We start from the raw sequence: 129,545 nt of genomic DNA on the forward strand, positions 1-129,545 counted from the left end.
ACGTGCTTGAACTCAACGAGATTTTCAGCAGTTAGAAATCTGCGGAATATGCTCCATGCTTTGTTTTGTTTCTTTCGCGCCTCCTTGCAGTCGTCGTTACACCAGGGAACCCGTCTTTTAGATGAGCTGCCCTTTGTCTGAGGAATGCATTTCTCTGCTGCGTCTACAATAAAAGCAGTAAAATACGCTACGGCGTCGTCTATGTTAAAGTCACTGATAAAGTCTGGTCATATGCATGTTAACTCTTTAAAACACAACCAATCTGCCGCTGGTAGTTTCCATCTAGGAGGATGCGGAGGACCGTTTTCTTGTTTTGCTAAGTTTAATGTCGCAGGGAAGTGGTCACTTCCAAAAAGATTGTTTATGACACTCCACTGCAGGTCGAGGAAAAGAGTCGGAGAGCCAATAGCTAAATCTATTGAAGAATATGAATTGTAATGTATGTTGTAGTATGTTGGCTCTTTCTTATTGAACAGGCAAGCACCGGACGTCGCTAGAAAGTTTTCTATTAGTCGACCCCTCGAGTCACACCGGGAGTCTCCCCACAGACTGTTGTGCGCATTGAAATCGCCGACGACAACGTAGGGTTCAGGGAGCTGATTTATTAGGCTGTGGAGTTCTGTCTTGCTGAGGTGGTAATCTGGTGGTATGTAAATGGAGCAGATAGTAACCAATTTGTTGAAAATAATTGCTCGAATTGATACTGCCTCGAGAGGCGTCTGGAGGACTAAATGCCGACAAGCTATTGACTTGTCAACAATTAATGCTACGCCGACCGACGGGGCGTTAGCATTATCACGATCCTTGCGGAAGATGGCGTATTGCCGCAGGAAATTTGTTTGCGTTTGCTTTAAATGTGTCTCCTGAACACGCAGCACCTTTGGATTGTATTTGTGTAAAAGTTCTTTAACGTCATCGAGGTTTTGCATAAGACCTCTCACGTTCCAGTGTAATATTTGTGTATCCATGTTGTTTGAGTTCTTGTGCTGTGTGTCAAGAGGATTCGAGTTGGCTTACGGAGCCTTTCCAGGCCCCGTAATCCGTGGTTTGTCTTTTTTGGAGCGGTCGCGAGATTCGCGCCGCTAAGGAGGCGCTGGGTGCGCCGGCTGGCTTGTAGTTGTGTCCATCGACTCCTGGGAGCCGCTGGACTTCCGCTCATTCGAGCGGGGTGTTTTCAGGGTAGGCCTTGCCTCAGAAAGCAGGGCCTTGGAGGCCACCAACCCAGAGGTCGATGGGCCCTCCTTAAGAGATGGCGCAGCAGCGCTGGCTGCTGTCGCCTGGGAGGCTGGTCGCACAGCCGCGGCCACACTCTTTGTGGGCCGGGCCGATGCCGGAGTCTGCTGCGGCGTTGCCCCCATACGCGCCGCATACCCTGCGATATGCAGGAAGGAAATGCGCTTTCGCGCTTCCTGAAAGGAGATATTTTCTTTGACCTTTAACGTAACTATTGTGGGCGTTTATTACGCACATCTTCCTCATCTGTATGTTATCATCATCATCCTCGCACTTTTACCTATCCTCCTCTTCGCCTGTATATGTGTTCATCATCATCGTCTGTGTGCTGCGCTGGTTCGCTGACGAGCTCCCGGGCCTAATAAACGTCGTTCCAACCGAGACGTCACAAGTGGTGGAGGTGCTGGGTGCGAGGTGCCTGATGCACGAGGCGCTTACCGTTCGGCCAGACGCCGTTCTCCATCACCCTACCGCCGCTCATCGTCACCACTTAGGCCTGCCTCCCTTACCTCTACCGTTCGCGCGGAAAACTAAGCGATGCAGTTTCCGGAGGAAAAACTGCATACACACACAAGACTGAAATTCCTCCAGCGCGCCCATCCAATATGATTCGTGTGTACGTGAAGGGGTGCCCGTGGATGCTTTAGTGGATACTGGTGCGGCTTTGTCTGTTATGAATGTTCATTTGTGTTCCCGTCTGAAAAAAGTTAGGACGCCTTACGATGGTCCCACGCTGGTTGCAGCCGAAGGGAACACTATTCGACCTGCTGCCTTCTGTACTGCGCGTGTACTTATCGATGACATTCTCCATCACATACAGTTTGCTGTGCTACACCCGTGCTCTCACCAGCTGATTTTGGGATGGGATTTTCTATCTTCTGCCTCTGCTGCTATTTGTTGTGGGCAGCGTGTGATACACCTTACCGACACCGAACACTTGCTTGGCGAAGAAACCCACACGCCACTTCACCTGACCGCTGCGGAAGATACGGAACTACTCCCAGGACAAATCCATCTAGTTACTCTCCTATCCGACAACATTGACCATGGTGACGTCTTGGTGTTCCCTTCTTCACGTTGCCTTACTAAAGGCATAACATTTACATCAGGAGTTGTTCGATTCCACAATGGATCTGCACTGGTCACTGCCACGAACGCAACTCCAGAAAAAATCCTCCTTCCGCAAGGCACAACCGTTGCATCCGTTGCCGATCTGGAGCCTGTCTGCGTCTTGCCACTTACATCAGTCTCTTCTGGGGACCCATCTTCTGGTGATTCTTCTTCGGCCGCCGCCCTTACAGCAGTCATCAGCAATGACTTGAAACCCGCGCAGACGCAACAGCTGCTGGCTTTGTTGAAAAAGCACGCCAATTCTTTCGACGTGTATTCGTCAACGTTGGGCCAAACAACCGTTGCAGAGCACCGCATTCTGACAGACAAAACATCTATCGTACGGCGCCGCCCATACCGTGTGTCTCTAGCCGAGCGGAAAATCATCGAAGACAACGTCGCAGACATGCTGGAACGCAAGGTAATTCGCCCCTCCGCTAGTTCTTGGTCGTCTCCTGTTGTCTTGGTCCGCAAAAAAGATGGCTCCGTGCGCTTTTGCGTCGATTACCGGGCGCTCAACAAGATAACTCGAAAAGACGTCTACCCTATGCCGCGCATTGATGACGCCCTTGATTGCCTCCAAGGTGCGGAATACTTTTCCAGCCTGGATCTGCGTTCCGGCTATTGGCAAATCCCCATGCACGAAGACGATAAAGAAAAAAACGGCGTTCGCAACCCCCGATGGACTGTACGAGTTCAACGTAATGCCTTTCGGGCTCTGCAACGCGCCTGCGACTTTTGAGCGCATGATTGACACCGTGTTGCGTGGCCTGAAGTGGAAGACCTGCCTGTGTTATCTGGACGACATTGTCATTTTTTCATCCACATTTAATCAGCACCTACAACGCTTGGATGAAGTTTTGACGTGCCTCGCCCGCGCTGGTCTTCAGCTGAACACCAAGAAATGCCGTTTCGCCAGCAAAGCCATTAAGATCCTGGGTCATGTCGTGAGCAGGGATGGCATTCAGCCGGACCCTGATAAGACTGCTGCAGTTCTTCGCTTTCCTCGTCCTGACAGACCCAAAGACTTGCGCAGTTTCCTTGGCCTCGCCTCTTATTTCCGTCGCTTTATCCAGAACTTTGCCTCCATCGCAGCTCCATTACACAAGCTACTAGCTTCCGGTATACCCTTTCTGTGGTCCCAGGAATGCGAATTGGCATTTGCACGCTTGAAGGACGCCCTCACCTCTGCACCTGTGCTTTGCCATTTTGATGAGGCCGCACCGACTCTCCTACACACAGACGCTAGCGGCCGCGGTATAGGTGCTGTTCTTCTGCAACGCGACAACTCTTCGCGAGAGAGAGTCATTGCATACGCCAGCCGTGTACTCAGCGCTTCCGAAAAGAACTATACGATCACTGAGCAAGAGTGCCTGGCTATTGTTTGGTCGATACAGAAGTTTCGCCCTTATCTCCACGGCCGCCATTTCACCATCGTTACGGACCACCACGCTTTATGCTGGCTTTCCACGCTCAAAAACTTGTCTGGACGCCTGGGTCGCTGGATTTTACGCCTCCAAGAGTATGATTTCGAAATCATATACAAGTCCGGGAAGAAACACCAAGACGCCGACGCTCTTTCTCGCTGCCCGCTTCCTACGGCCCCGCTCGACGCCTCTGCAATCGCTTCGCACGTCACCAGTTCGACCGACACTGCTACGGTTTCCTCCCTGGCCTCTATGTACGAACTGCCTTTCGACGATGATCAGCCACTCGCCTCTCGTCAGCTGGCTGACCCGTACTGTCAACGCTTCATTGATCACCTCTCTGGGGCTTCTCGTCCACCTAACGCGCGCCTCCGTCGCCAGCTCGCGCACTTTAAGCTGGACGATGGCGTGCTGTATCGCCGTATTTACCATCCTGACGGGCAACGCTGGGTGCCAGTTCTACCACGCTCTCTCCGACTTCGTGTCCTCAACGCCTTTCACGATGATTTGACAGCTGGCCACCTTGGGTTCCATAAAACCTATGACCGCATTCGAAGTCGTTTCTATTGGCCTGGCCTTTCTGCTAGCGTCGCCAGATACGTCGGTTCCTGCTCTCCCTGCCAGCGTCGCAAGCTCCCAACATCTGCTCCTGTCGGCCAATTACAGCCGCTTCCGTGCCCTGCAGCCCCGTTCGAGGTTGTTGGGATCGACCTTTACGGGCCCCTTCCGGTCACTACTGCTGGCAATCGATGGATAGTGACTGCCGTCGACCATCTGACGCGCTACGCTGAGACAGCTTCTGTGCTTACTGGCTCTGCTTCGGAAGTTGCTCACTTCGTTCTTGAAGCCATTATTCTACGCCATGGTGCTCCTCGTGTACTGCTCAGTGACCGTGGAAAGGCGTTCCTTTCCCAACTGCTAAACGAAGTTCTTCAAGCCTCCGGCACAGCCCACAAGACAGCTTCTAGCTATCACCCCCAGACTAACGGCCTGACCGAGCGGTTTCATCGCACCCTTGCCGACATGATCGCCGCTTATATTCAACCAGACCACAAAAACTGGGATGTTCTTTTACCATTCGTCACTTTCGCCTATAACACGGCCGTGCAGCGCACAACTGGCTACTCGCCATTTTACCTCGTTTATGGACGCTCCCCTACTTTCTTTCTGGACGTTTCATTCTTCAACTCCAAGGCTAATACATCTCTATCATCGTGCGAAGAGTACATTTCCCGACTCGACCACTGTCGCCAGCTTGCTCGCCTGAACACAGAGGCCAGACAACAAGACCGGAAAAATAATTACGACGAATGCCATCGCGTTGTAGCTTTTCGACCTGGTGACGAGGTCCTGCTCCTGACTCCTGTTCGCACCTCTGGTTTATGCGAAAAATTCCAGCCACGGTTTATCGGGCCGTACATAGTCCTTGGACAGACTTCGCCTGTCAACTATCGCGTCACTCCTCTTGACGCCCCCGCAGACCGCCGTTGCCGCAATACCGAGGTTGTCCACGTCTCCCGCATGAAGCCCTTCACGCGGCGTGCCTCGACACCTTGACGGCCGGCCAGGATGGCCGCTTTCACGTCGGGGGGAAATTAGTGTGGGCGTTTATTACGCACATCTTCCTCATCTGTATGTTATCATCATCATCCTCGCACTTTTACCTATCCTCCTCTTCGCCTGTATATGTGTTCATCATCATCGCCTGTGTGCTGCGCTGGTTCGCTGACGAGCTCCCGGGCCTAATAAACGTCGTTCCAACCGAGACGTCACACTATTTCTTTTTCCCTCTTCCAGGAAGGACATGAGCGGGAGTATGCAGGATGGTCACCGTCGCAGTTTGCGCAGTGTAGTGTCTCAGTACAATTGTCGGCAGGATGATCGTGCGACGCGCACTTTGCACATGTGGTACGGCCCCGGCAGCTTTGAGAGCCGTGACCAAATCGCTGGCACTTAAAGCAGCGGCGCGGGTTTGGAATGTAGGGTCTAAGTTTGATTTTCAGATAGCCTGTTTCAATATATTCTGGTAATGTACTCGTGCAAAACGTCAAAATTAAGTGTTTAGTGGGGATCTCTTTGTCATCCCGCCTGATCTTAATCCTTTGGACATTTGTCACGTGCTGTTCCTTCCAGCCCTCAAGGAGCTCGGTTTCACTCAAGTCAAGGAAATCTTGCTCCGATATGACTCCGCGTGAACTGTTCAGCGAACGGTGGGGGTTCATCGAGACAGGGGTATTGCCAATTTCAGCAAGTCCAGACAGTTTCTCGAACTGATTCTTGTCACTTAGTTCTAGCAACAGGTCACCGCTGGCCATTTTTGTGACCTTATAGCCGGGACCTAATTTCTCAGTGAGGCATTTCGCAACAACAAATGGTGATAGAGTTCTGGCAGTTTTATCAGGGTTTTGACAACTTAACACGTGGTACTTTGGGTATATCTCTTTGGTCTGGACGAAAAGTTTCAGCGAGTCATCGGTGCGCCCTCTCTTGGAAAGAGGGCGATCGGGGAGTCGGGGGAACGACGAAAAAGCCATATAAGTTACTCTAATTTTGGTTACTCTAATTAAGGTTAAGTTACTCTAATTAAGGTTGGATAAAATACACCAGGTTAACCCTTGCTGCCTGGAAAAATTGGAAGTAAGAGGAAGCGAGGAGAGGACAGGAAAGATTGAAAGTGATAGAGAAAGACGAAGATTGGAGAGGAGTACAGGAAAAGGCAACTACCGATTTCCCCCGGGTGGGTCAGTCCGGGGGTGCCGTCTACGCGAAGCAGAGGCAAAGGGGTGTGTTGCCTCCACTGAGGGGCCATAAAGGTCCAAACACCCGGCATCGGCTCAACCCCCAGGATCCCCTTTTCCCCGGACACGGCTAAGCCACGCATGCTTAAGCGCGGGAGGGTCCAACCCCCCTGTGCTCGGGTCCGTGGTGTCGCAACACACCAAACGCCTGCTGACGCAGACGCCCCTGCGGGGCCCCCATCCTATCTGTACCCTGTCGCAAGAGCGCCTTCTCTGCTAAAGCGTGGGTATATTCCTCTATATACGTACGCGTTTTCTTAAGGAGGCTGCTGGCCAGACGACGATTGATGTAGCAGCAGACGGCAGACTTCTGGCTCTCTTTCAGAAAGAAGGAGAGAGCCTCTCTTATAACTTATTGTCGTCTGTCGCTTTACGTTTTTTCGTCTGCATCTCTCGACTCGCATCCAGAAGACACGGGGTTGGTCAGCCGACGAGCACGGTCTTGTACGATACGACAGTTTCTTCTTCGTGATCATCGTCCTTTTCCCTCTTATCTCTTATCGTAGTGGTAAAATCCATGATTGAGGTGAAAACCACAACGCGCAAAAGTTGCTTGAAAAGTTGGAGTTAGAGCTTAAGAGGTGACGAAACGAATGTGGGAAGCGGTAAATACACGGCGATCAATAAGTCAAGTGAAAGCGCAGAGAAAGAGAGCAAGAAATGCAGAAATTCAGTATAAACGGAGTTTCGGTCGTATAACTTAACACCAGCAACCCGTTTCACCATCATCCATTGTACACGATAAATGAAGGAGTGGAAGGGGCGGGGAGAGGGAGGCATGTGCACATCATATAGCATGCACGCATTGTATAGCATCGTGTATAGAATAGATCTTAACACTGATAAAATTTGTATTTGTTTCTTCGCATGGACCTCGTTCTAACGTTCGCTTCTTTTGTACATTTTTTCTCTCCAATGCAGTCCCGACTGAGACCAATGGCTATGGGACCGCCACTCCTGTACTCTCAACCAGTGCAGCGGCGGAAGCAGACGACATCCTGGGCCCACCTTCTCTGGAACCGGAAGTCGAGCTGGCGCCCCGGAGACACGTAAGCCCGGTTTCTAAACTAGCCTCGCAGACTGAAAACTCTACTGGAAGTAAAACACCAACGAGAGAAGTGGACGAACCGAAGCCCAAGCCGTCGGCCGGAGCCAATGGCGGCAAAAGAAAGCCGAGAGACAAAGACGAAGCCGAAACCGCAGGCCATGGAAAAGGGGAACATATGAACTCGCATCCCCGTGGCGAAGCAAGAGACGACGAAACGGCGAAAGGCGAGCCACCCGAGGAGCCGGGCCAAGACGAGCCGAGAGATGACGACAAACTACCAGATGGACCGGGCAAAAAGGCCGAAGAAAAGTCCGAGCGGGCTTCGAGGGGACAGCCGGTGAGCGCGGACAAGCAGCCCGGGACCAAGCCGAAGCAAGACGATAAGCAGGAGCCAACAAAGCCAGACGGAAACGAAGGAAACGGGGACAAAGTGAAGTCCAAGAACGAATCCCCGCTGCCGGGCCAGGAGGACAAACACTGCATTCAACCTGGTAAGGGATCGACTGCCCTCTCCGTACTGTTTTTACCGATGGACAATGCAAAGGGAATTCACTTTTACGCTGGGGTACTTGATTCGTCTTCACGTAAAAGAGGCTCTATATATTCGTGTCAGTATTTGGTGCTCTCGGCCATTCTTGACATTGGTCTATCGAAGCCGCCGACTTCCTAGCTATAGTTCTGCAGTCAGTGGAAGCATTGCTTCGCCCCATTCCCCGCCTGACCTCACTACATGCACTTGAACGAGTGTGTCGTCGGTATAAATATCGTATACGTTGAAGAAACTCTCTCTGCATCAGGTGACTGGCAGGAAACTCAGTACCGGTGGAACGTTCAGCCTATTGCTCATCACCAACGCACTTAAACGTAAAAAACTGACACAGCCATGCAGGCTCACATCTGAAAACTTTTTTTTTGATACGAGCCGTGTTGCGGAGTCTCTGGACCACATCATGGAGTTTAAGGCTTTGTCCATCCGAATACAGGGCACCCAAACCACCGGGAGTGCAAAAGGACGCAAAATAAGTAAAAAGAATAAGCGCAAGGGGCTATGAGCAGCACCCTGCCAATGGCAAACATCACTTCACGAATGAAAACCCTTCGTGAATTTGGCAGCAGATTTCCTGTTGATAGTGCCTGACAGCTCGGTTGCACATTCTTCTCTTTTGTCTTCTGTGGCATTGTCATGAATATTTTTATGCAGGCGCGGATGAAAAAATTGCAAACAAGGCACGATCGAGTAACACTTCTTCATCGGGCGCAAATTTGAACACCAAGCAGCGATGTATCGTCGGTGCACACGAAAATGGGGGACGGCGGATTGGAAAACGGACTAAGTGGAGCGGGCCATTGTGTAGCTGCCTGCCCTGTTTCTACGAAGAACGAAATAGAAGATTGCGTGTTGTTCGATGCCATCTAGGGAAGAAGAAGAAGAAAAAACGAAAACAGCACTACTCTTTCTTCTTTTTACACGGTGCAATGTGCAAGGCCATTAGAGCGGCAAGTTTCTGGTCCGCAGGAAGCGAATGCCCGAACCCTCAGAACGCGTTGCCTTTGATCGCGAATTTCGTCACACGCTGCAGCAGTGTACCGATGACTTCGCAGCGCGGCATTTGCGTGTTGCGGTGAGGCGAGAAATGCAGCCGAAAGCACAAACAGGACTCTCGAGGCTACAGTGGAAACTGAAAGTGCCTTTGGCCACGTCGGTAGGTCGGAATAAATTGAACTGTAATGAATTCTCGGGGTTTTACGGGCGCAAAAAACACGGTTTGATTATGAAGCGGGCCGTAGTGTTTGGGGTGCTGGGGATGAATTTTTACCACCTGCAGTCAATGCACAGTACGGGTGGCATTTTTTTCTACTTCTTTTTTCATCGAGATGCGGCCGCCATGGTCGGGATTCGATCCCGTGACCTCGTGCTTGACAGCGCAACGCCATATCCACTAAGCCACTGCGGCGGTCAGGTTGTTAACTCAGAAGAGGTTGTAATACATACGAAACACAGAAAGCCCGAACACCATTCCACATAGAAAAAGAAGAAAAAGAACTCGTTCGCGTGTATTGCCCATGATGAGTACAACAGTACAACAAAAAAAGATACGAATGTATTTTGAGTATGACAATTTGGATAGCATCGTAATTATTTCATGATCAATTGGTTTGCTCAGCTGCCCACAAATAAAAACCTCGCTCAGACATATGGAGAAAAAAAACGCTACTACGGACTTTGCGTTATTTACAGAGGGCTTAAATCCGAATTTTGAGGTATAGAACTCCGCGTATCAAAAATTTTACGTTGGGTTTTGCAGGGCCAAACTTGCGAAGGTGTGCTGCGGACTGGGCTAAAGCAATGTAGAAACTACAGCAAACAGAGCGCTCTTGTTGCAGTTGTTTCTTTTGCTTGTCTCCTCTCTGTAGTGATCTTTTGCAACGAAGAGAAATTGTACTTGAAAACCGTATGTTCATTCACTTGACGAGAAAACGATGATTAATACTGGGAAAAGGAAAAACCAAAAGCACAATGGTGAAAAACTTTCGCGTAATAAATTTCGCGACAAAATTTCAACGCCTGTGTGTCACTGGTATGACGTCACTCAGCCACTAACCGAGAACTAGTACCGCGGCACTTTGAGCGAACTTGTCGCAACTACTCGCGCGGTACTTTTTCGTGTTTCGCGGGCTTTCTTTTATATACTTAAAAAACCTTTTATGTATCACGTATTGAGCAACGGAAAGCTGGATCGGGAATTTTTTGTTTCAGAATAGTCGAAGATTTTCTCGCTGACACTTTAGCTCGGAGCGTAATATTTGTTGAAGCTGATTATTTAATAAGAACTATTTAGCACATAGGCGACATACACAAAAAGTACAAGCCTAAGCCCCAACCTCCAGTGAAGATGATAATGAAATAGAACAGTTTTATGAAGATGGTGAATTAGCAATCAAGGAATGAAATAGATTTCATACTCTCTGCCGATCCCAGCATAGAGCAGGATTTAGAAGTGTTAGGTAGGGTAAAGTGCAGTCACCATAAGTAAGTGAGGTCTAGGATTTCTCTCAATTTGAAGAGAGAAAGAATAAAATTAGTCAAGAAGAAGCAGGCCAACCTAGACGCAGTAAGGGTAAAAGCAGACCAATTCAGGCCGGTGCTCGCAAACAAATACGAAGCTTTAGAACAGGACGATGAAGGCAACATAGAGGTAATGAATGAAACCGTAACTAGGCTGATCTCAGAAGCAGCAATTGAAGTTGGAGGTAAAGCTCCAAGGCAACCAGTAGGTAAGCTCTCCTAAGTAACAAAGGACCTAATAAAGAAATGGAAAAACCTGAAAGTCTCAAACTCAAGAGAACAGATTGTATTCGCTGAACTGTCAAAACTGATCAACAATAAGAAAGTAAGGGATATCGAAATTATAACGTGGAAAAGATTGAGGAAGCAGTAAAATATGGACACAGCATGAAATCACTGAGAAGAAAACTTGGCATAGGACATGGCAAAATGTATGCACTGAAAGCTAAAAACGGCAAAATCATCAGCAATTTCGATGGCACAGTAAAAGCAGCCGGAGAATTCTATACTGACCTGTAGAGTTACCCAGACCAGACAAGCTATTTTTATTCAAAGTAGTCATGAACAGGATACAGAGGCTCCTTCTATAACTAGCGATTAAGTTAGAAGGGCCTTGAAAGACATGACCAGGAGAAAAGCTGCTGGAGAAGATGCAATAACAGTCGATGTAATCCAGGATGGAGGAGATATGCTTGAAAAGCTTGTGGCCCTTTATACGCAATGCCTCACGACCTCAAGTGTAGCAGAAATCGGGAAGAACGCCAACGTTATACCCATCCATGAGGAGGGAGACGTTAAAGAATAGAAGAGTAATAGGCCCATTAGCTTCCTTTCAGTATTGTAGAAAATATTCCCCAACGTAATTTCCAATATAATATGGGCAACACTTCAACAACCAAGACCTCTTGGCTTCAGGAAGGGATATTCTACGATGAATCATATCCATGTCATGAATCAGGTAATAGAGAAAACTGTGGAGTGCAATCAACCTCTCTATATGGTTTTCATAGATAATGAAACAACATTTGATTCACTAGAGATACCAGCAGTCATAGAAGCTTTGCGTAATCAAGGAGTACAGGAGGCATACGTGAACATCTTTGCAAATATTTCAAGGATTGCAGAGCAACCTTGGTTCTCCACAAGAAAAGTAGAAGGATATCTATCAAGAAGGGGGTCTGGCAAGGATACACACTCTTTCCAATACTATTCACTCCATGCTTAGAAGCATTCAGTCGCTTTGACTGGGAAGGCTTAGGAGTAAGGTTCAGTGGGGAATATCTCAGAAACCTTCAGTTTGCAGATGACATTGTCCTACTCAGCAGAAATGGGGGCGAATTACAGCAAATGATTCAAGACTTTACCCGAGAAAGCGTAAGAGTGGCGTTGAAGATTATTATGCAGAATGCAAACATAATGTTAATCGCCTGGCAAGGAAACAAGAATTCAGGATGGGGAGTCGGCCTCTACAGTCCGTGAAGGAGTACGTTTATCTAGGTCAGTTAGTCTCAGGGGACTCTGATCAGGAGAAAAAATTTACAGGAAAGTAAAATTGGGTTGTAGTGCACACGGAAAGTACTGCCAAATCCTGACTGGCAGCTTTCCACTGTCGTTGAAAAGGAAAGTGTACAATCATTGATTCTGCCGGGGCTAAAATATGGAGCAGAAACTTGGAGGTTAGCAAAGAAGCTCGAGAACAAGTTAAGGACCGAACAAAGAGCGATGGAACAAAAAATGTTATTCCTAAATTTAAGAGACAGGAAGAGTGTAGTGTGGATGAGAGAGCAAACGGGGATAGCCGATATTCATTTAACATTAGGCGGAAAAAGTTGAGCTGGGAAGGCCATGTAATGCGTAGGATGGATAACCGGTGGACCATTAGGGTTACAGAATGGATACCAAGAGAAGGAGGTGCTAACATATGAGGCAGAAACTTGGATGTTAATAAAGAAGCTCGAGAACTAGTTAAGCACCGCGCACAGAGCGATGGAACTTAAAATGTTAGCCGTAATGTTAAGAGATAGGAAGAGAGTGGTGTGGATCAGAGAGCAAACGGGGATAGCCGATATTTTAGTTGACATTAGGCAAAAAAATGGAGCTGGGAAGCCATGATGCATAGGATGGATAACCGCTGGACCATTAGAGTTGCACAATGGACTCCAAAAGAAGGGAAGTGCAGTTGAGGACGGCAGGAAACTAGGTGGGGCGATGAAGTAAGGAAATTTGCAGCCGCAAGTCGGAATTACCTGGCGCACGACAGAGGTAAATAAAGATCACATAGGAGAGGCCTTCGTGGACGTAAATATAGGCTGCTGATGATTACATTCTGTACAGTGGCACCCGTCCAGACGCTTTTCTTGCGTCTGTTCACTTTGATTTGTTAGATGACGGTTGTTTCAATGAGGCCTATTATGTTCTGTGCAGTCGAACTGGCACTCGTCCGGACACTTGTCTATCACGTCGGTTATTTGACTGGTTATGCGATGGTTGTTTGGATGAGGCCTATTACATTCTGTGCAGTGGCAGTGGTACCCGCCCAGGTGCTTCTCTTGCACGTCTGTTCACTTTGACTGGTTGGATGAGGGTTGTTTCAATGAGGCCTAGTACGTTCTGGGCAGTTGCAGTGGCACTCGTCCCGACGCTTGTCTCTCACGTCGGTTCTTTGCCTGGTTATGCGATGGTTGTTTGAAGGAGGCCTATTACATTTGGTGCAGTGGCTGTGGCACCCGTCCGGGCGCTTCTCTTACACGTCTGTTCACTTTGACTGGTTAGATGAGGATTGTTTTATTGAGGCCTATTACGTTCGGTGCAGTTGCAGTGGCCCTCTTACAGCCGCTTCTGTCTCATGTCGGTTCTTTGACTAGATATGCAATGGTTGTTTTGATGAAGGCTATTACATTCTGTGCACTGGCAGTGGCACCGGTCCAGGCGCTTCTCTTACACGTCTGTTCACGTTCACTGGTTAGATGTGGGTTGTTTTAATGAAGCCTATTACGTTCTGTGCAGTTGCAGTGGCCCTTATCCAGACGGTTCTCTCTGACGTCGGTTCCTTGACTGTTTATGCCATGGTTGTTTTGATGAGGGCTATTACATTCTGTGCAGTGGCAGTGTCACCCGTCTGGACGTTTCTCTTACACGTGTGTTATCTTTGACTGGTTAGATGAGGGTTGTTTTAAAGAGGCCTATTACTTTCTGTGCAGTCCCAGTGGCACTTGTCCGGATGCGTCTCTCTCACGTCGTTTCATTGACTGGTTATGTGATGGTTGTTTCGATGAGGGCTATGTCATCCTTGGCTTGGGTACCTCGCTCAGTGGCGGGAACTGCCACTCAATCGTGGTTATGCTTTGCGCGACTGTGGATACTGGAATAGTTAACTGTTGGGCTAGTTCGTTTTCCATTACTGAACAAGTAAGTCAGTGCGATATAAAAGAGAGACACAAGAAAGGTAGAAACAAAGACAAGCGCTATTGCTGGGCTTGTTGGTTTTCCATAACTGAACAAGTAACTCAGCGCGATATAAAATACAGGCACAAGAAAGGGAGAAACAAAGACAAGCGCTATGTTGGGCTAATTGGTTTTCCATAACAGAACAAGTAACTCAGCGCGATATAAAATACAGACACAAGAAAGGGAGAAGCAAAGACGAGCGCTATTGTTGGGCTAGGTGGTTTTCCATAACTGAACAAGTAACTCATCGCGATATAAAAGACAGACACAAGAAAGGGAGAAACAAAGACAAGCGCTATTGGTGGGCTAGTTGGTTTTCCATAACTGAACGAGTAACTCAGCGCGATATAAAATACAGACACAAGAAAGGGAGAAACAAAGACAAGCGTCTTTGTTTCTCCCTTTCTTGTGTCTGTCTTTCTTATCGCGCTGCGTTACTTGTTCAGTTGTGGATACCGGCTTGTGGACACGGCCAAGCGCTGCGGCTAGGAAGAGTATCTGGGTGAGGCCATTGCGGAAAGCGGCGTGCCACGAAACTGTGGCCACGCGACTACCGGGTGCTGGGGGCGAAGGGCCACGGAATGCTTTCCGGGGATCGTTGAAGCGACTCACGGTCGACTACCTGGACCTGTACCTGATGCATTGGCCCGAGTGCCCAATTGAGCGCGTGAACTGGCAATACACGCTAGATGAGACGTGGCGCCACCTAGAGCTGCTTTATGATGAGGGTATCTGCGGCGCCGTGGGCGTCAGCAACTACCAGCTAGAGGACCTCTAGCGCCTTGTAGACGTGTGCAGCCTGGTGCCGCACTTGAACCAGCTCGATTTCCCCCCACACCATGCGGCTGAGGAGCTGCTGCGCTTCTGCGGGAGCCAGAGAATCCTCTTCCAAGAAGGCAGGGGGCGTTCGGGCATCAGCGGTTTACGCTGAGGTGCTACTGCTACCGCAGGGCTAGTCACCGCTGGCCAAGGGCCGCCTGCAGGCCAACCCTGTATTGTGCCGGGTAGCGCAGCGCCAGCAATGTTCATCCGCCCCGTTGCTGGTGCGATGGTCCCTGCAGAAAGGCGTCAGGGCCGTCCCCAGGTCCACGCAACTGGAACGGGTTCGCGAGAATGCTCAGGTAAGCTTTTGTCTAACCACCGTGCTTTTCCCAGTCAATAATTCACTAGGTTACTAAAAGGTCAACTTTCAGGTGCTAATGGTACAGGAATCATTCTTTGTGGTAATGTAAGCTCCATCTGTGTAAGTTGGGACTTCCGTTTCATTGATGTGAACGAGGAACAAAGGAGAGAAAACCAAACCCTGTGGAACTCCGGAAATAATAACACTCAATGGACAATCGGACTCATTTACATCGACAAACTGTAATCGGTTAGTAAGAAAATTTTCGATGAAAGCACCATTCTGTGGGCCCAGGTTGAGTTTGCGAAGCTTGAAACAGAGTAGGTAATGGGGAACTAAGTGGGCTCTTCGCGGAAATCTGGAAAGATGCAGTCACTGGCGAGCCGTCTATGAAAAGGAGCAAAAAGATTATTTGTAAAGGCAATAAGTTGTGTCACATGAAAATTCTTGTGAAATCCGTGCAGGAAAGGGGTAAAGAACGAATTGTTTCCCAGAACCTTGACGAGAAGAAATATGCTTGAGAATTTTTCATAGTATACTAGTCAAGGATATCGGCCTAGTAGGTAACTGTCATCAACGGATCTAAAGACTGGCACAACCCTCATCTGTGGCTCCTGTGGTGCGCTGTGCAACAGGCATGAGTGCTTTTCTCCACTGACTGCGAAAGTTAGTGTTCTGTGCTGGTAGCTGTGCGCCAGTATTGATGAGGGCAGGAAAGTGGAACTTCGTGAGGATTTTCAATGTGCTGAGACCTTTTAGCTAAACATTTCTATTTGATTTCTTTTTATTTGCACACACCCACTTATTTGCACACACCACTGCAAAGTGGTGTTATCTACGCCAAAGAAATAGCTTGTGCCATCAATCACTTTATGAAGATCTGCATTTGGATTGTACAAGACATGTTAAGCAGTCTAAGTACCAATGTAATGATTGAGGTAAGAGACTCGTTAAGCCTTGAAAAATAGGTAGCGCTATTGCAAATTAGTTACTACAGACACGTTGAAATGCATGTGCGCAACTCTTTATTCAGCGTGTCACTAAACAAAAGAAAAAGGTATTGCGCACCTACCTACATAGAACTCTCACAATTTGAATACGCGATGAGCAGTTTGTTATTAGATGCGTAGGTATAAGAGGTGGTTGCGTGGAGCACAGGTAGAACATGTGGCTTCTAATCTGAAGGTCGTAATTTCGAATCCTCTTCCAATTCACTACATTTTCACGCATGGAATGGTGCCTGACACCGGCAAAAACAATCGCCGAGAGCTAGTGGGGCTATTCTAGTCCACGTGCAACCTAAGGCCGACTAAGCTTCAACAAAGTCACTCCCTCACCGGAACTGGAATTGGCCTCCGTGGTGCAGTATTCAACCACTACCGCCTTCATGACTCCTACAATTAACCCATGGCCCTCAGTCCCCAGCTGCTGCGGAGCAGCTGACCAAGGCGGTGGTCAGACCTGCGACGCGACAGAGGGTGCTAAGAATCTCTGGGTCCGGATAGGCCGCCCCTGGAAACTCAGCCTGGAAACGTTCAACACACGCACCCTTTCGAGTGAGCCTAGCTTAGCAGGCGTTCTTGAATTATCAGGTATTGCCTGGGATATTATTGGCCTTAGTGAGGTTAGAAAAATTGGTGAGGCTTATACAGTGCTGACTAGCAGCCACGTCCTCTGCTACAGAGGTATTCCACATAAGAGAGAATTCAGGTAAGATTTATAATCCATAAGGACATAGCGGGTAGCATTGATGCCGCATTATTGAGGGAGTAGCGGTCGTCATAACAAAGCTGAATAGGAGGTATAGAATGAAGGTAGTACAAGCCTTCGCCCCAACCCCCAGTCACGATGATGAAGAAATAAAATAGTTTTATGCAGATGTTGAATTAGCAAGGTGAAAACTAGGTACACTATAGTCATGGGTGACTTCAATGCAAAAGTGGGGAAAAGCACGCAGGTAAGCAAGAAAATGGCAACTACGGCATCGATTCTAGGAACGCCAGAGGAGAGAAGCTGGTAGAATTCGCGGAAAGGAATAGGCTCCGAATAATGAATACCTTCTTCAGAAAGTGTAGCAACAGGAAGTGGACCTGGGAAAAGCCCTAATGGAGAAACAAGGAATGAAATATATTTCATACTCTTTGCCGAACCCAGCATAGTGCAGGATGTAGTTGTGGTTTAGGGTAAAGTGCCGTGATCATAGATTAGTGAGGTCTAGGATTTCTCTCAATTTCAAGAGAGAAAGAGTAAAATTAGTTAACAACAAACAGGCAAACCTAGAAGCAGTAAGGGTAAAAGCATACCAGTTCAGGCTGGTTCTCGCAAACAAATAGGCAGCTTTAGGACAGCAAGAGGAAGACAACATAGAGGTAATGAATGAAACCGTAACTAGACTGATCTCAGAAGCAGCAATTGAAGTGGTAGGTAAAGCACCAAGGCAACATGTAGGTAAGCTCTCCCAAGTAAAAAGGACGTATTAAAGAAATGGCAAAACCTGAAAGTGTCAAACTCGAGAGATCAGATAGAATTCGCTGAACTGTCGAAACTGGTCAACAAGAAGAAATTAAGGGATATCCGAAATTATAACGTGGAAAAGATTGAGTAAGCAGTAAAATATGGACACAGCATAAAATCAGTGGGAAGAAAACTTGGCATTGGACAAGGCAAAATGTATGCACTGAAATATAAGCAGGATAATATTGCAACGGGGATGAGAGTAGCAAAAAGGGATAGGAAAATTAAATTTACACGATATATACAGAGAGACGGCTGCAGGCAAGATGGCAGAACAACAACACGAGCGCTGCCCAGATCGTCGTCTTCACCGTCTTTTTGGCGTATTCTTTCATGCTCGGCATTCCGCGTAACATCGAACCCCCGCCGTCGAGAGCGCCGTCTCAGCGCTTAAGGAGCAGTAGGATCTTGCCTGGCAACATAAGGCTTAAGGCGGGAGACGTGCACGATGTCAGTGGCAGACGCAGCAGATGAGCTACTGTCCAATGGAGTGATCTCGTACGTGACGTCTGTGACCTGGCGAAGGACCTTGTAAGGCCGGGAGTGTGGGGAAAGAAGCTTTGACGACAAGGCAACTTGGTGGCAAGGCGTCCAGAGGAGGACTAAAGAGCCCGGAGAGTAATTAACCACTCTGTGATGGCTATCGTAGTGGGCCTTCTGGGACAGCTAGGAGGCATAAAGACGATCCCTTGCAATCTGGCGAGCCGTTGCAGCCCGAGAAGCTGCATCGCGGGCGTAGTCGGTAACAGGGTGCACAGGTGATGATAAAAGAGTCTCGAAGGGCAATGTGGGATGGCGGCCAAACAAGAGATAAAAGGAGGAAAAGCCAGCGGTGTCATGGCGTGACGAGTTGTAGGCGAATGTCACATAAAGCAAGGTGCTGTCCCAATCACGGTGGTCTGAGGAAACGTACATGGAAAGCATTGTGGTCAGCGTACGGTTGAGGCGCTCGGTAAGCCCATTCGTTTGCGGATGGTAGGCAGTGGTTAGCTTGTGACGGATGGAACACGAGCGAAGAATGTCGTTCACGACTTTGGACAGAAAGGAGTGACCACGGTCGGTCAGCAGCTGTCGAGGAGCGCCGTGGTGAAGAATAACGTCGTAAAGTAGGAATTCTGCAACGTCAGTGGCACAGCTTGTCGATAGTGCCCGCGTGATAACTTATCGTGTCGCGTAGTCCGTAGCGACGGCAATCCACTTGTTCCCAGTCAGAGATGTTGGGAATGGCCCGATGAGATCAAGGCCGACGCGGTAGAACGGGATACCGGGATTGTCGATGGGCTGAAGAGGACCGGCTGGCGACAAGTATGGATGCTTGTGGCGCTGGCAAGAATCGCAAGACGCAACGTATTGGCGCACAGAGCGGTGGAGGCCTGGCCAGAAGAACCGACGCCGAACGCGATCGTACCTGCGAGTTTCTCCGAGATGTCCAGCGGTTGGGGCATCATGAAGCTGTTCGAGGACAGTGGACTGGAGTGTTTCGGGAACAACCAGTAGAAGCTCTGGGCTATCGGAGTTGGTGTTGCGTATGTATAAGATGCCGTCACGAAGCACAAATAATTGTAGGGACGGGGCACGGTCATGAGAGCGTAGACGGCGGATAATTGACCGCAAATTGGCATCGCTGAGCTGTTCGCTGCGTATGTCAGATAAATCAGTTATCGCAAAGACACAGGCGTCCGAATCGTGCGCTGACAAGTCGGGAGGGTCCACTGGATGACGGGATAGGCAGTCCGTATCCTGGTGCAGTCTGCCAGACTTGTTAGTGACGTCAAAGCTGTATTCTTGCAGTGTCAGTGCCCAGCGACCAAGTCGGCCAGTCGGATCTTTGAGGGAAGACAACCAGCAAAGCGCATGGTGGTCTGCGATAACCGAAAAGGTGCGGCCAAACAAGTATGGTCGAAAGTTGCCGACAGCCCAAACTAGTGCGAGGCACTCGCGCTCAGTGATCGAAAATTTGCACTCTGAAGAGGAAACAAGGCGACTGGCATAATCGATGACGCCATCGCGTCCTTGTTGCTGCTGGGCCAGGACAGTGCCGATGCCATGTCCACTGGCGTCGGTGCGAAGTTCAGGGGGGGCTGACGGTTCAAAATGGGTGAGATGGGTGGTGACGTAAGTAACGTCGTGAGCGTGTGAAACGCAGTGGCCTGTTCAGGACCCCAAGAAAATGGCGTTTCCTTTTTGAAGAGTTCAAGGTGAGTGGACGGGCAACGTCGGCGAAGTTCTTGACAAAACGTCGAAAATAGGAGCACAAGCGGACAAAGCTCCGTACGTCTTTAGTGGAACGTGGTATGGGGAAGTCTTTGGCAAAACGAATTTTTTCTGGGCCAGGTTGCACGCCTTCAGCACTCACAAGGTGGCCAAGCACAGTGATTTCGCGGGGGCCATAACGGCATTTGGCAGAGTTGAGCTGAAGGCCTGCTCGCCTGAAAACTTCAATAACGGCCGACAATCGGCTAAGGTGACTGTCAAATGTCGGTGAGAACAGGATGACATCGTCAAGGTAACACTGGAAAGTTGACCATTTGTATCCACGGAGGATTGAGTCCATCATCTTTTCAAATGTGGTTGGGGCATTACACAGTCCAAAGGGCATGACCTTAAACTGGTAAAGTCCATCGGGCGTAACAAATGCGGTATTTTCACGGTGTTGATCATCGACGGAGATCTGCCAGTAGCCTGACCTCAGGTCGAGAGAAGAGTATGCAGAGCCGTGCAGACAGTCGAGAGCGTCATCGATCCGCGGCAAATGGTAGACGTCCTTGCGCGTTGCCTTGTTTAATGGGCGGTAGTCGACGCAGAAGCGCCAGCTGCCATCTTTCTTCTTCACCAGGACGACCGGTGATGCCCATGGACTGCATGAAGGTTCAATGACGTCATTGGTGAGCATCTTGTCGACTTCAAGCTGTATCACTTCTCGCTCGGCATGGGACACGCGATAGGGACTTCGTCTGATTGGGCTGGCGTCCCCAGTATTGATCTTATGAGTGACCACAGATGTCTGACCCAAAGGACGGTCATTGAAGTCAAAGATGTCGCGGTAGGACTTCAATATGCGCGGCATATCGGCTGTCTGTGCAGGAATGAGGTCCGACGCAATCATCTTGCCAATATCACTGTCGACGAGATTGTGCGAAAAAGAAGAAGGGGCAGATGATAAAGAAGCGTCGGTGACGAATGCAGAAACGGCACACTCATGGATAGAAGCAATGTCGCCTACAGTCATGCCGCCTGGGATGAGTTGCGTGCACCAGCTAAAGTTCAGTATGGGTAGAGATGTGTGATTATCTGCAACTATAATAAGGGTGTGAGGAAGAGCGACGCTTTTGGCGAATAAGACGTCAACGATCGGGGTGAAGATCTAATCGCCATCGGGAATGGGCGAACAAGACCGCAAGTTCACATACATAACGGCTTGAGGAGGTAGAGGAACGTAATCCACTGGATAAGGCTGGACAAGCGCGGTTGGCGTGTAGTAGGAGCATCATGATAGCGTGGTAGGTATAGCTGAAGCAAGCCGGTTCCACAGTCAATAAGGGCAGAATGGGCAGACAGAAAATCCATACCGTGAATGAGGTCATGGGAGCATTTCTCGAGCATGGCAAGTAGTACGCTAGCGGATCGGTCAGCAACTCTTATTCGCGCGGAGCACATCCCTAGCACGGGAAACGTTCCGCCATCGGCGACACGAATGAGCGGTGGTGTTAGGACCTTCTTAAGGCGGCGACGAAGCTGCGAATTCATCACTGATATCTGAGTCCCAGTCTCCACTAGAGCGGCAACATGTGCGTCATCCAGTTTCACGTCTATCAGATTTCGTCTGGTCCGCAGTGTGGTCAGAGGATTTGGCAGGCGGGTCATCGATGCAGCATCACCTCTGGGAGCTGCATCGTCTAGTTTTCCCGAGGGAGTCGTTCAATCGGTGACGTAGGGTGGCGGAATTGAAGCGAGCGAGATGACTGGCGACGCGACAAAGGCGAACGGGACTGGTGACCACGTGGGGATGGCGAACGACGATACGGCAGGGGGGAGCGTCTTCAGCGGTGGTTTGGGGAGGCTCGTGGTAGAGCTGAAATCGGCCATGATCCATGTCGTGGCCACGGTTGTTTCCATAGGGAGCCTGATACCAATACCACCGGCTGTTACAATGGCGGGCCACGTGTTCAATACGACGGCAGTTAAAGCAAATGGGACGGTCATCAGCAGTCCTCCAGTACGGAAAGGCGGCCTTTGACCTTGGGCGTGCGAAAGTGAGGGACGGCGGTCGATCGGCTGGGAAGGAGCTGCGGCACACACAGAGTCCAGGTCAGCATTGGAGAGCTCCTGATGAACGATAGTTTGGACTAGTGGCACCATCTGGAAGCTATGATCACAAGTACGGCCGCACGTAGAAGCAGGAGACGCAGCGTCAAGTTCACGTCGGATGTTTTTTTCACGTGTTCGACGGTGAGTGGCGCCGACGGCTCAGGTACGTCTTCGCAGGACCACGTTGCTGCCGTGTTCGAAAGTCGAGCGAAATTATTGGCAATGCGTCGACTTTTGCCGGCCTCAAAGCGCTTGCCCTCTTGGATGATGGCATCGATGGGATCGCAGTCTTTGCAGATTAGCAGGTTGAAAGCATCATCTGCTATGCCCTTTAACACGTGGCCTACTTTCTCTGACTCCGTCATGCCGTCGTCGGCTTTGCGGCAAAGTGCAAGCACGTCCTGCATATAAGTCAGGTATGACTCCGTCGCTGTCTGCGCACGAGATGGCAGCTCCTTCTTTTCTGCTGCCTTTCTACCTGTGGACTTGCCAAACAGGGAACGCACCTTTCCTTGCATGCATCCCAGCTCCCAATTTCGTCTTCATTATTCTGAAACCACACCTTCGCGGTTCCCTTGAGATAAAATAATATGTTTGCCAACATGATCGTCTCATCGCAGTGATTGTTCTTACTTGCACGCTCGTACAGGAGTAGCCAGACTTCGATGTCAACGTTGTCCCGCAGAATGTGCCTGGGTCCTTTAGCTGAGCCATGACGACCACTGTCGTTGCAGCCACCTCGGAGGGCGCAGACACCTCTTCCTCCATCGTGGATAAAGCCAAGTGTGGGCCACTGCGGAGCTTCGTTGTACCGGGTGGGTACCCCGCACCTCCCACCAAAAATTCCACGGGGATGAGAATAGCAGAAAGGGATAGGAAAATTATATTTACACGATATATACAGAGAGAGACGGCTGCAGGCAAGATGGCAGAACAACAACACGAGCGCTGCCCAGATCGTTGTCTTCACCTTCTTTTTGGCACATTCTTCCATGCTCCGCATAGCGCGTAACAATATCATCAGCAATTTCGATGACACAGTAAAAACAGCGGTAGAATTCTATACTGACCTGTACAATGCCCCGAGCAGCCGAGCTACATTTATTCGAAGTAGTGGTGAACAGGATACAGAGGCTCCTTCTATAACTAGCAATAAAGTTATAAGGGCCTTGAAAGACATGACCAGGGAAAAAACTGCTGGAGAAGAAGCAATAACAGTCGATGTAATCAAGGATGGAGGAGACGTGCTTGAAAAGCTTGCGGCCCTTTATACGCAATGCCTCACGACTTCAAGTGTACAAGAAAGCTGGAAGAACGCCAACTATATACCCATCCATGAGAATTGGAGAGGTATAAACCCATTAGCTTGCTTTCAGTATTGTATAAAATGTTCACCAAGATAATTTTCAATAGAATAATGGCAACACTACACTTCAGCCAACCAACAGAAGAGGCTGGGTTCAGGAAGGGATATTCTACGATGGATCATATCCATGTCATCAATCGGGTAATAGAGAAATTTTTGGATTACAATGAATCTCTCTATATGTGTTTCATAGATAATGAAAGAGCATTTGATTCAGTCTAGATAAGTCTAGATACCAGCAGTCATAGAGGCTTTGCGTAATCATGGAGTACAGGAGGCATACGTGAATATCTTGGAAAATATTGAGAAGGATTGCACAGCAACCTTGGTTCTCCGCAAGAAAAGTAGAATATCTATCAAGAAAGGGGTCAGGCAAGGAGACAGAATCTTTCCAATGCTATTCACTGCATGCTTAGAAGTATTCAAGCTCTTACACTTGGAAGGCTTAGGAGTGAGGTTCAACGGCGAATATCTCGGCAACCTTCAGTTTGCAGATGACATTGTCCTACTCAGCAGAAATGGGGGCGAGTTACGGCAAATGATTCAAGACCTTAAAAGAGAAAGTGTAAGAGTGTGGTTGAAGATTAACGTGAGAAGAGAAATATAATGGTAAATAGCCTGGCAAGAGAACAAGAATTCAGGATCACCAGTCGTCATCTAGAGTCTGTACAGGAGTACGTTTATCTACGTCAATCACTCACAGGGGACCCTGATCATGAGAAGGAAATATACAGAAGAATCAAATTGGGGTAGAACGCATACGGCAGGTACTGCCGAATCCTAACTGGTAGCTAAACCACTGTCGTTGGAAAGAAAAGTGTACAATCATTGCATTCTACCGGTGCTAACATATGAGGCAGAAACTTGGAGGTTAACAAAGAAGCTCGAGAACAAGTTGATGATCCCTGATATCCACATATTCTATAATATCCCATAAAAATTCCCTGTCTACGTTGTCATACGCTCCTTTAATATCTAGAAATGCTATCGATAAAGTTTCATTCTGAGCTACTGAAATATTTATGTACTGAGTTAGTACAAACATATTATCCTCTAAGCATCTGCCTGACCTGAACCCATTCTGTAGTTCCCCTAATACATCGTTTTTCTCCGCCCACTTCGACAGTTCTAATTTTATGACTTGCATGCCCTTTCTATATATCACCGACGTTACTGTAACTGGCCATATAATCCATGAGGTTCATTTTGCTTTCACGCCATCCAACGGGAATTTCATTTGTTCTAATCACTTGCTGTATGGCATTAGTCAGCAGTCCTTTGCTCTTTGTACCGAGCTTCTTGAATAACTGTATCGGTATTTCTTCGGGCCCTGCTGCCGTGTTATTAGGGACATTTTCTGCTGCTTCCAATAAACGCTTTCTATGCTAACATTTGATCTCTCAAGCCTCTCTGTTGTTCGTGGATCTGTTGTCTGAACTACGATTTTCTCGTGCCAAAGGTATCCCTATTAACGTCTGTGATGTACCTCAGCGCATCGTCTCCTTCGTAGATGTTACCTTCTTCATCCCTTATATCCGTTTGCGAGTTTTTAGTTGGAGCTCCGAGTGCTTTTATATGGTTGCAGAATCTTTTTGCGACTTATTTGTCTTTTTTGTGAATGCTATGCAAGCAACGTTCACTGGCGCACTTAATTTTCTCTTACACGAGCTCACTCGCCGAACCTTTCTTCCGCATACTGGCGCCAATACGCGGTGGCAGCGGTGCTTTCACCACTGGCGGTTGTCGGATATCCAACTGGAAATAATTCATTAACAAAACAATGCCTCCATAAAGTCACTGACCAGCCCGGGAGGAGGAGGGTACCGCGGAAGCCATCCTTTCCCACTTCGTATGCAAGCGGGCTGTGTTCGTGCTCTCTTGCAAGTCCGCTGGCCACGCGGCGAAGCACTCCTTTTCCACTTCGCATGCAAGCGGGCTGTGTTCGTGCTTACTTGCAAGTCCACTGGGAACGCGGTGACATTTGCTAAATCGCGGAGCAGAACCCGGTGATATGTGCCGTGTTTAGGAAGCGCTTTCTTGCTGCCGCATTTACCTTGCAAGCTTCTATTCATTTCATTGCGATAAAAATTACATGGACACTCCAAGTGGATTTCTGCCATCGGCGTCGTCGTCGCCGTGAGGTTCCGTATACAGTCCAAGGGCAATAAAATTGTCGCCGCGCGCCGTATGTGCGAGTGAAAGGGCGCGAGAGACGCGCGCTTCCACGGAAAGCGAACGCACGATGGAGAGCAAACGCGACTTCCGCTGTCGCGCGAAAGGCCGTGAGGGGATGGGAGGGAGGGGGGGTGACACTGCACTGCTGCACCAAATGCGCATCTTGCGACCGTGCGCAAGGGGAACTGGCGACTCAGTCTCCCACGCGAAAGGAGGACGGCGGGAAGGCAACGCGGGAGGGAGGGGTTGTGACTTGTCTGCGAGCAACTGGTACTTCGCGCCGCCGGGCGGTCGCGCGCATTGTTTATTGAAAAAGATCTGCAACACGGCTCTTACCTTTGTATGCGCTATGCTTTCGCCGCTCAGTTTCCGTTGAAGCGATAAACCGCACGAACCGTCGCTCGCTGCTGCAACGCGCTTGCTCATGCCAGCGTTTTGACAGTGGTTGTCTGCGGTCATCGAGTGTGATCTATTCATGTTTGCTTGTGCGCGTAGACACCATGCTTGTTTAATCAGTTAGTAAGCCAATGGGTCCAAGTTTATGTAGCCCGTAAAACTACTATCCCTACTTCGTATAGCTCTCTACTAATTTCCTCTCGCAACTGATGCTTCGCCTTTCGGGCGAAACTGCGACATTTTATTGCGATAGCAATTATAATGTTACGTAGGTAGAAGCAGACCAAAAGCTATATACAATTATATTTACACGGAAATGCGCCGCACTTGGCCAAGAGGCCACAGCCCGCACTAGCCTCTAATCTTCGTCGTCGTCTTCACACTGCTCGCCTCTTCGTCAAGGCAAATACTGTTCCGTAGCACTACCCCCGGCGGCAAAAGCACCGTCCCGGAGCGATTAAAGGCCGGACTCGGAATCATTGTAGTAGGCCTTCAACCTACTGACGTGCACGACATCACTAGATGCCAGAGTAGACGGCGAGGTTGAACTGACAGGCTCAATTTCGTACGTCACAGGCGTCACCTGGCGCAGCACCCGGTAGTGCCCTGTGTATCGCGAAAGGAGCTTCTCTGAAAGTGCGACGTGACGAGAGGGCGACCACAGGAGCACGAGCGCACCAGGCGAAAACTGTGCGTCACGGTGGGGGGCGTTGTACTGCCGCTGCTGAGTGGTTTGCGAGGCCGTCAGTCGAGTACGGGCAAGCTGGCGTGCATGGTCGGCGAGGGCGATGGCGTCGCGCGCATACTCGCTTGTTGAGATCGCAGCAGGAGGAAGTGCCGTATCAAGGGGCAAGGTCGGTTCGCGACCGTACAGTAGATAAAACGGAGAAAATCCGGTGCTGTCGTTTCGGGAAGAATTATACGCAAATGTGACGTAAGGAAGGGCAATGCCGTGGTGGTCCTTGGAAACGTACTTGGACAGCATGTCGGTAAGGGTACGGTTTAACCGCTCCGTCAGGCCATTGGTTTGAAGATGGTATGGGGTAGTCAGCTTGTGTTGAGTGGAGCAGGAACTCACAATGTCGGCGATAACTCTCGACAGGAAGTAACGACCACGGTCAGTAAGCAGCTGTCGCGGGCGCCATGAAGCAAGATCATGTCACACAAGAAAAAGTCCGCGACGTCAGTGGCGCAACTGGTAGGGAGAGCCCGCGTAATAGCGTATCGGGTGGCGTAATCAGTTGCGACGGTTACCCATTTGTTCCCAGAGGATGACGTGGCAAAGGGGCCGAGGAGGTCTAATCCAACACGAAAGAACGGTTCCACAGGGACGGTGATCGGCTGGAGATGACCGGCAGGTAGCACCTGAGGTGTTTTTCGACGCTGGCAGGGTTCACAGGCAACAACATAGCGTCGGACGGAGCGAGCGAGACCGGGCCAATAGAAGCGCCGGCGGACGCGGTCGTACGTGCGGGTTACCCTAAGATATCCTGCAGTGGGTGCGTCATTCATCTCAAAGAGCACAGTCCGTCATAGATGTTTTGGCACGACAAGAAGATCAGATCCATCAGGGAGGAAGTTCCTTCGGTACATAATGGCGCCCTGGAGGATATATCAGCGAACGGAGGCGTCGGTAGGAGTAGAGCGTAGACGCTCGACGAGTGCTCGCAGCGATAGATCCTGGTACTGCTCATCCGTGATGTTAGCGAAGGCAGACACAGAGAAAATACCGTTGGCGGTACTACTGTCGGCGTGGTCAGGCTCGTCTACAGGGTAGCGAGATAGGCAGTCAGTGTCCTTGTGTAGTCGGCCAGATTTGTAGGTGACAGAATACGAATATTCTCGGAGGCGTAAAGCCCAGCGACCAAGTCTTCCTGTAGGGTCTTACAGTGAGCATAACCAGCAAAGCGCGTGATGGTCTGTGACAACGGAAAAGGGTCGGCCATATAAGTATGGGTGGAACTTCGCAACCGCCTGAACTAGGGCCAGACACTCGCGTTCAGTGATGGAATAGTTGGGCTCGGAGGGTGAAAGGAGCCTGCTGGCGTAAGCGATAACACGGTCGTTGCCGCGCTGGCGTTGTGCCAGTACTGCGCCAATTCCGTGGCCGCTGGCATCAGTATGGACTTCGGTAGGCGCAGAAGGATCGAAATGGGCCAGAATGGGAGGCGTTGTGAGGAGGTCGATTAGATGCGAGAACGCAGAGGCCTCGTTATCACCCCACTGGAAAGGGGTGTCTTTTTTCAAAAGCTCGGTTAGTGGTCTTGCTATGGCCGCGAAATTTTACACGAAACGGCGGAAGTACGAACAAAGGCCGACGAAGCTACGCATATCTTTGACACACTTCGGAACAGGGAAGTGCGTAACAGCATGGATCTTGCCTGGGTCCGGTTGCACTCCGTTCGCGTCAACGAGATGTCCAAGGACAGTAATTTGGCGACGGCCGAATTGGCACTTCGATGCATTGACTTGCAGACCGGCTCGACGAAAAACGTCCAGGACTGCTGAGTGGCGCTCGAGGCGCGTAGCGAACATTGGGGAGAATACTATAACGTCGTCTGTCTAGCCCGGGCACGTGGACCATTTGAAACCATGAAGAAGGGAGTTCATCATGCGTTCAAAAGTGGCAGGAGGGTTACATAGACCGAACGGCATAACTTTGAATTGATAAAAACCGTCGGGTGTTACAAAAGCAGTCTTCGAGCGGTCTAGATCCTCCACGGCAATCTGCCAGTAGCCGGAGCGAAGGTCAATAGAGGAGAAATAGCGAGCACCGTGGAGGCAGTCAACAGCGTCATGAATCTGAGGTAGGGGATACACGTCTTTTTTGGTAACCCTTTAAGGTGCCCATAATCCACGCAAAAGCGCCATGAGCCATCCTTCTTTTTTACCAGTACAACAGGTGACGCCCATTGACTGCACGACGGTTCCATAATGTTATTGGCAAGCATTTTCCGAACTTCTGCGTGAATAACTTGACGCTCAGCCGGTGACACTCGATACGGGCAGCGATGAATAGGAGGGGCATCGCCGGTATTAATGCGATGTTTAACAGCTGTAGTTTGGGCCAAGGAACGATCGTTATAGAGAAAAATATCGCGGTAGGGAAACAGAACGCGGTAGAGCTAACAAGCGTGCTCAGACGGCATGACGGGCGCAATCATTTTCTGTAAGTCGTCGATGGTACAAGTTGCCGACTGCGATGGTAGAGGAGGATCGGCTGAATTGTCGTCTGCTGGAATAGATGCTACTGAGTGATCCTCGAAGGATCAAAGCTGGGCCAGAGACATCCCGTGTGGCAGCACTTGTGTCGTCAAGCCAAAATTGACCACTGGCAGGCAGACGCAATTCGCCGTAACAGATAAAACTGTATGAGGCACTGTGATCCCATGTGTAAGGAGGACGTCTTGCATGGGAGCCGCCATGTGGTGACCGTCGGGCACTGGTGGGGATGACACTAAGTCAACGTAAGTCAGTGCCGAAGGTGGCAAGCGAACGAAGTCAACAGAACTGAGGCGACTAGGGTGTGGTTCAGCGGGACCCAGAACCGGCAGGTCAGGGCGGAGAGTACTGGCGGAACAGTTGATGAGAGCAGAATACGCGGAGAGGAAGTCCAAGCCGAGGATGACGTCGTTGGGACAGTGGGCGATGACTGTGAATAGCACGATAGTGGAGCGATCGGCGAAGGAGACGCGGGCGGCACACATACCAATTACGGGGGCTGTTCCGCCATGGGCGACACGGACAACAGGCGTCGTGGCTGGTGTCAGTATTTTCTTCAGCAGGCTACGAAGGTCAGCGCTCATTACCGATAAATGCGCCCCAGTGTCTACAAGAGCAGACAATGAAACACTGTCGACTTGCACGTCGAGAAGGTTCAGATGAGTGGGCAACGTCAGTAGAGGATTTGGCGGCGTAGGGAGCAATGCAGCGTCTAGTTTTCCGGCTGGGAGCGGCGTCCCAAGGGAGTCGGCGAATAGGAGTGACGGGGCTGGGGAGAGCGAGATTGTCGCCGTTGGGGCGAAGGCGAACGAGAGTAGGGGCGGTTCGGTGCAGGAGAATGAGTGGCGGCATTATCGGAGCGTGCGGCATAGGGTCGAGAAGGGCCACCTGGGCGAGAGTAGGCAGTATAAGTAGACTGGGTTGGGGAACTCCAGTGACTGCGACAGTGGCGAGAAATGTGTCCGATTCGATGGCAGTGAAAACAAATGGGCTTGTCGTCAGCAGTGCGCCATTCAGATGGGTTGCGGAAACGTGGTGGGTAATAAGATGTGGGACGGGGCGGAATCGAAGAAGGCGGGTGGGTATCAGGGCGATGGGCCGACCAGACGGTGTGAAGACCCATGTTTGCGAACTCCTGGCGGACAACTACCTGGATCAGGGAAACAGGTGACTGCAGGTGCGTTGGAGGATATGGAGTTGAAGACAGCGGGATTGGCGGCCTCAATCTCACGCCTGACGATCCTGGTAACATCACCAGTGTTGTTGGGACGAGGAGCGTCGGCACACGAAGATGTTGCTGGGGTGTTGGGCAGACGGGCAAACTGCTGGTCGATACGTCGGCTTTTAGCTAGTTCCAGGCGGCGGCACTTTTTTATAACGCCATCCACCGTCGCCACGTTGTTGAAAACGACCAAGTTGAAGGCGTCATCAGGAATGCCTTTGAGGATGTGGGAAACCTTGTCTGGCTCAGTCATGTGTGCGTCAACTTTGCGGCACAGAGCTAAGATGTCCTCAATGTACGTGACGAGGCCAATAGAAGCCAGAGACATCCCGTGGGGCAGCACTTGTGTCGTCAAGCCAAAATTGACCACTGGCAGGCAGACGCAATTCGCCGTAACAGATAAAACTGTATGAGGCACTGTGATCCCATGTGTAAGGAGGCATCTTGACATCTGCACACGGCTGGATAACGCCCTCTGGGCAGCAAGTTGGTGACCGTAGGGGTTGCCGAAAAAGTCTCGGAGCTTTTGCTTAAGCGAATCCCAACTGGTGAGCTCATCTTCGTATGTCCGAAACCCAACTCGAGGTGTGCCACCGAGGTAAAAGACTACGTTGGCGAGCATGATAGTAGGGTCCCGCCGGTTATTGCGGCTGACCTGTTCGTACAGGCTGATCCAGTCCTCGACGTCTTCCCCATCTTTGCCCGAGAATACGCCATAATCACGGGGAGCGGGCAGAGCGATGTAGGTCGTAGAAGTCGCAGCAGGTGTCGGAGCCGGCTGAGTCGAGGTGTCATCGCCGGGAGCCATGACGGAAGGCTCGACGTACCGTCCACTGCGAAGCTCCGTGCCGAGGTACAGGGAACGTCCACCTCCACCAGATATGTTACGTAGGAAGACGCAGAAGAAAAGCTATATACAAGTATATTTACAAGGAAATGCGCCGCACTTGGCCAAGAGGCAACAGCCCGCACTAGCCTCTAATCTTCGTCGTCGTCTTCACACTGCTCGCCTCTTCGCCAAGGCAAATACTGTTCCGTAGCAATATGGACACTTCAACCGCATTTCTGCCGTCGGCGACGCCGTCACCGTGAGGTTCCGTATAAAGTCCAAGGGCGATAAAATCGTCGCTGCGCGCCGTATGCCCGAGTGAAAGTGCGCGGGGGACGCGTGCTATCACGGAGAGCGAACGCACGGCGGAAAACAAACGCGACCGTCGCGCGAAAGGCCGTAGGGGTATGGGAGGGAGGGAGGCGGGGCGACGCTCTGCTGAGGAACCAAATGCGTACTTGCAACCGGGCGCAAGGGGAACTGACCACTCAATCTCCAACGCGTAAGCAAGAAAGCGGGAAGGCTGCGCAGGAGGGAGGGGGGGCAGCTTCTACTCTGCCAACAACTGGGCTTGTACTTTGCCCGCTTGTGGTGGTCGCCCGCACTGTGTCTTATCTCCACACTGCTCTGACCTTTTTATGCCCTGTGCATTCGCGGCTCAGTTTCCGATGAAGTGATAGACCGCACGAACCTTCGCCTGCTGCGGCGGCTGCGCTTGCTGCCACCGTTTTGACAGTCGTTGACTGCGGTCATTCAGTGTGATCTATTCTTGTTGGCTTGTGCGCGCTGACACCACGCTTGTTAATTCAGTTAGTAAGCGAATGTGTCCAAGTTTATGCAGCCGCTACAACTACTATCCCTACTGCGAATAGCTCTCTACTAATTTGCTATCGCAATTGATGCTTCGCCTTTCGCGCGAAACAGCGACATTTTTTTATCACTGGGACATCGATCGTACACACCAGCACCAAGCGATTATAATGAGAAATATTTTTATATCAAACTGTCGTTAACTACCAATATTCGCTGTTAAAATGTTGCATTTCGACATTTCGTGAAAGTAGTCAATTTGAAATTCCTAACGTATGGTTAAGTTTAGGGCTACAGTTCAACTTTCCGCAGATACAGTATGGGCTAGCATAAAAAAATAGGTTCCTTGCACCATAATTTGTTTATTTGGTTCGTGTGTTGTGAAGTCGATCAACTAAAGTTGGCCGATTTCTCAGTGAGCCAAAACTTAACACAAGTAAAAGTTGAACGTTTTTTTTTATTCACACAATTTGTACTGGGAAAAGACTGATTTCGCGCAGTGCCAAAGTGTCAATCTGCAGAAGCGATTTTCATTCACTACTGAAATTTGTACATAATAAGCGAACATAGATTCCATAAGATCGAAACCAATGCGAAAATTATTAAACATCACGGTTGTCTTTCTTTCATTTTTTTACTTTAATCTTGGTTGTGCATGTCGAGAAAGTAAAGAGTGAACAAAATGTATTGTACAACGAACACGCACTCAAGCCTTCATTAGAAGTATTTCATTGCCAGCAGATGGGCTGCCGTCATGACGAATGAGTCCAGCGACACTGCTCTTATATCATTCCACTCAGGCTTGCACAGAACTGGTTTACTCATGAAAAACGGATACCTGCTCAGAAAACAGAGTGAAATACTTGTGTTTGCCTGTTGTCATTAGGAAACCTGAAAAACTTCGTAGAACTGGAAATCCTAGTGTTAGAACACCATACAGCTGCACAAGACATATGATGCCCTGATTTAGCCATCATCGTCTAATGCTTGGTTGGCCTGGCATCCTGCGTCTTCCGCTCCTTGCACGCCTTATCAAGCTTATCTGTCTTACCTTTCTCATCGTCATACTTGACACGACAAGCGAAGCAGGCTACCGAATGTGATCTGACTTGTGATATCGCTGAGCTAGTGGCAAGGATGTGCAGAGGCATGCTCGACGGGCGCACGAAGACAGCCACTTCCCGCACTTCGCCCGATTTAAACTTCACAAAAAGACTAATAAAAATAACTTGTGATGTCCGCCAACCGCTAGGAGCGCCCATGTTCCTTGAAACCGAAACTAGCACTCACCTTCCGAGGGTTGCTATTGACACTATTCGCCGAGCAGCTTGTTCTCGAGTAACGAGATGGCGCTTTCGGCGGCGCGCCATACGTTGCCTTAGCGAAAGCGCAAGAATACGAAATCATCACCGCTTGTGCCCTGTTTCTGTGCTATCAGCTGTCGGAAACGAAACTGGGTTTTCGATGACAGACTGTGCTCCAATCATGCTGCAAAATGTGGATTGAAGACGTGTGCCGTAGTTCACTGCAAAAATAGTGACTGGCATGTTAAATAATAGAATGCATATTTGTGACCAATTCACGCACCATTGCTACATACGGACAGCCACAGACAGCCTCTGTTGCAAGCGCTTCTCAATGTACGACTTCCTCGTGGATAAAAAAATTTCCTTATCCGCCAACGTTGTATCGCTAACCTCCAAAGAAAAGACTTCAACCCCGGGACGTCGGCAAGAGTGAGTACCGCTTGTTAAGCAATGACAAAGAAAGTAGCGCCGCTTCCTGGTATAGTAAGTTTCGCGCACGTTATCTACACACATCTACCCCTATTCGCACGCAAACTTACGCACACTCTATCGCCAACGTATTAAGAATATGTGAATGGGCGCGCACTTGAATCAGTGGGCCAAAGCATGAGCGGCAGCGACTAGACCGACAACACACCAATGGCCAAAGGTGAATATTTCGGGACGGTCCACAGGAGTAAGCCGGTTACCAGTGATACTACATGTTTGCTACATGCTATTATAAAGTACAGAACAGATACGTTCCATGTACGGAGTAAGATAAGACAGGAGCGCCGACTCCGCTCGTCTAGAAGGCACACATTCTGAAACGCCGGTTCCTGCTTCACAGCGTGTTCGCCACATGGCACTACGAATGAAGAGAAACTCTGCAACGGAGAGGCGGGCCCAACAAACCGAAGGAGCAAAGGCGCGGGGACTCTCTCCCGGCGCATGCTTGTCTAACCGTTTTGTCGCCTGCTCCGCGCACGCCCTAACGCCTGTACATAGCTCTTGCGGTTGACGGAGTGACGTTAGCATGAGAAACAAGTCACGTATCATTTTATTTAATTTATTTTATACAGGCCAACTGCAGGGCACTTGTCAGGTGGCCTACATGGAACATTACAAGGCACAGGAACAGAAAATAAACAAATTACGGAAACTAAGACGGAAAGAAAAACTATAGCAAATCGTAAGGCGATATAACGGCAGTTCGGGTGGTCTCAAGCAAAGATAGACGACAGCGAAAAGAAGTTTTTATGCAAAAGCTGACATTTATCACTTTTTGTATCTGAGCACGCATCAAGTGCTAAGATGCTTCGCTTGCTTCTTTGTTTCTCGCGGTGCTTCTCGTGTCGCCCGGTTCTCTTGCGAGCAGAATCGCCACATTCTCATTAAACATAATAACTGGGAATTCCTGCCAGTGTTTTCTGCTCAATATTTCTCAAGAGAAGCTCTGATTATGTGTCTGCATAACTGGGGGAATCATCTCGAAGGCGAGGCTGAGAAATTACAGGGTAGCCAGCCGGTATTTTCACTGGCTAACCTCCTTGTCTTTCTTTCCCTTTCTTTCGCTCTCTCTACATTACGGCATGTCCCTGGATAAGGAAAGGCACGTGCACTGTGTCTAGTTGTAGACTAATTCAAATTGAGCTCCTCCCGTCCTTCCGATTGGCGTCTTCGGGTTCCTCCTGGCATTCAGCATCATTGACCTACTCCAGGCATCCCTAAACAAATTGAAGGAACGGCTCCACATCGAAGTCGAGGCAGTTTCTTTACATCTAGTAGAACATCGCCTTTGTCTTTGCTGAAGTAACTATGAAAAATAAGTTACTTCTCGAAGTGTCGCGCACATATTCGCGTACGGAAATTTAGTATCCTTGTATTTAACTTATTCTTGTATTGTTTCTTGTTTTGCATAAATGAACTGCGACTTCGTATGCTGACTTTGTTATGCGCAGTGCCAAGTGCTGTTATGCGCAACGTTAGCATGCTGTTGATACGGAATTGCTGTATCCTTGCATTGTTTGACCTATTCTTGCATTACTTCATACCCACTCCTGCCCAAGGCCTGACATTCAGGCTGGCAGTATGTACCAAATAAAAAATAAATAAATATTTTGTCCATTGTTTTAAGCCCTCGCTTATTTCAGGAATTTTTTGACGCCACTGGTGCAGTAGTTGAAGATCAGATGGCGAAGCGAAGAGCGAAAACTTCTCGCGTCCTTTGCCATAACCAGATTTACAGCCGGGACAAAACTGTCCTGCTGCTCAGTCTCTTCACGCACAAGTATCAATATACTTTGTTCCGTCAGGCATTAATAAACACACTGCAGACATGGTAAACAAAGCGAGGAAGACGAAAATTTCGCACCTTCGCTTCCGCGCAGACGTAGAGGAGTGAAAAACAAGTACTGTGACGTCTCGGTTGGGACGACGTTTATTAGGCCCGGGAGCTCGTCAGCGAACCAGCGCAGCACACAGGCGATGATGATGCTCACATATGCAGGTGAAGGAGAGGATAGGTAAAAGTGTAAGGATGATGATGATAACATACAGATGAGGAAGATGTGCGTAATAAACGCCCACACTAATTTCCCCCCGACGTGAAAGAGGCCATCCTGGCCCGCCGTCAAGGTGTCGAGGCACGCCGCGTGAAGGGCTTCATGCGGGAGACGTGGACAACCTCGGTATTGCGGCAACGGCGGTCTGTGGGGGCGTCAAGAGGAGTAACGCGATAGTTGACAGGCGAAGTCTGTCCAAGGACTATGTACGGCCCGATGAACCGTGGCTGGAATTTTTCGCATAAACCAGAGGTGCGAACAGGAGTCAGGAGCAGGACCTCGTCACCAGGTCGAAAAGCTACAACGCGATGGCATTCGCCGTAAATATTTTTCCGGTCTTGTTGTCTGGCCTCTGTGTTCAGGCGAGCAAGCTGGCGACAGTGGTCGAGTCTGGAAATGTACTCTTCGCACGATGGTAGAGATGTATTAGCCTTGGAGTTGAAGAATGAAACGTCCAGAAAGAAAGTAGGGGAGCGTCCATAAACGAGGTAAAATGGCGAGTAGCCAGTTGTGCGCTGCACGGCCGTGTTATAGGCGAAAGTGACGAATGGTAAAAGAACATCCCAATTTTTGTGGTCTGGTTGAATATAAGCGGCGATCATGTCGGCAAGGGTGCGATGAAACCGCTCGGTCAGGAAGTTAGTCTGGGGGTGATAGCTAGAAGCCGTCTTGTGGGCTGTGCCGGAGGCTCGAAGAACTTCGTTTAGCAGTTGGGAAAGGAACGCCTTTCCACGGTCACTGAGCCGTACACGAGAAGCACCATGGCATAGAATAATGGCTTCAAGAACGAAGGGGGCAACTTCCGAATCAGAGCCAGTAAGCGCAGAAGCTGTCTCAGCGTAGCGCGTCAGATGGTCGACAGCAGTCACTATCCATCGATTGCCAGCAGTAGTGACCGGAAGGGGCCCGTAAAAGTCGATCCCAACAACCTCGAACGGAGCTGCGGGGCACGGAAGCGGCTGTAATTGGCCGACAGGAGCAGATGTTGGGACCTTGCGACGCTGGCAGGGAGAGCAGGAACCGACGTATCTGGCGACGCTAGCAGAAAGGCCAGGCCAATAGAAACGACTTCGAATGCGGTCATAGGTTTTATGGAACCCAAGGTGGCCAGCTGTCAAATCATCGTGAAAGGCGTTGAGCACACGAAGTCGGAGAGAGCGTGGTAGAACTGGCACCCAGCGTTAACCGTCAGGATGGTTAATACGGCGATACAGCACGCCGTCGTCCAGCTTAAAGTGCGCGAGCTGGCGACGGAGGCGCGCGTTCCCCTGGTAGCACACAGAGTCTTGAAAACGTCGTATTAATGGCTTCAACGTCGAAAACAGATTTTTGACCAATATCGACGCTTTAAAAACGTCGCAGACACGACAGAGTAAAAGCGAGGGGTGAATACGTCTTCAAAACGTTTTCCTAAGATTAGCCCTATCTGTGCAATTACCTAGCGTACCGGGTTTTCGACAGCGCCGTTTTTGGAAGGAGAATTCGTCATTTATCCAACATTACCCATGGCCCTCAGTTCCCAGTGGCTGCGGAGCACCTGACCAAGGCGGCGGTCAGACCTGCTACGCGGCAGAGGGTGCTAAGAATCTCTGGGTCAAGACAGGCCGCCAATGGAAACTGAACCTAGCAACGTTCAACACGCGCACACTCTCGAGTGAGGCTAGCTTAGCAGGACTATTTGAAGAATTATCAGGCATTTGCTGGGATATTATTGGCCTTAGTGAGGTTAGAAGAACTGGTGAGGCTTACACAGTGCGGACTAACGGCCACGTCCTCTGCTACAGAGGTCTTCCAGAAAAGAAAGAATCCGGGGTAGGATTTCTAGTGCATAACAACGTAGCGGGCAATATTGATGAATTCTACAGCATTAATGAGAGGGTAGCAGTCGTCCTAATAAAGCTGAATAGGAGGTACAAAATGAAGGTAGTACAAGCCTATGTCCCAACCTCTAGTCACGATGATGAAGAAATAGAACAGCTTTATGAAGATGTTGAACTAGCAATGAGAAAGGTGCAAACTCAGTATACTTTAGTCATGGGCGACTTCAATGCAAAAGTGGGGGAAAAGCAGGTTGCTAAGCAAGCAATTGGCAACTGCGGCATCGATTCTAGGAATGCAAGAGGAGAGATGTTAGTAGAATTCGTGGAAAGGAATAGGCTCCGAATAATGAATACCTTCTTCAGGAAGCGCAGCAACAGGAAGTGGACCTGGAAAAGCCCTAATGGTGAAAAAAGGAATGAAATGGATTTCATACTCTCTGCCGATCCAAGCATAGTGCAGGATGTAGAAGTGTTAGGTAAGGTTAAGTGCAGTGACCATAGGTTAGTGAGGTCTAGGATTTCTCTCAATTTGAAGAGAGAGAGAGTGAGATTAGTCAAGAGGAAACAGACCAACCTAGAGGCAGTAAAGGTAAAAGCAGACCAATTCGGGCTGGTGCTTGCAAACAAATATGCAGCTTTAGAAATGGAAGATAAAGACAACATAGAGGTAATGAATGAAACCGTAACTAGGTTGATCTCAGAAGCAGCAATTGAAGTGGGAGGTAGGGCACCAAAGCAACCAGTAGGTAAGCTCTCCCAAGAAACAAAGGACCTAATAAAGAAACGACAGAAGATGAAAATGTCCAACTCAGGAGATCAGATAGAATTTGCTGAACTGTCAAAACTAATCAACAAGAAACAAAGTAAGGGATATTCGAAATTATAACGTGGGAAAGATTGAGGAAGCCGTAAAATATGGACGCAGCATTAAATCAGTAAGAAGAAAGCTTGGCATAGGACAAGGCAAGATGTATGCACTGAAAGATAAGCATGGTAACATCATCAGCAATTTCGATGACATAGTAAAAGCAGCGGCAGAATTCTATACTAACCTGTACAGTGCCCAAAACAGCGAAGCTGCATTCATTCAAAATAGTAATGAACCACATACAGAGGCTCCTTCTATAACCAGCGCTGAAGTTAGAAGGGCCTTGAAAGACATGACCAGGGGAAAAGCTGCTGGAGAAGATGGAATAACAGTAGATTTAATCAAAGATGGAGGAGATATGATGCTTGAAATGCTTGCGGCCCTTTATACGCAATGCCTCACAACTTCATGTGTACCAGAGAGCTGGAAGAACGCCAACATTATACTAATCCATGAGAAGGGAGACGTTAAAGAACTGAAGAATTATAGACCCATTAGCTTGCTTTCAGTATTGTATAAAATATTCACCAAGGTAATTTCCAATAGAATCAGGGCAACACTTGACTTCAGCCAACCAAGAGAACAGGCTGGCTTCAGGAAGAGATATTCTACGATGGATCATATCCATGTCATAAATCAGGTAATCGAGAAATCTGCGGAGTACAATCAACCTCCCTACATGGCTTTCATAGATTATGAAAACGCATTTGATTCAGTAGAGATACCAGCCGTCATAGAGGCATTGCGTAATCAAGGAGTACAGGAGGCATACGTGAATATCTTAGCAAACATCTACAAGGATTCCACAGCTAAATTGGTTCTTCACAAGAAAAGTAGAAAGTTACCTATCAAGGAAGGGGTCAGGCAAAGAGACACAATCTCTCCAATGCTATTCACAGCATGCTTAGAAGAAGTATTCAAGCTCTTAGACTGGGAAGGCTTAGGAGTGAGGATCAACGGCGAATATCTCAGCAACCTTCGGTTTGCAGATGACATTGTCCTATTCAGCAACAATGGAGACGAATTACAACAAATGATTGAGGACCTTAATCGAGAAAGTGTAAGAATTGGGTTGAAGATGAATATGCAGAAGACAAAGATAATGTTCAATAGCCTGGCAAGGGAACAAGAATTCAGATCGCCAGTAAGCCTCTAGAGTCTGTAAAGGAGTACGTTTATCTAAGTCAATTACTCACAGGGGACCCTGATCACGAGAAAGAAATTTACAGAAGAATAAAATTGGGTTGGAGTGCATACGACAGGCACCACCAAATCCTGACTGGGAGCTTACCACTGTCGTTGAAAAGAAAAGTGTACAATCATTGCATTCTACCGGTGCTAGCATATGGGGCAGAAACTTGGAGGTTAACAAAGAAGCTCGAGAACAAGTTAAGGACCGCACAAAGATCGATGGAACCAAAAATCTTAGGACTAACGTTAAGAGACAGGAATAGAGCGGTGTGGATCAGAGAACAAACGGGGTAGCCGATATTCTAGTTGACATTAAGCGGAAGAAATGGAGCTGGGCAAGCCATGTAATGCGTAGGATGGATAACCGGTGGACCCTTAGGGTTACAGAATGAATACCAAGAGAAGGGAAGCGCAGTCGAGGTCGGCGGAAAACCAGATGGGATGATGAAGTTAGGAAATTTGCAGGCGCAAGTTGGAATACGCTAGCGCAAGACAGGGGTAATTGCAGATCGCAAGGAGAGGCCTTCGTCCTGCAGTGGACATAAAATATAGGCTGATGATGATGATGACGCAAGGTGGTGATACCGTCGTCACATCGGTCACATGACCACGATGTACATGTCCAAGCTTGTGGCCGCGGCTGCCGGCTCCTGCGTGAAACTGGCCTCTGCATAGTTCCGTAATTGCGCTTGGTTTGTGCTGTCGTGTGGTTCAGCCTGTTTTCGGTTGTGCTGTACTTTGTCATTGTGTTGAGTGAAAGAAAACGTAGACGACGAAGTAAGCGCGGGTTCTTTCGCGATTTGACTAAGCATGTGAGTGATCTCGCCAAATCAGCGATGGCCCAGTGGTATTGGGCCACGTATGGCGAGCACGTGGCGAAATGCTTCGTGGCGAGACACGCGGCTAGTCAGCGGGAGACGGAAGAGAGCAGGCCGACGTGTCGGACGCCGACAATCAATGCTCCAAGGAACGCGGCCGTCCATGCAGCTGCCGCCCGACCGTTTCCCTTCGCCAAGGCGTTTGTCAGCGCGAGTACTGCAGCTCGGAGCGGGGCTTGGCCTGCACTTGCCGCGAGCATTGCGGAACGCGGGCAAGGAGTCTCATTGGTCTGTTGTTCGGCGGAGCACCGTTCGTGGCCAAGCTAATGGCCGCATATGCACCGAGCACTGCGGCTCGCGCGCAAGGTTTCCGCTGGGCAGGCTGACCATTCCTGCAACGTGCACTGCGGCTCGAATGCAGGCTGACCGATGAGCGCCATTGAGCGGTCGTCTCCAGTTCGGTCGTCTCCCGTTCGGTCCGGTTCGGCCGCTCCGCATCGTCTCCAACATCGAAGCGTGTCCGTTGTCATCACGTCATCAGCCCTCACTTCGGCAAGCCCTCGTCTCATGTACATCGTACCGTGAGCTCTCTTGACTGTTTCTTTCTCGGACTCCTATCAACCCTAGCTGTTCTAGCCTTGTATGTATGTCGTGTCATGTGGCGTAAGGTTCTGTGTGGTTGTAGTTTCATTTTATCATTTTCGTAAGTGTAGTTTGGTTTTAGTTTTCATAAAGGTAGTTTGGATTTTCCCATCACGAGTTCAACTGCTTTTCTTGTGTCCTTTTCCTCATCGCGCGGCACGACAAACAAGTGTGACGGATGTCCTCGTGATTTATTTTACACTTATGCAAATATTGCAGTGTTGTGCTGTCTTACTCGACACTGCGTGTACAGTGATTTGTTTGTATGGTTTTAATTTGTTGAGCAGCTTAGTTTTGCATTAAAGAGCACCGAGTGGAGGGCACTAATTTGCTCTTCAATTTGATTCTCGTGTCGCTGTGTGAGGAGCCTTGTCAGTGATGTTGTATTTAAGAGGTTAAGTTCAGTATGAGGATAAAGGTCAGAAGAAATGTTGTTTTTTTGTGCCTGGCATCGGTATCCGCCGTCAGGAGTGAAACTATCACGTTTGGCAGGATGCGAAGAAAGGCGGGAATTGCTTTCTCTGCGCACTTTTTCTATATCCTCTAGACAGCTGTGATTGCGGTATTTCAGTTTCCCGTTTCGCAAGAATGTTGCAGACAAGAGAACTGACATACAGGCTCTTTGTTAATGATTAATTGCAGGTACGGTAGCGCAAGAAATGAGGTCAAGCGCCGGTCCTATTCCCTTGCCTTGTGCTACAGCGCACCCATAGAATATTGCGTACCACACCGTGCTGTTATCGCTTGCGATTCAGGTTCTCTCGATTGTGTTTTGGCCCGTTTTATCTTACGTTATTGGTATTTCATGGTCTTTAGAGGAACTTCGTTTCCAATGTGGCACGGGCATATAAATTTTCTTTGGCACCTTGGCATGGTTGCGATATATTGCGCTGCTTATTGGAGCTTTCTTCTTCTTATAGTTTTTCTAGCTCGCGAATGGATACCGCATATACACTGCATAATTCGCTAGTGGTGCTCCATATGTGAATCGTGAATCACGTTGTCGTAAAATATCCTGTTACTCCAGGTAGTCACGATTATTTGCAGTTTGTGACTGGTGTCGGACGCTACGCTGCGCGGCCTTCGTGGCATTTAGTCGGCCGTCTGCCGAGTTCGTGCGTGTACCAGTGTACGCACGGTGCTTGAGAAGTGCTCGCGCGGTTCTTTCGATTTGTGCGCTCTTCGTGCACTTCGCGCAACAGGGAATGCCGCGGTTCTTAGTCCTTGTGCAACAAACTTCCCTATCGCACATCAGACAGAACAGAGGAGGCTCTGTTTAGGCATGTCAGCGCAGTAAGTAAGTTGAAGCGTAAAAGTACATAGTATTTGCTGCTTAGAGTCCATGTGATGGGTTATTTACACAGCCATTTTAACCATGGCAGTGGGGAATGGATTCGTGCATGATTAGTTGCATAAATTGGTCCTTGCAGGGAGGTCTAAGTACAAAATACGGTTACAGGGCAACAGTGTACCAATAGCTGCAGAAGTATGGGACGAATGCGTTGTGACTGAATGTGGTGTCTTGAATGGCAGTGAGCAGTTGACAGGTGACTTAAAACGTGATAATGCTTTAAGCGCATAGCGGTTTTAATTATTCTTGCTTCCTTGCAATGTGCCAACTGAGCGTTCTCTATCAGTCCACTGGCATCAACAGATCGGCCACTGGTGAAAGTGCGGGAGAACACATGAACATACATTGGCACATCTTCCCTCGTCTGCTTTAAAGGGCGTTCTCCAAATCGCTTAAGAAATGCAAGCAATCACACTGGTAGCACAGAAAGGGCGAGTGAACTCAATTTAATATGGTATTACATAAGCTGTCGCTAATTTCACTTGAAATGCTTGATAAATTTATTGTAGAATCTACATAGGTTTCATTGAGCAGCCTCTTCTAAACAATTCCTGCAATAATTTTTATAGTTCCCCTCATTATGTTTGTTTTTATGATCCGGATACAGTGTTGTAGTTGCATATTTTGTGCACATATTACTTTCATAAGTCGTAATAAAATTTAGTATGTATTTAACATTGTAGCTTACTTGTGCTGTTATGTTTCATTACAAGCTGCAAAAAAATTGAAAGAATGTGTAGGCCTTCCCACTTATCTAGCAAGCACACCTAGTGGGAAGTCTTCAGTGCTACACCTCAGTGCTACACCTCAGTGCTACACCTCAGTGCTACCTCTGGTGCTACCAAGTGAAGAGCAGATGCATATACAGGGTGTCGCAGCTAACTTTAGCCAGAATTTTAAAATATGTCGATGCATTCTAACGCGACCAAACCCATGTTGCTTACCATTCTATGGCGTATGTCACTATTTTTTGTATTCTGCCTAATTGCATAATTAGTTAATATTAATGAACCAACTTCTGAAGCAACGAAGTTAGGAAAGAAGAGTGCTTTGCAAAACGTCCAATTAAACAGTTTCTAACTTTCTATTAAGTATTAGTATTTTCCCGCTTACTGCAGATGCCCTCATAACAAATAAAAAATACCATGTGACATATGTGACATGGCACTGCAATCACGGCGCCCTTGTGCGCCGTGATTGCAGTGCCCCCAAACGCTCCGCGTACAAACGAACATAGCATTTAGCGGGGTGTTGCCGCTTAAAAGGCGACAGGGCACCGGCGCAGGCGTTGGCTGCATGATTTACGCCAGCAACCGCTATCGCTTGCACTGCGATAACGCTTGCCCTGTCGCGTTTTAAGCAGCAGCACACTATGCTAAGTGTTATGTTCGTTTGTACGCAGAACGTTTGGTAGCACTGCAATCACGGCGCGCAAACGAGCATGTCACGTGGTATTTTTTTATTTCGCAGACATCTGCAGTAAGAGGAAAGAAACATACTTAATAAATAGAAAGTTAGAAACTGTTTAATCCGATGGTTTGTAGACCGCTCTACAACTTAATAATATGAATTTTGTTTGCTTTGTTGGTTATTTAATATCAGCTAATTGTGCAATTGATCCGAATACAAAAGATAGTGTTCTTTACTGCAAACAAAAGTCCGCAACATGCACTTGGTCGCGTCGTCTTATTGTGCAGCGGCATATTTTTAACTATGGCTAAAGTTAGCTGGGACACCCTGTATATGCCACCGATAGTATGTGGGCAAGCCTTTCTGCTGGAGCCAGTGCATTCGCATTCAAAACATTTCAACTACCAGCATAGTGCAGGATACGTGTCCACTTCGACAAACTGGAGCACTAGTGCAAATATCTAGACATACTTTTCCAAAGCAACAAGTGTGTCTACATTAAAAACATTTCAAGTATCAGCATGTACGACAGTTCCATTGCAAGAGGCCCCACAGTGGCGTCTGCGTCAGCAGGCGTTTGGTGTGTTGCGACACCACGTACCCGAGCACATGAAAGTTGGACCCTCCCGCGTGTAGCCGTGCGTGGCTTAGCCGTGTCCGGGGAAAAGGGGATCCTGGGAGTTGAGCTGAAGCCGGGTGTCTGGACAGTCATGGCCCCTCGGCAGAGGCAACACACTCCTTTGGCCTCTGCTTCACGTAGTCGGCACCCCCGGGCTGACCCACCCAGGGGAAATCGCTAGTCGCCTTTTCCTGTCCCTCTCTCTCCAATCTTCGTCTTTCCTTCTCACTTGTCCATCTTTCCTGTCGTCTATTCATTTCTTTTAACTTCCTATTTTCCAGGCGGCAAGGGTTAACCTTGTGTAATATATCCCATCTTGGGTATATATATATATATATATATATATATATATATATAAGGTTATAGTGGGAATGTACTGCTGGCGTACGCTGGGTAGAATATTTCTATTGCTGTGACGTCCCCAGGTTGGGCTCCGAGGTGGGCGGCGGGCATTCCTTCCTAATACAGTACTGCTGTATATGGCTTCAAATTTCCCCTCACTACCTGATCGCTCCCTGAAGAGGGGGCGCACCGATGAAAGTTTCAACTTCTTCATGGAACCTAAAGAAACCTTCCCCAAGTACCACGTCATACATAGTCAACATGAAACTAAGACAGTCCGTACGATATCACCATTTGTTGTTGCAAAAAGTCTGACAGAGTCAATCGGCCAGGGTTACAAAGTGACTAAAATGGGAAGCGGCGACCTTCTTGTGGAAGTACGTGACAAGCTTCAATACAACAAGCTGACAAAAATTATTGCGTTTGGTGCTATCCCTGTATCTGTGGGCCCCCACAGATCAATGACCACTCTGCGAGGTGTCATTTCTGATGACGACCTCCTTGAACTAAGTGAAAGCGAGCTGTTGGATGGATGGCAAGACCAGAACGTAGTAAAGGTGCCACGAATTAAGTTAAGGCGCGACGACAAGGACATTCCCACAAAGCATGTAATAATTACATTTGGAACAAGTGACCTCCCTGATTAAATAGAGACCGGATATTTTAAACTTCGCGTACGACCGTATATTCCCAATCCGCGTTGATGCTTCAAGTGTCAGCGTTTTGGGCATGGATCTCAGAGCTGCCGAGGGCACGCTACTTGTGCAAAATGTGCATCCAAAGAACACACCTCAGACATCTGTACTTCCGCAACCCACTGTGCAAACTGTGACGGAGACCACCCCGTCTATTCGCGATCGTGCCCGTCACGGAAAAAAGAGAAAGAAATATTTCAACTCAAGGTCAAACTAAACATTTCCTTCCCAGAAGCGCGCAAGCGTTTTTCTGCACATAATCAGTCGAATCCGTCCTACAGTGATGTGACGCGCCGGGGAGCAGCGCCACATCCTTCGGCGGCCGTCCGCGTCACACGGAGTGTGACGGTGGCTCCGCCATCAGCCCCCCTGGCAGGAGCAGCCAGTACTGCTCCGCCCCCTGCCACGAAGGGCCAGCAGACCTCTGTGCCTACCGGTTCCAGGGCCACTGCTCATGCAGACAGGCCCGAAAAACCCCCGAGTGTGCCCGCTACGCGGGCGTCATCTAACGCCTCTGAAGAGGCGATGGATGCAAGTAACACTATTGCGGTGTACCAGACGCCAAAGGAACGGCGCAGCTCCGTGGAGCGCGCCGGCAGAAAAAAGAAAACCCCCATCACCGGGCCTGGAAAGGCCTCGTGAGCTAGCTTAGTCTATCTCTCTTAGACACACAGCACAAAACACACACAAAATGGATACACAGATACTACACTGGAATGTCAGTGGTCTATTACACAATGTTGATGACATTAAGGAAATATTACATAAGCTAAATCCAAGGGTGCTGTGTGTCCAAGAAACACACCTTAAATCTTCACACACTAACTTTCTCCGACAATATGCGATCTATCGCAAAGACCGCAACGATGCCCTCACCTCTTCAGGTGGTATGGCCATAATAGTAGATAAAGGTGTTGCCTGCCAGCATCTGAAGCTGCAAACTACCCTTGAGGCAGTTGCAATCAGAGCTGTGCTTTTTCATAAGCTAGTAACAATTAGCTCTCTATACATTCCTCCCAGCTACCAACTATCCAAAACAGAATTCCAAAGCTTTATCACAGAACTTCGCGAACCTTACATCATTGTAGGCGATTTAAATGCACATAACACCCTCTGGGGAGATTCTCATTGTGATGCAAGAGGGCGCCTAATTGAAAATTTTCTTTTCTCTACAGATGCGTGCTTGTTAAATTAAAAAGAGCCAACATTCTACAGCGTGACACACAAAACATACTCATCCATAGATTTAAGTATCGCATCAAGTACACTTGTGCCATATCTAGAGTGGAACGTCATCAAAAATCCATAGGGGAGTGACCATTTCCCAATCATCCTAAACTTAACAAAAGGCGATGAGTGTGCTCCACATCCGCCCCGTTGGAAAGTCGACGGTGCCGACTGGAAACGTCATCCCAGGTCATATATGTCAGCTCTCTGTATCATCTGTACGTTTCCTATCGATGATGCAGTGTCATATTTGACGGCGTTTATAACTGATGCTGCGTCACTATGTATCCCTGAAACGAACGGATCGCCCTCTAAACGACGGATTCTCTGGTGGAATGAGGAGTGTAATGAAGCTCGTAAAAATCAAAATAAGGCTTGGAGTCACCTTCGGAACTCTCCAACTGCCGAGAACTTAATCAGCTTCAAGAAAATAAAGTCGGAAGGTAGAAGAACGCGCCGCCATGCTAAAAAAGAGAGCTGGAAAAAATACATCTCTAGCATTAATTCATATACAGATGAAAGAAAAGCCTGGAACAGGGTAAATAAAATAAAAGGCCACGAAACTCATCCTCTACCATTAGTAAATACACAAGGAGACACACTTATTTACCAAGCTGATTCTCTAGGGGCACATTTTGAAAAGATTTCTAGTTCATCCCACTATTCAGATACATTTCTGAGATACCGGCAACAAGCGGAGCGACTACCTCTGGATCGTAAAGGAAATAGAAATGAACCCTACAACCGTCCATTTATTATGGTAGAATTTCAGGCTGCACTAAATGGTTGCAAGTGACAGAGTCCTGTACGAGATGATCAAACACCTAAACCCCGAAACCCACAAAACACTATTATCACTCTTTAATTCAGCGTTCTCTGCGGGCTACATTCAGTCCGCCTGGAAAGAAGCAATCGTCATTCCTACTCTAAAAGAAGGCAAGGACCCTTCCTCGGCCAGTAGCTATAGGCGTATAGGTCTGACAAGTTGTATATGCAAACTCTTTGAGAAAATGATTAACCGGCGCCTCATCCATTTCCTTGAAAGCAACAAAAAACTTGAATCCCTACAGTGCGGTTTCAGGGAAGGTAGATCCACAACAGATCACCTTGTCCGCATCGAGACAAATATCCGCGATGCCTTTGTACACAAACAGTTTTTCTTATCAGTATTTTTAGACTTGGAGAAGGCATACGACACAACTTGGCGTTCTGGAATTCTCCGTGACCTGTCTGGAATGGGAGTCCGAGGCAACTTATTAAATGTGATTCAGAGCTACCTCTCTGATTGCACGTTCCGTGTCAGAGTTGGCAACATCCTGTCTCGACAATTCACGCAGGAAGCTAGTGTACCACAAGGTGGTGTGCTGAGCTGCACATTATTTATTGTCAAAATGAACTCGCTCCAAACTGTCATACCACGTACAATGTTTTATTCCGTATATGTGGATGACGTACAAATAGGTTTTAAATCATGTAGTATCTCTATCTGTGAGCGACAAGTACAGCTTGGGCTGAACAAATCTACCTGGGCTGACGAGAATGGATTTAAACTAAACCCACTAAAAAGCACGTGTTCTTTTCTCGAACAAGCGAGGTATATTACCTGACCCGAGTATTTATCTTAATTGACAACAGCTACCTGTGAGCCATGAACATAAATTTTTGGGCCTCATTTTAGACTCTAAATTAACATTCATCCCCCACTTGAAATATCTGAAAGCGAAGTGCCTGAAGACAATGAATCTACTGAAGATCTTGTCCTGGAAATCTTGGGGATGTGACAGGAGGTGCCTCTTAAGCTTGTATAAAAGTCTCATACGGTCGCGCCTTGACTACGGAGCCATTGTCTATAACTCTGCTACACCTAGTGCTTTGAAGATGCTAGATTCCGTTCATCACTTGGGTATCCGTCTTGCTACAGGTGCCTTCAGGACTAGTCCCGTTGAAAGCCTGTACGTTGAGTCCAATGAGTGGTCTCTGGATCTCCAAACGACATATTTAAGTCCCTCCTACGCCCTGAAAGTTAAATCAGACATCCAGCATCCATGTCATTCTACGATTCGCGACATGTCCACTGTCAGGCTGTTCCGTAACCGCCCAGCCATCCGGCCCCCTCTGTCTCTTCGGTTGGAAGCACTGTCAGAAAAAACAAAGTCCCTCTTCTAGAGGACGTACTAATGGCCCATACTTTGCTTCCACCGACTTGGGAATGGCAGACTATTCAATGTGACATGTCTTTCGTAGAATTATCCAAACAAGCACCAGAGGCACATATACATTCCCATTTTCTTGAACTCCAGGAGAAGTACTCCTGCGCAGAATTCTACACCGATGCTTCGAAATCCACTGCTGGCGTTTCTTACGCAGCTCTCGGAGACTCATTTTCTACATCTGGGGCACTAAATCCACATACATCTATCTTTACAGCGGAAGCATACGCTATACTCTAGGCTATTCAACACACTAAGGCTCACAAATGTCGCTAGGGCTATTGTCTTCACAGACTCATTAAGTGTAGTCAAAGCCTTAAGTAGTCTACGGAAACACAAGAACTCCGTCTTTAATGAACTGTACAGTTTATTGTGATCCGCATATATTTGCAACCACATGATTGTCGTATGCTGGGTACCTGGCCACAAAGGTATAAAAGGCAATGAAGCTGCTGACAAAAATGCTACGTCAGTAACCTTTAGCGATACAGACGCAAATATCCCCATCCCTGTCACAGACCTAAAGTCCTTTCTACGCCGTAAGCTGAGGAAGCATTGGCAAGGAGAGTGGGATACCCAGGTACTAAATAAGCTACACATGATAAAACCAAACCTAGGAAACTGGCTAACTGGGAAAACGGCACGATATAAGGAAGTACTTGTTTTCAGATTAAGAATAGGACACACTTACAGTGCTCACTCTTACCTCTTGACTGGGAATGATCCTCCGATTTGTAGTAAGTGCGCCAATATTCTGACAGTTGTCCATGTTCTTATGCAGTGCCCTGCAATAGAAGCAGAGAGGAAACGGTATTTCCCTTCCGCATATTGCGAAAACATACCTCTTCACCCATCATATTTTCTTAGTTATGAACCGCTTTTTACCCTGAAAACAGTTTTAGAATTCTTAAATGAAGTAAACACCCTGAAAATCATTTGGCCAGGTAATTTTAGCATGTGATTAATAGCCCTTGCATTCAAGGGCTCTCTTCAAGCCCTAGTATCACTGTTATATCTCTTACATCATACGTTGTTAAGGAAACCCATTTGCCATAGTCCACATCACTAACTAATTAGTGTCATTATTTTACCACCTACACGTTTCACGCCATATACAGCGACAACTTTAGGCCCTTCTACAGCCATGTCACATCTACCATGAGGCATTTATTGTCCACGCCATCCACAATTCATCGATAGCATTACCATTTGTCATGGCGCTCTTTGGCCATACCTGGCCCTTGCGCCATAAAACACCACACATCATCATCCATTGCAAGAGGCGCTGAATAATGTTAAGTGGTGCGCTCCCAAGCTGTTCATCAATGGAATTCTGCCTGGACTGTATGCCAAATACTTTTGGATGTGAAAGGTGGGATTCTATCAGCCATCGTCATCTTCCTCGGCCGCCTTTTATATATGGCGCGCTCCGGCGCGTGTGTCTCGTGCCTCGCGCTGCGAGCTGCGAGGTTATAAAAAAACGGAGAGAAATAAAAGCTTCTTCTGCTCCTGTCATCGGTCCGAACGGCTCTTAGATCTTCCGCTCGCTGACACACATTGTTGTAGCGGACCTAACCTCGGTCGCTATATGACCCGGACGTGATCGTACGGCGAGCACCCCGTCATGGACGATGCCACCAACGAGAGATCAACGACCAGCGCAGAGGGCCTCGCCACGTTGGAGATTCACCTGCTGTCCTTTTGGCCACAAAATCCTGCAACCTGATTTACTCAGGTGGAGGCCATATTCGACCTTCGGCACATTACCTCGCAGCGCGCGTGGTTTCTCCATGCTGTCTCGGTACTCTCTACAGACAGAGGTCGTTGAGAAGTTTCAAGAAGTTGTGTACTCGCCCCACGACACCACACATTATTACCACTTCAAATCGACGATGCCGGATCGCAAGTCCGTGTCTGCACGCAGGCAGATTCAGCAGCTTCTAAACCAACAGGAGCTCGTCGAGCGTCGGAACTTCTATGTCGTACGCGGCGGCTTCTGATTGACTAGGCTGGACGCAAACAGGCCGCTGCTGCGTGAACTGTTCCTTCAGCGCCTGACGCAGAATCGGGTGGTCGCCTTGGCTGCCACACAAGAAGAAGACATGTCCCTCAACAGTCATGCCGAGCTGGCCAACCGCATCGCTGACAATTCAGCAAGAGGTGCTGTGGCAACAACGACCATTCCGCTGTAGCACCTCGAAGATCGGCAATCTCGCCTTCAGTAAAGACCTGAGTACCGTTCGGACCGAAGGCAGAAGCGGAAGAACTTTCTTGTTCTTTCTATTTTTTAACCTTGCAGCACGAGACACGCGCCGGAGTTCGCCGTATACAGACTTGAGATGGGAACAGCGCGAAAAGACTAAGGACGAGAAGGCGAACACACATCAGCTCTCGTGTCTGTTCCTGTATTGGTCCTTCGTCTTTTCGCGCTGTTCCTCTGTCCAATATGTACCAACTAATGATGACGATGTATGGTGTTTAATGGCGTAAGGGCCAGGTATGGCCAAAGAGCGCCAGGCCAGTGGTTATGAGCTGACAATGGAGCAATGAATTGTCAAAGGTGTGTCGTGGCTGTAAAAGGGCCTAAAAACAAATCGCTGTAAACTGCGTAAGAAACATATGTAATAAATTATGGCAGTGACTAATGAGGTGCACTATGATCATGAAAGAACCAATTGCAAGGTAATGACGATAAACGAAAATATATCGGTTTTTTTTTTCAGAGCACTACTGCCTTGACAGACCCTTTGAAAACGTAAGGGCCTGGAGGCGCGCTCTATGCAAAAACTACTATCGCGGCGACATCCTCTGAGGATAGGATGCGCTACGAAACTATTGGGCGAATAACATGCAGTACAACATCGCCCAGAAAATCTAGAACAGCTTTGGTGTTGAAGAGGGGTTCGTCACCAAGGAACATAGCAGGGTGGAGAGGGAGACGGTACTGGTACGCTAGAGGAAAGTGTCTTTTTCTCTCTCTTTCGGCTTCCCTGCACTCCACGAGCACGTGGAGCACGGTAAGCCTCTCTCCACATCTACCACAGGTTGGCGGGTCATTTCCAGTTAAGAGAAAATTGTGGGTGCCGAATGTATGTCCTATTCTCAGACGAGAGAAGAGGACATTAGTTCTTCGAATTTCCATAACGGGACGCCAGGGACCTATCTGTGGCTTAACCAAGTGGAGCGTGTTCGTTTCGGCATCCCACAAGCGCTGCCAGTGACTTCGAAGTTTCTTTCTCAAGTAGGGCTTGGCATCTGTGGCAGGGATAGAAGCGGTAGGGTTAAGAGCTCGCGATGTAGTTGATGTGGCCATTTGATCAGCCAGAACATTGCCCTCGATGCCTCGATGGCCAACGCACCCAGCATATAATAATATGCTGGTTAGACATGTATGCTTTGCACAGAGCAGAATACAGTTCAATAAGTACAGGGTTTTTGTGTCTATGTAGAGTCATGACGGCTTTTACGACGCTTAGGGAGTCTGTAAATATTATTGATCTTTTATGTTCTGATTTGCCTATACTCTTCACAGCCGATAAAAGTGCATAGGCCTCCGCCGTAAAAATGCTTGTTTCCACGGTGCAGTACATCAGACTCGGAGAACGACGGTCCGACGACTGCGTAAGATACCCCTGCATGTGACTTGGAAGCATCAGTGTAGAACTGAGTGCAGGACGAGTACTTGAACTGAATTTCTAGAAAGTGCATTCGAATATGCGCCTCTGGAGCGTCTTTTGTGACCTCTACAAACGAGGTATCGCACTCTATGAGTTGCCACTGCCACGGTGGCACTGGCTTTGCTGGGGCCATCAGAGCATTTTCAGGTAGTGGGATATCCATTTGTTCACAAATTTTTCTTACACGTACTGAGAAGGGATCTCTTGCTGTCGGCCGGTTATTAAAGAGTGTGGCACTGGTCATGTCATTTACGGTTGAGAAGGACGGGTGTCCCGAGTTCGAATTAACTTTCAGAAAATAGGTGAGGCTGAGGTACGAACGTTGCATGTCGAGCGACCACATGTCCGCCTCTACATACAGGCTTGCCACAGGACTTGTCCTGAAGGCACCAGTGGCTAGGCGGATGCCTAGGTGGTGTACAGGATCCAGCATCCTTAGGGCGCTTGGCGTAGCGGAATGGTACACTGTGGCGCCGTAATCTATTCTTGTGAGTATGAGGCTCTTATAAAGATTCAAAAGACACTTTGTGTCACTACCCCAAGCAGTGCGTGACAATACTTTTATAATATTCATTGTTTGATGCACTTGTTTCTTACATACCGTATGTGTGCCACAAATGTTAGTTTCAGTATCTAAAATCACACCTAAAAATTTATGTTCTGTTTTTACGGCCACACGTTTTCCCTGCAACTCAATGTCAGGATCGGGGTGCAGACCCCTCTTTCTGGAGAAAAGGACGCAGGTGGTCTTTTGTGGGTTAAGGCTAAATCCACTCTCATCTGCCCACTTAGACACCTTGTTCAGACCAAGCTGAATCTGCCGCTCACAGACTGCAAGATTGCACGAGGCGAAACGTATCTGTACATCATCGACGTATGCAGAGTAAAACATGTTTCTTGGGATGTACAGACGCAAAGAACTCATTTTTACGATAAAGAGAGTGCGACTCAGCACCCCGCCCTGTGGCACTCCAGTTTCCTGCACAAATGGTCTTGATACAGCAATTCCCACGCGAACACGGAATGTGCGATTAGATAGATAACTTTCTATGACATCTAACATGTTACCACGTATACCAACGTGTGAGAAGTCTCTAAATATTCAAAACCGCCACGTGTTATCGTAGGCTTTTTCCATATCAAGGAATACAGACAGAAAGAACTGTTTCTGGACAAAAGCTTCACGAATTTGCGTCTCAATACGTATTAGATGGTCGGCGGTGGATCGACCCTCTCGAAACCCGCATTGGTACGGGTCAAGTAGTTTGATTCGAGGAAGTGTATTAGTCTGCGGTTTATCATTCTTTCGAACAGTTTGCAGAGACAGCTTGTTAGTGCTATAGGCCGGTAACTTGAAGTAAACGATGGGTCCTTGCCCTGCTTCAGTATAGGAATGACAATGACCTCTTTCCAGGCAGAGGGGATCTCGCCGGAGGTCCATATAGCATTGTATAGGGAGAGCAGAGTTTTCTTTGTTTCATGGGGAAGGTGTTTCAGCATTTGATAAGCTATGCGGTCAGGGCCTGGGGCAGACTTGTTGCAGCAACTAAGCGATGCATACAGCTCAGCAATGCCGAATGGCTGGTTGTATGCCTCCTGTTCGGTACATTTTCTTTGTAGTTTCTGTTTTTCTATTGCAACCTTGTGTCTTTTAAATATATGTGAATAATGGGATGAGCTGGACACATGTTCAAAATGTGCTCCCAGGCAGTTAGCTTGTTCTTCCAGACTGTCGCCTTGTGTGTTTACCAACGGGAGTGCATAAGTTTGCATCCCTTTTATCTTATTAACTTTCTTTCAGACTCTGCCCTCATCTGTATACGAGTTGATGCCTAATAAAATCTTCTCCCAACTCTCTCTCCTGGCCTGTCGACGCGTTCTTCTGCCCTGCGATTTTATCTTCTCAAAATTGACAAGATTCTCCGCAGTTGGGGAGTCCCGTAGCAAGCCCCACGCTTTGTTCTGTTTCCTACGAGCGTTCCGACATTCGTCGTTCCACCATGGGACACGGCGTTTGCAGGTCGCACCACTTATTTTAGGTATACATTCAGAGGCGGAATCAATTATAAAAGATGTAAGATACTCAACAGTAGCATCAATTCCCAGCAAAGATATGTCAGACCACGAGATACTACTCGTAAGACTTTGGAATTTCTCCCCAATCTGCCTTATCCAACTTCCAGCGAGGTGCCTGTGGTGGTTCGTTTTGTAGCGGTGATCTCAGCAGTATCGGGAAGTGGTCACTCCCGTAAGGATTTTTGGTAACTTCCCATTTAAGTTCAGATAATAGAAACGGGGAAGCTATGCTAAGATCAATAGAAGAATAGGTTCTGTTTGCAAGACAGTAAAATGTAGGTTCCTTCTTATTCAGGAGACACGCACCAGAGGAGAAAAGAAATTGTTCGATTAGGCGTCCTCGTGCATCGATACGCGTGTCGCGCCACAAGCTGCTGTGTGCATTGAAATCGCCAAGAACGAAATAAGGTTCTGGTAATTGATCTATAAATGACTGAAATTCATGCTTGTGTAAAGGATAATGTGGGGGTATGTAGAGCGAGCAAACCGTTATCAGATTACCCAAAAGTACAGCACGAACGGCTACCGCCTCAAGTGCCGTATTGAGTGGAAGTTGCTGACAGGCTACACTTCTGTCGAGTATGATGGCCACACCACCAGATGATGCGGCAGAATCCTCGCGGTCTCTTCTGAAAACAATAATCTAACGTAGGAAGTTGGTGTTCCTGGAGTTTAGGTGTGTTTCTTGACACACAGCACCTTTGGATTGAATTTATTGATAAGTTCTTGGATGTCATCTAGGTTGTGGATTAGTTCGCTAACATTCCACTGCATTATTGTGTTCATGTTTGAGGAAAATGAAAGGTGCTGTGTGTCTCAAAGGGGAGGAGAGTAACTTACTTTACAGAGCCTTTTTTAGGCCCTGTAATTAGTGTTTTGTCTTTTTTGGAGCGGTCAAGGGAACCTCGCCGCTCCATCGACGCTACTAGCGCCGTTTGGCTTGGACTGGTGTCCATAGCCTCTTGCGAGGCACTGGACACCCGCTCCAGAGAGCGATGTGTGCGTCGCGTAGACTTAATCTCGAGCGACGAAGTCTTCGTCCCCACCGGACCGGAGGTCGACAGGACCCCTGGGGCCTCTGCGGTGCCCTGGCTGCTGCCGGAGCTTGTAGAGGCCACTGGTGTGGACAATTTGAGAGATGGCAGGGCAGCGTTGGCTGCTCCCACCTTAGGGGCGGGTGGCGTTGGCCTCGGCACGCTAGGCGTGGTGCGGGCTGCCGCCAGATGCCGTTGTGGTGCCGCCCCCCGCTGCACCACTTCGGCGAGAGATGTTTTGAACAAGAATAAAGAGGAGATACGTTGTGGTGCTTCACGGAATGTTATGTTCTCCTTCACTTTTACAGTAATTATTTCTTTTTCTTTCCTCCAGGCTGGACAAGCTCTGGAGTATGCAGGGTGACTGCCATCGCAGTTAGCACAATATACCTCGTCATTATTGCAATCGTCAGAAGAGTGACCGGTCGTGCCGCACTTTGCGCACATAAGCTGCCCTCGGCAGCTCTGGGATGCGTGACCAAATCTTTGACATTTGAAGCAACGTCGCGGGTTCGGAATGTATGGTCGAAAATGAAGTTTTACGTAGCCGGTTTCAAGAGTCTCGGCTAAAGTAGTTGAACTGAAAGTCAGTATAAAATGCTTTGTTGGGATTTCGTTGTCATTCCGTCTGATTTTGATGCGCTGCACATGGATTACCCCTTGGTCCTTCCATCCACCCAGGAGTAGTTCTTCATTCAATGTCATTAGGTCTTCGTCTGATACTACACCTTTTGCTGTGTTCATTGTTCGATGTGCACTTACAGAAACAGCGATGTTACCAAAGGCTACGAGGTGTGCGAGTTTGTTGCATTGTTCCTTGTCTTTTAGTTCGAGGAGCAAATCTCCGGTTGCCATCTTTGTTGCCTTATACCCAGCTCCAATACCTAGGCACTTGGCCACAAGAAATGGGGAAATTGCTCTAGCTTTCGTAGATGGTTGCTCACAGTGAAAGACGTGAAATTTAGGAAAGTTTCTTTGTTTTTGGGCCAGAATAGCGAGGTTGCGTCGGTGCGTACCCTTTTCGAGGCACGATCGGTTGTAAAAGGGTTTGAGGATCCCATGGAAAGAAGTGGTTTATTCGGCAACGGCGTCTGCCACCCACCACGGAGCCCAACAAGGGGACGTGGCAGAACATGTAAACAAGTCTGCACAGCACCAGCAGTATGCCGTTACTATAACCCAATATGGTATACCCAAGGTAGGACAGCCACACCAGGTTAACCCTTGCCGCCAGGAAAAGTAGAAGTGAATGGAAAAGATGAGAAGACAGGAAAGATTAAAAGTGATAGGGAAAGACGAAGATTGGAGAGAGAGCCAGGAAAAGGCAACTGCCGATTTCCCCCGGTTGGGTCAGTCCGGGGGTGCCGTCTACGTGAAGCAGATGCCAAAGAAGTGTGTTGCCTCCGCCGGGGGGCCATAAAGGTCCAACTCCCAGCATCGGCTCAACCCCCAGCATCCCCTTTTCCCCAGACACGGCTAAGCCGCGCACGGTTAAGCATGGGAGGGTCCGACCCTCATGTGCTCGGGTCCGTGGTGTCGCAACACACCAAACGCCTGCTGACGCAGACGCCCCTGCGGGCATATGTACCAACTAGCCCAAGCCTGTAGTTTCACTTAACTTCGGCCAAACTTCAAAGATATGCAAAAGCTACGTAGCTGGACAGAACCAAGGTAATGTTTGCCTTCGCTTAGAGATACTCAGATAATATTTTGCATTCCCCCTAATTATATAATTGGTCTTAATAAATAATCAACTTCTCATTTATACTTAAGTGTCAATGAGATAACTGTCATAATACACGCAAACTGGCTCGAGCGGCTAGTCGCGCGGCAGTTCTGATGGTGATCGGGGGCTTCTATCACATTCGGAAAAACGCTTTTAAGTAGCACGTATTGATCAACAGAAAGCTGTATCGGGAGGTTTTCATGTTGCTCTACAATTTTTTCATTGACACTTATCTAAATATAATAATCGAGAAGTTGAAGAATTAATGAAGACGAATGAGGTAATTAGGTGGAATTCAAAAAAATAATCTGAGAATCTCCAAGCGGCGACAAACATTGCCTTGGTTCTGTCCAGCTACGTGACATCTGCATATTTAAAGTTTGGGCCAAGTTACGTGAAACACCATGTATAATAAGCGGCTGAGGAAGATGACGATGGCTGCTAGAGGGCGAAATGGTAAAGCTTCTTGTCATTCAGAGTGCTTTTTTTACTTTAGGAAACAGGAGATGTGTGTAAAGTGTAACATGGCAGTGTACAAACGTATTCACTGGTTTGCAGATGATTTATTGTGACATTATGCTTGTTTTTTTTTTCAGAGTGGTATATATGTGCCTCTTGTACAATGCTTTACATATAAACCAAGAATTACTTCCTTGGTTACTTGAATGAAGCTGCCAGTGCAATAGTTTTATTTTCCAGGTTTATATAAGTTTTTAATATGAGGCTGATACATGCATGTCTCGTGCACTAGAATGCTAAGATTATTTTATTTATGTAGCATTAGTCAGTCTTATCGTACACTGCAATACAATGGTGCACACTTATGACACTGAATTCCGCGTTTGAGTATTGTATACTCTTTTTACTTGATTGTTGCTTTTTGGTTTTATGGTTCGTTTAATTTACACCATTACTATATTTGACGTATCCGAAAGGCAGTATTTTTTATTTTAACATGTTCCCAGTGCTTGTTTTTGATACTATGCGGCGTTATTCCTTTTTGTGTTCTTTTCAAGCTTCTAGATTATTGGTAACATTGATTGTAGGCAGCTACCATGTGATCAAATCTCACATTTCTCAGTATGTTTCTTGCAGTTGCTGTGATATCAATCTCTAAATAACTCTAGTCTGTTTATTTGACTGCACGGGCTGTTTATTTTGCTAAATAAGAAATTTACGAATTTTGTTTGTATAGTGTAGTCATTGTTTATCAATTTCTCGTTCATTAAGAATTGTATCTACGAACTTTAGTCATTGTTGGGGTACTTTTAATTCAATTTACTTTGCAATATTTCAGCAAAATGTATAAGAAATACACTTTTTCAATAAACTTTTGCTTTCTGGTACTGTCCTCATTCCATGCGCACTTGGCGCAAAAGCCCTGGCCGGGACGATCGTCCAGACGCGCCCATTTTTTCTTAGCGGGATTTCATTCCCATTTTGGTTGTAAACATCGTTGCTGCATAACAAAGACAGTATTCTAGATTCATTTTCGGGGATATGTTCATTTTCATGTGACTTGGTAGATGATCCGTCGGCGTCGATAGACGACAGTGCTTGGCGCTGCACCAGGAGCTCTTTTGCACTCGACACCGACGCTTCGACTCATCTGGAACCCCCGAAAATCAGCTTCAGATTATCGTAAACCTTTCAAGACCATTTCTAGATCAGCTTTTTGATAACGTCTTAAAAATGTTTAAAAATTGGATATGACTAGCTTTGGCAAAGGGCTTATTTGTTTCTTCCCCAATCCTATTTCTAGACGAGCTTTTCGAATACGTCTTTAAGATATGTTATAGATCGTCTCAGAAAAGTGATTAAGCCGGACATTAGCCGATATATACGACGTTTTAAATACAAAGTTGTCGCACTGGCGTCTTCTTTAAAATGTTTTATCGTATGGGATAAACTATACGAAAACGTTAGGTATCTCTTTTGTGCTACCTGGGTAGGTGGACGAGAAGCCCCAGAGAGGTGATCAATGAAGCGTTGACAGTACGGATCCGCCAGCTGACGAGAGGCGAGTGGCTGCTCGTCGTGGAAAGGAAGTTGGTACATTGAGGCCAGGGAGGAAACCGTAGCAGTGTCGGCCGAACTGGTGACGTGCGAAGCGATTGCAGAGGCGTCGAGCGAGGCCGTAGGAAGCGGGCAGCGAGAAAGAGCGTCGGAGTCTTGATGTTTCTTCCCGGACTTGTATATGATTTCGAAATCATACTCTTGGAGGCCTAAAATCCAGCGACCCAGGCGTCCAGACAAGTTCTTGAGCGTGGAAAGCCAGCATAAAGCGTGGTAGTCCGTAACGATGGTGAAATGACGGCCGTGGAGATAAGGGCGAAAATTCTGTATCGACCAAACAATAGGCAGGAACTCTTCCTCAGTGATCGTATAGTTCTTTTCGGAAGCGCTGAGTATACGGCTGGCGTATGCAATGACTCTCGCGAAGAGTTGTCGCGTTGCCGAAGAACAGCACCTATACCGTGGCCGCTAGCCCTACACCGCAGCACCTATACCGTGTAGGAGAGTCGGCGCGGCCTCATCAAAATGGCAAAGCACAGGTGTAGAGGTGAGGGCGTCCTTCAAGCGTTAAAACGGTAATTCGCATGCCTGGGACCACAGAAAGGGCACACCGGAAGCTAGTAGCTTGTGTAATGGAGCTGCGATGGAGGCAAAGTTCTGGATAAAGCGACGGAAATAAGAGGCGAGGCCAAGAAAACTACGCAAGTCTTTGGGTCTGTCAGGACGAGGAAAGCGAAGAACTGCAGCAGTCTTGTCAGGGTCCGGCTGCTCACGAGATGACCCAGTATGCTGGGTCATCTCGCTTGCGAAACGGCATTTCTTGGTGTTCAGCAGAAGACCAGCGCGGGCGAGGCACGTCAGAATTTCATCCAAGCATTGCAGGTGCTGATTAAATGTCGATGAAAAAATGACAACGTCGTCCAGATAACAAAGGCAGGTCTTCCATTTCAGGACACGCAGCACGGTATCAATCATGCACTCAAAAGTCGCGGGCGAGTGGCAGAGCCCGAAAGGCATTACGTTGAACTCGTACAGTCCATCAGGGGTTGCGAACGCCGTTTTTTCTTTATAGTCTTCGTGCATGGGGATTTGCCAGTAACCGGAACGCAAATCGAGGCTGGAAAAGTATTCCGCACCTTGGAGGGAATCAAGGGCTTCGTCAATGCGAGGCATAGGGTAGACGTCTTTTCGAGTTATCTTATTGAGCTCCCGGTAATCGACGCAAAAGCGCACGGAGCCATCTTTTTTGCGGACCAAGACAACAGGAGACGACCAAGAACTAGCCGATGGGCGAATGACCTTACGTTCCAGCATGTCGGCGACGTTCTCTTCGATAATTTTCTGCTCGGCTAGAGACACACGGTATGGGCGGCGCCGCACGATAGATGTGTCGTCTGTCAGAATGCGATGCTCTGCAACGGTTGTTTGCCCCAACGTCGACGAATAGACATCGAAAGAATTAGCGTGCTTTTTCAACAAAGCCAGCAGCTGTTGTGTCTGCGCGGGTTTCAAGTCGGTGCTGATGACTGATATAAGGGCGGCGGCCGAAGAAGAAACACCAGAAGATGGGTCCCCAGAAGAAATTGGTGTAAGTGGCAAGACGCAGACAGGCTCCAGATCGGCGACGCATGCAACGGTTGTGCCTTGCGGAATTAGGATTCTTTCGGGTGTTCCGTTAGTGGCAGTGACCAGTGCAGATCTATTGTGGAATCGAACAACTCCCGATGAAAATGCTATGCCTTTAGTAAGGCAACGGGAAGAAGGGAACACCAAGACGTCACCATGGTGAATGTCGTTGGATAGGAGAGTAACAAGTTGGTTTTGTCCTGAGAGTAGTTCCGTATCTTCCGCAGCGGTCAGGTGAAACGGCGTGTGGGTTTCTTCGCCAAGCAAGTGTTCGGTGTTGGTAAGGTGTACCACACGCTGCCCACAACAAATAGCAGCAGACGCAGAAGATAGAAAATCCCATCCCAAAATCAGCTGGTGAGAGCACGGGTATAGCACAGCAAACTGTATGTGATGGAGAATGTCATCAATAAGTTCACGCGCAGTACAGAAGGCAGAAGGTCGAATAGAGCTCCCTTCGCCTGCAACCAGCGTGGGACCTTCGTAAGGCGTCATAAGTTTCTTTAGACGGGAACACAAATGAGCATTCATAACAGACAAAGCGGCACCAGTATCCACTAAAGCATCCACGGGCACTCCTCCAACATACACACGAAGCATATTGGATGGGCGCGCTGGAGGAATTTCAGTCTTATGTGTGTATGCAGTTTTTCCTCCGGAAACTGCATCGCTTAGTTTTCCGCGCGACCGGTAGAGGTAAGTGAGGCAGGTCGAAGTGGTGACGATGAGCGGCGGAAGGGCGATGGGGAACGGCGTCTGGCTGAACGGTAAGCGCCGCGTGCTTCAGGTGATGCAGGCGGAGATCGAGAACGGTGCGAAGGTGAAGAGTAACGCCGCCCTTGGTAAGAGGCCCCACTATAAAAATCGCGCTCACACATATCGCGCCGCGTGCTTCAGGTGATGCAGGCGAAGATCGAGAGCGGTGCGAAGGTGAAGAGTAACGCTGCCGTTGGTAAGAGGCTCCACTATAAAAATCGCGCTCACACATATCGTAGCCCCGACGCTCGTCTTGCTCGCGCTTGCAGCAAAAACGCGATATGTGGCCGCGATAGCTGCAATAATAGCATATAGGACGAGACGAACGATAAGGGGGGTAGTAGTTTCCCACGGTGTACCGTGGGAAAGTGAGGTCAGATGGGCCGATGAAAGCTCTGGCGGTGACGAAGGGATGTGAACCGTGGGCGCAGTAGCAACCAACACGTAAGTTGGTAGCGGCAACGGAGAAGTGACGTGGCCGAGAGGCTTGGCAGCAACTTGCGCGTATGTCGGTCGTGCGGTAGTGGGTAATACGTGAGGGACAGGAGCTTGTACTGGCACAGCGCAGGTCAAGGACGCCAGTTCTTCCCTGATAACGTCACGCAATGACCCACCAAAAGGTTGGCTCGGACACGACGAAGGTGAGGGCAGCCCCATAGATTGCAACTCTTCGCGTATGAGCGAGCGAATCAGTGTTCGTAGATCGTGGTCCACCGTAAAATGGACGCCGTCAATGTCGGGCTCTAGGCGGACAGACTCGAGCTCATCGAGGCGCTGACAAGTGGTGACGACGTCAGCGACGGTAGCGGGAGTCTTAGTTGCGCGGGCATTGAAGGCAATAGTTACAATGCCTTTTAGAACGTGACGTACCCTGTCCGACTCCGACATTCAAGAATTCACACGTCGGCAGAGTGCAAGCACGTCCTCGATGTACGAGGTGTACGACTCGCCCAGGTGTTCTTTGCGAGCATCGAGGCTTTTCTTCGCGAGAGTGGACCGAACAGCCGGTGTGCCGACCACTTCACGAAGCTGGTGCTTGAAGAGAGTCCAGTTGGTCAAGCCGGTCTCGTGGTTAAAGAACCACGTATTCGCCACACCAGAAAGATAGAAGGAGACATGGCGGAGTTTATTAACATCATCCCAGTGATTAGTGGAACTGACTCGCTCATCATCGTCCAGCCAGTCTTCGACATCCTCTCCGCGAAGACCAGGGAAGAGATGGGGGTCACGCTGGGGGCTGTTGATGATAAAAGAAGGAGGAATTTGCGATGTCGGAATGGTGGCAATAGGGGCGCCAGGCTGCACGTCCTGCGGCATGCTTGCTGACGGTGGGCGCAAGTGGCGACTTGAAAAAAGCTCCAGCAGGCAGACCGGACGGCCAGAGGACGTAGGACCGAAGATGCACACTCCACCACTTGTGACGTCTCGGTTGGGACGACGTTTATTAGGCCCGGGAGCTCGTCAGCGAACCAGCGCAGCACACAGGCGATGATGATGCTCACATATACAGGCGAAGAGGAGGATAGGTAAAAGTGTGAGGATGATGATGATAACATACAGATGAGGAAGATGTGCGTAATAAACGCCCACAGTACTTCTGTTGTGTTTTTTTTTGTACAGCATCATTTATCGTCTGTTTCCTCTAAAGACATCTAAAAATGTTTCGTATGCGTGCATAAAAGTGCTACAGCGTGTTTATTTGCGCTTTTATAATTTGTGCCCATATATTTTTTTGTGTTTGATTGCTGTCAAATCGAGACGGCCGAAGGTCCACGTTTGTAGCAGACGACAGGCTCTACAGGTGCCGTGCTGCCGCTTCTGCGCCGCCGCCGTCGCCGCCGGTCTCCGCCACTCAGCGCATGCACACATGGAAGCAAGCTGTTGAGTGTTTTCCACGTGCGTCGACAGATGGCACTACGCGATGTATAATTTGTGCTGGACTAGTGCTGGATTTGTGTGATGAACAACCTTATAGTAGTTAACAGGGAGAATAAGTGTCATGGATAGGTAACGTGGCAATGCGGAAACAGGCATTCATGTATCGACTACGCCTTAGTCTCAGAAATGGTCTACGAACAACTAGACCAAATGATAATAGACGAAAATAGAAAAAATAGCCTGGGAAGCGATCATAGACGTTTAGCATTAAAGTTTGGGCGAGATACCAGCGCAGAACATGAACCAATAGCCTCAGAGTTTTTAAAAATGAATGACGAGCAAATAACAGAGATCGCAAACAACATAGAGAAGAAAATTGAGGCTGTTCCTACAGCAGTCTGGGAATATAAGGAACTGGTGGAGGTTATGCAGCATGAAATAAGGCGGACACGGCAAAACAATTGTTGGATTGGAAAGAGGAAACCACGTAAGTGGTGGAACAAGGAAATTAAAGAATCTATAGAAGAGCGTAAAGAGGCATCTAGGGTTCATCGAGAAGCCAAAAAGTTGGGATTACAAGAAGAAGAGGTGCTCCTTAGATGGAATACATACCGACAAAAGAAAAGGGTTGCGAGTGAGCTCGTGCAAGAGAAAATTAAATGCGCAAGTGAACGTTGGGTGCATAACATTCACAAAAGAGACAAAGGCGCCCCAAAAAGATTCTGGAACCATATAAAAGCACTCGGAGCTCCAACTAGAAACTCACAAACGGATATAAGGGGTGAAGACGGTAACATCTATGAAGGCGATGATGCGCTGCGGTACATCACAGACCTTATCAGGCATGACTTCGGCACGAGAAAAAGCGTGGTTCATACAACAGATCCAGCAACAACAGAGAGGCCTGAGAGATCAAAATTTAGCATAGAAAGCTTGTATTGGGAAAAGGCAGCAGAAAATGTCCCTAACAACACGGCAGCAGGACCCGATGAAATCCCAATACAGCTAATCAAAAACCTCGGTCCAAAAAGCAAGGCACTGCTGACTAATGCCATAGAGCAAGTGATTAGAACAAAGAATATTCCCGTTGGATGGCGTGAAAGCAAGATGAATCTCATCTACAAAGGCAAAGCAGATAAGGATAAGACGAGCTCGTACAGGCCAGTTACAGTAACATCGGTGATATATAGAATGGCAATGCAAGCCATAAAATTAGAACTGTCGAAATGGGTGGAGGAAAACGGTGTATTGGGGGAACTACAGAATGGGTTCAGGCCAGGCAGACGCTTAGAAGACAATATGTTTGTACTAACTCAGTGCATAGAGATTTCAGTAGCTCAGAAAAGACCTTTATGGATAGCATTTCTAGATATTAAAGGAGCTTATGACAAAGTAGACAGGGAATTTTTGTGGGATATTCTTCAATACGAAGGCATGGATGACGATTTCGTGGAGCTGCTGAGGGAGATATATCGAGACAACCAAGTACAAATGGCATGGGAAGGCCGAAAAGGAAATTAAATGGTGGGAATTCACCAAGGATTCAAGCAAGGATGCCCGCTGTCACCATTGTTGTTCACGCTTTACGTCAAGGGCATAGAAAGACGACTGGAAAACAGGGAATTAGGTTTTGATTTATCCTACATGCGTAATGGACAAATGGTGCAACAGAAGGTCCCTGGACTGATGTACGCAGACGACATTGTGCTACTAGCGGACAATAAAAAAGATTTAGAGATACTTGCGAATATCTGTGGGAACGCAGCGACAAATCTAGGCCTTAAGTTAGCACAGAGAAATCAGGGATTATGATCTTTAATGAACACGCGAGTAACTTCGTGGTGTCAATTCAACCGCAAGTAATACCCATAGTGAAGCAATATAAGTACCTCGGCGTACACATAAACGAAGGAAAGAATTACTCAAGCAACCACCAAGATAATCTGAAAATAAAGGGGAAGCGTAATGCAGCAATAATGAAACACAGAGCACTGTGGGGCCATAATAAGTATGAGGTGGTGCGTGGAATCTGGAAAGGAGTAATGGTGCCAGCGCTAACATTCGCAAATGCCATTATATGCTTAAAATCAGATATATTGGCGGGTTTGGCAAGTTAACCAAACATCAGTAGGCCGGTTGGCTTTGGGAGCACACGGTAATACGACAAATGAGGCAGTGCATGGTGACATGGGTTGGGCCTCTTTTGAAGTCAGAGAAGCACAAAGCAAAATTAGTTTTGAAGAAAGGCTCAGGAACATGGATGAAAATAAATGGGCGGCTAAAGTGCACAAGTATCTCTACATGAAAAGCGTGGACAGAGAATGGAGGAAGAGGTCAAGGAAGTTGGCAACCAAGTACAGAATAATCGAAACTGTAAATAGACAACCAGGGGCATCAGAAAGAAAGTGAGAGAAATAGAAACCGTGAATTGGATGCAAAGAATGCAAACGAAAAGGACAATGGAGATTTACAAGAATAAGAAAGAAATTAGAAGGGAAAATCTGTACGATAACACAAAGGGCAGTGCCTTGCTATTTGAGGCTCGAGCCGGTTGCCTAAGGACGAAAACATACCCGAACAAATATTCGGAACTAGATGAGACATGTGTATGCTGCAGTAAAGATCCAGAGACCACTCAGCACATCCTAATGGAATGCGACGGGATCCACCCAGCGAGAAGCGTAGGTAACGTGCAACTCCCAGAAGCGCTTGGGTTTAAAGTGGAAGGAAACATAAACAGATCAGCCGTAGAGATCAGCAAGAGACGATTAGAGTACTGGTGGAAAAAAAGCAGGGAAAAGATGGATACGACCTGATCTCTTCAAATCATAGGCAGCGGTACAAGGTAAATTTTTGAAAAAGAAAAATAATGAGAGGTATACAAAAATGCTAGCTAAAGAACATTTATAGTATACCTGATTAAATCAAGCAGGCTAGGTGACTATTTGTCGCCGCCCCGTTTCAAAGGGGATGCCAATAAATCATCACCATCATCATCATTTAGCGTTACACGGTTTGTCCCGAGCGAATGCGTTGCGCGGCGGCGGAGTCGGCGATCCTGTTTATCTTACTCCGTGGTTCCATGCCTTGTGTGCAGCAAGAACAAATTTATTGCAACTGAGTACACCAGCGAGTGATTAGGCAGAAGATAATCAGATAGTGACTGCACCAACGAACTGCACTGAGTCAGGAACGTGACAAGCCACGGCTTCAAAGTATTTGCCGAATGAAGAACGAAAAGCAAAACACTGATCCTTATTCAATTAATAAGAGGAAAGCTTGGAATACATTTTGGCCTCGCTTTAAGAACAAGCACCATATACGCTGCTCGCACCATTTGGACAAAGCTTAATAAGCTCTGAAAGCGCTTTTACATGTCTTCTGAAGCTCTGGCCAAAGCTTCGTAATGTTCACCCAGTCAGCGTCTACGATTTCTCCCGAAACAGAGGTTTCCTGCGTACTATTGTATAACATATACTATCGCCCAAGAAAGTTTACGGACCATGGACGGACCAAGGGATCTGACAAAAAGCTGAATATCTCCGCAGCCTCAAAACGCAGCCTGGTATTCACCTTTCCAGCCTCTACTGGTATATGCAAACATTGTGATGTACGGTTTTACTGGCTACATTTAATGGCGGCTCGGATATTTTGCGTTTTCTGAGATCGCATGGTCTGTAAACTTTCTTGGTCGATAGTACATCCATTGTAAACACGGAGGCAGCTGAGGCAAGCAATGGACGTGTCACCACTTGATCAAACATGACAGCGCCCACGGGATCGTCGCGAAAAGGGTCAATAACTTTCGGTGCAGTTATAGTGGCACTCGTCCGGGCCCTCCTCGCGCACATCGGTTCTTTGACTGGTTAGATGAGACTGTGACTGGTTAGATGATGGTTGTTTTAACTAGCCCTATTACAATCTCTACAGAGATTCAACCGGGAGGTGCGCAGAAAGCAGCAGCGGAAAGTTCAAAAGGCAAGGCAACTCAAAGAGAGGCGCACCTCAAGAAGCTTCAGCGCCTTCTAGAGCGTCTTCTTAGTGCCAAGCCTCCTGAGCGAAACTTCCAGCGTTCGAACGAGGTGGAGGACCCGTCCCTGGTACCAGTCATATGGATCACCAAGTGGGTGGACTACACTGAAGTACATGGACTGGGATACGAGTTCTCTGACAACAGCGTTCTTGTAAACTTCAACGATGACACGCGGATGATCCTCCTTAACAATAAGCAGTGAGTGCTCCTTCTTCCAAGGTGTATGAGGCAGAAAGCAATCATAATTGTGAAGTGGGCCACTTTTAGAGTGTACGAATTAATTCTCAAGTGACCTACCAACAGCAATTACTGCTGTCCCAGCTTCCCATGCTGATACTGTAGAGTACCAGTTCGAACAGACGCGGATCAGTTTAAATTAAAGTTATCTTTACTGAGCTCTACCAAATGGTGCGAAAAATGGTAAATGAAAATAAACGTGACTAAGACAGCATGCGTGTCCATAACACGTAAGAAAAAACCGTTACTCTTCACCAACAACCTGATGGGATCAGAGGTTGCGCGGACAGAGTCGTACAAATACCTAGGGGTAACATTAACGAGTACATTAAAATGGGACACAAGCAATAATAATACGTGCCAAAAAGCGTTCAAACAGCTTGCGTTGCTGCGCAGGAAGCTTGCAACAGTACCTCCGGATGTCAAGCTGTCATGCTATATCTGGTGCGCCCCATTCTCGAATACGGCAGTGTTGTCTGGAACCCATACCAAGTGTACCTCATCAGCAAGTTAGAGGCAATCGAAAACAAGGCGCCTCGCTTCATTTATTATAAATATTCTAGGAATGACAGTGTGACGTTACTGTGCAATCACGCTGCCATAAAGACACTTGAAATCCGGCGGCGCGTTGCTTCTTTGAAATTCATGTACCAGTTATATCACGATGACACTGCTATTAATAAGAATGACTACGTCAAGCCACCCTATCAGTAACCATCCAGAATAAATCACGTCAAGTGTATCAGGCCATTTATAACACGTTGCGACACTTACAAAAAAATTCTTTTTTTCCCGTGTACCATAGAAAAATTGGAACAATCTGCCACGTGCTTGCATGAATGTCAAATCCTTGGAGGCTTTCACCAGTAAAATCGAAGAATTTGTTTTTGTGCAATTCCTTGAAGTATATCTGTTGCTAGATCGCTAAATTCATTCCTTTACTGTTAGTTTCGTATGTGTGCAACACTGAATCATGTAAACTCAGATTTTCCTTCTTTTTCTCGACGAAATATGTAGACAACTTTGTCCCATAAAACGTAGTGGCGAAGTGTAATAACTATTCTTTATCTGTATTCTTATATTCTGCAAACAGTTATAGCTACGTGCTTATTGTTCACTCCTGTAAGGGCGTGCTAAGGCTACCAGTATCGAAGAAATAATAAAATGACAACGGTTGGTTGCTGATATTCAACAATGTCGTCAATATCTCTCATCTTCTTTAATAACATGTTTTACATAGTTCTACCACTTTAGACTTATTTGTGCTATATGAAGTACATGTTCATTCAGATCTTGCATTTTGAATACTCGGTTCGCAGAAGACACAAAACGCTTCATGTCGCTCCGCACCAGCTCTATGGGGTTGAGCTGGCAGTGATATTGAGATATTATCCAGGGCTATCACACTGCCCCGGTGAAGGCGTGGTAATAGGGTTTCTTGGAGACACTTTTCATAGTGGGGCCCGTCCATCTCTTCGTGGTAGTCTCCTGTGCCCCTTTTCACTGGATATACATCTCCGGCACCTTGCCCAACCGTGCTCTCGTTCCCACTATGCGTCACAATCTATAGCGTCCTTTTACCACACGAGTTCTGCAAGCCAACTGACAGTCCGGTCTTCCCTGCTTGCTCAACAGTTTTCACACTCTCATCGACCTGCATCTTATCGGCCATGCGTCCTCCGTTAACTCACGCTTCATCACTGCAGAAAATCAACGCAACGCCCTGAATAAGGAGGGCGTTGCGAGACCGTTTCTTCAAGCGAAAACCGATGTTCCTGAGCAAGCAATGGATTGTTTCTGGTGAAAGTTAATGCAAAGTTTCATCCTCGTTGAAGTGAAAGGCAAGCTCTAACACCGTGGGGACTTCGTTCTTCTTGAAATTGTCATCCACTACTTGTCGCAGCACGCTCAAGTCGAAATCGTCGAGTTTCTTCTTCCGTTCACGACCTCTGCCGCCACGGGAAATCCTGTTCGGGGACGCCATCTCAGCGTTTCCTTGAAGTTAAGAAGTCCAATGGTACAGGGTCTGTTCACTGGCATTCGTGAGGAACACGGTTCTCTTTAGGACAGCGTTCATACTGTCAATTTTACCCAGTTCATTTTTTACCGCACCAAACACATTTAGCACCAATAACCTTGCTTCTTTCGGAAAATGCTCGATCTTTGATATGTAGCGCTTCGGATATTCATTCGACACCCGTTCAACAGTCATCGCGTGCCGTATTTGAGTGCAATAGCAAAGTTTTGACGCAGTGAACGCCTATACATTTAGAGCGTTCCGCACCGTCAACGCCTCACCGGCGCTAATGTTGTGGCGCCATCTGCCAAGTTGACATCAAGCCACTTTTATGGATCCACACCTCTCTGTAGTCCTAGCAGCACCAAAACAAACAACTGATCTAAATAATAACGACAAAACATACATAATGCTTTGCCCTCGGCGTGAGATAAGATTAAGCGATGACGCATTTTACCGCTTCATTCTTGCTGTCCCGGCGGAGCACTCGAAAATATTATGCACCCTTAAAAGTGAACAATGAAGTAAATTATTTTACAGCGGGGGCCAGTAACAAGGGCTAAATCAGATCGGATAGGCTGGTCTGGGCTGTATGGGCGCTGCCATGTTGCTATACGTCAAAGCGGTTAGGGTGGCTATTGCGTTATACCGGCCGGTAACCGCCAAAATATTTCGTAGTATGCGACGTGCATGTTCGGAGGGCCTAACATACCACGTATCCCTGTAACGCATGCATCATGCAAGAAGCAAAGCTAAAACCCTCTTCTCTCATTAATAATCACACAGTTATACCAGGAACAATACTCTGTTGCGCAAGGATATTGTGAGTGTACATCTCATACCTTCGTCAGTGGTGCAAGTTTGTAGTGAGATGGCCTCAGATGGGGTATAGATGGCACAGCGTGTCCAGCGGAGAAGCTAGAGAGAGGAGCCACCAGGCTGTATACGGGCGTGCTATATGACGACTGGGCGTTAGCAATACGGTGTGTCGCTGGATTCCTTCAATGCTAATTGCATTAAAGTGGACATTCATCGTGAGATTGGTTCTGGCGGAATGTCTTTCTTTGTCTCTTTCTCCTTTTGAACGTACTATCAAGCGGAAATCAAACCCCCACGAGAAAAAAGGTTCGCATTTGGCTTTACGCATACGCTACGTAGGTTAGGGCACTTGCACGTGCCCTGGAACCATTTGTTTCACAGAGAATGAACATTAAAGTGTTTGGCTTACTTGCCGCAGCCTCCAATCGAAGTCAGTGCCATCGCCATTGTCATTGGAACATGTCATTAGAACACGTTCTACTGACATTATGGCGGACGTGCAAAAGTCGGGGAAAAAAGAAAATAAGAAAGCTTGGAGACCGTCGTTATTCCGGCGTGGTTCATTGCCACAACTACAAAGGCCGTAATATAGCCGTACCAGTCTGTTAAATTTCGTGAAAACTACGAGCATGCATGAGCGACGGTGACGTTGGATTCATGCAGGCGCGATCTCACGCCGTTTCAACAATTTCTACAGCTTTTCCTGCGAACTATCCATGTGCATTTTATTCTATTGAAAGCGAAAATGGCAATGCATGTACAGTACAAATTACATGCATGTTTTTGGTACAAAAATATATGCATCCGGCATTTTTTTCTAGGGCGCTAAGAGTACAATACTGTCACGTAGTAGTGGCGGTGAAGAAAACAGTCGCAAAACTGTGAATGACGAAACGGACATTTTATTGGGCGAACCAGTGCCCACAAAAGCAAGTTGCACTCGAAGCACAACGATAGCAGCGAACACAGTCGGCGCTCGTCGAAATCTGATTAGCGGCGAAATGCGTCGGCTTTTATACATGACTCATCGAAGGTTCCATAGTAATCCCTGGTGCGCGCGTGTCCTCCAGAAAGTACTAGACAATTCGCGTCGCTCACACAATCACATTGCATAAGCGTCGGTTACAAGACACAACGGATAGAAGCATCGATAACGTTCGAGAAACTCCCGATACATGCGATAAAAGCGGTCACTCTCTCTTTAAACAAACATCGTCCCGATGCTACAAACACGAAAGCGAAAACAAAACCACGCTTAATAAAGAAAAAACAACAACAAAGCAACAAAGTACCGAAGTTCGTCAGCGGGCGTAGAAAGGGCTAAGACGCACCACGTGGATGACTTCAGATCGTCCGCGGCGCCGCTGTTGTTGGGTAATGCCGTCTGGCAGAACCTAATAGTCTAGTGCGCAAATACGTCGGATGATCTGTAGGGTTCGAAATGGCGTCGTAACAGTTTCTCACTAAGTCCTTGTCGGCGTATCGGAGTCCAGACCCACACACGGTCACCGGGCTGGTACTGGACGTAGCGTCATCAAATATTGTAGTGTCGGCTATCGGTCCTCTGCCGCTTGTTGATGCGCAGGTGAGCGAGCTCTCGACCTTCTTCGGCGCGCTGCAAGTAGGTGGCAACGTCGAGACTGTCTTCGTCGGTGACGTCCGGTAGCATGGCATCAAGCGTCGTTGCCGGGTTCCTTCCGTAGACCAGGTTGAACGGTGGCATGTGCGTCGTTTCTTGCACGGCCATGTTGTATGCGAAGGTCACGTACGGAAGGATGGCATCCCACGTTTTGTGTTCGATGTCGACGTACATTGCCAGCATGTCGGTGATGGTCTAATTTAGGCGCTCAGTGAGGCCATTCGTCTGCGGGTGGTAGGCGGTAGTCTGGCCATGGCTATTCTGGCTGTATCGCAGGATGGCTTCAGTTAGATTTGCCGTAAAGGCCGTACCTCTTTTGGTGATGAGGACTTCTGGGGCACCATGACGCAGGAGGATGTTCTCAACGATGAATCTGGCTGCCTCGGCGGCACTGTCTTTGGACAAGGCTTTTGTGTCGGCGTAGCGCGTGAGGTACTCCGTAGCTACGACTATCCGTTTATTCCCGGACGTCGACGTCGGGAAAGGCCCCAGTAAGTCCATCCCGATCTGCTGGAACGGTCGGCGAGGTGGTTCGTTCGGTTCTAGAAGTCCGGCTGGCCTTGTCGGCGGTGTTTTGCGTCGCTTATAGTCTCGGCATGTCTTTACGTAATGGGCGACGTCGGCATTGAGGCGAGGCCAGTATTTTTTCTATATGCTCGCGAGCCTGCGGGAAATACCGAGGTGTCCAGCCTTTGGGTGGTCATGGAGAGCTTGCAGAATCTCTGGACGCAATGCTGAGGGTGCCACGAGGAGGTTGTTGGCTCGGAGTGGCGAGCCATTTTTCTTTAGGAGAATGTCGTTTTGCAAGAAAAACGACGTCAATTATCGCCTGAACACCTTCGGCACAACGACGGTATTGCCTTCCAGGTAGTCTACAAGGCTCCTTAATTCCGCGTCGGCTCGTAGTTCGGCAAATTCGTCGGCACTGATGGGTCCCAAGAAAGTGTCGTCATCCTGGTCGTCCTGTGGCGGCGGTTCGATGGGGGGGGGGGGGGGGGAGACACGGCGGCTAAGGCGGAGTAATAAGTGGTGCTTATGCCGCCTGACTTAATGCAATTGTTTCTGTGCGTGTTTGTGCGACGAGTGTGCATTTAAGTCTGTCAGAAACGTTGGTTTGCAAGCGATGGAAATCATTTGTTAAAGGTGGACTCAATCCAGCTCAACTGCTTATAAAGAGCATATGAGATTAGAAATCTGCTATTTGGCATTCGCACGGCCTTTCTTGAAACTATATCAGAAATACAGTCCGCACTGCTTCTAACCTAGTTATTACACGTAGCGTTGCATGTTCAAAGAGGGAATTCTCAGATGATTCTGTACAAGGTGTGTGGAAGGTGTGAAACGGAAGGCTCCGTTTGGACTCTTATCTGTCTGTCGTGTTAATAAACAACGAATGCCGCCTGCGCTCTGTGTCAGCATTGCGCGTCGAGCCTTGTGCTAGGCTGGGCGTGTACCTTGCAGCTCGCATCTTGCTTCGTGTGCTCGCTTCAAACCTTCTGTATCTCGTTCCCTGCGCCATCACTACAGAGACAGTTCGTGTTTGACCCTTTACTATCTCGTCGCTTTCTCTCCGTCCTCTTTCTCGCACGCCCGTTTTGCAATAACTTTAGTATCGCGTCTAGGGCGCGTCTGTTTATTTATTTATTGCTATGCTACGCTACTTTTCAGATGATACCAACGTACTTACCTGTATAGTGTGCAAGAAGTCGACTAACGGTGTTAGAGTATACGTGGCGGTTTGCTACAAACGGCGTACATTGGTATTTTCATGGCACTGAGTGCTAGTCGGGTGAATGTGAAACGATACCCGGAATTTCTCGCACAACGTTCTAAAGAAGCTGCAATTTTTATGGAAGTTTGCCGGCGCTAGTATACCGATTGTCTTAAATGGACGTCGAGGAAACAGATTTTGTAAGGTTACTGAAAGTGTGTCACCACAAAAGTGGTGACGCACTTTCTGAGGTTCATATACAAATTTCTGTTGGGAGAAAATTACTGCGGAAGCAAGGCGTTTTGGCACCAAGCGAAGCAAGGCGACGGTTGAACTGCGTGGTGGAACGCCAGAACTGGGCGATTGTCGGTCTGCTCGTCCTGTTGAATAAAATTGAAGAGCACCACACGCTCGTAATTCATTCTGCAATAAATATTTGTGGCTGTCGTAAGAGCTTGTAAGATCCAGAATTTGTGAAGTGAAGTTTATTCTTCTTTTCAGGGAAAAGAGGGGACCGGGACAAAAGGCGGTAAGGCCTGACGAGGTCTCGGTGCCCATACTTGGCAGTAAAATGTACATAGGTGTGACAAATATGTCAAAAACAACGCTACAATGCGTACAGTGGAACTTAATTAGGAAAAAAGACAAACATGTGCAGGGTAATACTCAAGCATACAAAATCATACACGTACAAATACAATGCATACATGACTGGTCAATTACGACACGAAAGGTGTGGCTACAGTACTTGTCTGCAACAAATATAGATGGAGAAAAACATTATATATATATATATATATATATATATATATGTGTGTGTGTGTGTGTGTGTGTGTGTGTGTGTGTGTGTGTGTGTGTGTGTGTGTGTTGCGTGTGCGTGTGACGACGCCCGGGACGAAGGCAGAGCTCTTCTATTGTCACATAGCGCGAGACAGCCCACGAACACCAACGCGACAAAATGATGATGATTATGAGGATGGGTATATACACATGAAGACGATGATGAACTGCACAGTTAGCGCTCACACTAACTCCCCCCCCCCCCCTCACGAAAGCGGCCGGTAACGCAGCGAGTCAGAAATGGTCGGAACGCCGAGAGACGTGAACAATTTCAGTGCTGCGGCAACGGCGGTCAGTAACCGAGGTAACAGGAGCTACGCGATGGTTGACGGCGAATGTTCTTTCAAGCACGGTATGTGGGCCGCGATACCTGTGAAGAAATGTTTCACAGAGCCCTGGCACTCGAACAGGTGTCCACAGGAGCACTTCGTCGCCTGGTCGGAACGAAATGACACGACGGGTCGCATCAAACGGACTTTCCTCTTGTTTGAATGGTCGCGGTGTGGGCGCGCGCAATTTCGTAGCAGTGGGCGACGCGGGCGGCGAACTCCTCTGGTAGAGATGTGGATGGAACAGAAGGCGTAGAGAGAAAGGTGGTGTCCAAAACAAAAGACGGTGCACGGCCGTAGACGAGGAAAAAGGGGCTGTAGATTTTTGTGCGTTGAACGGCAGTATTATATGCGAACGTGACGAAAGGAAGTATAGTGTCCCAGTTTGTGTGGTCGGGTTTCACATACATGGAGATCATGTCAGACAGAGTTCGATGGAAATGCTCGGGAAGACCATTGGTCTGGGGATGGTACGCAGATGTGGTCTTATGAATGGTGTTTGAGGCTTGCAGCACGTCAGCAAGAACATGGGAAAGAAATGTCTTGCCACGGTCACTTAGAAGAACACGAGGCACACCGTGGCGCAAGATAATGACTTGCAGGACAAACTCAGCGACCTCACAGGCCGCACCAGAAGGAAGAGCTGCCGTCTCAGCGTAGCGAGTGAGATGGTCCACGGCGGTGACAATCCAGCGCTGACCCACGGGTGTAAGCGGAAGGGGTCCGTATAAGTCGATGCCCACGAATTCAAAGGGAACGGACGGGCACGGCAATGGTTGTAAAAGGCAGGCGGGAGGAGAGGTCGAACGTTTGCGATGTTGGCATGACGCACCCGAACTGACGTACTTGGCAACACTAGTAGACAGGCCAGGCCAGAAACAGCGAGTCTTAATGCGGTCGTAGGTCGTAGTGGCCAGCCGTTGAGTCGTCGTGAAAATCGTGTAAAATTTGCAGTCGAAGAGAGCGAGGGACGACTGGGACCCATCGGTGACCGGTAGGGTGGTAAACTTTCCGCAATAATGAGCCATCATGAAGTTTAAACCGTTCCAGTTGTCGTCTTAAGCGGCTGTTGGGAGGATGGGATAAGCCAGTGAGCTGGTCGATAATTGTGCGGCAGTACGTATCTGCACGTTGGAGGGAGGCGAGGTCTTCTGAGGACCGAATGTCGACCGAGGTCACGAACCGTACCGGGGCCATGGTTGTGGTCGGTTGGCTGGGCGGTGCTGAACGGAGGCAAGGTGAGACAGGGGCATTTGGCGACAGCGGGCAACGAGATAAAGCGTCAGCATCTTGATGTTGCCTGCCAGACCTATATGTGATAGTGTAGTCGTACTCCTGCAAACGCAGAACCCAACGGCCGAGGCGTCCGGACAGATTCTTCAGGGAGGACGACCAACACAGAGCATGGTGGTCAGTCACAATTGTGAATTGGTGGCCATATAAATAGGGGCGAAACTGTTGTATGGACCATACGATGGCGAGGCATTCTTGTTCGGTGATAGTATAGTTTCGCTCAGCAGGAGACAGAGTATGACTCGCGTAGGCCACGACTTCCTCTTCAGACGCGTGGTTCCGCTGCAGCAGGAGAGCGCCTATTCCATGCCCACTTGCGTCAGTGTGGAGGATAGTAGAGGCTGTGGGAACAAAGTGACGAAGCACTGGTCCTGATGTGAGGCATTGCTTGAGGGTCTGAAAGGCGGCTTCACATTCATCCGTCCAGGTAAAGGGTATGGTCGTGGTCAGCAGCTTATGAAGAGGAGCTGCGATAGTCGCGAAGCCACGGACAAAGCGGCGGAAGTACGACGCTAAACCGAGAAAGCTGCGAAGGTCTTTAGGTGTGGTTGGTGTTGGGAAATGCTGTACAACAGCGACCTTGTCGGGATCTGGCTCAATTCCGTGCTTGCAGACCATGTGACCTAATACTTTGATGCTGCGGCTCGCAAATCGACACTTCTTAGTATTGAGCTGGAGACCGGCCTTGGCTAGACACGTGAGAATGTCGTCTAAGCGTTCTAGGTGCTTGAAGAAGCTGGACGAAAAGATGACAATGTTGTCCAGGTAACTTAGGCAGATACTCCATTTGAGGCCACGTAGTACGGTGTCGATCATTCGTTCAAATGTGGCAGGCATTGCACAGACCAAAAGGCATTACGTTGAATTCGAAAAAGCCATCAGGTGTTGCAAACGCGGTCTTCCCTTTGTCGGGCTCATGCATCAGGATCTGCCAATATCCAGAACGCGGTGGTAGCAGCAGTCGTTGCGGTGGTTTGCGCCATGACTGGTGTTGGCGAGCACAACCGTCGACCAGAGCGGAGCTCCAGGGGTGACCGGTAGAGCAAGAAGACGGGGATAGAGCAAGAGGACGACGTCTCACCACTTGTGAGACGACGCTCGGGACGAAGGCAGAGCTCTTCTATTGTCACACAGCGCGAGACAGCCCACGAACACCAACCCGACAAAATGATGATGATTATGAGGATCAGTATATACACATGAAGACGATGATGAACTGCACAGTTAGCGCTCACAATATAAACGTACGGTGGATTAAATTTTTTACATTTGAATTTCGCCTTCAATCAACCGTCTTTTCGTGTTTTTCAGATAAAAAGAAATCGTCAGTAAAGGGAAGTTTGTTGAGGGCTTTGGGTACTTGAAAATGTAGATTTTGTCTGTCATAATTCGTGAGCGTTCGCCGAACTCGTAGTTTTACCTCACGAAGGTTGTAACTTATAGTCCTGCAGTGACAGAGTACAAACGGTTTCGATGAATCTATTGCAACAGCCGTAGATAATACACTTCGCCAGTTTGTAGTATGCGATGTTCAACAAACAAGGGTTGTGTACGTAAGTTTTGTGGCACACCGTAATAGCCTTCAATAGCACACAAGGCTCTTTTTTGTAGCAGTAGTAGTTTGTGGTAATTTGAAGTCGTAGTCGTACCACATACAACATTACAATATGACAGCTTTGAGAAAAACAGTGCGTTATACATAAATACCTTTAACCAAACAGGCAAGAATTTAGAAGTCTTAAAAGCAGACCAACAGTTTTGCTCGGTTCGGAAGCAAGTTTTGAGATATGTACAGACCAGGAAAAATTTCCATTAAACCACACGCAGAGAAATTTTTGAGAAGAAACCTGACTGATTTTTGCATTATCATAGTGAATCTGTACAGAAGAACGTTACACGGGGTTGATCGGCTTGAAGAGAATTATTTACATTTAAGCTAAGCTTATTTGCGTGTGAGAATCACGAAGCTTCAGCGAATAAGTGTTAACCATACTTTGACGGGCGGGTAGTGTGCGGTAAGAAAAGAATTGCGTCGTCAGCGTACATTACCAGATCTGGAGAATTATATATAGCGGCTAGGTTATTGATGTATGTAATGAACAATAAAGGCCGTAGTATTGATCCCTACTGGACACCATTCATTATTGTTTGTGTATCGGATATGTTATTTGTTCGTACGTATTGGGACCTATTACTCGGATAACTTCTCAACAGGTTTAGCGCAATACCGCGAACCCCATAGTCACAAAGCTTCTGAATGAGAGTGTCATGATGTACGCAATCAAAGGCCTTGCGGAAATCTAAAAATAGTCCAAGAGTATATGTTTTACATTCAATATTGTCAATGATTTTGTCTTTAACAACAGCGCTGTTCCGTGGACCTATATTTTATAAACCCATACTGTGAATCAGCCATCACATTGTATGTATGCAGAAAATTGGCTATGTTAGAATTAATAACGCTTTCAAAAATTTTTGATAGAATCAGGTAATACCGAAATAGGTCGGTAATTAGACAGTTTGTTTATGTCACCACCTTTATATATTGGAACCACTCGAGCAAATTTTAATTTGTCCAGAAAAACACCTGTTGACAACATAAGGTTTATAATGTATGACAAGACATCTCATAACGGTGCATACATACTTTAGAGGGATTGTTTTTATATCGCCATATCCAGCGGATACATCGTTCTTTAAAGAAAAAAATATTGTAGCTACTCCTTGAGGGGTTGTTGGTGCGACTGCTATAGGATTCCGTAATGGAGTGGTGAGGGCCATAAAACTATCAACCGGAGCTTGCGTAACAAGATTTGGTGAACCGCATTAATAAAGCAGTCATTCAGGGCGTTGGATAGCTCACAGCCAGTTAGTTTACGATCAACTGTAGTTATTTCACGAAGTTGTGTGCATTTAGTTTTGTTTTTCAAGTTATGAACCTCTCGCCAAACTTTACGACTATCATGTTGAATTCGAGAAAAATAACGTATGTAATAATTAGATTTAGCATTTTTTAGGTTATTGTTAGGTTTATTTCTAACTTGTGTAAATTGAGAAAGGAGAACCAGATCTCTGCTATGGAGGAACTCATGATACATTTTATTTTTCTTATCCTTGCATAAAGTGATTTCTTCATCCAAGGCTTCTTAAACTTTTTAGCATTAATTTTCCTCTCTATTAGTGGGAGACCTGCGTTATATTGGGCTAAGCAGATATCAATACATTCAGAATATGCCGTATTAACTTGATATATATATATATATATATATATATATATATATATGTCCAATTAGAACCTTTCATTAGCTTACGAATCTCTGGTCATATGCGTAACGGTATTTGTTACTCGGTTTAATCTGAGAGGTATAAAACAGAATATCGGCAAATGGTCACTAATATATGAGGACAATAGACCGGATTCAGTGTGTGGAAGCTGAACATTTGAGATACAGATATCTAATAAAGTAGCCTTGTTGCAAGTTATTCTAGTAGGCAAAGTAAGACATGCGTAAGTTATACATGCGTAAGGAGAAATGAGGCTCTGCAATTTCCTTGAATGAGAATCATCTGATAATCGGCCTATGTTTAAATCGCCCATTAAAATGAAAGGTAGTTTAGTAGAGTCGAGGAAAGTAAAAAGGCTTTCCAAGAATTCAATAAATTATGATTTGTTACCCTGAGGGGTCTATACATAGAACAACAATTATATTCGGTAAGTATATAGCTAAGCACTCAACGTTGGGATTTGTGACTGTAACATCGCTAACCACAGAGTGCGAATTACATTTTTGAGCATAAACAGCAAGGCCACCAGCTCTTCCATGGGGCTTTCATAAACCATTGTAAGTATAGTCATGGAAGCAGCACTCATCACCATCAGTGCCAAACCATGTTTCAGAAAAAAGAATAACATCAAACTGCACCGACAGCGACTCTAGATATAAATCAGGATCGTCGCGCTTGTTTTTCATCCTACGGATATTTAAATGAAAAGCCGTGAAATATATTTTACTGGTACTTTTAAAGCTATAATTAAAAGGTCAGTTTTGTATCTAGAACAGACAGGTGGAAAAAGCATCGTGACAAGTCAGCAATGTGGAGCATGCTGCAAAACTAGTGTTATTCTCTAGTCATCTTTGCCAGATCATCCAGGTCCTCAATCCTAACGGCGTCCATGTTTTTTTCCGCGCGAAAACCTTGCCCCCGCTTTTCCAGACAAACTTCCATTCCGCTTCTTTCTTGTAAAGTCCCTATATAGTAAAAGTACCGCCATCTACTCTTTCCTCCGCTGTCTCCTCACCTAAAGCGCTTGTTTGTTTCTTTACTTTTTGCTTGCGAAAGTAAGTCGACGGTGGCGCCCCTAGAAAGTCCCCGCTGAAGCTTTAAGGCCGGGAGCGCGCCGCGGCCGCCACCGGCGACTCCGGCTGCGCAGAGTGACTTTCAACATGGCTCTGAGGCGGAAAAAAAAAACAAAACATAAAGAAGTGAAAGCGCGCGCTTTCATCGTCCAATCGGAGATACAGGATAGACAGAAGCGGCGTTGATCAAAGGATGCCGGTAAAGTCCCTGTATAAAAGTACAGCCATCCTTTGATCAACGCCGCTTCTCTCTCTCCTGTATCTTCGATTGGACGATGATGGCACGCGCTTTCACTTCTTTACATTTTTTCCCGCCTCAGAGCCCTGTTGAAAGTCACTCTGCGCAGCCGCAGTCGCCGGCGGCGGCACGCGCCCGGCCTGAAAGCTTCAACGTGGACTTTCTAGGGGCACCACCGTCGACTTGCGTTCGCAAGCAAAAAAGTAAAGAAATAAACAAGCACTTCAGGAAAGGAGACGGCAGAGGAAAGAGTAGATGGGGGTACTTTTTCTACATAGGGACTTTAGATGGCGGTACTCTACTTGTATAGGGACTTTACTTTCTTGCTGGCAATAGCGGCACCAAGCAGCTGTTGGTTAGTCGGCGTAAGATGCTCGTTCACATAAACACTGTCGGTCCCAGATAAGCCGAGCTGGTCATTTGTTACCTTTTGTTTCCTGGCCTTAGAAAGACACGCATGACGCTTATCTCTCCGAACAAAGCCAATCAAGATACTGGTCTCGCCTGGCTTGCGCGTTGAGATCCGGTGACACGTGTCAATGTCATGGCTAGCGAATGGTTCTTTAAGAACGTCACCGATTTTTTTGCCAATGTCAACAGGATGCTCGTATGACTTGATACCTTTTATTTCCAAGTTATTTCACCTGGTATAGTGCTCCAGCTCTTCAACTCTCCGCGTTAAGCGCTTCTTTTCATTTGTGAACGGGTCTTTCTACCCATAATCTAAATTGATGTATTGTATCAGGACACTAGGCACCATCAGTAAACACTATGTCTCCTGTTTGGACAGGAACGTTATTTACACGGAACACGAGAACACTGAAGGCCACTACTCACTGGAAAAGTACCCGCCGTCACTCGAGCACAAGATAACTCTACTGAAACACTTCGGCAAATACATGAAGGACTACCTGGTGACGACAGGGGAAGACATCAGCCGACGGGAGCCTGACAGCTTTGTCAGTCTACCTTACGTCGAGACGTGGATGCGAAGCGAGTCTGCGATAAGTTTCTACCTCACCAACGGAACCGTCCAGGTAAGTTCAAACTGAAAAGAGGAGTTACGAGTTGCACGTTAATATTTAGGATATATTGTCGGCGGTTCACAAAGCTCAGGGGCTTTATTAGAGAAGCAGCTGTGCCGCGCCATACTCGGGAGCAGATGTAGATGTAGAGCCTAGATGATAGTGGCGCATACCCACTCAGGGGGATTGGCCAAGAACCGGGAAGTTCGATATAACAATAAGGAAGGAGAATTATAAACTACAGCAAACATAAATTTGGGAATAGGTACGTATATGAGAATTGATGGGTAGATTATAAAAAACGATTTTAATAGGACAAAGAAATAAACAAAACTAAAAAAATAAACAGCTAATCAGCGATGTTGCAAAAATATAACGGAACCTTAAACTTTGATTTTATAGCCTAAATCCTGGAAATGAAATTCTGGATGGCATCGCCAACCTTCCTGTCGCTGTGTCCGAAGGTCGAGGCCCCCAAAGAGAGTAAATTTTGAAATTTCATTCTAATCTAAGAAGTCGGAACGGTGTTTCTAAGGTTCCTTTTCGCAATTCAGCATATCTCTGATAGACAATGAGGGGAAATGATTTAATGTTTCATGTTTCCCGCAGTAGGGACAGTTCGGTGAGGGAACCAGACCCGCTCTGTGTAGGGAAAAATTTAGAAATGGAATTCGGCAGCGTAGTCTAGTCATTGCGACTTCAAGTGATCGCGTTTGACAGAGTTTACTATTCCAATAATGCGACAAGTGCTGAAAATCTGAGGAGTTTGTTAAAGAATGGGCGTGAAATTTATAACGCAGCGTCATTTGTCTTCGAGATCTAGCCGCTATGATGAAAGCTGAAGCCGGTAGGATTTGAATGACCGGGCTTTCAGGGACGCTTTCGCCCACGAATCTGCCATTTCTTTTACAAACAGGCCCTTATGCCCTGCTACCCAAACCAATATAATGAAAGCTATGTGAGGGGGCACTAGCGAACTGAAAGCTCGCAAAACCGGGGAATTATCGGAAGCCGTGAAGGAGGAGCACAGAGATATAGAATCCGTGACGACCACTGGAGAAAGTGTTGATGTATTTAGTTTCCGGAGGGCTAGAACTACAGCTAAAATTCTGCTAGAAAGATAGGTACGAAGCCCGGAAGGCGAAGAGAGAACGACCAATCAAGAATAGGAGAAAACATTCCACTTCCACACTTTTCTTCATTTTGAAAAGCGTCAGTGGCAATATCTGTCTTTATCGGAACGTGCAAAAAGTAATAATTTAAAATACAGCTAACATGCGGTAAGATAGTATACCTGTGCATTTTTAGGGAAAATATCATCGTACTGAATTTTGATGGAATTGGTGTTGCAAGAAACAGGACTCACCTCACGAATTCGAACGTTTAACTGATCTAGGAGAGTTTGAATAAAAATAATTTGTGATGTGTGGAATCGCAGTCAGTACAAGCCGAAAAACAAGTTCAGCTGGGAGATAAAAACTGTCCGTGAACGCCTTATAGAGGATTCATATAGTCTTGAATATGATTGTACAGTTAATAATCGAAACCTCTTAACAAGAGAAGGGATTCTAGCCTCCAGATGTAGACCTTCATTTGCTAAAAATTTAGGTAGCCCAAAACATTGTCGCAAGGCCTGCCTCTCCAGAAGAACAACGGGGCGAATTTTATATGCAGGAGCTCCAGAGTACAGCACACAACCAAATTCCAATACCGGGCAAGCATTCATGCTGTATATTGCTAACAGCCTTGTTCTTCGCATTTCCGATCGCATATTGGTCAGCCTACGCCGCAAGCCAACCGCTCTAACACCTTCTGCTGCACTATAGTCAATGTGTGTCTTCCAAGACAGTGAACCATCAGATATCACGGCAATACTTGACAGTGTCTACTTGTGGGATACTATTTAGATGATAAGACAGAAAAATATATATGAGGTCCTTTAATGGAAACGCGAGCACTGAGCATTTGTTAACGTTGAGACAGAGATGCATCGCATCCAGCCATTTTTCTATAACAGACAAGTATGTCTGTAATATTTGATAAAGTTTTTAGATGTAATTTGCCGATGAGAAAAACGCTATGTCATCAGCGTACACGTATGAACTTCATCATGACTTGGGATGGAACTCATTAGAATAATAAATACGACTGGAGAACGTACTGCCCCTTGTGGAACGCCTCTTGATTGCGCGCACCTAGCGGAAGAAATGCCGCTTTGGTAGCAATTCTCTGTTCCTTAAAAATTCTGTAATCCATGCTTGAAGGTGTTTTGGTAAGTTAATGTTCTGAAGCTGATTGATCAATATCACATGTTAAACACTACCATATGCATTTGAGATATCTAGAGTGAATAATAGTGCATACTGCTTTAGGCGCCATGCCAACTGAATACGGCTTTCAAGGTGAATATGGGCCGGCCATATAGAGCACTGTGATCTGAAATCAATTTGTTTCGGACTCAAGATCGATCGCTCATTAGGATAATTTATCACACGAATATTTATACCAGAGAGGCGCCAACAATAACAATGTCTTCTTCTCTTGATGCCGCCCGGAATCTCAAGCGACCCGGTCGTCATCTTTGTCGGTGCCAGGGCGTGTTTGTGCACGAATAGCAACGCGGCATTGCCCTCCCTCCAGAGCGAGCATCGTCCCTATGCTAATCAAATCGTGGTGGATAGAATCGTAGTCGACAGCTTGTTGGTGCCAACCTCACTCGGAATGATATGGTTGCATGTGCACTACGTGCACTACCTCAGGCACCTGTTGACGGCGTTTCGTACAGCATGAACCGTCACCAACAACCTCGTAGGTCATGTCACTAATACGGCGTAGAACCTTGTATGGACCGAAGTACCGGCGTAGAAGTTTCTCCGAGAGTCCTCGGCGTCGGACGGGAGACCAAATCCAGACTCTTTCCCCGTGTGCATAAGCGGCAAATTGGTGGATGAGATTGTAACGTCGTGCGTCGCGTTCTTGTTGACTCGTTATCCTGACGCGGGCGAGCTGTCGTGCTTCCTCGGCGCGTTCAGTGAAATCTGCGGCGTCTGTATCTGGACGATTGCAGTCATGAGGCAGCATAGCATCAAGCATTGTACTGACTCCTCGACCATGGACCAGAGCGAATGGCGTCATTTTCGTCGTTTCTTGGCGCGCCGTGTTGTATGCGAATGTGACGTACGGTTAAATTGTGTCCCAGTTCTTGTGCTCCACTTCGACATACATGCAAAGCATGTCTGCGACAGTCTTGCTGCGGTGCTCTGTAAGCCCATTTGTTTGGGGATGATAGGCGTCGTCTTCCTATGCGCTGTGCCACTGAGCGTGAGCACAGTGCGCAGAAGCTCAGCTGTGAATGCGGCTCCTTTGTGGGTTATGATGATCGCTGGAGCACCATGCCTCAGGACAATGTTCTTGATAAATAATCGTGCTGCTTTAGCTGCCTTGCCGCTCGGATTTGCCTTGGTTTCCGCATATCGGGTGAGGTAGTCCGTCGTGAATATTATCCATCTGTTGACGCTGTCAGATATTGGAAAGTGGCCCAGCAGGTGCATTCCAATTTGAGCAAACGGCGTTTCCGGTACTAGAACGGGGTGCAATAGCCCAGCGGGTTTAGTCGGTGGTGCCTTGCGTCGCTCACACTCAAGGCATGCCCTAACGTAGTGCTTCACCTCTTCTGCGAGCCTGGGCCAGCAGTAGCTTTGTTTGATTCGTGCCAGTGTTCGCTTGGAACCAAGGTGGCCCAAGGTGGCTTCGTGGTGGCAGGCTTGCAAGATTTGGAGGTGGAAATCTTCGGGAACTACTAGCAGATGGCTCTTCCCTGTTGGAGAGAAGTTCTTCCTATAGAGAATTCCATCGCGCAAACAGAATAAATGTATAGTCCGTCAAAATAATCTCGACACCTTCGTAGCTCGCCCTTTCAAGAACCGTATCAGTGTGTTAAGCTCCCGGTCGTCTTGCTGTTGCAGAGAGATGGCGGCGGCATCAACCATCCCTAAAAGGCCTGCGCATTCATCCGCATCTGTGCTCGGTGATTCCATAGGTGATCTGGAGAGGCAGTCGGCATCTAGGTGCTGTCTTCCCAATTTGTACACTACTGTCAGGTGGTAACTCTTGAAGCCGTAAGCTCCAGCGTGCCAAACGTCCAGACGGGTCTTTCGTATTGGGCAACCAGCAAAGCGAATGGTCGTCGCTCACTACTTGATATGCGCGACCGTATAAATACGGGCGAAACTTCGCGACTGCTCAAACGACGGCAAGACGGACATTCCTTCTCCGTGGTTGAGTAGTTGGACTCAGCACGTGACAATGTTGTACTTGCATAAGCAATTTCCCTCTCGGTGCCCCGGCAATCAGACGATCGTACTGTTGGTAGTGCTACTGCTGCGCCCACTCGATTGCTGTGACCTCTTTAATAAACTCGTCCACTGCTGTCGACGGATTGCACACAAGGCCAGCGAGCAGCTGCTCCTTGACATCACGCATGAGATGTCTGAGCTTTTTAGCGTCGGGCATGTTGGGATCTGCGCGGCGAAACAAACGCACCATGTCTTCGACAGACACGTTAATTTGGCTTTTGGATGCGCCTGTCGAGAAGACAAAGTGCGTTTTCACGTCACTTTGTGTCCCAGAATGTGTCGAGTAACCGACGCGAAAACTCCTTTCACGTTGTCAGACTTCTCTCGCGGTTTTCCAACCACGTCTTTGCACTGTCTTCGATGGCGAAATAGACGTTGAAAAGCACCAATCGTTGGTCGTGGCATCAGTGATTCGATCTTGGTACGCGTTCACACTACTTCAGCCAGTCCGCCGCATCTTCATGCGTGTCACTATGAAATAGCTCGAGAATCCGAAGGTTTTGGACCGTTACCTGAATCGGGCTGCTTGAAAGTGTCATTTCTGAAGCTGGGGTGACCAATGACAAAAGCGATGTTTGCAAGATTCGGGGTTCAAACCTTGCAGGCGGCGGCTAGTGCGGTGAACAGGCGTCTTGACGCGTGGGTGTGGCTAGATGCAGGGGCCAGATGCAGGGCTGCTCGGAGGAGTGTCGATCATGAGGCGATAGCACCCAGCACCTCCAGCAGTCCGCCGCATCTTCATCTGTGTCACCGTGAAATGGCTCGGGAATCCGAAGGTTTTGGACCGTTACCTGAATTGCGCTGCTTGAAAGTGCCATTTCTGGAGCTGGGGTGGCCGATGACGAAGGCGATGTTTGCAAATTCGGGGTTCAAACCTTGCAGGCGCGGCGGCTAGTGCGGTGAACAGGCGTCTCAACGCGTGGGTGTGGCTATATAGATGCAGGGGCCAGATGCAGGGCTGCTCGTAGGAGTGTCGATCATGAGGCGATAGCACCCAGCACCTCCACCAGTGTCGTGGCTCACAAAGTTAGGGGCTTTTTTACAGAAGCAGCTGTACCGCGCCGTACTCGGGAGAAGATACGAGAGAGGCGCCAACAATAAGAATTCTTTTTCTCTTGATGCCTCCCGGCATCTCGAGCGTCCCCCCCCCCCCCCCCCCCGTCATCATCTTTGTCGGTGCCAGGGCGTATTTGTGCACGAATATAGACGCGGCAATATTGCTGTAACCCAAGTGTTACATCATTGGATCTGACTTTTTTGCATTTTGAATTTTGTGTTTCACGTGCCAAAACCATGGTCTTACTATAAGGCGAACCGTAGAGAGGTGTCTAGCTTATATCTTTGGACCACATCATTAAATGCACCCAATGCATGGTACAGGAGAGTTCTTGCAATCCGTCTCCATCGCAATGTGGCTGCCAGGACCGGGACTGAACCCGAGACATCGTATGCAGCAGTAATACGCCATAGACACTGTGCTACTGTAGCGGGTATGTTTGACTGTGTGGCGAAACATTCAGGATGGTTCAACTTTTATGCGTAGACCCATGGTCATGGCACGACGCTCATGTATTCTTGTAAAGCTTTACTTGAACTCTGTTAGACTGCATTCTCCAAGTTCACTAATTAAGAGGGACAGTAATGAACCTCTTGTGGTGGTAATTCTATGCTACTGTATTCTAAGAGTAAGGTTTAGCTCGAGGATCGACTACGATTTCCTTATTGAAATACTACATGTGAAACACAGAAATGTTGTTATGAGACAACCGCTGCACGGACTTCAATGAAAATAGTTCAATTTGAAACAATATTATGGTCTAGGTATTCTAGCTAGTTAAAATTTGGTTTAGGTACTCAAATGTGTTTCTTTTTTTTATAAATTGTAAGTTTAAATAAAGTAGAAGCATGCTGCTAACAAATTACTAACTCTGAACCAAAAAGGGACGTCACCGTTCCGTAAGCTGCAGCTGTTAAATCCTCTCAATCGCCCATTGTGATATAAAATTTACAGCTTACGTAAAAGTGTTCATATGTTTACGAATACTTTGTAAATGTCTTAGTCACAAATTATTGACGATTAGGGGATCGCTTGGGCACAACCAGGATGATGTAAACCAGTGCCTTTCTACGTTTTAAATCGTCCCGTGTCAGCTGCCTGGACGCTGCGATAACGAAGAGCACCGAGTGTTTGTTATCGGGAGGCCGAAATAGTGCCACCGTTACCACCAATATCACTGAAAGCAGAGACTCCGCATAATTGGCCCGGGATTGTTCGGCCACAACAGGCCTCATGTAAACGACTGCCTTTCCCTTGTACAACTATTTTGGCCGACATTTGTGGCCTCTTACCCCCCCCCCCCCCTGGTGTTTTTCACAGTTTGTCGAGCGCAGCTCTTAGGCGTCCATTTCTGCGGCAGGCGTCGGCGTTGTCCGGTCGCGTAACCACGCGAACCATAAAAGAGCGAACGCGGAGCGTCGCGGGGTTATGAAAGACGCGAGGTGGAAAGCGGAGAGGAGGATGCTGTGGAGCCATGAGGCGGAAAGCGAAGAAGGGTATGGCGAAGCAGGCATCGCCAGAGTAGCGCGCTTCGTCTGGGAGGTCTGTCGGCGGCGGGTGCTGTGAATGTCACCCACGCGTCAACCGCGCACTGGCCCCCACGATCTCCAGATTATGCGAGGCAGTCGCACCACACTTCGCTCGTTCGCAACGTGCCGCACGAGACAGATTGTCCACGCCAGCCAATATATCGCGAAATGAAAACACGTAGAGAGCTGCGCTCAAATTTCCCCTTAGGAAGTATCGTAACCGTCGGTGAATTTTTTCTTGTGCAATATGGGTGTTGCTATACTAAAATCAAGAGGATGCTTTGGACGGTTTGCTGCTCACTGCATCTGGTGGATATTCGTGGCCGCCACACATGACGAAGTTGCTCGTTGGTAAAATAATATATTTACAATGTACAAAATAATGTGCTATTCACACCAAGGCAATCGGAGAGAATATGCAGTGATTATGCAAGAGACAGCTTGCATCGACAGCACAATATCTGGCGTCTGCTGCGACCTTCACTGCACAACTGTCCCTGACCACTCGGGCAACACGTTTTTCGTGCCCCCCCCCCCCCCCCCCCCCGTGTACCCTCTGTCTCGGTGAACCCAACTCTCCGCTCGGCAAATGGGTTGGGCGGCGGCTCTCACGGGTCAAGTCACTCGAACCGAGCACACCGAGGACGTTGGCCTTTTGAGGCGCATTCCAGCTTCTGCTCTTTTCTCTTGTGCCTCCACCGAGTTGGGTATGCAGCGGGCCGTACAGATGTGTCAACATAAGAGTGGGGGCATCAGCACTTTTGCTGCTTAAAGAGTGCTCGCATGCGTTCAGAATGAACTTTCTGGCTCAGGATGCAACCTTACCTGTGCACCGTTCCCTATACGCCATCAATAATTTAGCTTTTTTTGTTATACACTGATCTGGCGATGTTGAAACAAACCCTAGTGCTAAGATCAAGGAAGTATTTTTTCTGCAAAAGGAAATCTGATGAAATAATTACAAGACAGAAAAATCATTCAACGGATTAATGGTCTTAAGAGACGTGTCATCGACATCGTAAAGCATTGTAGCTGAAAAAAAACAAATAGAAGACGTTAGTACTACTGATTAGGCCATCGAAATGAACACTTCAAAAACAAATGAGGCCCTCGTAGACGTTGCCGACAACATAAGCAATCGCATGAGGAGGAACAACCTAATCGTCAAAAGCATTCCCGAAAGTGATTACGAAAATTACGCAGTATCCGAACAGATTGTAAATGAATTATTCTCCAGTCACCTAAAAGTAGAAGCTGGTGAGATCGAGCGGGTGCACCATATTCGCCAGCACCGACATGTATTTGTGCGTTCAATAATAGTAAAATTTCTCAACTTATAATAAAAAGGTAAAGCGCCGCAAAACGCCCTCAAGCTCAAAAACATCGACTCAACGAAGTTATGACCGGAGGAGGATTTCTCTCCACAGATACATCTAGCGCGAAACAAGCTGCGTGAATTTGCTGAGAGTAATCTTAGAGAATATGAGCGCTTTTCCATCCGATCTAATAATCTTCATTTACGTGGAAATATTTATTAGTAAGACGCAGCCAAAATCAGCACCCCTCCGGTCTCATAAACAAAGGGGCCCTCTGCTAAATGGTGAACCACGATAAAAAAAATCCTATCCTGTTCACACAAATCCAATATAACTTTATGCTTTTGGTAAATTTCCGCATTATTTGTAGCAATATTGGTGCTCTTGACTCAATTGTTCAGGCATGCTCAGCAGACATCATTATAGGAACCAAAACCTCACTTTCGGATGGCATTACCGACAGCGGGCTTGCAATTCATCCATTTATGTCATCAGCATTATCAGCCTATATTTATGTCCACAGGAGGACGAAGGCCTTTCCCTGCAATATACAATTACCCCTGTTTTGCGCTAGCTGATTCTAGCTCGCGCCGGCAAATTTTATAAATTCATATCCCCACCTATTGTTCTGCGATCCTTGACTGCGGTTCCTTTCTCTTGGTATCCATTCTGTAACTCTAATGGTCCACCGGTTATCCATACTACGCATTACATGGCCTGCCCAGCTCCATTTCTTCCTGTTAATGTTAACTAGAATATCGGCTATCCCCGTTAGCTCTCTGATCCACACCGCTCTCTTCCTGTCTCTTACTGTTAGGCCTAACATTTTTAGTTCCATCGCTCTTTGTGTGGTCCTGAACTTGTTCTCCAGATTCTTTATTAACCTCCAAGTTTCTGTCCCATATAATAGCACCGGTAGAATGCAATGATTGTGCACTTTTCTTTTCAACGACAGAGGTAAGCTCCCAGTCAGAATTTGGCAATGCCTGCCGTATGCACTCCAACCGAATTTTATTCTTCTGTAAATTTCCTTCTCATGATCAGGGTCCCCTGTGAGTAATTGTCCTAGATAAACGTACTCCTTTACACATTCTAGAGGCTGAATAGCGATCCTGAATTCTTGCCTTGCCAGGCTATTGAATACTATCTTTGATTTCTGCATGCTACTCTTCAACTCCACTCTTACACTTTCTCGGTTAAGGTCCTCAATAATTTGTTTGTAATTCGTCCCCATTGGTGCTGAACAGGAAAATGTCATCTGCAAACCGAAGGTTGCTGAGATATTCGCCGTTGATCTTCACTCCTCACCCTTCCCAGTCTAAGAAATTGAATACTTCTAAGCATGCAGTGAATAGCATTAGAGATATTGTGTCTTCTTGCCTGACCCTTTTACTAACAGGTAACTTTCTACTTTCCTTGTGGAGAAACAAGGTAGCTGTGGAATCCTTGTAGATATTTGCCAAGGTATCCACGTATACCTCCTACACTCCTTGATTACGCAATGCGTCTATGCCGGCTGGTACCTCTACGGAATCAAATGCCTTTTCATAATCTATAAAAGCCATATACAGAGGTTGATTATACTTCGCAGATTTCTCGATTATCTGATTGATGACATGGATACGATCCATCGTAGAATATCCCTTCCTGAAGTCAGCCTGTTCTCTTGGTTGACTGAAGTTAAGTGTTGCCCTGATTTTATTGAAAATAACTTGGTGAGTATTTTATACAGTACTGAAAGCAAGCTAATGGGTGTATAATTCTTCAATTCTTTAATGTCTTCCTTCTTATGGATTAGTATAATATTGGCGTTCTTCCAGCTTTCTGGTACACTTGAAGTCGTGAGGCATTGCTTATAAAGGGCCGCAAGCTTTTCACGTATGATATCTCCTCCATCTTTCATTCAATAGGCCGTTATTCCATCTTCTCCGGCAGCTTTCCTCCTGGTCATGTCTTGCAATGCGCTTCTAACTTCATCGCTAGTTATTGAAGGAACCTCCGTATCCTGTCCATAACTACTAGAAATGAAAGTAGTTTGGCTGCTCTGAGTACTGTACAGGTCAGTATAGAATTATTTCGCTGCTTTTACTATGTCATCGAAATTGCTGATGATATTACCTTGCTTATCGTTCAGTGCAGGCATCTTGCCTTGCCCTATGCCAAGTTTTCTTCTCGCTGATTTCATGCTGCGTCCATATTTTACTGCTTCCTCAATCTTTTCCACGTTATAATTTCGAATATCTCTTACTTTCCTCTTGTTAAAAGTTTTGACCATTTTATGTATCCTCTCGCAAAGGATGTAGCTTCCACACGCGGCGATGTAATCAGAGCGGTTGTGGGATCTCACAGGTGCTCTTAGGACAAAGGAACGACAGCACAGTAGTGAAAACGATCAAAAGGGCACTTATTGTACCTTTCGTACACTAATGCCCGCTAGTCGAATTATTACCTATGGGCGCGCGACGAATTGCGGAGGTCCGACTCACCGCGATCGGCTAGCGAGCGAATATGCTCACCCCATGCTGGAAACTAATGCCTAGTCGTTCGCGTGTACAATCACGCCAGCGGTGGCGTGTGTGAAGGATGATCGCTTATTCGTTCATTCCGGTGCCATGCGGGCTCCGACGCCTCGCGAGACGGTCTCGCGGTCGGCACACGCGCGGTACATCCGCGCCGTTCGCCGATGACAAGCCAAAGTGGAACAGCCTTCTCCCTTTTGCGCCCGCGCAACCATTCGTTAGATGACGTTAGAAGCGCAACACTCGCGCCATGTTTCGGTAATACTCTGCAACCAGACCTAGAGCACTGCACGGGCCTGATTTTTCGGCCCGAGTCGGGCCCGGGTCCGCTTTACGATGCCCGAGCCCAGCCCGGGCCCATAATACAAAGCCGGAGCCCGGCCCGGGCGTACATGACCGAGACTAGCCCTGGCCCGGCCCGGGCCCGGGCGTTCATTACTAAGTTATAGGTCCCGCGTGTGCATGGCCAGGCCCGGGCTGTAAGAAAAAAAATTATATTTTTACTTACAGATTGTACCGTATCTGTCAGCCTCACCTTCTCGAGGTTTTATCAGCTGCAGTATATAAGCAATAAAAGGTCGAAATCTTTGTTTCTCCCACGGGAACATCAGTAATCCGGCCCATTGCCTTTGCTGCTATTTTTCCGCTGGTGCACACGCACTTACCTTGATTTGTACGATATGGTTCTATGACGTCATTTAACATGCAAATATACAGGGTCTTTCATTTTAGCTGAACCAAGTTTTTAAATATTACCTGTGGCAGATTGTACAATTATAATCCTTGATCTAAACTACTCAATGAGGCAGCTATTACTTCAAGGAGAAATCAAAGCGCCTAATTGAAGAACTAACGTAATTACACCAATTACCTTTTTAATTAATTATTTTACGGCTCATCTTTCAATCTGCGAATTATAGCCACTGAGTTCGCAAGGCGTATCCACTTGGAACGAATTCTCAGGACTGAACCAGTTTCGAGATACTAATTTTCGATGTGTCCGACGAAGTGCATGGTCGTTCCAGTTAACTTTATGAAGAAAACGCTGTTTTATGCATTGAAGCACAAAAGTAACTGGCCTTAGCGCTAAAATAATGCAATTGTATCGACACTGGTAATAGTGCAATCGCAAAAGCGGCAACATCAAAATGGTTTGAGGAGTGGTTCTTTGTATGATTTATTTTTCTTCACGCGGAAACACTTTTCGTTTTGCGGAAAAGAAAAAAAATTGCGTAGCTTGCACTAGCGGCGTAATGCTAAAGAGACAGCGTAGTTGATGGGCACCTAGCTAGTCCTGGCTTTTGGGCTAGGCTAAACACTACCAAGTCATTCCCAGCATTTCCTTGAATTTATGTATTATTGAATAATTATGGATTAGCTATTGATTGGCTATCGATTGTCTATCGCAAGATATTGGCCATGTATTTGGGCCAGGCTAAGCACTACCAAGTTATCCGAATTTATTGATTATTGATCGATTATTGATTAGCTATTGATTGGCTATCGATTGGCTATCGTAATGTATTGGCCACGTGTTTGGGCTAGGCTAAGCACTACCAAGTCATCCTCAGCATTTTCGGGAATTTATTGATCATTGATCGATTATCAACTAGCTATTGATTGGCTATCAATTGCCTATCAATGACTGACTAAGTTTAAGTAGTCCCCACCATTCTTAGCTAGACTTATCCAGGCTCAGCTTCGCTAGTTCACAGGTGTATGTGCCATTGCGCGTGCATCCTTTCTGCACTGGTGCCAGGATCGGCCCACATTTTTCGATCCAGCAGACACATTACGCCTGGCTGAAGCAGCTCCGCTGTTAAAAATGAGAACTTAATCTGTTTTACTATTTTCTTTGATAAGATATACAGTCATCTGATCAGATATACAGTCAAAGAGCGGTGTGGATCAGAGAACAAACGGGGATAACGGATATTCTAGTTGACACTGAAGCCGAAAAAATGGAGCTGCGCAGGCCATGTAATGCGTAGGATGGATAACCGATGGACCATTATAGCTACTGAATGGATACCAAGGGAAGGGAAGTGCAGTCGAGGACGGCAGAAAACTAGGTGGGGTGATGAAGTTAGGAAATTCGCAGGCGCAAAGTGGAATCAGCTAGCGCAAGACAGGGTGAATTGGCGATCGCAGGTCGTCCTGCATCGTCCTGCATTGGACATAAATATAGGCTGATGATGACAATGACAGTAATCTTGCACGTGACACATCAGCTTGGTACAGAATGCATTGAACCATGGAATGCCTAACGGTCGCGTGAGCTTGAAGGCCTACTTGGGCCCTTCAATGAGCGGGCCCGCGGCTTTAAGCCCGGCCCAACCCGCGGACCGGGCCGGGCCCGGGCTTTCGGGTCGGCCTGGGCCCGTGCAGTGCTCTAACCACACCAACCACCACCGCCGTACAGCCGCGCGGCGAAGACGGATTACAGGAGACGGGAACCATGCGAGGAAAACGATATCTGGGGACGCGTGAGAGTAGCGCATCCCCGACGGTGTTTCGTGTTTGGTGTTTCGTGGCGCAAGGGCCAAGTGTGGTCAAAGAGCGCCAGGCTACAGGTAATTAGTTACCAATGGATTAATGAATTATGTAGTTTGTTATGACATGGCTGTAGAGGGGCCTAAAAACAATGGATGTAAAGTCCGTAAAATGCATATGTAACAAAATTATGGAAATGACCAATAAATGTACTCTGAAAGAAGAAATACATTGAGAAGGGCGGTTAAAATGAACTACCATATGTCATTTGTGAAAATTTTCAAAAAGCATTACTGCATGTTCAGGGCCCTTGAAACGCAAGGGCGTGGAAGCATGTGCGTTGCAAAGGGATCCTATCGCAGCAGCAGCCTCTTGCAGGAGGATGCCATATGAATGTCTATTGCCTATCACTTTCAATATAGCAAAATCATTTAAAAAGTTTAAAACTGATTTGCTATCGAAAAACGGCTCTGGTCCATATAACATTGCCGGATGGCGGGGAATATGCTCTCTGTAAGCTGAAGGGAAATACTTTCTACGTAGAAGTTCTGCTTCCTGGCATTCAAGCCAAACATGAAGGACGGTGAGCCTCTCACCACATTTGCAACAGGTAGGAGGCTCATCACCAGTCAGCAGATAATTGTGGGTACCATACATGGGCCCTATTCTGAGTCGACGGAATAGGACATTGATGTGCCGTGTTTTTGTTGTGGAGGTACAAATGCCTAACTGTTGTTTTATTACGTACAGCTTATTATTCGTTTCAGCCTCCCACACACGTTTCCAATGTTTTCTTTAAATTTCTTGCGTAAACAAGGCTTAAGATATTCGGCAGGGACAGCCGTGGTAGAATTAAGAGCTTCCGATGCAACTGATGCAGCCATTTCGTCGGCAAGCATATTACCCTCTATTGCCTTATGCCCAGGAACCCAGCATACTGTCACATGTTTATTAGATCAATAAATAGTGCACAATAATGAATAAAGCAAAATAAAAACAAGATTATTGTGCTTTTTTAAAGACAGTAAAGCTTTTACAACACTTAAGGAGTCTGTGAATATTATTGTCTTTTGTACTTTGGATTCCTTGATGTGTTCAACTGCAGACAGTACTGCATAAGTTTCTGCTGTAAAAATACTTGTCTGAGGGTGCAGAACGCCGGACTCGGGGAAGGAAGGACCCAAAGCTGCGTACGATTCGCCGGAATGTGAGTTTGACGCATCCGTGTAAAATTCAGGGCAAGAATACTTTGACTGAAGGTCTAAAAAGTGCATGTGAATGTCTGTCTGTGGAGCGTGTTTCGTGACCTCGATAAACGATATGTCACGTTCTACCACCCACCACTGCCATGGAGGTACCTGCTTTGCTGGTGGCATTAGGCGATGTTCGAGCAATGGGACCCCCATTTCACTACTTAGCTTTTTCACACGCAGTGAAAAGGGCTCTCCTGCTGCAAGTCCATTGCGAAACAGTATGGCATATGTGGTATTGTTTGTGGTCCTGTAACAGAGGTGTTCAAGGTTCGAATGCACTTTCACAAAATAAGTAAAACTAGAGTATGACCTCTGCAAATTACGAGACCATTCATTCGATTCCACGGAGAGACTTTGTACAGGACTTGTCCTGAAGGCGCCCGTGGCCAATCGGATGCCTAAATGATGAATCGGATCCAACATTCTTAACGCGGTTGGCGCAGCAGAGTGATACACCACGGCACCGTAATCTAAGCGTGATCCTACTAGGAATTTGTACAGGTTCAATAAGCACTTTTTGTCACTGCCCCATGTTGTGTGTGCGACAGTATTTTGAGAATTTTCGTTGTTTTTAGGCATTTAACTTTGAGATACCAGATGTACGTGGGAAAGGAAATACAGTTTAGTGTCCATGTATCACACCTAAAAACTTGCGCTCCGCGTTTAAAGTTAGGCGCTGGCCAAGGAGTTCAATAGTGGGCTCTGGCACGAGGATAGGTTGGCTAGAATGGGAATAATAATACTTTATTCGTACTCAGAGAGTAGGATATGTGGTCTAGGCATATAGGGTCACAGAAGGCGGAACTGCCTATACCGGAGTGGTTTGCGCGCCGAACCTGGGACCCGTGGAGCGTGTGAGACATCTGTTCTTTTTCTTTCTTTAGTCAGAGTCCTGCTAATGTATTTTGGCAAGTTCGGAAGCCCTGTGGGCACGGCATCTTCTGAGAGGGCAGGAATGCGACGTACGTTGTATCAAGACTGCAGCTCTATTCATGAAGTTGCGACCGATAAACCTAGAGGGGAAAAAAACAGACGGTGGTGGTCAGATCGAGCTAGCCTGAAAGGCCTCGTGAATAATACTAGGATGACAATGCCGCGACGATGCTGTGCAACACGCTATCTATTGCAAGAAACACCCCAAAACATGTGACGAGACCAACTGACGGCGAAGGCAAGGAGGCGAGGCGAGGCCGGCGCGGCTAAGCTTACCGCGCCGTACCGCGCCGCGAGAAGCAGTGCCATTTTCCCCTGGTGGCATCGGTGTGCAAGGGGGTCACGCGCGCCCGAAGGAAAGCGCCGCCGGTATTCACACCTCCCCATTCTAGCCACCCTAACGAGGCTCTTCTTTCTTGTAAAGAGGACACAGGAGCTTTTCTGGGGATTTAACTTAAATACATTTTCGTTAGCCCATTTGGACACTTTGTTTAGGCAAAGCTGAACATGTCGTTCGCAGACGGCGTGTTTACATGACTTAAATCCTATTTGAACATCAATATATGCAGAATAAAACAGTTTGCGTAATAGATGAACGCAAGGAGTTATTTTTTTATAATAAAAAGGGGACAACTGATTACGCCACCCTGCGGCACCCAGGTTTCCTGGATAAAGGACCTGGACGAAGCATTGCCAGTTTGAACACGGAATGTCCCATTTTTTAAGTAATTTTCAATAACGTTTAACATGTTCCCCCGGTTACCCATTCCTGACATATCCCGCGTAATTCCGTAGCGCCACGTGGTGTAGGCTCTTTCCATGTCAAGGAACACTGACAAAAAGTACCGTTGATGCGCAAATACATCACGAATGGTAGCCTTGACGCGTACGAGGTGGTCTGTTGTCGACAGCCTTTCCATGAAAGCACATTGATGTGGATCAAGCCACTTTTTGGATTTGAGAAAGTGCAAAAGACGGTGATTAATCATCTTTTCAAACAGCTTACATAGGCAGCTGGTCAGTGCTATTGGGCGGTAACTTGATACCAAGGATGGGTCCTTGCCCTGCTTCAAAATTGGGACAACGATAGCTTCCTTCCATCTAGCTAGAAGGTATCTGGCGGCCCAAATTGTGTTGAAAATTGCGAGGAGCGTAATTTGCGTGTCAATGTGTAAGTACTTGAGCAGGTCATACATGATCCTGTCAGCTTCCGGCGCCGAGTTTTTGCATGCGTTCAAGGCAGCTTTCAGTTTAGCGATGTCGAAGAGACTGTTGTATGGTTCGTTTTGTCTGAATCTGCGGTCAAGTGCCTTATGCTCTTCTATTTCTTTGTAATTTAGGAATGATTGGGAATAATGCATAGAGCTAGACACACGTTCGAAGTATTCCCCAAGCGCATCAGCTTGGTCTTCTGGGCTGTTCCCTTCGTCATTTACCATGGGTCACGGATGGCTGTATTGCCCCTTAAGGCTTCTTATCCCAATACATACTTTTGCCTCCTGGGTATCCGAAATATTGCCTGAAAGGAACCTTTCCCAGCGTACCCTCTTAGGTTGCCGTCGCGTCCGCCTTCCCTGTGATTTAATGTGTTTGAACTCAAGCAGGCTTTCAGCTGTTGGCGATCGACGGAGTAGGCCCCATGCTTGATTTTTTTTGCGTTCCTGCTTGCAGTCTTCATTCCACCAAGGCACTCGTCTTTTGAATGAGCTGCCACTTGATTGTAGAATGCATTTCTCTGCTGCGTGAGTAATAAAAGCATTAAAATACGCAACTGCTTCGTCTATACCTAGTTCGCTGATAAAATCTCGTGGTAACAATGTCAACTCTTTAAAAAGTTTCCAATCGGCGGAGGATAGTTTCCACCTAGGGACATGCGGAGGGGAGTTATGTTGGGTTACTAAGTTTAGAGTTACTGTAAAGTTGTCACTTCCGAATAGGTGTTTGATTACACTCCAATCTAAGTCGGAAAAAAGGGAAGCAGAGCCAGTGAACAAGTCTAATGATGAATATGAATGATGATGTAGATTAAAATAGGTTCGCTTCTTATTATTGAAGAGGCATGCACCGGAGAGAATTCACGAGGAAGTTTCCTATGAATCTACCTGCCGCGTCGCATCGTGAGTCTTCCCACGTCGTGCTATGAGCGTTAAAATCTGCCACGAACATGTAGGGTTCGGGAAGATGATCAATGAGGTTATAGAAGTCTGTTTTCTCGGGATGATGGTTCGGGGGTACATAAATTGAGCATACGGTTACCAACTTACTGAAAAGAATTGATCGAATTGACACTGCCTCAAGACGCGTCAAAAGGGCGACATATTGACGAGCTACAGACTTGTCGGCAACTATTGCTACACCGCCAGACGTGGCAATCGCCACGTCATGGTCTTTACGGTAGATGGCGCATTGACGAAGAAAGTTTGTGTGTGTGGGTTTCAGATGTGTCTCTTGAACACACAACAACTTTGAATTGAACCTGCGTAGGATTTCTTTAACGTCATTGAGGTGGTGGAAGAGTCCTCTGACGTTCCACTGTAATATTTGTGTAGTCATGGTGAAAGCGTTTTGTGTTGTGTGTTCAAGAGAGGAAAGCTATGTTAGCCCACAGGGCCCTTTCTAGGCCCCGTGATGCCGGATTTGTCTTTTTTGGCGCGCTCCTGAGAGCTGCACCAATCCTTCGGCGCGTGAGACGTCGATTCACTTGGTAATGTATCCATCACCTCCGCCGATGCGCTGGATTCCCGCTCGCGGTGTAGGCTCACGGGTGATTCGGGCTTCTCTGCGCGAGCAGAGGCCCCAGCAGTCTTAGAGGGCGCAGGCCTGGAGGTCTGCTGGCTCACCTTGCTGGGTGGCGGAACAGCTGATCCCGCAGGGGGGGGGGGGGGGGCGAGTGCCGCTACCGCCAGTCCAGTCTGCGTGGTCCTAACAGCCGCCGAGAACCGTTGTGGCACTGCCCCCTGCCATGCCATTTCGGAGAATGTCGGTCCCTGTACAATAGAGAGGAGTTTGCGCGCTTCTTTCAACGAATTGTTTTCTTTGACTTTTAGGGGTAGGTTTTCTTTTTCCTTCTTCCATGAAGGACAGGAGTTAGTATAAGCAGGGTGATCACCGTCGCAGTTTGCACAGTGGAATGGGTCGTTCCAGTTGTCCACACGGGGTGGTCATGCGACGCACACTTTGCACAGGTGCTACGGCCACGACAGCTCTGAGAGCCCTGACCGTATCTTTGGCACTTAAAACAGTATCAGGGATTTTGTCTATAAGGTCTGACATTGAGTTTGATGTAGCCTGTTTCAATTTGTTCGGGGAGTGTGCTTTACAAAAAGTGAGAATCAGGTGTTTTGTCAGAATTTTCTTATCGTCTCGTCGGATCTTAATTCGCTGCACATTCGTGACATGTTCTTTCCAGCCCTCAAGGAGCTCTGTCTCAGTCAATTCTAGTAAGTCTTGTTCTGAAATTACACCTCGTGTGCTGTTGAGGGAACGATGTGGTGTTACCGAAACCCTTACTAATAAATTAGAATCGGTAAAGAATCGCAGCACCCTTTTTATAATGTGTAACTTCTCCCGCACGGCTAGCGTAACTGCAATGAAAAGTACCTTGAACCTTCCTAGTCTTTCCCTTCGCAGAAAACTATCGCGAATGATAACCTTTCACAAGATTTATTACCCCAATCATCAGCTAAAAGGGGATCTTCTTTCTGAGCCATCATTCATATCACCTCGCACAGATCATCGCCCTAAGGTATTCCATATTGCCGGACTAATGCGTACTTTAACTCTTTTGTGCCAAAGACGGCTAGCGATTGGAACCACCTGCCCACCTGTGTTGCCGACATATATGACACGTGTTTATTTAAAACTGCCACTGAAAACAATGGGTTCGCCTAATCTGTCTTGTTCCTAATCTGATTTGCATTTCACCTAAACTTACACTTTTTCGCTGCTATATACGATAGTGTTTTCTTTTGTGTACACCATATTGTTTTCTTTTGGGCCAAGGACGGCTAGCATTGGAACCACGTACCCGCCTGAGTTGCCGATATTTCTGACACGTTTTAATTTTTTTAACTGCCGCAGAAAACTATGTATTTGCCTAATCTGCCTTGTTGCCAATATGATCTTGCATTCTGCCTAAACATACGTTTTTTTTTTGTTGCTGGATACCATATTGTTTTATTTTTGCTGCAATATGACTTCTTTTTATACCACTCCCTTCTGTAACGCCCCCTGGGCCTTGAAGGTATTGAAATAAATAAATAAATAAATAAATTGTCGGTGAATTTTTTAATCCACATAAATGATGTCACTGCCAATATAACTTCATCAGCGCGACTGTTTTCGTCTATGGGCAAATGCCTAACGATTCAGATGTTATTTCTTTACAATCCGATTAGGATGTTATTTCTTCACAAGCAAATTAATTAAACCTAACAGTTTTGTGAGGCATGGCAGATGGAAATTATTATGCAGGAGACTAAGCATCTAATATCTTCTGCAGCTTTGAATAAATCTGCTAACCAGGAGACAGTACATGTGGCCAATATTCAAGCAGTTTCTTCAATTAAGTACCTAGGAGTGTTGTGTAAGTTTGTTCTAAGCTGGAATAATGACACACAACATATTACTAGTAATGCTCTAAAAAACCTTGGTATTTTATAACGACATTTGCATGGTCGTCAATATGGGTACAAGACTATGAGCTTACAAAACCTTAATCAGGTCGTCATTGGAATACGCATCAATCATGTGGCACCTCAGCAGGATAACTTTATCAGCTTGCTCGAATCAATGTAAAATAGAGCAGCATGGTTTATCATCTCCTCATATTCACGTTACCATAAAGTGCCCATACTGAAAGCTTATTCTGACGCCATTGACCGCACGAAGAAAACTTGCCCGTCTATCTTTCTTTGACAGCCTGTATCACAGTTATCTGTCATTGGGTCGTAGTAGCATTCTTCAAGCGCATCATGTTTCAGGCCGTGGTGACCATGCTTTTAAGGTTAAAGCGATTTTCGCCCATACTAAAAATACAAAAATTCAACGCTTGTTTTATCAATCACAGAATCTAATTCACCCCATTCATCCGAAATCGCCACGTTAACAGATTTGTCCGCTTTTCAATCGACGGTATTAAATTTTATGATTATAGACTGTGTTCGAGTTGAATTTATTTGGCTAGTATGTGTACTTCCATATGTGCTTTTTGTATCGCGCAAACTTTATTCTTTTAACTTGCATGTATCCCTTCGTTTATCTCTGTTTACGAGTTGCTACTGTGCACATGTGCTTCACTTGATTGTCATCCCTGATTATCATCTGAATGCCGACATGGCTTTTACTTCTTTCTGGGGTTTCATGTGCCAAAACCAGTTCTGATTGTGAGGCACGCCGTATAGTGGACGTCTCGGGATGAATTTTGACCACCTGCTTTTCGGGCACTTAAATAAACATATAAGTAAAATACACATGGGTTCGTCTGACAAAAATTTTTTTCTGTTTTAGTTGTATTATTATGTGTAGTTGACACAATTTTCATATCGTTTTTTTTTTGTTCAAGTCCGACAGTTGTAAACATTTATACGTCAGATTTTGTGTTGAAATATTGCAATTTCAAAAAAAGAATTCCTGAAAACCGGGAAGCTCCACCGTAAGTAGAGGGATAGCCTCCGAGTTTGGCGCATCGTAGGTACCAAAATCGGTAGTGATATTACGTGAATATCCAAAATCAGATTTGAACTACGTGTCACGCTTATGTTCAGTACGCGGAGCGCTGTGGGCACGCTCTGCTCCGCTGTAGCCTTCGCAGCGCAAAGCATCAATGAGGGAGCAAGGTCGATCCAAATGGTCACGAAGCTTCGGGCGAAAAGCGGTTCAGAACGAATTGTCACAGACATCAGCAAGGGTGGTTATGGGAGCAGCGATTGAAGCGCGACTATGTTTCGATGGAACAAACATTGCGAAAGCAAAAAAGCGTTTTTTTAACTAAAACGATACAATGTTTGATTCATTCAACGAAAATAACATTACTAATCAATTTTATACACGCATGGCGAGAAAAGAACAACTTTATTTTACTTGATCATTATCAATAAATACCTTTTTTTCTGCGCCGACCGTAAAAGCGCCCACCAATAGCGGCGGGCGTTGACGCCGCTATCACTGGCAATGCAATGCAGCTCTTGAAGTGGGCAGAAAGTGGCACTCGTAAAGTTCACCTGTTACAATATGCCCCTCTCTCATGTTGTGTTGCTATGCTTGTCGACGTTTGTCTAAATTTGGTGAGGCGTGTATCTTCATTGTTTCTTAGCCTGTTCACTCAAAAGTAGTGAGTTGCGACCGCCAGAGAATTGTTTAGTTTAGTAAACATTAACATTAGTTTACAAAATGACCCCACTTTTGTTTTTAACGGATATGGCGTCACTTTATTTTTTCTTTCGCCGGAAGTGTTCCCTCCTCACACAGATGTCGGTAAGCCCCATGAACCGCCGGTGAACCGCCATGTTTTGAACGTATGGGCTTCTGTGGAAGCTTCGCTACCAGGTGTATTTACCTTGGACGGAGCGGGAGGACAGCGAATGCGATCACAGGCAACATTTGCGTGCCAATAACTCGACTTCTGCTGAAAGCATTGAAGTACTGTTTGCTGCAAAGTCTACCCGGAATAGTCTGTTTTAACTTCAAATGCACTTCACGACTTCGATAATAAGAGGTTCAGGGCCTCTTTAAGGTATATTTGCTGTTAAGGCTCTCAGAAATTATTTCATCTTTATCCTGGTCTACTGGGTTCTTTCAATATTTTGTGTTGGGCTGCTAAGCACGAGATCGCGGGATCGAATCCCGGCCATGGCGGCCGCATTTAAATCGGGGCGAAATGCGAAAACACCTGTGTACTTAGATTTAGGTGCGCGTTAAAGAACCGCAGGTGGTCCAAATTTTTCCGGACCCCCCATTACGGCGTGCCTCATCATAAGAACGTGGTTTTAGCACGTAAAATCAAATAATTTAAATTTTATTCTTTCAATATTTGATCTGGCATGTTTTTTATGGCATTGGAATGGCTTTTGCACCCGACACATTCCGGCTCTTTTTCAGGTTAACTTCCACCGGGACCACACCAAGCTCATCATGTGCCCTGTGACGTCAGCCGTGTCGTTTGTTGACACCAACAGGGTATTACACACTTACCGACTAGAGAAACTTCGGGTGGGCTGTCCTTATCTCCTGCTTTCTCGACTCAAGTACGCGCACGCCGTCTTGGGAAAAATGGCGGAGATGCCTTGCAGCAGCGACCAAAAGACAAGGAAGCCTATGGTCCTATGTGGCGTATCAGCAGGGCCAGATGGCGCTACTGCATCCTGATGGAGCCACAGTGACGAATGTGGATATGTCAAGCAGCTCGGCGGCGCCGTGACCCGAGGTTGGAATCTCAGTATGACTGAATATCATTTGCCATGTGAATACAGATTCTCACTCGACGCTAGCACCAAGGCCCCCTTCAGTTACGGCCCTAGCAGGCGGGCGACGCTTTAAAGACGTCATGGCAACAAGAAGAGCAGCCGCGCGGCGCTTCTCGGCCTTGCGCTTTTTTTTTTTATGCCGGCCCTCTCCGCTGGCTTTCCTCCGCTGCCCCCGCCATGCCGCGCGCTCCGCTTTTTTTTTTTTTGTTGTTGTTGTTGTTTTTGGCCTGTGCGCGGCGTTTTCTTTTTTCTTGCGCGCGCGCTACGCCGCGCATTGGCATTGTGTACTCGCGCGTGCTGCGCGGTGAGTTATTTGTGCGTTTGCATGTACGCAGTCTTGCTCATTACTGCGATCACGCCAGCATGTGCGAGAAAATAAAAAAATGCATTCCACTTCCAACACAACAGATCTTTGGCCTCGTTTTATTGTCATCGTTTCCGAAAACCAACATTTTCGTATAATGTGGTGTGATACACGCTTAGAAAATGAAAATAAATGAAGGATACACGTGATGTTCATGACTACTAAACAACACAAATGTTCAGACAGTGAAATAAAAAATTGAACCCATTAAACACGAAGGCCGTTTCATGTATACACATATAAAGAAAAATATTTCTATTTAATCCCCCAATTACCAAAGTACAGAACTATACAGAAGTACAAAATCGAGCTCTTTAGTTCTGATATATGCACTCCGATATTGCACAAAACTGGACGACTCGTATGACATAGCCAACAAAACTTAAGAAAGCGAGAATTCACTCGCAATGGCAAAGACAAGAGCCGGGTCCATGAAGTCTGTCCTCGTGAACCGCGCCGAACAAATCCTGTATTTGTTGACTTGTTTGCGGGGCAAACCCATGAAGTCTGGTCTTCCGGAATACTCCAAGAACGCTTCCATCCTGAATGAAAGTAATAAAACCATAAATTCCAACGATATAAAGTGTGCAGTCGTATCACGCAAAGGTGAACTCGTTTCGTCCTCTCAGCACATTACAAGATGTGATAGATCTACATTGAGTATCAGAAACGCGTTTTTAAGTGATGGCGAGTGATTAGCAGCAGACAAATGGAAAGCACACATCCAAGCACGCGGTTATACGAGACGCAAAGGTCAAACTATACAGCATGTCTCAAGTGCTTTATGCTGCAATAAAACTTGTGTTTGAGCCAGTTGGTTCATAGCTGAAAACCTTGACGAGTAAAAAACAGGGACGAATAAGACACAGAGGACACAGGACGGGCGCATTACGTAGCTTTATGTTCGCTGCTTGTTGGTGCAACGATATTACTGTAACATCTGACTCTTTTCAAATCACATAAAGCCAACAGACAACGAAGCCAAGGAAAGCATCGGGGAAATTAAGTGTAGTTGAAATTGGATTGTAGAAAATAATGAAGAAAAGGGAAATGAAAGTGGACGAAAAGGTAACTTGTCGCCGGCGGGAGCCGAACCCGCAACCTCCGCATTACGCGTGCGTTGCACTACCAATTGTGCTATAGCGACCGCTATCAATTCGTCCATTAACTTGGGTATTTATGTTTACTAGATCTAGCCCTAGGAGTGTTAGTGCTTTTGCAGTGTTTTTGCTGTTGCCGATTTAGCCGGCTTTACGAACTTATCTGAATAAGCTCGTCTAATACGGGTGTCATACAGTGCACTTTTCATCGCGATCAAGCCCAATCCGGATCAAATTTCTCGCTTGTGATTGGCTCTTTTGCGCAAGATGCGCGAGGAAGCCAATTGCGGTAGCTAATTTTGATCTTAATCGGGCTTGGTAGCGATCACAAGTGTATGTGTGACACCGGTATTAAGGAAGTGCCCCTCTGGTATACTCGTTAGGGATTTTGCAATGCTAATAAAGCAGCACAAGTGCCATCACAATTTATTGTTTTACATGCAATCTAGGAATCTCATACCACCCCATTTTTCAAGATTCTTACAACATATTCCCAATAGAATTTCATTCTCATAACTCAATGCAACAATAGTAAAATTGTAGAACGAGTCCAAATTCGTAAATCTCACCAAAAGATTCAGGACCGATGGCAGGTACGAATTATACCAACAGAACCTAGAACTCATAAGTGGCAGTGACGGTTTTGTACACACCTTGTCAAAGCAAGCAGATCAGATTCCTTGTCGGGCTGCTCAGACTACATTTTGCCACAGGCTCCCATGTGGTGTAGAGACGCCTCCGTCTCACGAAATCGTGACATCCTTAAACAATAAGAAATGTTCAGTTTATTGCAATCACTACTCAAACTGCAAACTTGTGATTTAACAAGACCGCGTTAAATTGTGAAAAGACCTCAGCCAGCTACATGGTTGTGCAAATATCTAATTCTGACATCACGGGCAGTTATTTAACCTGTCAAATGCACGAAGACATACAGAACACTCAACAGAAGAAACACAGGTTGTCTTGACAATCTATAAGCAGAAAAATTTGCATACAAGCTAAAATGTGCTCATGAGTCAGACAGAACAATCCGGTGCCGTCTCGCGCAGATGTCAGCTGTGAAGACAACACGTCAACGTACTTCTAGAAATGTATATACGATTTCTGGCTGAGAAATTACGTACAGAAGCAGTGACATTCGCGGCATCAATTTTTGTGCCCGTTCAGACTAAACCATACTCGGCGCTAGCGTATTTCATAACAGAAAGCAAAGAAACAATAGATGAAGCTCTTGGCAACATCCTACACTTGTTTGAGGGTAACTTTCATAAAACGTTTCGCTAAATGTATACTACGGCATTAATGACAAACATTAGGAAAGCACTTTTAGAATTTTTGTCGCTGTACTAATCATCTTTTGTTCCGCCTAACAAGGCACACTACACGAACTATAAAAATGCGCCAAGCGCCGGACTTACCTCTCGAGACATACTCGGAAAACGCTCCTTTGTGTCAGGTCCGGCGGCATCGACTGCACGAACGGTCCTTCCGGCATAAACACTGTTAAATTCCGGATGAATGTAATAGTACAATTTCCAACACATTCTTCCGTGCACTGTGAAGTACCAGAGGCTGCTAATGAGCCGGGAACAAAGAGCGCGAATGGACAGAACTACGGTGACCAACAACGCCGCACCGCACGAAAGATACAGCTAGCTAGCAGCGTTGCACAGGCCCAGGGGCTTAGCGATCGCTGATGTGCACAAAAAAGAGCACTTTTTCTCTCGGTAAAGCGTAAATATGATTAAACTACCACATCAACCGTCCGCAAGGAAAATATTCATTCAGCGCTCACATACTGACAGCCCAACGTTTCTAGACTGGTAACATTTTGACAGCCGAACACGGCACAATGATGTCAATACGTCATCATAGAGGCACCGGAAGCTTTGCAAGAGCAGGATAAACGTCATGGCGGCCATATTGTTTACATCGTCGTCTACCGTTTTGTCGTCTCAGGCAACGTTGGTCTATGGCTCTTCGGCACGGTGCTCCACGCTAATCGTGATCACATGGATAGTGGCGGCTGGTATTCACATGTTATGCGAGTGATGCGGCGTGTTTCAACAACGTTTCTTTTAACATCGAGGACAGCAACCTGCGGAGCAGCCGTATCAACCGGTCAGGGCCGTTAAATCGCAGCATATCGTGGTTTGGTTTGTGAATGTTTGTGAATTCAACAAGGTGCTCGTGTTTTAGTGCGGCGTTATCGACGACGCATTTGGTGTCGAGTGGCGTCGTCGACGCACTTTGTTCTGGCTTGTGTGCCGCTTTGCGGATGCGTACAGTTAATGAGGAGTGCCGCCTGTTGCCACGCCGGCTCGATTTGCGTTCTAGCCATCGCGCGAGAACGTCCGCACTGTCTGTCGCGAGTGCTTTCGGACACTGCTTGTGTTCTGTGTGTGTGTGTGTGTGCGTGTGTGTGTGCGTGTGTGTGCGTGTGTGTGTGCGCGTCTGTGTGCGCGTGCGTGCTATGCGTCGTTATTGTGTCAGGGATTTGCAAAAGTGTTTTTTTCATTTGTTTTCGGCGTGCGCGAACGCCAGGATATGCTGCATGTTCGTCATTTAACGACCCTGCTTAAATGTAGGGACATTGACATTTTGGTCGTTTCGAGGTCAGCTTTTAACGCATAGCAAAGCGTTGCCTTGCTTTGAACCATCACTGCACGAACTACTTAGTTATTTCTCCGTTAATTTCAAATTCAGTTTTGTGTAGTATATACACAGATAATGCTCCGTTGCCACGCTAAACTCGTATTTGCCGCTGTTGAGCATATATGAGGTTTTTTTACTACGTCAAGCTCTCTCAGCATACAGTGCACAAGTTGTGACTTAGTGCAAATAAGTTTTCAAGCAGCAATTGGGCAAAATGTGTTGATCGTATGACAGCATTAGTGATTGATGGTTATGTAATTTCTTTACTTTTTTCTGTCAAAGTGCGATAGATTTTGGCTGCTATTTTGGCTATTTATTCACCAATTTATTTACACTGAGTTTGTGGTTCTTTTTATGTAAGTTTGGCCAGTTTTTGCCTGCCTGCTACAGTTTGGCATAAACAGGCACTAACAACCTCTTAAAATATGGGCAATAAAAAGTGACTAGCAGATTTGATAGTCTTGTGGGGGCTGTGACATAATTACTAACGCGAACAAGACTAACGGAAAAAAGGTGGGATAGGACAGAGTGCTCTGTCCTGTGCCACCTTTTTTTCCGTTGTTGGCACTAGTCACAGCAACTGCATCAACACCAACTAACCCAACTTTCTTCCTTAATTACTCGTCGTGTGGGGGGGGGGGGGGGCACACTTAGCTGTTTGGAAAATGTGCAGCTTGAACTTTCTGCGTTGCTACCTCTGACTGACAGCTCTGACGCAAGCAATATGATTCGGGTGTGACAAAGCCCGTGCATCTTCTGTTACTGATCAAACTACATGCAATAAAATCATTTGCCAACTCGTCCTTGTTGGATGTGTTTTCAAGGAGCTCTAATCGCATTGCCAGCTTCTTTTATTCTGCATAAAAACAAACCTATAGCATTTTTTTCCAAAATTGTGAAGGTACTCAACCCTATATTGCATTAAAAGCTTCGGATGATCCACTCTGAACAAGGGACGTACTCTCGGAAAACAGCTGTTGGCTATCACTGTCAGTGCGCGCTTATTGGCTGGTAGCAATGCGTCACACGAAGGCAATTGTATTGCCATAAGTGATTATCCGAGAATATGTCCCTAAGTGAAGATCATTGCATCATTAGGACTGACATGAGCTTTGATGGGGATGTGTGTGTCCATTATATGAAATTGCAGAAATTCAACACTGGAGCTCTTATTTACTCTGCAGTTTATGCTGCTATATGTGGCACAATAGGTTAGTGAGGTCTAGGATTTCTCTCAATTTGAAGAGAGAGAGAGTGAAATTAGTCAAGAGGAAACAGGCCAACCTAGAGGCAGTCAGGGTAAAAGCAGACCAATTCAGGCTGGTGCTCGCAAACAAATATGCAGCTTTGGAACAGGACGATGAAGATAACATAGAGCTAATGAATGAAACCGTAACTAGGCTGATCTCAGAAGCAGCAATTGAAGTGGGAGGTAAGGCACCAAAGCAACCTGTAGGGAAGCTCTCCCAAGAAACAAAGGACCTAATAAAGAAACGGCAAAACATGAAAGTGTCCAACTCAAGAGATCAGATAGAATTCGCTGAACTGTCAAAACTGATCAACAAGAAGAAAGTAAGGGATATTCGAAATTATAACGTGGGAAAAATTGAGGAAGCCGTAAAATATGGACGCAGCATGAAATCAGTAAGAAGAAAACTAGGCATAGGACAAGGCAAGATGTATGCACTGAAAGATAAGCATGGTAATATCATCAGCAATTTCGATGACATAGTAAAAGCAGCAGAACAATTCTATACTGACCTGTACAGTAGCCAAAACAGCCAAGCTTCTTCCATTCGAAATAGTGATGAACCGGATACAGAAGCTCCTTCTATAACTAGTGATGAAGTTAGAAGGGCATTGAAAGATATGACCAGGGGAAAAGCGCCTGGAGAAGATGGAATAACAGTAGATTTAATCAAAGATGGAGGAGATATCATGCTTGAAAAGCTTGCGGCCCTTTATACGCAATGCCTCACCACTTCAAGTGTACCAGAGAGCTGGAAGAACGCCAACATTATACTTATCCATAAGAAGGGTGACGTTAAAGAATTGAAGAATTACAGACCCATTAGCTTGCTTTCAGTATTGTATAAAATATTCACCAAGATAATTTCCAATAGAATCAGGACAACACTTGACTTCAGTCAACCAAGAGAACAGGCTGGCTTCAGGAAGGGGTATTCTACGATGGACCATATCCATGCCATCAATCAGGTAATCGAGAAATCTGCGGAGTACAATCAACCTCTCTATGTGGCTTTCATAGATTATGAAAAGGCATTCGATTCAGTAGAGATATCAGCAGTCATAGAGGCATTGCGTAATCAAGGAGTGGAGGAGGCATACGTGAATATCTTGGCAAATATCTACAAGGATTCCACAGCTACCTTGGTTCTCCACAAGAAAAGTAGAAAGATACCTATCAAGAAAGGGGTAAGGCAAGGAGACACAATCTCTCCAATGCTATTCACTGCATGCTCAGAAGAAGTATTCAAGCTCTTAGACTGGGAAGGATTAGGAGTGAGGATCGATGGCGAATATCTCAGCAACCTTCGGTTTGCAGATGACATTGTCCTATTGAGCAACAATGGAGAGGAATTACAACAAATGATTGAGGACCTTCATCGAGAAAGTGCAAGAATTGGGTTGAAGATAAATATGCAGAAGACAAAGATAATGTTCAATAGCCTGGCAAGGGAACAAGAATTCAGGATCGCCCGTCAGCCTCTAGAATCTGTAAAGGAATATGTTTATCTAGGTCAATTACTCACAGGGGACCCTGATCATGAGAAAGAAATTTACAGAAGAATAAAATTGGGTTGGAGTGCATACGGCAGGCATTGCCAAATCCTGACTGGGAGCTTACCACTGTCGTTGAAAAGAAAAGTGTACAATCATTGCATTCTACCGGTGCTAACAAAAGGGGCAGAAACTTGGAGGTTAACAAAGAAGCTCGAGAACAAGTTAAGGACCGCACAAAGAGCAATGGAACGAAAAATCTTAGTAGTAACGTTAAGAGACAGGAAGAGAGCGGTGTGGATCAGAGAACAAACGGGGGTAGACGATATTCTAGTTGACATTAAGCGGAAGAAATGGAGCTGGGCAGGCCATGTAATACGTAGGATGGATAACCGGTGGACCATTAGGGTTACAGAATGGATACCAAGAGAAGGGAAGCGCAGTCGAGGACGGCAGAAAGTCAGGTGGGATGATGAGGTTAGGAAATTCGCAGGCGCAAGTTGGAATACGCTAGCGCAAGACAGGGGTAATTGGAGATCGCAGGGAGAGGCCTTCGTCCTGCAGTGGACATAAATATAGGCTGATGATGATGATGTGGCACAATGGTTCGACGCCGTCATACAGCAGATTGATTATGTCCTTGCCTGTGCTACAAACGACTCATCATAAAATCTTGCTGTCATCCACGAGCTTTTGTATACACTATGACTTAGGTGCATGCACTTTGTATGCAATTCGTAGTCATCGGCAAAGATCTCGTTGCTCATATGACTACAGTGCGTACACATCACACGCTATCTCGCACACCTCGTACATAATCTCGTTAGGTTGGCGCAGCACATCGCACACATGTCGCACATGCGTACATCTCACACATGCATTCGCGTAGCACCTCGCATACATCTCGTACACTTCGTGAAGTCTACGCAGCTCATGCGTACAGATCTCGCACATTTTCTACGACATCTCGTTCAATGTGCGTAGCACTTCGCACACTTCTCGTACACTTCGTGAAGTCTACGCAGCTCATGCGTACAGATCTCGCACATTTTCTACGACATCTCGTTCAATGTGCGTAGCACTTCGCACACTTCTCGTCAAATCTGTGCGATATGCATACATATCGCACATTTCTCGCACAATTCGCGTACAAATTTCTCAATAAGGATCCCTGTGAGTCCCAGCGAGATCTATCAACGCAGCTCGTGCGGCGTGTGCTCCCGCTGCAACTTGTGACAAGAATGCACTTTTCCCCCCGAGATTTTAGCCATAGATTAGAAAGCAAGGAAAAGATGGCAGTAGCAAACAAAAAAGTGCGTCTTTTGTAACTTTGGCTTTTGAAATGTGATTCTCGGTGGATGTTTGTTGCATTGTTCAAAAAGTTGACAGTCACTTTAGCATACGCTTAAGTGATTGAATGCGAAAGTGTGCGCGCTCGCGAGAAATTCATTACATAACTTGACATTCTCATTCGAATGCGTCGTGAGTTAAAAAATCTAATTAAATTCTGGTGTTTTATATGTTCCAAAACCACGATATGATTATGAGGCACGCTGTAGTGGGGGACTTCGGGTTAATTTTGACCACTTTTAACGTGCAATTACTTCCTATAACTTGTTCTTTCCCACCAAAGGTCGTGGGTTCGAGTATCTTAATTAAGTGGGCCCTAATGAACCTCTCCTTAATTAAACCAAAGCTCGTGGGTTCGAGTGTCTTAATTACCTATATCTTGATTAAATGCGCCCTAATTTACTTCGCCTTAATTAACACCAATCGTAGAGGATTCGACTCCACCAACGATCGTGGGTCCACGTGCCATGATTACCTATATCCAAATCAACTGTCTTATTTAACATTGCCTTAAGTACCACCAAAGGTCGTGGGTTCGAGTGCATTAATGAACTCTATGTTTTAAGGTAGAGTTAACTAAGCCACTCGAAACCACGACTTTTGTTGGTGGCACCATGAATTTAGTTGCCGTAACACCGGACGTCGGAATTTTCGGCCCATGAGCCATCCACGGTTTTCGCCTTACTAAATTGTTTTCAATTTGGCTTGTGTTGTTCTCGTCGTCTTTCGCGTTTTATAGCCTTAAAAAGCGAGCTTTCATTGAAGTAATTCGGTATCTTGCTTTAAAAAACGCGTATCCTGGCATTAAGTGTTCTCGAACAAACAAGTGGTTCTAGGTTTCAACATTTTCGGCGGCATCGGATACTTATGTTCCCTGACCCACCGTAAACATGTCATCTTATGTAGAACTGAATTAAAAAAAAAGTTGCAGTGGCTTAGCTCGGCTATGCCAGGATTTACGTAGCGTTAGCAAAGGTTCAGCTGATTATTCTTAGCTTATTCTTAAGATTATTCTTAAGATAAGATTATTCTTATGAGTCAAGCTTCTCCGTTCTTCTGCGCTGTTGAGCAGCATTTGCGCTCTCCTTCTCCATGGCTATTCGCAATGCACACAGACAGTCGCGCCGCGTTGTGGCCAGCGAGAGAAATATTTCAAAGAGTATCCGCACAGTCAATGGCACAGTGTTACCGTGTGGCTCTCTATGCGCGGGCGCGTTCTGTTTTCCTAACAGCTTCTGCATACGCTATGGAAGAACAAAAAAGTGTTGCGTACCTCAGTGCACCAACCGAGCGGTGAAGGATGAGATAGGCCTTGATTTGTTTCCGCTGGACGCGCATCTTAAAACGAAGTCGGCGGTGAAGCTGCAGATCGGCAAGCCTGTGACTCCGCCAATGAAAGTTTGTAGCGCACACTTGGTCGCCGAAGACTTCTTCTGGAGCAACATTGGTTAGCAGAATGCTAATCGTTGACAGTGTTCACGAAAGCATAAAGATTACGCTTTTACGATGTGGTCGTTGTAGCTTACATGAACGGCACGTTCAATGCGGCACGAAAAAACAAGCTAACAAGTTCGCGCCTATGCCTTACTACGTCCGAACGCTACTGCTACAGCTGAATATTTGTAAATAAGGCTGCCCAAACGTTCCCGCAACAGTTGATTATTTGTAGAGCTATTTAGGCCGCTGGTGACTGGTTTTCGAGCGTAACTGACGGATCGTAACTAGGTTCGGAGCTTCGTGCCGATCGCTAGCTCTGTGGTATATTTGCTTGCACTGATCTTTTTTTTTTGATTGATTGATTGGAAAGCAAGATCGGTGAAAAAAAAGCAGATCGGCGTGCAGACACGGACACAAGAGAAGTGGACAACACAAACGCCGTTTGCGTTGTCCACTTCTCTTGTGTCCGTGTCTGCACGCCTTACCTATTTTGCATTATGAATCTTAACCAACTAGCTCAGCTCTCTGTCGTTCCATGATCGGTGTACGTTTTCTTACTTAAACCGAAAACGCTGCACTCCAGCCATAGCGTTCGTTCTGTAGATACGCTTCGCGTCGCATGCATCCTTCAGAAAGGTGAAGGGCGTCATTCGCCGTAAAATAACAAGCACGCACGCTCTTCTCGTTATGCACGCTTTTGGTTATGCAACGGCATTTCGCAGCCGATGAGAATAAAATCTGAAAAATAAGAATACACTCGGCGTGCGACGAGAATGATGAGAAAAAGCCCGGCATGCTACCACACGGACGCGCCGTCGCCTATTCTGATACTCTCTCGGTCCGCCATCATGGATCGCCTCGCGCGCCACCTGTAGTCCGTGTGCATTGCGAATACCACACTGGCAAACGCCAGTCAGAAGCGCAGTGGCTCCAGCGCAGTGTCAGACGGCGACTGCACAGCGAGCGCGGGCCGGCGCCAGTGCGTCTACCACGGCTACGACGTCACTCCTCTGGAATGCGCAGACCGGCGCCGGTGATCCGCGCGTGGCGGCGGCGGAGTGCGCGAGAGGTGCCGGCTCCGGTGGCTCCGGTGCGCATGCCGTGTGACATCACTGACCCTTGCGCATGCGCAGCACGGCTCTTGATGTGCCGCGCGAAACGGGCTTGGCTAGGCCAGTGTAGCTAACGCTACAAAAGAACTGCACCCGAATAATCTTCACAGCTGAATGGATAAGAGTCCCGCATAGCACTAGCTAGATGGAGGCATCTTAGTCAAATCTCTGCCGTATGGAATCGCTCTAGTGGCTGAAACGATACTCAAGTTGCACAATCGAAATAACGTTTGCTCAATATCTCGGCAATAACTCCCTTTACACAGAATTAACTGCGTAAATTGCGTTTAACGCAGCGCGCAGGCTCCGTAACCATGATGCGACCGGACCAACGGCATCGGAAGCGCCCCCTCACCAGCGGGAACCGAAAGGGGCCCCGTTTAACGGTGATCCGTCGCCGCGTCTCAACCCGCTCAGCCCCCACTACGGTTCCTAAAACCACTACGAACGGCACCTGCAGCGAACAATAATTCAAGATTTTAATTAAAGATATCAATTCTTATTTAATTATTTATGTTCCATACTGCTGCTCTCCTTCGAGAGCGTGGCAGTTGGGCAGTACAATAATTCTTCTGTACAGTGCAGTCAAACAAAAATGCAGGTTATACAAAAAGGATATATACACTGCAAGTTATACAATCTATACAATACTTCGATATTAAGGTCGAACGGAATTGTAATAAGGAAGAAAGAAAGAAAAAAAAGGACATGAAACTTTACGAAAGATGGCCAAGGAAAATAACCATAGCACAGGTATCACAAGGGGCAAATAATGAAACAGAACCTAAATTTAAGCATCGAACGTTGAAAATCAGTATGACAAATAAATAAACTGTCCTAGATGAGCAGGTTTACTGAAATTTCCTACCGAACAAAGAAATCTGTGCCGATGCCACTGCATGCAAAGGTACTAGCTCTTACGCACACGCAGATTTTTCTATGTGTGAGGTAAATTCAGATAATGATTCGATGTTGGTGAATCTGTCAATGTGTGCGCATGCTTATTGCGTGTAGGTCGAGCCTGGGAAAATGAAATGTATTTGGAGGTATCTATCCTATAGTTATTTTTTAGCAGTTGAAACAAGAATTTTAAGCGAGCGTGTTTCGCTCTTGTGGATAGTGTTAGCAAACCGGACTGGGTTAAAAGATTTGTTGGCGAGTCTGTACGTTTATATTTTTTATGGATGAACCTCACAGCTTTCATTTGTACTGATTCTAGCTTGCTTATGTTAGTCAGTGTATGCGGAAACCAGACTGTGTTAGCGTATTCGAGAACAGGCCTTACAAATGATGTGTAGGCTAACAGCTTCGTTGACGTGGTTGCGAGCGCCAGGCTTCGTTTTAAGAAGAATAGTTTGCGCACCGCCTTTGAGGTTATGTTACTGATATGCTTGTCCCACTTGAGCTTTGAGGTTAATGTAACGCCTAGATATTTATGTTCTTCAACCTGGTTAAGTGGAGTGCCGTTAATTGCGTATGTAAAGTCGGATGATGCCGCTTTCCTGGTTACAGTCAATAATAATAATATTAAATATTTTAAGTGTTCTTGAATAGCTTGTATTACATGAGATTGCAGTTGTAGCGCAATTTTTTGTTTGTTCCCTTTTCTGTAAACACCATGCAAGATATTTATTTATGAAAGTTTATTTTCACCGGCCAACATTTATCATCGTTTTTGCTGGACTGACGCTTATACCCCCCCCCCCCCATAAAAATATTATCGAGATACGATATGAGCAAAAAACCGGCCAATGACGGCGGGTCTTAGGTGCGGACCGGCAACCGGCCGTTGTCTAAAAAACCGGCCCGGCCAGTCTAAAACCGGGCAGGTGGCAACCCTACGCCTATAGGCAGACCCTCAGTCGACGCTAGCGCCAAGGTCGCCTTCAGTTACGGCCCTTGCAGGCGGGCGATACATAAGCCAAAATGGCGGCTCGCGCGGTTGTTGACGTCGCCATGGCAGCAGGAACCGCAGCCACGATCCTTGCCCTAGCGTTTTTTTTCTTTGTGTTTCTATTGTGCCTACCCGCTCCCCTTGCCACGTCCCCCCCCCCCTTTCTTCATACCGCGCGCACCAATTTTTCTTTTTGCCTGTGCGCAGCGCTTTTATTTATTTTTTAGCGCACTCTACGCCACGCTGTGTACTCGCGCATTTTTAGTGTGTTTGCATGCACGCAGTCATGTCCATTACTTTGATCATGCCAGCATGGAATGAATTCCAACACACCAGATATTAGACCTCGTTTTACTGACTTCGTTTCCCCAAACCAAGATTTTCACATAATGTGGTTTGATAAACGCTTAGAAAATCAACAGAATGATGCATGATATGTTCATGTCTACTAAACTGCACAAAAGGTAACTGTAAGGTTTAATATTAAAGCAGACAACGAAAAAAAATGCAACAATAAAACGCTAACACCGTTTCGTGTAACGCACATAAAAAGATTTTTATACAACGCACTAACGACCAAAGCACAGAAGAGCTTCTGATATATGCACTCAGATATTGCACAACACTGCACGACGTGTACGACATAGTCATAAAAAGTAAAGAAAGCGAAAATTCACTAGAAATGGCCAAATCAGTGACGACCTAAAAATAGATTAATAAAGCAATTATAGTTTCATTGACAGCCATACTCAAAATTGAAATGAGGTATATAGTTGCTTATATATTACGCAAAAATATATGAAATGCGTGACATATTCACTACTACTAAACAAAATGAAAACGCATAACTGGCAGAATAAAAATAATACTGTACTAAAAACGTAAAGACACATTATTTTGCAATTGGTCGCAACTTGAGCATTAGTGGCAAAGGGGCGAAGAATGTAGTCACTTTTTGCATCAGCGCATAGAAAACATGCGCAGAAAAGCCTATTCCTCAAAAACCTGGTGAAACAAGCGAGCAACACAACTCTTCACTGCGAATGCAATGCCTAGCTGTCAAATTACGTCCTTTGTGTACTAAATACGAACTGCAAAAATCTGCTCATAGGACACTTGCAATGGTCCAGCTATGCAGAAATAAACCGTCTCATGCCTAGACATGAAGATTGTTTGCGCGCTTTTCCCATCGGCAAGTAAAAAGATAACAGGCAAACACGAAGAGTAATCTTTCAGCTGCTAGTACTGTTAGCAAATCGTTAGCGCCTTCCCTCGGGAAGCGCTCTCTATGTAGTGCGTTAGTAGGCCTAACTGAAATTGGGACCAACGTAGCAGTTGTCGGCTGGTCGGTGAAAGAATACGTGTGTCAATGATCGTGGGAGCTCGCCTGTGTGGCAAAGTTAGCCTGTGTGGCTATGTAACCTTTATTCTCCAGTTTAATTCTACTACGACATGTGCCTGAATCACCGATGGCAAGACAACAGTACGTTTATAGAACGTTGACCCACAGAAAAAGCACTGAGGGCAGAATTGAAAGCTGGGAGAATTAGTGAAGTTGCAGAATGAGACTTGGTACATAAGAAACCACAGGTCAAATGTCAGGTGACAACAAAGAGGAAGTTCTGTCGGCTTTGTCTAATGGTAAGATCAAAGTGTATCGCAATCAAGGCACATATTTTTGTGTTTTATAACGTCCGGAGACGCATGAAACACACACCTGCGTCAATTACAGATGCGTGTTAAAGAACCTTAGGGCAACAAAATCAGTGCACAGTTATCGGCTACATCATTTCGCATGATATATCAGATACAGATACAGAATACAGGTACTCACTAGCCAAATGAGTTTTCTGTTCGCCGGGACCATGCAGTACGTCTGTGTCATTGACATGCGCCGAGCAGATTCTGTAGTTGTTTACTATTTCTTTCGGCCAACCCACCAGCTCTGGCCTTCCAGAATACTTCAAAACTCTTCTTCAATCCTGAAGAAAATAAGTGAAAACAATAAATTCGAACGAGATAGTGTGCAGTCATATCATGCAAAAGTGAACTCGTTTCGTCCGCTGAACACAGTAGAGGTTATGCAATATCTACCAAGATTCCCCGAAACGCGTTTTTAAACGATTGAGTGTGATTAGCAGGAAACAAATGCAAAGCACACATCCAAGCAAGTGGTTATATGAGGTAACGCGAATGTGAAACTATTATGTTTTGAGTGCTTTTATGTTCGTTGTTTATTGGTATAACGATATTATTGAAGCATCGTGCTGCTCTCAAACAGCCATATTTACAAATATTAGCTGTTGTCTCACTGCAGAACAGCTGTGTATGGCTGCTCACACTAATTAGCGGAAACTAAAACTGGGGCGCAAACCGCACGCTCACCTTTTGTCTTTAGCTACGCGGAAGAATCTTGCAGGACTTGTTTTTGAAGCATTCGTGCAGCAAAGCGCCATGCACGATAGGTGCGAGTCGTGGAACATCGCGGCGCACACGCACACAGCGAGCGAGGATCACAAAATTTCCCGCCGCGCCGCCGATTGGTCTGCTGCCATCAGGTGAGCACTTTCCGCCATAGATGGTCCACGCCGCGCCGGAGCGCATAAGCAGAGAAAGGCATCGCTCGCACACGCCGCACGTATGAGCCATTGCCGTGGTCGAATTTAGCGTCCCGCTATCTGGCTGCACCGAATAAAGCGACAAGTTCATTCCCACTAGGTGAATTTGATGATATCGCAAAGCTGAGAAGCTTCTTGCGTTATCATTGAACACCTTCTAATCCTCTACTGCACATTACTGCCCTCCTTTCCTCTGGAACGCATTTTGGTACTCTTATAGATTATCCGTTAACTGTTTTGCATATTATATATGTTAACTTGTAATTTCTAACACTATCTACTCCTTGATAATATATTGGATATCATAGGTCATGCTGCACATCAACTTTTCCTGTCCAGTAGCAAGTATTATCAGGGCAAATGTGGCCCGGCGTATAGGAAAGAGTGTATAGTAGCAACGCAAAGCAAATAAGTGATGGTTGACTGACTGCGAAATGGAATGCATACGCAAGTGGTAACCCACTTTCTAAAAAATAAAATTCGCTATATATTGGGATTACAAGCCACTCTTTCGATTCCATACTAGGAGTGTGCGAATATTCAAAATTTCGAATATTAATCGAATAGTCATTGCTATTCAATTCGTATTCGATTCGTAAATTCCCTAGTTGAAGTTATCAAATAGAATACTCATTTGGTCTAATACTATAAGGGCAACAACAGTTCTTGCACTCTACAAGGAGAAAACTACTGATATAAATGGAGACTTGTCAAATGATTCTGATGCACGAGAATTGTCATTGCACAGATGATCCAGTTTCTGAACAAAGATGATCCAGTTTCAGAACAAAGACTTGGCAGTGGCGACGACCTCGTTGTGCATCGCCTTACGCCTGCTATTTCCTTTGGTGCAGATTGTCTCTCAGCCGCAATTGTGCGCACGTCAGCATCGGCCGAGACCACGTGCCCTGAGACGCTACTCAGCACGCATCGACAACAGGAGGCGTGGCACTCTTCGGCGGTGCTGATATCTGCAAGAAAGGCCTGACGTCACCCATTCCAGAGCTACAAAAGGAGCCTTCTTGCGCTTACTGCAAGGTAGATATACCTGGTAGCGAAGCTTCCATAGAAACCCATATGTTCAAAACATGGCGGTTCATCGGCGGTTCATGGGGTTTAGCGCCATCAGTGTGAGGAGGGAACACTTGCGGCGGAAGAAAAAATAATGTGACGACATATCCGTTAGAAACAGAAGTGACGTCATTTTGTTCTCAAAGGCGCGAAATTTGTTTTCGGAGGCCTGCCACTACAGCTGTATATTCAAATGCCCCGCCTTACGACTTGATGGGCGTTGCGAGCTTTCAGCGCGGAAAGCGATGCAGGAAAAGGTCAGCCGTACGGGTGTCTAAATCGCATCCCTGCACAGAACATACTTTCATTGGAGGCCGACGAACGCTTTGGGCGTAGAGCTCTCGTCCTTTCGTCGGACGCCAAGCCCGCCGGCCAGCGCTGTCGCACGAAAACAACTAAATTAAACAATTATTTGGCAGTCGCAACTTACTGCATTTGACTGAATAGGTTAAGAAACAATGACAGTACCCGCGTCACCAAATTCAGACAAACGTCGGCAAGCAAAACAACACAACATGTAAGGGGGGCGTATTGTAACAGGTTAACTTTACGAGCGCGCCTTTTTGTACACTTCAAGAGCTGGATTGCATTGCAAGTGATAGCGGCTTCAACGCCCGCCGCTATCGGTGGGCGCTGAAAAAAGGTATTTATTGATAATGATGAAGTAAAACAGAATTGTCCCTTCTTTTCTCGCCATTCGTATATAAAATTAATTAGGAACTTTATTTTCGTTTAATCAATCTAACTGTGTCTCTCTTTATTTATAAAACGCTTTTTTCTTTCCCAGTGTTTATTCCCTCCAAACATAGTCGCGCTTCAATCGGTGCTCAGATAACCACCCTTGCTGATGTCGGTGAAAATTAGTTCTGAACCGCTTTTCGCCCGAAGCTTCGCGACCTATGTCAATCGACCTTGCTTACTGCATTCACTTGGCAGTGGCGACGACCTCGGTGTGCATCGCCTTACGTCTGCTATTTCCTTTGGTACAGGTTAGTTAGGTTTTCTCTTTTTTTGCTTCTTCTTTTTTTTTCGTCGCTGCTGCCAAGTGTGTGCCTTGCCTTGCTTGTGTGACGATGTCAAAAGAGTTTGCGAAAGCGAAAGAAGAAATCCTTCAGTAACTAAAAGATGAACTCAAGATAGAATTGAAATCGTCACGCCAAGCACACGAGAGAGACCTGCGCAATGAAATTCGTGATCTGAATAATGAGCAGCGACACATGACAAAGAGCATCAAATTTGCGCATAGAGAAATAGATGGCTTAAAGAAGAGATTTGAAGCTGAAGTGGCAAAAACACTCAGCTTTTGAAAGAGAACCAGGCAATCAATGCAAAGTGCGTTTCCTTGAAAAGAAAGAACGGCGAACTTGAGAACCAGATAGTTCATCTTAAACAGTATTCTAAGAATGCCAATCTTGATATCCAAGGAGTCTTTAAGACAGAAAATGAAAGGGTTGTTGGCATATTGTCCGCTATCGGAGATGCTATTGAAGAACCAATCAGTGAGTGCGATATCGAGGGGAACAGGGGAACAGTGCGAAAAGGCTAAGGAGGAGAACGGGAACACACGTCAGCTCTGGCGTGTGTTCCTGTTTTTGTCCTTGGTCTTTTCGCGCTGTTCCCCTGTCTAGTATGTACCGACTAGCCCAAGCCTCTAGTTTCCGTTAACTTGGGCCAAACTTCAAAAATGTGCAAAGGCTACGCAGCTGGACAAAACAAAGGTAATGTTTGCCCTCAGTTAGAGATACTCAGATTATATTTTGCATTCCGCCTAAGTATATAATTGGTCTTCATGACGCTGTAATATTAATACCTTGTACTTTGTCATAGCTGAGTTCCTTTGTTTATTTATGCTAACTTTTACCTCTTTACCAGTTGTTTATTATAAAGTTTTTTGCCTTGTATTATTCTGTTATTACTAACTACCATTCTTTACCGCTTATAATTGTTATCCTATTTCATTACCTCTTGCTATTCCAAAGCATATGCAATGTATATGTTGTAATTAATGCTACGATTTCGTTCACCTTTGACAATTGTCTCCCTTTTTCTGTACTCCTCGTTCATTTTTAATACGATTTATTTGCTTTGTTATTTCTGCCAACCTTACTGTTTTGTTTGTCTTTGCTAATTGTCAATATATTGTATGTAAACTAAATATTGTATTAATTGTTATCGTAATATTGTAAGACAACTATGTACATGCCCTTCTGTTATGATCCCTGATGGGATCGACAGTATTAATAAATAAATAAATAAATAAATAAATAATTATTCAACTTCTCAGTTATAGTAAAGTGTCAATGACATAAGTGTCAAAATACACGCAAACTGGCTCGAGCGGCCAGTCGCGCGGCAGTTCTGAGTGTGTTCGGGGCTTCTATCACATTCGGAAAAACGCTTTTAAGTAGCACGTATTGAGCAACAGAAAGCTGTATCGGGAGGTTTTCATGTTGCTCTACAATTGTCTCATCGCCACTTATCTAATTATAATAATCGAGAAGTTGAAGAAATAATGAAGACTAATTATCTAATTAGGTGAAATACAAAAAATCTGAGTATTAACTTTAATCGAATATTTGTGTCTCACTTAATTTACTGTATTAGTTTCTTACACTACAACTGCACTATATACCAGGTGTTTCTGTGAAGAACTTTAGCAATGTTTAAAAATCACCTGTGGCAGATAGCTCAATCGCAGTCCTTGAGTTGGTCTGATAGAAGAGGTGGACATTATTTGTGTGAGAAATTAACAAGCATTATTGGCTAATGAACAAAAACAATAATTAAGATTTTGATATTGTTGGAGTTTTTTGGCGCAAGGGCCAGATGTGGCCAAAGAGCGCCAAGGCGATGATAATGACTTGTCAGTGGTACATGAATGGTGAATTAGAAGGTGTGGATAAAACAGATGTGGCATGGCTGTAAAGAGGCCTAAAATAGTCGCTGTAAAATGCGTAAAATCTATAGGTACTAAGAATATGGCAATGACTAATGAAGTGTGCTATGGATACGAGGGATGCATTGTGAAAGATTGATGATATACTAAGATATGTCATAGGCTAAAAGTTTCAAAAACACTAATGCCTTAACAGAGCCCTTGAGATGTAAGGGCCTGGAGGCATGTGCTATACTGAGCTATTATCACAGTGGCATCCTCTTGAGAGAGGATGCGCTACGTATTTCTTGGGCTCATAACATGCAAGACAACATCATTAAAAAAAGCGAGGACTGCTTTGGTAATGAAAAGCGGTTCTTTGCCAAGAAACATAGCGGGATGAAGAGGGATAGAACAGCGGTATGCCAGAGGAAAATGTTTCTTCCTCTCTCTCTCGGCTTCCCTACACTCCAGGAGGACGTGAAGAACGGTGAGCCTCTCGCCACATCTACCACAGGTTGGAGGATCATTACCATTCAATAGAAAATTGTGTGTACCATATGTGTGTCCTATTCTGAGGCGACATAATAGGACATCAGTTCGCCGTGTTTTTGATGCAGAGGGCCAGAAACCTAACTGTGGCTTAATCAAGTGAAGCTTATTATTTGTTTGCGCATCCCACAAGCGTTGCCAGTAGCTTCGCAGTTTCTTCCGCAAGAAAGGTTTCAAATCTGTTACAGGGACAGCAGCGGTAGGATTAATAGCGTGCGATGTTATTGATGTGGCCATTTGGTCGGCAAGAACATTACCCTCGATGTCTCTATGCCCAGGCACCCAGCATATTATGATTTGTTGTTTAGATGCATAAACAGAGCAGATCAGTGAGTAGAGGTTGATAATTACAGGGTGTTTATGTTTTTGCGGCATCATTAACGCTTTAACAACGCTTAAAGAGTCGGTAAATATTACAGCCTTTTGGAGTTTCAATCTATCAATGTGTTTCACCGCCGATAGTACTGCATAGGCCTCTGCCGTAAAGATGCTTCTGTGGGGATAAAGTACATCGGATTCCGAGAAGGACGGACCGACTGCCGCATAGGAAACGCCAGCATGTGACTTTGATGCGTCTGTGTAAAATTCAGGGCAAGAGTATTTTGACTTTAGTTCTAAAAAGTGCATTTGAATGTGTGCATCTGGTGCGTCTTTTGTGACTTCAATAAACGATGTGTCACATTCAACCAACTGCCACTGCCACGGCGGTAGCAGCTTCGCTGGAGGCATTAGGCAATGTTCAAATAGTGCAGCACCCATTTCTTCACTGAGCTTTCTCACGCGTAGTGAGAAGGGCTGCTTCGCTGTTGGTCGATTATTAAATAGTGTGGCAGATGTGGTATCGTTTATGGTAAAATAGGTAGAATGTGTACGGTTTGAATTTATTTTAAGGAAATATGTAAAGCTGGCATAAGTCCTCTGAAGGTGGAGCGACCACACGTTCGCTTCCACATAAAGGCTTTGTACGGGGCTTGTCCTGAAGGCCCCAGTCGCGAGGCGGATTCCTAAATGGTGAACAGGATCCAACATTTTTAAAGCGCTGGGTGCAGCAGACTGGTAAACTATCGCCCCGTAGTCAAGTCGTGAGCCGACGAGGCACCTGTACAAGTTCAAAATGCATTTCCTGTCACTGCCCCATGTTGTACGCGACAGTAGCTTCAATAAGTTCATTGTTTTCAGGCACTTAGCCTTCAAATATTTGATGTGCGGAACGAATGTGACTTTTGAGTCCAATATGATGCCTAGAAACTTGTGCTCTTTGCTTACACGTAATGTGGTACCAGACAGCTCAATAGCAGGGTCTGGTACTATTCCTCTCTTATTAGTGAAAAGGACGCATGTGCTTTTCTGTGGGCTCAACCTAAAACCGTTTTCATCAGCCCATTTAGCCACTTTATTTAAGCCATGCTGGACATGTCGTTCGCAGACAGCAAAGTTGCACGATTTAAAACCAATCTGGACATCATCTACATATACACAGTAGAACATCGTTAGTGGAATAGCCATGCGTAGAGAATTCATTTTCACAATAAACAGTGTACAGCTAAGCACACCGCCTTGCGGGACACCAGTTTCCTGGGTGAAAGACCTAGACAAGGCCTGGCCCACCCTTACACCAAAGGTACGGTTAGAAAGGTAACTTTGGATAGTACTCAACATGTTGCCGTGAATACCCATAGCGGAAAGGTCTCGGGTAATACCGAAGCGCCATCTGGTGTCATATGCCTTCTCCAAATCAAGAAATACGGAGAGAAAAAACTGTTTGTGTATAAAGGCATCCCTTATGATTGCCTCGATGCGGACAAGGTGGTCTGTAGTCGACCTACCTTCTCGGAAGCCACATTGGTAAGGATCTAGTATTCCGTTGCTTTCTAGGACACATATTAGGCGCCGGTTAATCATCTTTTCGAAGAGCTTGCACAGACAGCTTGTCAAAGCAATGGGTCCGTAGCTACTAGGTAAGGACGGGTCCTTGCCCTGTTTAAGTATGGGGATTACTATAGCTTCTTTCCAAGAAGATGGAATGGAACCAGCAGCCCACATGACATTAAAAAGAGAGAGGAGTGTCTTTTGTGTTTCAGGGTGTAGGTGCTTGATCATTTCATACATGATACGGTCAGCACCTGGTGCCGAACCGTTGCAACAAGCAAGAGAAGCTTTAAGTTCAGCTAAACTGAACGGGCAGTTGTAATGTTCATTTCGGGCACATTTCCGATCTAGGGGCTGTCGCTCTGCGCGTTCTTTGAACCTCAGGAATGTTTGTGTATAATGAGATGCACTGGAGACATATTCAAAGTGTTCGCCCAGACAGTTTGCCTGATTCTCCAGGCCATCTCCTTGGGTACTCACTAAGGGCAGCGGGTTCGTCTCACGGCCCTTTAATTTATTCACCCTGTTCCATACTTTTGCCTCGTCTGTGTAGGAATTTATTCCAGAAATGTACCTCTCCCAACTCTCTCTCTTGGCACGTCGACGTGTCCTTCTGCCTTGCGATTTAACCTGTTTGAAATTAATAAGATTTTCGGCAGTAGGAGACTCGCGAAGCAATCCCCAAGCTATGTTTTGATTTTTGCGCGCTTTACGACATTCTTCGTTCCACCAAGGAATGCGGCGCTTCTGAGCCAGTCCGCTAGTTTGTTTAATACATTTTGTAGCAGCGTCAATAATAAAACCGGTTAGATATGCTACGGCGTCGTCCACGTTAAGAGCAACAATGTCATCACGGCCTAAGTGTGTGAGCTCTCGGAACAGTTCCCAGTTCGCCGAGTCCACGTTCCATCGAGGAGGTGGTGACAAGCATTCATCTCGCTTCGCTGAGTTCAACATAATTGGGAAGTGGTCGCTTCCATAGGGGTTCTTGAGGACGGACCACTCCAGGTATGGCATTAGTGTGCTCGACACTATGCTTAAGTCTATGGACGAGTATGTGTTATGTGTAATACTGTAGTACGTAGGTTCTTTCTTGTTCAATAAACATTCACCTGAAGAAAACAGAAAATTTTCTATAAGGCGCCCTCGCGCATCGCAACGAGAGTCGCCCCACAGGGGGCTATGAGCGTTAAGGTCACCAGCGACTATGTATGGCGGAGGAAGTTCATCGATGAAGCTCTGAAATTCTGTTCTGGAAAGCTGATGGGAAGGGGGAATGTAGATGGAGCTAATTGTGACTAGTTTACCAAACAACACTGCTCGGACAGCAACTGCCTCAAGGGACGTTCGGAGGCTTAATTGCTGACATGCAACGCCCTTATCGACCATTACGGCCACACCGCCTGATGAGGCGAGAGCGTCGTCGCGGTCTTTGCGGAAAGTGACATATTGCCTTAAAAAGTTCGTCTGTGTTAATTTTAGGTGTGTTTCTTGTACACACATCACCTTTGAACTGAATTTGCGGAGGAGTTCTTTAACATCGTCAAGATTACGTAGAAGTCCTCTCACGTTCCATTGTAATACTTGGGTATCCATAATGGAAAAGAAGTTAGTGATGTGTGTACAGAAAGATAGAAGTTAGTTCACGAGACATTTGCAGGCCCCGTAATACGGGATTTTTCTTTTCTCCCGACGCGCTCCATGGAGCTACGCCGTTCCTTCGGCGCATGGGACGCCGGAGTAGTGATGATTGCATCCATTGCCTCGTCAGAGGCGCTGGCTGCTGCCCGCTCCGCGGGCACACTAGGGGGTTTTTGGGGCCGGTCTGCACGAGCAGTGGCCCTGGGACCGGCAGGCCCGGAGGACTGCTGGCCCTGCGTTGTAGGCGGCGGAACAGCACTGGCTGCTCCTGCAAGGGGGGCTGATGGCGTCACCGCCGTCACACTCTGTGTGACTCGGGCAGCCGCCGCAGGATGTGACGCTGCCCCCCGGCGCGCCACATCGGTGTAGGAAGGACTGGACTGGTTGTGGGCAGAAAAACGCTTGCGCGCCTCTGGAAAGGAAATGTTTAGCTTGACTTTGAGTTGTAATATTTCTTTTTCTTTCTTCCATGACGGGCACGATCGCGAATAGGCGGGGTGGTCTCCGTCACAGTTGGCACAATGGGTTGTGGAAGTGCAGTTATCTGAGGCGTGTTCTTTAGAAGCACATTTTGCACAAGTAGCGCGCCATCGGCAGCTCTGAGACCCATGCCCAAAACGCTGACACTTGAAGCATCGGCGCGGATTGGGTATGTACGGTCGTACACGGAGCTTATAATATCCCGTCTCGATTGAATCTGGAAGGTCACTTGATCCAAACGTAATAATTACATGCATTGTGGGAATTTCCTTGTCGTCACGCCTTAACTTAATTCTTTGAACCTTTACTACGTTTTGGTCTTGCCATCCATCCAACAGCTCGCTTTCGCTGAGTTCTAGAAGGTCGTCATCCGACATGACACCACGTACAGTGTTCAT

General features: G+C 46.8%; 1 protein-coding gene across 1 annotated transcript; it reads left to right on the forward strand.

The window, feature by feature from the left end:
- The first annotated feature begins 22,787 nt into the window (after nt 1-22,787).
- LOC119445111 (serine/threonine-protein kinase PLK1-like) lies at nt 22,788-86,461 on the forward strand. Its single transcript, XM_037709437.1, has 4 exons — nt 22,788-22,890; nt 67,858-68,158; nt 82,232-82,478; nt 86,432-86,461. Exons 1-4 carry the CDS (start codon nt 22,788-22,790, stop codon nt 86,459-86,461), a joined length of 681 nt encoding a protein of 226 aa, XP_037565365.1.
- The last annotated feature ends 43,084 nt before the right edge of the window (nt 86,462-129,545 follow it).

This window comes from Dermacentor silvarum, chromosome 1, assembly GCF_013339745.2.
Source record: "Dermacentor silvarum isolate Dsil-2018 chromosome 1, BIME_Dsil_1.4, whole genome shotgun sequence".
NCBI lineage: Eukaryota > Metazoa > Arthropoda > Arachnida > Ixodida > Ixodidae > Dermacentor > Dermacentor silvarum.

Excerpts from the sequence above, each read along its gene's own strand:
- LOC119445111 (XM_037709437.1), top strand. The coding sequence starts at position 22,788 with ATGACGACCACTGTCGTTGCAGCCACCTCGGAGGGCGCAGACACCTCT. Across the intron at positions 22,891-67,857 it reads GCGGAGCTTCGTTGTACCGG|AGATTCAACCGGGAGGTGCG; the intron begins GTGGGTACCCCG and ends CAATCTCTACAG. Across the intron at positions 68,159-82,231 it reads ATCCTCCTTAACAATAAGCA|GAACGTTATTTACACGGAAC; the intron begins GTGAGTGCTCCT and ends CTGTTTGGACAG.